This window comes from Dermacentor andersoni, chromosome 4 (genome assembly GCF_023375885.2).
Source record: "Dermacentor andersoni chromosome 4, qqDerAnde1_hic_scaffold, whole genome shotgun sequence".
Lineage (NCBI taxonomy): Eukaryota > Metazoa > Arthropoda > Arachnida > Ixodida > Ixodidae > Dermacentor > Dermacentor andersoni.
In genome coordinates this window covers 94,292,876-94,421,840 of record NC_092817.1, presented here as the reverse complement: position 1 = coordinate 94,421,840, position 128,965 = coordinate 94,292,876, and the positions used below count along the sequence as shown (strand labels likewise).

General features: G+C 47.3%; 1 protein-coding gene and 51 non-coding genes across 54 annotated transcripts; all 52 read left to right on the top strand.

The window, feature by feature from the left end:
- The first annotated feature begins 17,755 nt into the window (after positions 1-17,755).
- On the top strand, positions 17,756-56,878 carry LOC126536499 (flavin-containing monooxygenase 5-like). Of its 3 annotated transcripts, none has more exons than XM_050183492.3 (6): positions 17,756-18,114; positions 39,914-40,256; positions 42,801-43,185; positions 51,834-52,100; positions 52,699-53,076; positions 55,420-56,878. In XM_050183492.3, exons 2-6 carry the CDS (start codon positions 39,934-39,936, stop codon positions 55,747-55,749), a joined length of 1,683 nt encoding a protein of 560 aa, XP_050039449.1. In that variant the 5' UTR covers positions 17,756-18,114; positions 39,914-39,933; the 3' UTR covers positions 55,750-56,878. The 3 variants fall into 3 exon arrangements, with proteins under 3 accessions (XP_050039449.1, XP_050039450.1, XP_050039448.1); XM_050183493.3 differs by lacking the exon at positions 17,756-18,114 and adding an exon at positions 30,126-30,416; XM_050183491.3 differs by lacking the exon at positions 17,756-18,114 and adding an exon at positions 39,192-39,349.
- Positions 56,879-68,589: 11,711 nt separating this feature from the next.
- On the top strand, positions 68,590-68,662 carry TRNAV-AAC (transfer RNA valine (anticodon AAC)). Its single transcript has one exon. It is a non-coding gene; the product is annotated as a tRNA-Val (tRNA).
- A 72-nt stretch (positions 68,663-68,734) lies between these two features.
- Positions 68,735-68,807, top strand: TRNAV-AAC (transfer RNA valine (anticodon AAC)). Its single transcript has one exon. It is a non-coding gene; the product is annotated as a tRNA-Val (tRNA).
- Positions 68,808-68,878: 71 nt separating this feature from the next.
- Positions 68,879-68,951, top strand: TRNAV-AAC (transfer RNA valine (anticodon AAC)). Its single transcript has one exon. It is a non-coding gene; the product is annotated as a tRNA-Val (tRNA).
- Positions 68,952-73,917: 4,966 nt separating this feature from the next.
- Positions 73,918-73,990, top strand: TRNAV-AAC (transfer RNA valine (anticodon AAC)). Its single transcript has one exon. It is a non-coding gene; the product is annotated as a tRNA-Val (tRNA).
- Positions 73,991-78,944: 4,954 nt separating this feature from the next.
- On the top strand, positions 78,945-79,017 carry TRNAV-AAC (transfer RNA valine (anticodon AAC)). Its single transcript has one exon. It is a non-coding gene; the product is annotated as a tRNA-Val (tRNA).
- A 71-nt stretch (positions 79,018-79,088) lies between these two features.
- On the top strand, positions 79,089-79,161 carry TRNAV-AAC (transfer RNA valine (anticodon AAC)). Its single transcript has one exon. It is a non-coding gene; the product is annotated as a tRNA-Val (tRNA).
- A 71-nt stretch (positions 79,162-79,232) lies between these two features.
- On the top strand, positions 79,233-79,305 carry TRNAV-AAC (transfer RNA valine (anticodon AAC)). Its single transcript has one exon. It is a non-coding gene; the product is annotated as a tRNA-Val (tRNA).
- A 72-nt stretch (positions 79,306-79,377) lies between these two features.
- On the top strand, positions 79,378-79,450 carry TRNAV-AAC (transfer RNA valine (anticodon AAC)). The gene has a single exon. It is a non-coding gene; the product is annotated as a tRNA-Val (tRNA).
- Positions 79,451-79,521: 71 nt separating this feature from the next.
- TRNAV-AAC (transfer RNA valine (anticodon AAC)) lies at positions 79,522-79,594 on the top strand. Its single transcript has one exon. It is a non-coding gene; the product is annotated as a tRNA-Val (tRNA).
- A 71-nt stretch (positions 79,595-79,665) lies between these two features.
- On the top strand, positions 79,666-79,738 carry TRNAV-AAC (transfer RNA valine (anticodon AAC)). The gene has a single exon. It is a non-coding gene; the product is annotated as a tRNA-Val (tRNA).
- A 71-nt stretch (positions 79,739-79,809) lies between these two features.
- On the top strand, positions 79,810-79,882 carry TRNAV-AAC (transfer RNA valine (anticodon AAC)). The gene has a single exon. It is a non-coding gene; the product is annotated as a tRNA-Val (tRNA).
- A 72-nt stretch (positions 79,883-79,954) lies between these two features.
- On the top strand, positions 79,955-80,027 carry TRNAV-AAC (transfer RNA valine (anticodon AAC)). Its single transcript has one exon. It is a non-coding gene; the product is annotated as a tRNA-Val (tRNA).
- A 71-nt stretch (positions 80,028-80,098) lies between these two features.
- On the top strand, positions 80,099-80,171 carry TRNAV-AAC (transfer RNA valine (anticodon AAC)). The gene has a single exon. It is a non-coding gene; the product is annotated as a tRNA-Val (tRNA).
- Positions 80,172-80,242: 71 nt separating this feature from the next.
- Positions 80,243-80,315, top strand: TRNAV-AAC (transfer RNA valine (anticodon AAC)). The gene has a single exon. It is a non-coding gene; the product is annotated as a tRNA-Val (tRNA).
- A 71-nt stretch (positions 80,316-80,386) lies between these two features.
- On the top strand, positions 80,387-80,459 carry TRNAV-AAC (transfer RNA valine (anticodon AAC)). Its single transcript has one exon. It is a non-coding gene; the product is annotated as a tRNA-Val (tRNA).
- A 72-nt stretch (positions 80,460-80,531) lies between these two features.
- TRNAV-AAC (transfer RNA valine (anticodon AAC)) lies at positions 80,532-80,604 on the top strand. Its single transcript has one exon. It is a non-coding gene; the product is annotated as a tRNA-Val (tRNA).
- Positions 80,605-82,139: 1,535 nt separating this feature from the next.
- Positions 82,140-82,212, top strand: TRNAV-AAC (transfer RNA valine (anticodon AAC)). The gene has a single exon. It is a non-coding gene; the product is annotated as a tRNA-Val (tRNA).
- A 72-nt stretch (positions 82,213-82,284) lies between these two features.
- Positions 82,285-82,357, top strand: TRNAV-AAC (transfer RNA valine (anticodon AAC)). The gene has a single exon. It is a non-coding gene; the product is annotated as a tRNA-Val (tRNA).
- A 71-nt stretch (positions 82,358-82,428) lies between these two features.
- On the top strand, positions 82,429-82,501 carry TRNAV-AAC (transfer RNA valine (anticodon AAC)). Its single transcript has one exon. It is a non-coding gene; the product is annotated as a tRNA-Val (tRNA).
- Positions 82,502-82,572: 71 nt separating this feature from the next.
- Positions 82,573-82,645, top strand: TRNAV-AAC (transfer RNA valine (anticodon AAC)). The gene has a single exon. It is a non-coding gene; the product is annotated as a tRNA-Val (tRNA).
- Positions 82,646-82,716: 71 nt separating this feature from the next.
- On the top strand, positions 82,717-82,789 carry TRNAV-AAC (transfer RNA valine (anticodon AAC)). Its single transcript has one exon. It is a non-coding gene; the product is annotated as a tRNA-Val (tRNA).
- A 5,005-nt stretch (positions 82,790-87,794) lies between these two features.
- On the top strand, positions 87,795-87,867 carry TRNAV-AAC (transfer RNA valine (anticodon AAC)). The gene has a single exon. It is a non-coding gene; the product is annotated as a tRNA-Val (tRNA).
- A 72-nt stretch (positions 87,868-87,939) lies between these two features.
- TRNAV-AAC (transfer RNA valine (anticodon AAC)) lies at positions 87,940-88,012 on the top strand. Its single transcript has one exon. It is a non-coding gene; the product is annotated as a tRNA-Val (tRNA).
- Positions 88,013-88,083: 71 nt separating this feature from the next.
- TRNAV-AAC (transfer RNA valine (anticodon AAC)) lies at positions 88,084-88,156 on the top strand. Its single transcript has one exon. It is a non-coding gene; the product is annotated as a tRNA-Val (tRNA).
- A 71-nt stretch (positions 88,157-88,227) lies between these two features.
- On the top strand, positions 88,228-88,300 carry TRNAV-AAC (transfer RNA valine (anticodon AAC)). The gene has a single exon. It is a non-coding gene; the product is annotated as a tRNA-Val (tRNA).
- Positions 88,301-88,371: 71 nt separating this feature from the next.
- On the top strand, positions 88,372-88,444 carry TRNAV-AAC (transfer RNA valine (anticodon AAC)). Its single transcript has one exon. It is a non-coding gene; the product is annotated as a tRNA-Val (tRNA).
- A 72-nt stretch (positions 88,445-88,516) lies between these two features.
- TRNAV-AAC (transfer RNA valine (anticodon AAC)) lies at positions 88,517-88,589 on the top strand. The gene has a single exon. It is a non-coding gene; the product is annotated as a tRNA-Val (tRNA).
- A 72-nt stretch (positions 88,590-88,661) lies between these two features.
- Positions 88,662-88,734, top strand: TRNAV-AAC (transfer RNA valine (anticodon AAC)). The gene has a single exon. It is a non-coding gene; the product is annotated as a tRNA-Val (tRNA).
- Positions 88,735-88,806: 72 nt separating this feature from the next.
- On the top strand, positions 88,807-88,879 carry TRNAV-AAC (transfer RNA valine (anticodon AAC)). Its single transcript has one exon. It is a non-coding gene; the product is annotated as a tRNA-Val (tRNA).
- Positions 88,880-88,950: 71 nt separating this feature from the next.
- Positions 88,951-89,023, top strand: TRNAV-AAC (transfer RNA valine (anticodon AAC)). The gene has a single exon. It is a non-coding gene; the product is annotated as a tRNA-Val (tRNA).
- Positions 89,024-89,094: 71 nt separating this feature from the next.
- TRNAV-AAC (transfer RNA valine (anticodon AAC)) lies at positions 89,095-89,167 on the top strand. The gene has a single exon. It is a non-coding gene; the product is annotated as a tRNA-Val (tRNA).
- A 71-nt stretch (positions 89,168-89,238) lies between these two features.
- Positions 89,239-89,311, top strand: TRNAV-AAC (transfer RNA valine (anticodon AAC)). Its single transcript has one exon. It is a non-coding gene; the product is annotated as a tRNA-Val (tRNA).
- A 71-nt stretch (positions 89,312-89,382) lies between these two features.
- On the top strand, positions 89,383-89,455 carry TRNAV-AAC (transfer RNA valine (anticodon AAC)). The gene has a single exon. It is a non-coding gene; the product is annotated as a tRNA-Val (tRNA).
- Positions 89,456-89,526: 71 nt separating this feature from the next.
- Positions 89,527-89,599, top strand: TRNAV-AAC (transfer RNA valine (anticodon AAC)). Its single transcript has one exon. It is a non-coding gene; the product is annotated as a tRNA-Val (tRNA).
- Positions 89,600-89,670: 71 nt separating this feature from the next.
- Positions 89,671-89,743, top strand: TRNAV-AAC (transfer RNA valine (anticodon AAC)). Its single transcript has one exon. It is a non-coding gene; the product is annotated as a tRNA-Val (tRNA).
- Positions 89,744-89,814: 71 nt separating this feature from the next.
- Positions 89,815-89,887, top strand: TRNAV-AAC (transfer RNA valine (anticodon AAC)). The gene has a single exon. It is a non-coding gene; the product is annotated as a tRNA-Val (tRNA).
- A 72-nt stretch (positions 89,888-89,959) lies between these two features.
- On the top strand, positions 89,960-90,032 carry TRNAV-AAC (transfer RNA valine (anticodon AAC)). Its single transcript has one exon. It is a non-coding gene; the product is annotated as a tRNA-Val (tRNA).
- Positions 90,033-90,103: 71 nt separating this feature from the next.
- TRNAV-AAC (transfer RNA valine (anticodon AAC)) lies at positions 90,104-90,176 on the top strand. Its single transcript has one exon. It is a non-coding gene; the product is annotated as a tRNA-Val (tRNA).
- Positions 90,177-90,247: 71 nt separating this feature from the next.
- On the top strand, positions 90,248-90,320 carry TRNAV-AAC (transfer RNA valine (anticodon AAC)). The gene has a single exon. It is a non-coding gene; the product is annotated as a tRNA-Val (tRNA).
- A 71-nt stretch (positions 90,321-90,391) lies between these two features.
- TRNAV-AAC (transfer RNA valine (anticodon AAC)) lies at positions 90,392-90,464 on the top strand. The gene has a single exon. It is a non-coding gene; the product is annotated as a tRNA-Val (tRNA).
- Positions 90,465-90,536: 72 nt separating this feature from the next.
- Positions 90,537-90,609, top strand: TRNAV-AAC (transfer RNA valine (anticodon AAC)). Its single transcript has one exon. It is a non-coding gene; the product is annotated as a tRNA-Val (tRNA).
- A 72-nt stretch (positions 90,610-90,681) lies between these two features.
- On the top strand, positions 90,682-90,754 carry TRNAV-AAC (transfer RNA valine (anticodon AAC)). The gene has a single exon. It is a non-coding gene; the product is annotated as a tRNA-Val (tRNA).
- A 72-nt stretch (positions 90,755-90,826) lies between these two features.
- Positions 90,827-90,899, top strand: TRNAV-AAC (transfer RNA valine (anticodon AAC)). Its single transcript has one exon. It is a non-coding gene; the product is annotated as a tRNA-Val (tRNA).
- A 71-nt stretch (positions 90,900-90,970) lies between these two features.
- On the top strand, positions 90,971-91,043 carry TRNAV-AAC (transfer RNA valine (anticodon AAC)). The gene has a single exon. It is a non-coding gene; the product is annotated as a tRNA-Val (tRNA).
- Positions 91,044-91,114: 71 nt separating this feature from the next.
- Positions 91,115-91,187, top strand: TRNAV-AAC (transfer RNA valine (anticodon AAC)). Its single transcript has one exon. It is a non-coding gene; the product is annotated as a tRNA-Val (tRNA).
- Positions 91,188-91,258: 71 nt separating this feature from the next.
- TRNAV-AAC (transfer RNA valine (anticodon AAC)) lies at positions 91,259-91,331 on the top strand. Its single transcript has one exon. It is a non-coding gene; the product is annotated as a tRNA-Val (tRNA).
- A 71-nt stretch (positions 91,332-91,402) lies between these two features.
- Positions 91,403-91,475, top strand: TRNAV-AAC (transfer RNA valine (anticodon AAC)). Its single transcript has one exon. It is a non-coding gene; the product is annotated as a tRNA-Val (tRNA).
- A 73-nt stretch (positions 91,476-91,548) lies between these two features.
- TRNAV-AAC (transfer RNA valine (anticodon AAC)) lies at positions 91,549-91,621 on the top strand. Its single transcript has one exon. It is a non-coding gene; the product is annotated as a tRNA-Val (tRNA).
- A 73-nt stretch (positions 91,622-91,694) lies between these two features.
- TRNAV-AAC (transfer RNA valine (anticodon AAC)) lies at positions 91,695-91,767 on the top strand. Its single transcript has one exon. It is a non-coding gene; the product is annotated as a tRNA-Val (tRNA).
- A 73-nt stretch (positions 91,768-91,840) lies between these two features.
- TRNAV-AAC (transfer RNA valine (anticodon AAC)) lies at positions 91,841-91,913 on the top strand. Its single transcript has one exon. It is a non-coding gene; the product is annotated as a tRNA-Val (tRNA).
- A 73-nt stretch (positions 91,914-91,986) lies between these two features.
- On the top strand, positions 91,987-92,059 carry TRNAV-AAC (transfer RNA valine (anticodon AAC)). Its single transcript has one exon. It is a non-coding gene; the product is annotated as a tRNA-Val (tRNA).
- Positions 92,060-128,965: the final 36,906 nt, after the last annotated feature.

Below are 128,965 nucleotides of genomic sequence, written 5' to 3'. Positions count from 1 at the left end.
AGATAGATAGATAGATAGATAGATAGATAGATAGATAGATAGATAGATAGATAGATAGATAGATAGATAGATAGATAGATAGATAGATAGATTTAATGAAACGCACACATTTCTTGCAGAATCGCCTACGTGCTACTCAGCATGTGGAAGGGGATGAGGGATCGAAAGAAAACGGATGGCGGGAGAGATAAGGAAAAAGTAGAAAACAAAAATGTAAAGAAAGGAAGAAAGGGACGTAGTAAGTTCTACGTGACGGGATGTAAAAAGAAAGTTTGGCCATCCTATATGATGGGTACCAATCGATTCTCTGACGTAACGATGACGCATCGAAAGGGAGAAGGATACTATAATCTCAAAGACGCGAGCTCCCTTTGACGTTCACGGAAATCAACAGATTTTTGTATGCACGTGAGCTGCATTCTTAGGCTTTGAAATGACCTACTGCAGAGGCTGAATTAATAAGCGCTTGAGTGTCGGCTGCTCACCTGTTGCCGCTTATCTGTCTCCTTACGTGTAACCAATCGGACTCGTTCCTGGTTAAGCTGCGGCGTGGTGATTTCTAGTTGAGAGGAGATCCAACTAGGCGCTGTAAACGGATGAGAACAATAACGATAGCAACGATTTCACCCAGATGCTTTACTTTGAACGGTTGTCGTTTATTAATGATTTAAACATGGGAGAACAGTAATTAGCCCGTTAAAGTTTCTTTCAGCAGGTAAATAAACAGCAAGAGTGCGGAGAACACACTGCAAGTAAAATTATTAGTATTAAGCGCAATTTTACAATGTCAGTGAGGCAATAAAGAAACTTCACTTTAGAAACGTGAGGAGCTCGCAAGCAAGTCGGTGAATGCGCGGAGCAGGGGGTGAACTCTCTCATATAGATACAGAAAGCAAGGAGTTCAACCAGGAACGCGCCCGTTTGATTATGGTACAGCTGAAGAGACAGGCTATAGCGACAACGGGTGTACAGCCGACACTAAAGCGCTTACTTAATCCAGCCTACACAGTCGTGCATTTAAGCCATACGTCTTTAACGGGCGCATAAGCCTAGAATGGGCCAGGGCAAGGCACATAAAACATCGGCACTTGCTCACTTGACTTACTTGTATATAGAACATAAGTGGCTACGTCCTGGGAGAGTGCGGACACAAAGCCACATATGTCAGACGTTCTGTACAGGACCTTTCAGATTTACTGTGAAGCTGTGACGTGTACAAATTAGCAGAGCAATTGGCAGATGTATTTTGCGTATGCTCGCATGAATGTGCCGCACTCGCGCTTACAGTAATTTGGACAGTACCCGAGATTTGCCGCAACCTTTCTTTTTTCTGCCAGCGTACTATTTCTGGCGCGCATTAAAGCCGCGCATTTTTTTCCTCCTCCACCCCCAGACAAACGAACAAACGCACGGACGTCCATGGAACCTAAGTGTTTTCCACGCACTGCACAGGCTGTCGCGCATGCGATCGATATAGGTGGGCACGGTATGGTTCACGGGAAGATGCTGTATTGCTGAGAGGCCTGTAGAGGCCTATTACCTGGGCAAGTCGCTTCGCACTTGTCTCTGAAAATTGTGAAGCACCTCGAATGGCGAAGCATATGCAAGACACCCGAGACCAAGTGACGGCGAAAATTCTTACGAGGAGGACGCTTGCCAAGAGAGTGGCCTCCTCCCTGACCTGCAGGAACGAATACTGTGGACCTGGGCCAAAGATGCGCGCCTTTGCTGCGCGATGCAAGCCGAGGAGGCTTGACAAAAAAATATGCTCCTTGATGTAAGTTGCGCAACGGGTCCGCCAGATGATACGCCTCGCGTCTATTTTCCTCTCCGACGGCACCGTACAGACAGCTATACCAAAAGCGCAAAGGGCGGGTCGCCGAGCGTCGCGTGTCTCACGTCAATGCGTTCCGCGCCGAGCTATGGAACGGAGACGACACAAAAGGGCCGACCCCTAGTTTAGGGCGCGGTACCAAATGGCAGCCGTGGCCGGAGTGCGTTACTCGCGTAACGACAAAAGAAAAACAGAGCGAGTGGTCTTTGGATCGCTCCGCACGTGTCACCGATGCCGTGTGCGGCGGCGGGACTATGCAGACAGGTTATAATGATGATGATGGTCTGTCGGACGGTGGGCTCCGCAACGAAGAAAAGCCTCGTCGCCGTTGCGCAACTTGGCGATTCTTTTCTTTGTTATTGTTTTGCGAACACACGCGATGTAGGTGGAAGTGCAGCAGCGCGTTACATAAATGTGGGGAGAAACGACATCAGTGAGCCAATTAAGGGTTAACGGAGAAGAGGCAGTCTAATCAAATGAATGCTGTGCTTATCTGATGCAGCACACCGCTCGCTAGTGGTCTCGAGCTCAACCACCGGAGAGGCCAGTGACGCTGCTGTCAGCGTGACCTTCTATAGAGACTATGTAGGTAGATCACGTGACGACGGCTCACCGCATCACTCGCAGCAGGAGCGAACGGGAAAAAATATATTCATCGTCTTGTTCGTACAGCGCTCAGAAGAATGAGGACAAGAAGAAGACATGTGCGGATTGTCATCTGTCACTGTACAGCGAAGCTGTTAGCCTCTTGTTGGTCGGGATTGTTCACGGCATGCTCACCCGGAAAACGGCTGCTGGAAAAGAGGTACTTGTGCTTGAGTTGCCGCGCAACAGATTTATGTTTTCTCGTATAGTCGAATAACAATCCGAAGCTATCATAAATGTAGGTTGTAAGCCGTACTTTACGCATTTATTGACACATTTTACTTTGAGAAATTCAGTTAGTTTAATAAAGCACTTGCGGCAGGCGGAGGGCCTACGAGAATGATGATGTATGTTGTGCTGGCGGTACCGCCATTTAGCGGCCGAGGCCACTCAGACAGACCTCAAACGGCAGCTGGAAAAGGGCTTTGTCTTTCAGTTTCCGCGCAATAGATTTATATTTTCTCGTATAATCGAATAACAATCCGAAACTATCGTGTTTGCAGCTTAAGTCGTACTTTGCGCATTTTCTTATGCAATTTACTTTTAAAGACTAATTTAGTTCAATAACCGTCCGCAACCTCCGGCTCACGTCACACAAGTCGGCAGGATAAAGACCTGGCCGCCATCTCATCTTATTGTCCATATTGTCTTCCCTTTGAAAGGTATACCTTTCAAAGCGAAGACAATTTGGAGCCATATACATCTAGAGATATACCTGCTTCGCGACTCTCAAGCCTTCTTCTGAGTACTGCACTTCAACAAGACGCGGCCAGTAAAGAAGTGTCGCACAGGCAAAGCAACATCACGCACTATGGAATTACCGAAGCGTCCATTCGTCATGTCGCTGCGGCAGTCTCGGAAGAGCCTTCTGAGAAGGCTGCCACACTGCACTCGCCACCAGGCAAATCTCACGAAAAGGAGCAGTGTACACGCTACTAATTCATCTCGACATCAATTAGCGCAAGCAATCAAAGCCAGATTCCGATAGATAAGCAAACTCAACAACTGTCGCAACAACATCACAAACATCAATATCCGCAACTTCAACAAATTCAGCGACCACGACGGCGACTTCGGCACAGGCGACGACTGAAAACGTCGCCGAAAACACGAATGCGACAGCAAAAAAGACGCGAACTCGCCACCCAACTAAACGCGAGGTAAAACGAAGTACGTTGTTTTTCTGGGAAAATAAAAGACGTCACCAAAGGCCTCTTAAACGCCAACAGTCAAGAGTGCACCAATTCCGACGATAACTGCGACGACACCGCACGCGCCGGCAAGAAGGACACGGGCACTTTGCCCGCGTACCAGAGCAACAGAGACGTCGCCTCAACGACCCAGTCCACCTAACGTTCGAGCAGAAGACGCCGCGTGTCTACAAGTCGCAACGACACCCGCGTTCCCACGGCTGCCATGTGTCCAAATCTTCCTTCATCGGGGCATGCATATGTGTCCGGAGTGCAACAGCCAGCCTCGGCCACCTGAGCTCTGCTGGACGTCAGCGGACTACCAGACTGACATCGTTCATGTGAGGATCAGCAGCCCCTGTACCTATGACTCTCTGGGGGGGAGGGGTATGCGTGGGGCGAACCGCACAAGGACGGTACGGTGCATTAGGGGTGAAGGAGAAAGACGAGGAATAAAAGGCAGTGTCCGGGCGACCATGTTTCTCTCCATCCGCAACCTCCTTCTCACGTCATATATATATATATATATATATATATATATATATATATATATATATATATATATATATATATATATATATATATACGAATACAATGTACATGTTTGCATGACATGCGTATGAAGACCATCATTTTCTGGATGTTCTGGCTGATACTTAAACTATAGGTCACTCAGAACGATGGACGTTTTTGTGAGTGCTGCACGAACCAGAAGATGAATAAGTACCAACTAGCTCAGTTTTCAATTCCAATACAAACGAATATAGGTCGTAAACTGTGCTCTGACTTCGTTTTCCTTTCTTGACGTCGTTAATTACGCCTAATTTCACCGCTTAGAGGTAAGTGCGGCTGTACTTTACCAGGAGGAATGTGCAGGATCGAACTTGTTTAACATAGTGGTTTACTGTACTGTGCTGCGATGCAAAACGTATGCTACTAAATCCGGTATTCGGATTTTGTAGCAAAACACTCGTAAGACAAAATGCCTCGATAACCTTGCCCTATTCGAGCCGGTAAGTAATCCTGCGTCATTGTTTTAGGAACCGCGTCTGCGAAGGATAATTTGCGCACAAGTAAATATCCAACGTGTGTGCAGCAGACGAAGCAAAGTGAACTCGTGCGCGCTATATAGCCTTACTGCGGATTGCGCAGCTGACGAAAGTTGGCATAAGAAGGCCGGTAAAGGTCAAAAGAAGGCAAATTGCACTTTTTTCTTTCGTATTAATAATTACTATGCCAGAGTCCTTAGGAGCAACCTGTCCAGTATAATGAGCCCATTGCGAATTGTCAGTTTCAAGCGGCAGCAAATAAGTCAATGGCTGTTCTGACTCATTAGCCCAAGGCGTGATATGTCTATTGTGCCTGTAGAGGGAATAACGATTCAAAGAAAGCAAGTGCGTAAGGTAAACATTGTAATACCGTATTTGATAGCGCGTTCTGAACAAATGAATGCGAAATTCATTTGTCTTTAAAACTATACGAGTCCTCATAGGTGCAGAACTTCGAGAAAATTCATGCCGCAGATATAGCGTGTCATATGCCAAAAATGCGAAGTCGTGGCTACAGCTACAGGCTTCACGACACTCGTAACAACCGATCGAAACTATTGCTAAATAGTAAACCACGTGTCAAGCTCTCGTTGTGACTGTCCCTACAGTCACAGTGAAAGTAACTTCTTTGGTCTTACTCTTGTTTAGATGATGTGCAAGCATTTCATACTGTAAGAGTAATCGTCTGGCTTTTTCAAGAGCCCCAGGTTTAATGCACTGCACTACTCCAACAGTTTGCGGACGTCGCAATTACTTTTGTACTTTAATTATTTGTTTAGTATCTCTTATATTGCGACAGTGCTTTCGTGTTTGCATGCTATAACGTGCATCTATGTATTCCGTATTTCACCCAAGTAAATCTAAAGCCGGTTCAACCTCGCCATCAGCCCCCCCCCCCCCCCCCCCCTCCGCCCCACCCCACTCCACGCCTTATACCTCCGCTCTTTTCTCCTTTTCTTTAGAAATGCCTTTAACAATAACAACAACAGACCACTCAGTGGCTTCGGCAATTTGTTGCCAAACGCAGGTTCGTTTTCTGGCACGAGCGGTCGCGTATAGATGAGGGCCGAATACAAGAACGCTCGTGTACCGTCATTTGGGTGCCCATTAAAAAAAAACCAGGTGTTCAAGTTTAATCCGTTGCCCACCGCTATTTTGTCCTTCATATGTAAGCTTCAGTTTACACGACAGCCAATGAATCAATTAATGAATCATGACGGGTAGTTAGTTTCAAGTTCTCTCTTAAATATGGCTCGCAGCAAAATTGAGTGGCAGGATCGAGGCTTTCAACGGAAATCGCGTGAATGACACGCCGCTTATACCCCACCATGCGTGTATTCATACAAACCAAAACGACAAAGCTACGCGTTTGCCGCAAATCTCGGAGTCTCCGTGTAGCAAGCACATTTCACACAGTCTGCGTTACCTGCGAGATCTTATCGTAACACTCGTTGAGCACGCTACACAAGAGCGCCCACAAGCAGGTAAGTGCAGCGTGCCTTCAGTGAGCGAGGCGTCTTCGGGAACAAAAACGAACACTCGCGAAGGGGTATAACAAGAAGGGCGGGTCAAGAAGACAAAAGTCAAAACAAGCAGTGTATACGTACTACACGCATCAAGACGTGAGGAAGTCATTAACACTGTCACGGGCGTCACGGGACAAAAAAGGGCCACCGCTCGGTTCTCTCTTCCTCGATTTGCGTCGGGTTGGTTACGCGCACTCGCGACCGCGTTGCGCGCATCGGGTTGTGCGGTGCATTGTGCAAGGCGGCGTGGTTATTGCAGGTGCACGCCGCATCCTGGGGTCAGAGGTTCAAGGTTCGGGCGTCGTCGTGCTTGTACGTTTGAGCGAAAACACAAATACGCGCGCTCGGCATTAACGCCGCCACGCTTGCCGACGCGACGTTTCCAGGCAGGCGTCTCTCGACCCGCGTATGTACACATACGAAAAAAAAAGAGATACTAATAATGATAACAATAATAAAAGCGAACTGGGAGTCGGTGTGGGTTAACGGTTAGGAAAGCGCGAATTGACAGAGGCGACTTACGTAAATAACTCGATTGCTTACTATCAACTGAAAGAGTTTTGATAAATAAATGAAGGAATAGATGGATATAATGTGTGTGTGTGGAGGGGGGGGGGGGGGGAGGACAGGGCCTGACCTGCAATGCGCAGGCCAAAAGAATAGGTTGTAAGCGGCTCGGACGAAAGCAGAGAGTACATACAAAAAATATCCTGCCTTAAGTTAGAATTCCTGCCCAAACGGACTGCAAGAAATCCAACTCACTAGCGTGCAAAATCAGGGAAGCTTGGCTCACACGCGTGTTTGTTGTCTTCACTGTAACAGAAGACTCGAAGACCTCGCGTGTCAGTTTAAAATTATAGTTAGGTTTCATTTCGTGAACGCGGGTCACGTGCATGCCTATGGATGGTGTTACCTTTTTGTGCATTACGCGTAGAATGCTTTAGAAAGGCTTTGATTGTGTGTAAATATTGCCGTTTTCTAAGGCTTATTTTTAATCTGTAGGTCGGATGTCCGTTTTTTTGTTTTATATAGTGTTAAGCACCATTAGGAAAGGTCTAAGCCACTGTTAGCACGCCTAACCCGCGCCCTTTGCCGTTCATGTTCAGCAGATGCCCGGCGCTTGCCCACGACTTCCGGGTCGGTTGACTCGTGCTCGGCCTGCATGCCACCTCTTGCTTTGCTGCTCGGTCCTTGTCGCTCGGTCTTTCGATTGCTAGACGAACCCGGTACATCCACAGCGCACACAGAGCCCGTAGCAACTGCTAGAGGACGTAAACCTAGCGCGCCTCCGCCTTTCTCCTCCTCCTTGACGCACTGCCTCTTTCCTTCTCCCCTCTCCGCGGAGCGCTCCTCCGTTCCTTTACAGGCGCGCGCTCCTCCTCTCCACCTCCATGTGCTCTCCTCCTCCGGCTCTCGCTTCGCTCTTTCCAGCTTCGCGGCCTCAGACTTAATCTCTCCCATTTCGCAGACGGCGCATGTATACGCTTGCGCGTAAAAAAGAATCGTCGCTTTCGGTCCCAAGAAAATGGCACGTTCCTTTGTCGCGTTCACGCCGTGCTGTCTGCGCGGCTATGGCGCGCGTTCTGCTGCCGAGTGCGATGTCGCGGGTTTGAATCCCGGGCCGCTGCGACCAGGTTGCGCTACAATGCAGAAACGCTTTTGCGCTAAGATAATAACGAATGACGGGCACTCGAAATCAATCAACAACATCTTGTAGCCTGTTCAGCTAGGATGTGAAACCCGGACAATCAATCTTGATTCGCCGCTACGTTAAGCAGAATCTTTAGGTGGCACTCTACACCCAAATTTTCCTCTTCAAGTACGTGTGGAACGCATGAAATCTTAGCAGCCTCCCGATTAAGCCGATTCGAATGAACTTTATTGTATCTAAGAGAGGAAGTCGAAGTGGTGACTGATGGTAAAAGAACTGCAATCTAGGCCGTTTCCCAAATTCCTTGATTCAATGAAAACAAATCAACGGGAATCGCTAGATTTCAGTTAATTGTGAAATTAAGAGATAACGAAATAACATCACTTTGTAATGTACAGTTGTTGTAGAGCGTATAAATCGTACAAAACATGTATTGGCGGGGAAGTGTTACTTCAGTGACGCGGGTATTATACAAGATATATTCAAAAATAACGGCACACACACGTACAAAAGGACAGACTGTTGGGCTAGCTGGTACGGCCTCATGTACACTTCAGCGCGAACTACACACGGGCGTAGACAGAAAGTACTGGACACTGCGATTTGCCCCATCCTTTCTGGTTTGCGCTGAAGCGTGCATGAAACAAACGTAATTGCGCTATCGGTGCAGTTTAAGATAATTTCGAGGCGCGCGCACGCGTGCACAAGCACGGAACGCCAGCTGGCCGGCGGCTTGTGTTAGCGTGTGTATCCATGAATTCCTTAATGCACAACGCCAGCGTCACGTGTTTGTGCTCTCGATGGTTTAGACGGAATTTTAAGGCCGCAGACACCTTGCCAAGCTATCACCGCGGAAGACAACGGAGCACCAGGTCGGGGTAACGCTTGTGCCCATTTTCGACGAAGTGCATGCGAATCGAACCGCATCAGAACCATGCTCATCCTGCCCAATACTCTAATAAGAATTCACACCCTTTGGGGCTTATCTTGTCCCAACAACAATAATCGTCATCTGCCTTGCTTGCGTTTCCTCTCTTGAGAACTCGGCGCTCGCTACTTTCCTGTCGAGCATGCTTTGTCAAGCTGATAACGCGCAAGCCGTTCGTGACTATAAGGAGCCCCGGGCTCGCAGTGTTAAAGGAAATGCGGACAAGGCAGATGAAGATTATTGTTTGGGGACAAAATACAGCCCATCGGGTGTAAACTGCTTGTAGAGTGAAGCTTGGCCTCAGGGCCGGAGCTCGCCCAGGCTTTCGGTTAGGCCCGAGCCAGTGCAGAGCTATAATACACGTTACCTATATCTTGCCACTAATTTCACAATAATACAAATTTACCCATACATTGACCCTTATTTTCAACAAACACAAACCGAGTTTCTCGACCCCGAAGACATCAGGTAAACGTGTCTCGCGGAACGCGCGAATATAGGTAGAAAACGAGTATTCAGTAATTGTAACGATCCTATGATTAAGCCAGAAACATCAAGCTTTCCCAACACATCCCGCCAAACATGGCCTCCATTTCCACTGAATGCGAACTTGGTGTGCACATTGTACACTGTGTGATGTAGGATTGTACGGTGACACTGCGTAGAGAGAGAGAGAGAGAGAATGAAGAGGAAAGGCAGGGAGGTTAACCAGATATGAGTCTCCGGTTTGCTACCCTACACTGGGGATGGGGGATAGGGGTTAGAAAGATGACAGAGAGGAAAAAGCTAAAGAAAAGGAAAAAAGAGAAACACGCACACATGGAGACACACACACAAAAGGCGTTCCAGTTAAAGTCGTTCACACAGGCCGGTAGATCGCAAAAAGCGCAATAGCGCTTGCACGGCCTTCTTCTGTGACGGTAGGTCCTATCGATGTTGTAGAATTCTGTTGTAGTGACACTGCGTAACCCTAGGAACGCCTTTGCAGGCGGCGTGACAGCGCCCACAGAAACAGTTCGTCTGTATCATGTGTACGCACACGTCTGTATGTGTACGTTTCTTTCCCATTATTTAAATCCTTTTCTCTGTCTCCACTATGGCGCCCTTTGCCTCTCCCCCAGTACAGGGTAGCCAACCGGAGATAATCTCTGGTTAACGTCCCTGTCTTTCCTTTGCCTTTCTCTCTCTCTCTTGGTGTAATGTACAATTATCTCAGGACGGTGAATTTTGGGAAACATTGCGATTGACGCTCGACTCATGCTCTCAAATACTTGTTAAAGGAATTTTTCTTCCAAATTATTTAACAACACACGTTGAACTTCCCATGCTCATTGGCCAAAATGTTACCCCCATTTTCACCAAATTTAATCTTGGTGACAATTACAGTTCTCTGAGGAAAGCTGGCTAAATTCTGAGCCATTTGTGACGCAACTATGACGCTCCAGGGCGCTTGAATACGTATTTTACTGCAAAGACTGTACATAACAAACACACATATTGTACTTGGTGTGCTCATTACTCCTAAAATTCGTCGTATTTTCATCAACTATAGATGAGGTACTTTTTTTAAATTCATCACTGCCACTGGGCAAACCGACCATGAACTTCGTATATAACGCATGAAAACCGGGAAAAAAGAGGGTTCAGTAATTATACCCAAAGCTTACAAATAAGCCAGAAACGCTGAAGTTTCGCCAAATAACGAATTTAACGTGCCCACATTTTCACCAAATATAAGCTCGCTGTGACGTACAGTTCCCTCGGGACACTGGGAAACGAGCTGATAACGGCCATATAGCACTTTCGAGCACTTGCTTAATGAACTTTTTTTTACAAAGGTTGTAATTAATGGACGCTTTTGAAACTTTGCCCATCCATCGCGCATAAGGTTTCTCCTATTGCCTTAAAATGATAGCTCTGAGGCACGTTGAGTTATTTCAGGACATCGGGCAAACTTCCTGTTCGATTCGTTTCTAAAGCTCTGGAATGCTTGTATAAGTAATTTTCTACAAATACTTTCGGTACGCGTCACGTAACATGGCCCCAATTCTCTGAATATATTGAATTGTTACTTAATTTGGTTTTCTAAGGGCAGCGAGGAAACTTTGTAAGCCGTTCAATAGCGCCTTTAAATAGACGAAAACGAAAACGAGAAAAGACCACGAGGGTTCAGCAATTTTCATTTAGCATATATTTAACCCACAGACTTGAATTTTTTTTTTGTCTGCGCATCACTCTTAACATTTCCCACATGCTCTCTAAACATACACTCCGTGAAATATCTAGTCTCCCAGGACACTGTGAAAACACGCGTACAACGTTTTAGGGTGCCGCTAGTCGTACTAACACCTTCACTGTAAAAACTTGTACAGAAATGCTAGAAGCAATGTGAACATTTAACAGCACATTTATCCTCTAGGTAGCCGCTTTCCATGCCATGAGAAACGAAGGTTCCTTTCCAAGTTTCCGTCTGTAATATTTTCTAAATTACAACTTTTGCACTGTACCTGGTACGAGACAAGGAATGCTTCGTATCCTCTTCCGGTGATGCCAGGTCAATGCTGTCAGCTTGGAATTTAGAGCGCGCACACTAGAGTTCGGGTCGCCTCGTGTCACTGGAAGTAGTTTCTTCAGCAGCCGTCGAGAGGCACCCCGCAAGCTACACCACTAGGGAGCCTTCGCAGACAAACAAGCTCAAGCGCTGTCCACGAAGCCTCTTTACATCCAGCGGGGCAGAGCCATTTCCGCTCGTATCATCACTATCGCATTATCGCATTGGTTATCGGCTGACGCTAGCTGCAGATTTAACTATAGCGCCCCATTATCGTGTCACAGTGTGTCGATTGCTGTGCACCGACCGATGCAGGCAGAGTTAGCTCGGACTGCATGCCTGGCGGCACTGACACGAACCTCAAAATTTTACGCGGCAGTCCGGTATATCGCCGTCCTCGCGGTTGAGGTGCTCATGCGCAGTTCTCGCATTTAGTCTAACATAGGCACACTGTAAACAATAAATGTGAAAAAAGCTAAAAAAAAATGAAAAGCGTTTATTTTTAGTATAGGAAAGTTTCAATAGGAAAACAACAACAACCTAGATTTCGTTCTTTAGAAAACGATTCTTTCGCATTTATGCTGAAAAACAGTTTGGATTTACCATAATATAATTAATCCTTATACCGTGATGGAAACAAATTGTCATCAATACTGTCGGCAAAATGACACGTGTTCGTCTATTTTTATCAGCAATTAACATATGCGTGGCGCTACACCAGCCACGTCAGGGTATGTAGATATATCTTGTATGCGCGAGCCAGTTGGCCTTAATTTCTAAAAAAAAGATACAGCTGCCCTCACAGAGTCATGCCACTCAGAGCATGGCTATATATATAAGCTGATAGAATTGATGCTTAGATGGTGTCGCGTAGTCACAGTTATCTTTTCCCCGAGTGTCTTGTCACATCTGAGATGTTATATACAGTGTGCTTATCTGCGCAACCACATCCAAGCTTTCGACTAAATGAAAGATGCAGTCATGTGGAGAGTAAAAGTTACTCCCATAAGAGAGTAAACTGTGTAACAACATTTTCTGTAAAATGACGGGAAAAGCAGTCAGCATAACATGTTAATGAAATTAAAGAACATGTGAGAACCAGAAGAAAAAGATAAGGCTTGCTAATAAAATTGCCTTTCCCTTCTCATTTTCGAAGAGTTTTTTTTTACATGCATAGATTTTGAAGCACCGCTTTGCGCTGCTGAACTCGAGGTCGCGAGTTCGATCACGTTTGTGGTAGCCGCATTTCGATGGGGGCGAAATTCAGGAACGCTCATGTACTTAGTTTTATGTGCACGTTATGGAAAGGTGTTCAAAATTAATCCTTATCCTCGCACTACGTCGTATAGCTCTAGCACGTAAATTCGTAGCACTCAATTCTTTGTGTACCGATTCATACCATGCGATTGTCTGCTACCTGGAGGTGGTAGCAGGGCAAGATCGAATTATTCAGAGAAGTCGAGGGCGTCCTCTCGACTACGACTCCCTTATTACGGTCGCAGCTTGTGATGACGCCTCTTCAGAACGATGCCGTTGCGCTTGCGTATGGAGCAGGAATGGCCATGCCCGCTCGTCCCGATGCTTTTACGTCGACGCGTGCGGTTCGGCCACTCTGTTTCGTGGGTATTCATCCAGGTCCGAGAACACTTGCATTTCGCTGGTTCATAAGCCGTGGCAGCGCAACAACACACAGGTCTTGCCGCCAAGTGAGCCACCGTGCAACCTCGACGTCCTTCACGAACATCGATCACTCGCACAATGATGTTGCGCAAGACAGGCCTTGGCGAAACTACGCGCGAGGACACAATGTATACATGAATGCCTATTCCTCGCAAACTGTTCTTGGCTGGTAACAGAGAGGAAAATGCTGGCTCCGAGTGCAACCGGAAGATGGCGTGATGTATAGGCGAAGCCAGGAGACGACGGGTCCCTTGCTTTGCGGTCTCTGCGGCAGGATATGTGACTTTCGTCACCCTAAAGCAGGGTCGTTGCTTCTCGAATTCTAGTCTCTTGCGTTCAGTTTTCGTGCGTCATCGAGTCTCCATGGTGCGACAATATGCCGACGCACGTTACTCGTGCAGAAATATTTTGTCGCTGTCAAGGTAATCTGTAGCGGGCTTTTCTAGGCGGGCGCGATGGGACCATGCACAGGGAAGGAAACCTAAATCCCCGAGTTGCAAAAACGAGAGACCGTATGCGACAGTGACTCTGACGGAGAGGAACAAATCGCACCACCTGCACGTTGCATTACAGATGCCTTGCTGAAATATGTATATGGTGCTGCTGAAACATCTGGAGAACGTTTTAAGAGTTTTGAGCAATGTTTGGAGCAATATTATTAATAAAAAAAGAACCTTTCGCAGATGTAGTTCAATCTCAGCAACTCATGCACCAAAGACAGCGAAACAGTTTGTAAGCAAGTCTTCACACTCTTCGTCGGGAGTACTAGGGATGTTTGTTGACTGCTCTTTACCACCGCAGCAGTACAATTAAACGCCTAGCTGACATCCGACTCGGAGCCGGTAACACAAGACGTGAGAAACAAAAATTACGGATTAGGGGCTAAAACAACAGCATAATAATAATAATAATAATAATAATAATAATAATAATAATAATAATAATAATAATAATAATAATAATAATAATAATAATAATAATAATAATAATAATAATAATAATAACCGCGCTAATAAGGTGTTGTCTCTTTCTCTTTGTGTACGCAAGGTGACCCTGATTTAACAGTCATTCGTAATCACGTTTCAAAGCAATCATATGGCACTATCAATCAGCTCACGTTGCTGATTGATAGTGAGCACGCCGCCCCACGCCCGCATTCGGCGCACGAAAACGGCTGCGAAGCTCCCTTTAACAGCTTCGCCGTAAAATGCCGTTGAGATCGCTATATGGAGCAACTGGCATGGTTTCCCGAGAAGTTGCACAAGTAGCACACTCTCTCGGCTTCATTGTAGTAACGCTAATTTTGTCTCGAATTCTGTCTGGCGAGACCGAAGCAGTATCCCTCGCTGCGATATTTTGTAGAAGTACACCATGTTTTCTCTGTCCGATTCATAGCGCGTGTCACGATAGTTTTCGGTGCTAGCAATGCCGTTTTTCCCCAGCGCTGCAGCAGCGTTGCATGTGAAAAGTTGCATGTGTCACATACACAGAGCTCGGACGAGAGACCTTGTGGCAGGACCACTGTTGGGCGAACAGCTTTTAGTGTAATCGAGCCTCGATATGAGAGATGATGCGCCACGTTCCCGCAGCGGTGAAATGTCGCAATACGCAGATCCCGTACACTGTGGGAATCAATCTTATACAAAACTTCTTGCAGGTGGCTGGCTATCTAGTCTCAGTCGGAGTTCCGCAAGATTAGCAGATGGCTTATAACATGCCCGCGTAAGGAGTGCAATTGTGTGTGATTCACAGTGAAACTTGAGGTTGCGTTAGTCGCACGCGGCACGTTGTCAAGTCACCAGCCCCTAATTCCCTTTCCAGTGAGACACCTCAAGTGAATGTCTATAACTATTCTGTGTCAAGAGGTTGAGGCTGACAAGTTGAAATGAATCAGGAGAAAAAAAGGGAAGCGAAAGTCGGTCATGCTGTCTGCGCTGATTCCTGAGAACCATTGTTGGGTTTTGTACAGAGCGGTGATTAGAGCATCGTTTTATTGCGCAAGGCGTGCTATACGAAGCCGCATTCCATATGGGAGGAGAAGCGCTCGTATTGTTAAAATGCCTTGGCGAAGGTTGCCTAGAAATTCAAGGAGCACCTTTGACTTGTTCTACAGCTGCTTTGTTAATATGCAAGTTTCTGCCCCATATGTTAGCACCGGTAGAATGCAATGATTGTATACTTTTCAACGACAGTGGCAAGCTCCCCGTCATGATTTGGTAAGCTGCCAGCGATAGCGGACGTATGCACTCCAACCCATTTTTCTTCTATAAATTTCCTTGTCATGATCAGGGTATCCTGTGAGTAATTGACTGTGAGTAAATAAGTGACTGGCGATCATGAATTCCTGTTCCCTTGCCAGGCTATTGAACATTTCCTTTGTCTTCTGCATGTTAGTTTTCAGCCCCACTCTTACACTTTCTTGGTTAGGGTCCTTAATAATTTGTTGTAATTAGTCCCCAGTGTTGCTGAACAGGACAATGTCATCTGCAAACCGAAGGTTGCTGAGATATTCGCCGTTGATCCTCAATCCTAATCTTTACCAGTATGATAGCTTGAATACTTGTTCTAAGCATGCTTTCCTTCTTAAGCCTTTCATTTATCATTTTCTCTAAGCACGCAGTGAATACTATTGGATAGATTGTGTCTCCTTGCCTGAACCCTTTATTGATAGGCAATTTTCTAATTTTCTTGTGGATAATCAAGGTAACTGTGGAACTTTTGTAGATATTTCCCAAGATTGCACGTATGTCTCCAGTACTCCTTGAGGGATACAGGGAGAGATAAAATGAGCGGGAGGAGAGGTTAACCCGAAAAGATTCTGGTTCGCTACTCTGCACTCGGAGAAGGGTAAGGGGAAATTAACTGCACACCTTGTTTACGCAATGGCTCTATGACTGCTGCTATCTCTACTGAATCAAATGCCCTTTCATAATCTACCTGTGTACACTGTGTTTCAAAATTATGCGGCACAACGGGCGTCACTTAGTCTGGAGTGCCAACATATGAATGCACGTATCCCTGTACGCCCGTTGTGTCTCTCCAAGTGAGAGAGTCGCTTGTAGAGACAGAATTATTTAACTAAATTCTGGGGTATTACGTAGAAAAACCACAATTTATTATGCGGGGGGAGGGGGGGGGGTGGCTTCGGTGGCTTCGGAATCATTTTGGCCACCAGGGTAAACGCATTCTGCTTTTTATTCTCTATTGCCGAATTAAATTGTCAAGAATACCTCAAGTGGCTGCTAGCTCAACCTGTGTCTTTCACCTTTCTTATATTCTGTAATTCGGCTGGAGAACAAAAGCTCCACTTCTACAGAGACGAAAGGAAAAATCCTGAGCGCTCGTTTTATGTGCAAGTCATAATCTCCATTCGCTGTTCTTGGCGAACACATTCGTTCAATGGCAGCTTTCCTAGCGAGCTTTAATTTAGAAGGACCGTTCAACCTTACTGCTACAGAATATAAGATGTCAATCTACGCCTCGATGTCAATTCTTGCTGTTTTCGGCCTCCCAGTAAAACTAGGTATAGATAAATACTTGTCAGTAGCTCCAGAAGCCGCATAAGTGTGTCCGCACGCGTCAAGCGCATATAAAGATCGCACGGGAAGAGCCAAGAAGTCTGTAAAGGAGCCAAACAAATGCTGATTTTGTTTCTCACGTATGGGCTGAGCGTATGCAACGTTGTGAGACTCGATACACAGCACCGTCAATAGGTTTTGCATCAATTCACGCCCCGATATAGGTGAACTCCATGTAGCGTACACTGCAGTACATACAAGACACAATATATTATGTGCCAATATGCCAAAGTAGTCGGATGGATTAGCGGCAAATCTATGACGTCTCATAGGTGGGTGCCTGGAATGAAAATGAAACTATGTAGTTGCGATAAGGTCGAACTTTCACTTGAAGAACTGTTCTGAAAATGGACGCATACCCGTCACGAACCACTTTGGCATGCGACGCCAGATGCACATGAAAATAAACGTGGTACTTTTGAAGTTCTCGCAATTTTAAAGCAACGAACGACAGTTTACAGCGCAACTGATTCGGACACCATGGACACGTGGGCAGAGGAAAACAATATAGCTCCCTGCCAAAAGATCACCTGCAGTTGAATGCCAAAGGGAGTACAAGCGACTCTATTTAATCACTGTGAACATAATAAAAAATTGGTACAATCTCCCGGGACACCCAACTTCAATTCGGGACATTCCAGGACAAAGAAGTTGCTCAAAACCACGTAGTTTTGTAGATGCATGTATGTTGCTGACACTGACACCGTGACATCTTTTTTTCAAGACCGGGACACGTGCCAGAAATTTCAAATACCAGTAATGAGAAATAGCGCTAACCGTTCACAGAGGCGCGCAACTTAACATCACGGCTCTCGCAGGCAGAACAAGCCGAGCGATGCGTGTCAGTGTCGACCCGACTGGGAGTGCGGCGCTCTCCCTTCCTGCAACGGCCCACTCGCCGCGGCCAAGGGTGAAAATGTTCGAGGAGGCCCGCCGCCACTGCTGCCGCTCAAATCTGGGTCAAGTCAGCGAGGGCGACGGCACTATACCACGCCGCACTCTGTTTACCAACGCACGTGCCCGTCTCTTCCTTCCCACCGGCTTCCTCCTTCCACTTCCCACTGGCGGTTTTCTTTCGCTTTGCCTTGGTCGGCGCTCCCTTCGAGTTGTCCACTTTCTCTCTCTTTCGCTTTCTCACTTTCACTACCCGATCACGAAAAGTGAGAGTGCGCAATTTCTCCCTCCCCCCTCACCACCTCACGTCACCGCACTGATGCTTTCTTCACTTTTTTATATATATATACTGCCAGTCCCTTTGAAACTTTGGTGTTGTGCTTATACTTGTCCCCCTTGCCTGCTTTCCAGGCAGAGGAAGGTGCAAGGGTATCTCATCAGGCGGACGATGCGACGGGACTTCTCAGGAGCCCGGTGGGGTCCGTCTGGTCAACGGCCTGGGAGCGCACGGCGCAGAAGAGAGTCCGTTGGTCATCTGACGACGCGGGGATGTCGGCGCCAGGAAATCCAAGCCACTGAGTAACGGAGGTGGGTGCGTGCGCTTTCGGTAGCTCGCTTATTCCCTGCTTAAGGCACGCCGCTTGTCTTCATATATCCGCAATGTGAACGCAAAAAGAGCGGCTGTCACCTTGCATTAGGGAGGAGATTTGTTTGCGCTTTTACATTTACGCTGAATGTAGAGCCATCGAGCAGAAATGTCCTATAGGATGCACTTACAGCAACCGCCAACTGCCGGGCTTTACATATAGTACCGAAGCCTAAAAGTAGTTCACGTAGTCTAAATTATTATACAGCCATACGGGAGCGCATTTTTGTTTGTTGTCTTTCTGCCTTTAGGAGAAAGAAACGCAATGCGGACGACAAGAGGTCACTTACAGAATACGTGCGTTTTGCTTTAGTGTCAGCGTGTGATTTGTTGTCCTACGTGCCTTTCCCTTCATCATTTTCCGTCGTTTCCCCTATGATCGAGTGGCCGTTGTCATTTAGTTTCTTGATATTACACTTCGTACAGTTCATCCAGCGTATTTTGTGAGAAATATTACGCTCGCGGTTATTATGGTAGCAAAGTTATAGTAGTTCGGTGATGAGGCACCCAAGCTGAGGGATGTAAGAACCAGCATATTTAAATGTAAAATATATGAAACAAGTTGAGTACATGTTGGTTAGTATGAAAAATAATATAGAGAATGTCCGTGTCAATAGACAAGTGAAAGCCCGCTTTTCTTTATTTTCTATTGTATGTTTATACGTTTTCAAAGAAAAAAAGCAATAATAATAAGACATTTCACAAAGTGTGCGGAGAACTTTCGCATTCGTATTTGCCGCTTTTGATGTTAATTGTATATAAAGTAAGACTCGCGTATACAAAGGAAGAGAGTCTTTTGTGTGCATGTGTATGAAGAACTGTCACACTGTACTCGTATGTCGAATGTGACAACCATCAAACTGAAGATTAGACGATTTTTTTTTCTCAATGCGCACCGTAACGCAGCTCGTTTTCAGCTATGCTTGAAGCGCGCATTGAGGGCGATCGGGAAAAAATTGTTCGCATTGCTAATTTCAGATACGCAGCTTATTGCTTGAGCAGGCCGTATGGGAACGCATTTGCGAGTAGTGTAGATGTATACGCAAGACAACAATAATAAAGGACAGTAAAATCAGGCAGCATAACAGTACATAACAGGTGGAATGCAGGGCTCAAAGTGAACAGTTTTAGACGAGTCACAGAACTCTGGGAAGTTTCTCGTCTGTGGGATCACTGCAGTATGATGAAATGTATGAAATCAAAGTCAGGTAGGGTCATTCAAGCGTAAACGTGAGAAAAAGATAAAATGTAATGGCTCATAGCAAGGCACAGGCAAGGAGTGCTGACTTGCAAATTATTCGTGAGTACAGTTCTGCGCGCAGCAGAGCTTTAGGGGAAAAACAGCCACGATAGGATACAGTTACGTTTACAGTCCGACTTGGTAGATTGAAGACTGTCAAAACAATATCCCGCCCACGTCTTCTTCGTACACGAATTTCCAATAAACGCATCATCTTTCAGCACAGGCATCAGGCTGACTCATGACCATTACATTTTTTCTCACGCTCAGTCAAATGCGCTTGGTCGTGCTCTAAGTTATGGGATCCTTTAGCACCAGTTACTACCACGGCTAAGACACATTTTCGTTTGACTGAACACAATGCATGACGATAACAAGTGAAGTATACGAATAGGCTGTGCGTTGACCAGTAGCTATATGTAGATATAGTTACACGAGTCACAAAGAGCAGTAGCTCACAGCGAGACCACGAATCTTTGTGCGCCGTCTTTTGCGCGTTGAGGAAAGTGGCAGTGGCTACGCTTCTAGCTTCTGTAACATGAAGGAAGACGTGAAACAAAAACCTTGTTGGATGTGTGTGAAAGAAGGTGGTATTACGCCGCTGTATCAGTGAGTTCGTTTCAGAGCGAAGTGCATTCGCCTCCGAGTAGCATGCTATGCAGCAGGTCCATAAAAAATAAGGAAGCGAGATTTTCTTTTGCATGAGGAGACTTGGAGGTCGAAGAAACTGTTTTCTAAATGTGAAACCAGTGGCATGGAAAGGTTTTGGGGGAAAGATGAAGTGGTTTTATACATCATGGAAAAGTTACGATGCGCAAGCATGGCCAGTCACCAGCCTTGCGTCTTATCGATAACTGAGGCTATTAATTAAGTTATAGTTTGCACAGAAATACACTTCTACTTGTCAGTCTTTGATAGGTTGAGCACTAGCATCGAAAAATTTCGGTGGCATCCTCTGGTGGCCATCACTCAAGGTGCTATGTCATGAATGGAATTCTGGAGCTTTACGTGCGAATACCACGATTTGATTGTGAGGCACGCCGTAGTGGGGGACTACGGAATAATTCTGACCACTAGGGTATCTTTAACGTACCAACATTGTATGAGACACGGGCGTTTTTGGATTTTGCCCCCATCGAAATGCGGCCGCCGCGGCCGGGATTCGATCCCGTCACCCCGCACGTAGTAACGCAACATCATAGCCGCTATGCCATGCTACTGTACGTGTTGCGAAGACGGCTTTGGAAGCTTCCGGTGTTTCTTGTTAATTTCACAACTCTAATTTTCTAAAATGTGTGAGTTAACGAGCCTTTCGCGACGAAATCGAAACACGCTGTCACTACGGTTCTCATTGGCTGCAATTTGACGTCGCTTCGGCGAAGCACTCAGTGCCCTTGTATCCTATCTGCGACTATTCGAAATCACTTAGCAACGAAACAATTCGTTGTACCACAGCTTATGCTGCGATCAACACGGAAAAAATAAACTTTAAGAATGATGCATAGAACCGGGTGCCACATTATATGGTAACATAGTTGTCTATCGATTCCGACAAAGTCGGCAAAATAGCGCTATGTGAAGCTTAGAACTGATAAATAAAACCACAAGATAAGAATGCACTCAATTAGGAGCCTTTGAAACGGATAGAACCATTTAGTTTGTATTTAAGAAGAATAAAATGTGAAGATTTCACTCATTTTTGACTGGAGGCGCCCTCATTGGCATACTTCACTTAAAAGCTGGGGTGATCAGCTTTTCTCAGCTTTGCTATAGTTCGAGCCGCAGACTGTCATGGACTAGTACATAACAGGTCATACGGGCCTGAGGTCGGGCAAAACTGTAAACAACTATAACTACCTGAGAACAACGTAAGACACATGTACAGCAATAAAGATTAATGTTAAGTATTCAGTTTCTCTTTCTTTATACTAGAAAAGAAACGTTGAAAATCTCAGTGTACTTGGTTAGGAGGAGTATAGATAACACATACTTCGCACACCTCAGCCAACTTCAGTGCCTGCAGAATCAGGCGCTTCGTCTCATGATTTTCAGCCATTTTCTATCCAATTCAACGCCACTTTATTGGAGTTTAAACATTCATCGTATTCATCAGCTCTTTCAGTTTAAGTTAACCATCGTGATATAATATTTATTTAGTATTATTGCACATATAGATGGCTTTGTCATTGAAACTCTTGTAAATACTAACATTACAAGGCACTCTGAACTCGATAATAGTCTTTTACCTAAAGTGCGCCCAAACTATGGTAAGTTCACTACCACATTTGCCGAAACCAAACTGTGGAATTATATTCCACATACCATTAAATCATCACCCACAGAACATATATTCGAGAATCCCCCCCCCCCCCCCCCCCCAAGTTAAGAAATATTTAATGCAACAACTCTCTTCATCCTAACAACTGACTTTTGTGATTGTAATAATAATTGACTTAGCTATAATACTACATGTTATATTACTCCTACTTTTATTCTACTGTAAACTTGCATTGCTTGTTTATTGCAAAAGCTTTCTTTGCATTTTTCCTTGCAAGACTGGAATAATGTTTCTAACTTTGGGGCTCCCTGTGTAGTACTAATTTTGTATACAATTCTTTGTAAAACTGGCAGCGCTGATGAATAAACTTGAACTTGAACACACACTTGAAACCAGCACAGAGAATAGCACCTGTTGAAGATCGAGGGCCTTTTCAGCCCTCGTTCAGTCCCAGTGGCAATGTCGAACGTTTCGTCTAGCTTTTGCTACGTGTTTATCACCGTAGCAAAAAAAAAAAAAAAAGGACACACGCTCTAGCATACATCTACTTGACTCTATATTAGAGATTTGCGTCGTTATTTTCTGTGCGATAAGCAACAACATTGTGGAACTGCGTCAATAAATGCCTCCATTTTGCACTTGACAGAACGTGATCGCGTAGCACCATCTAGCGCTGTAAAACGGCTTTTAAAGAGAGAGAAAAAAGAGAAAGAAAAAAAGGTGAACATTTCTGTTTTGAAACAACCCCTCATGTACATGTTTTTGTAAAACCTAGTAAACAACTTTAAAAGACATCGCTATGTACAGTACTATCCACTCAGAACGCCTGCCTGGTAATAAAGCCAATATAATTGACACGGTTCTACTTCGTCGAGAGAAAAAGAATGACCGATAGGAGGCATAAAGCTGACATTTACGTATTGAGAATTGTCTGCATGCATTCACGCCCTAATTTAAGCGTAATTAGTAAGTAAATACTAATTGTGTGTTCTCTTTAACAGTGGACACTACTGACATTCAGAAAGCGTACAAATCAATGAAAACAGCGCAAGATCTGCTGTGACTGCAGTAGACGGCATATGTCTCATATGACATGTATAATAAGGCACTCCAAGTGCTTCCATCGGTTACCATTGTGGCTAATAGTTTAGCTCCTAGCTCAAAACAGCAGACCGATTTTGTTGTTATCAATTTGCAACTTTTGTCGAAAGAAAGAAAGCCACGTTAGGGCCAGCGTCGCAATTTATGGTGGCGACATTGATTTATTGCTTAATATACATTTTTTCCTTATGTTGTTTTCGGTAGGCATGGACGTAAGGTTACGTGTGAAGCGTTCTTTTTTTTACCAGTTTGATAAGGAAACACTTCGATCATTCTGCAGTAAGTATTATAATACAAGGTTTTAGCGCTAAGCAGTACGAAACACAAACACAAAATGCACGTAAGTTGTGCTGGATTCGACGCTTGTCCTGTGCAATTTGTGTTTGTGTTTCGTATTTCTTAGCGCTGCAAACCATAGGCTCTATAACGTAAAGCTATTCCAAACCTTTCTATTCCAATTCTGCAATCAGCCCTTCACGATTGGTTACAAAATTTTCAGGCCACCCCCACTTAACCTGTCTGTCACGCGACGTCACGAAAACCGCGAAAGCGCCCCGTGAGATATGATATGTGCACACTAATTATGCATGGTTAGGTCGAACAAAAGAAAAAAAAAATATTTCTGATTCGATACTTCTTTGTCAACAGCCATCTGATGTTGGTCAAAAGTTTTCGGATTGCGCCCACTTCGCCTGTCTGTCACGCGACGTCATAAAATTGCGAAAACTGACTGCGTCGAAGTGACGTGTACGCGTTAAAGATGCATTAATAGGCCGAACAAAAGTTATTTTTTTTTTCTGAATAGCCGGACACTGCCTTGATCCGAAAGAAATAGAAGATGGCTGCGCGCCGATCGCTCAGGTACTGCCTACTCGCACATGCCGTAGAGCATGGATTTATTTGCGTATAATAAAACAATAAACCTTTTTGCTTGGCAGTATAACGTTAGCGAACCCTTTAAGCACGTATAAGCACGTATCACTTTGCCAACCCTTCTTTTCGGAGGATCCATTTTAGCAGCATTCTTAACTTTCCGTTGCATGCCGCCGCGATTTTCAACCGGCCACTGCAAGAAAAGTAAGGGGTAGCGGACCAATGGCACACACCGGCACCACCCTCCTCGTCCAGTTATTTATTTTCACTGCACTGGCTCGGCCTCATCGATACCCTCTCCACTTGAGGATGCTCCTCGCCTCTTGTCAGCGATTATATAAGAAAAACCGCTCAATGTATAGGCAATGGGATTCGTATTTAAAGCAAACAAATGTGACCTCCTACAAACGAAGAGAGCGTTTGATTGGGCTGTTCAGTCAATGCTGCGGGTCACCGCCCAGTGCTTGCGTCGGCGGTTACGCAAATTTGGCGTCAGGAGATTGAAATAAAACAGATTGCAAGAGTTTTACGTTACAGCGCCCCATGTTTCATAATAACTAACCAGCCTTTCAGCAGTAGTTGCACTAGTATGTGCGCGATGCAAATGCAATCCATAGCATGCAAACAACATTGGTTACCCCCGATCGACTGATATTCATCCTTTCTTTTTTTTCTTTCGGGCAAGTGAGACTTTAGAGCCATCATTTAAATATTTAATCCCGCTCTCCCTCTCTGGCAGTTTTCCGGCACACTACACACCGATATTCATTACGTGAGTGATACTTACTGTTGGGCAGCCATCTTGCTCCGTCTCTGACGGCGGGCCTTCTTTTGGAGCTGCGGCTCTGCCGTCTGTCGCTGGGTGACAAATTAGGCGCCGCAACTCTGCGAGCACGCGCTGAACGTACTCGCGACGTTCGCTGACTCCGCAGAAATTGACGAAGACGACGTGAAGCGTGCCCCGTGGGCGCTGGGTGCCGCTTTGTCTGGAAAGAGCGTAACGCCCTCCCGTTCAGGCATGCATCCCGACCTTCGCTTGAGCGATGGGACGGCCCTTCGTTTATCGAACACGACAAAATTGCGGAAAGCTGGCCTTCTTCTATGAAGCCAGGAGCTGCGCTGCGCGCAAAGTAAGAAAAAAAAAAAGTCTCTGTTCTTTACGGGTTCCACGCTTCGCGCTCCAGCGACTCTAGCGACGACCTCGACGAGAGTGTGGTACTAGTATTTTCCCGCGGAGACGCGTATGTCTTTGTCTGTGCGTATGCGTGTGGACGTGACATTTCTTGGCGGGCTTCTAGTGGCCCAGGGTGGAATTAATGGGACACGTCGATTAGAGACAAGGCCGTCGTTGTGGCGAGGCTTACAATTGCGCAATTCGCGGGCGATCACTGTGAAAACAGCTCGATATGAGGAAAACCTCCAGCCGCTACTGCGACCAGGTTGTCTGCGTTGCTTATATGCTATGCTATGCGATGCTGTACTATTCTACGCTACGCTACGCTACGCTATGCTATGCTATACTATACTATATGGGTTCTCCTAGAATTCTTAGTTCTTACCGTTCTCTGGCGGTCAACCGAAAATAGCTTTTATAACTAAGCCGCGGATTCAATCATTTGTGACGCTAATTCTATAGCAATACCCGTACCTGTGCGTGTTCAAACGAGAAGACGGATCCTGCAAGGGTAAAACGAAAATCCACGAGAGAGGGCGCTGTAGATGCATTGCTCGGTTGTGGGGGTTCATAGTGTTTTTTTTTTATTTATTGTTTTACCTAGGTAGGACATTAGGTAGTATAATAGCAAGAGCTTGGTGGCGCAACCCACCGCCCCGTTCCAAAGGGGACGCTCATAACATCCATCCATTCATCCATCCATCGGTAAGAGGCAATAGGAAGATTGGTGGAAGAAAAGTAGGGAAACGACAAAAAAGCAAGCTTCGCAGTAGGGGGCCAGAAAATGTGGTTGTGGGAGTTCATAGTGCTTCTTTTTTTCTTTTTTTAACTTAGGTAGGACGTTAGGCAGCATAATAGCAAGAGCTTGGCGCAACCCACCGCTTCATTTCAAAGGGGACGCTCATAACATTCATTCATCCATCCGATGCAGGCACAGCAAGACACTCATTTGAGTTCTCTGTGCCCAGATTAAGCTAATGAGTTCCGCGGAGATCTGAGCGAGAAAGGGAGGTTCATGAAACGAGTTGAGGTATTCCTGCTTTGCCTTTCATGCGATACTCGCAAGAGGCAAAGGGGTCTTCTCTCGAAAGCCGTATCTGAAGACACATAGGCGTGAGAGCGCGTGCGTGCTTTAGATAGGCAATTATCTCGTAAAAGAGAGAGGGAAAAATAGAGATAGAATGCGGCGATGGAGGCGACTACACTCGACCTAGATTATCGCACGAATTTCGTTTAACTATAGTTAATCGAAACGGTAGAACGTGCAGCGGTAGTCGGAACAAAGAGGGGCTTGGTTAAAACGGAAGGTGGCATAGAGGGGATATCCGCTGTTCTATTCTCGGTGTATCTAATTTCACAGTTTTGACAGCAGGACACAGAAAAAGTCGAAGCAATGGCCAGCTTTTCAATATACCGGGTGTCCTTGAAAAGCGTTTGAAATTACCTAAACATAGGAAAAGCTGTTCAAGTGATTTCCTCTGGATTACTTTTACCACAGAAGCACACATCTGAAAATGACTCAGTTTAGTAATTAGTTAAAAAAATTGCTGTGGCTTAGCTAAGGTTAAGCCCAGGATGCGAAGCATACTAGAGTAGAAGTACTCCCAGATACACTCGCAACTTCATCCTTTACCTCGGACTCTGTGGAGGAACGCTGCTGTTTAGCCGCGTACTGTGCACGTCGCTTGGCAAGCCGAACTTCTCGTTCTTCGGCCGTTTCCGTGGCTCTTTGTAACTTGCGCTTTGCGGTCTGACGAACGGCCCTTTCCTTTCCCGCCATCGCGCTATACAACTGGCCTCGACGAGAGCGCGCCGCTCTTTTATACAGCTGTTATGACGCCAGTGCCCTAGCGGGAGGAACGGGAGTTAGGCCGCAGCACCGGCTGTGCGACCGCAGGCGAGCGCAAGAGTTGAGCCCGGCTTGCAGCTGTTGTGACGTCAGTGCCCTAGCGGGAGGAGCGGGAGTTAGGCCGCAGTACCATCTGTGCGACCGCAGGCGAGCGCACGAGCTGAGACCCGGCTATGTAGCTACGCGGCCGCAAGCGAGCGCACGAGTTGAGCCTCCGCTTTTGCAGCTGTTATGACGTCATATGGTAGCTACGCGGCCACGCGCGGCGCAGCAGGGAAGAGCGTGGTTGTGCGGCTAGTATGCTTCGCATAAAAATATGTTCATTAGACTAATTATCTTTTTAACCGATAGCGAGCGTCTTTTTCATGCCCTAATATCGCTCGCTTCATGCTTTTTGATGACGAGTCGCGAGCAGTGACGTCACTCATGGCAGGGCATGACAGTTGCGTTCTTCGACTGCTCCCTTGAACTTTTTGGTTGGATGCGTGCAGATTAGTTAGGAACCTGCAAAAGGGTTTGCACGGACAAAATTTGCTGGACGAAATGCTCTGGCTTCGACAAACCGCGCCAGGCTCTCCAGTGTGCCGTGAGTAGACTGGACAATCGGCCTTTTTACCAGAGCGAAGGTCATGGGCGCCTGGCCTCACAGCACCTCAGCCCAGAAAGCCACACAGACTGTACTGCAGTATACGCGAAGGTGGCAAACTAGAACGCCCGTCTGTAGGTACTTTGCACCTTGCTTAGTGCACGGGACTGACATAGACTCATGGCTATTTCACTCCCCCATCCCCTTCATGAATAATGTCTAGTTGAGCTTACCGCCTTTCTTCATCTCTCTCTCTCTCTCTCTGCCATCACACTCCCTGTGCTCCATAAAACGCGCAAGCTATACATAATGTACGTCGTAGTACAGGGCGTCGGATTAATTTTGGCTTCTCGAGATTCTCTTGCGGGCACAGAAGTAACAGCGCACGGGTATTTTCACATTCTGTATAGTTTAAATGCGGCCCATCACCAGCCGTGAATTCAACCCACAAACTCGCTCCGAGCTGTGGACGCTACAGCGGCGGGTTGAAGATATACACTGCTTTTTCTTCTTCTTTTAGTGGAACAGTTACAAAAAAAAAAGAAGCCCGCAAAATCTACTAGAACCACATCACTACAGTTTATTTATCTGCCCCAGGCGGACATCATTTGCAAAAAAAAAAAATTGTAACAATCCACTAAATAATTAAAATAATTACATTTATCACCTTCTTATAAACTTTACGGCACACGTTCATGTTATAAATCTTAGGGGGAATCGTCATAAAAGTCCAGTTTCGTAATTCTGCATTTCATAACGTCCATTGTAGACCGGAATAACTTACGTCAAATTATTCCTTCAATTTACCCGATTACGCAGGCATAACCTTGAAGCGCGCCTCGTAGCTAGTGCAACTCGCCTGTGACGTAGTTTAGCGGCATAAAATGAAGCTTGGCTGTACGGCGTCATAAAGGATTTCGTTTCGCCCCTGCTGCTAAAGTTACTATGCGTACATTGGGTGTTGAGCACAATGTCAATCAGAATAAGATCCCTGTAAAAGCGTGACGATCGAATAAGATCTCCACGCTTTTTACAGGGACAGGACAGAGAACCCCGCTTCGCAGTTCCGCGGGCGTAATCAGGCAAATTGGACGAATAATTTAACTCCATTAATTTCGGTCTAGAGATCGCAGGGAGAGGCCTTAGTCCTGGAGTGGTCATGAAAATAGGCTGTTGCTGCTGGTGCTGGTGCTGCTGCTGATGATTTAGGCCTAAGTGTCTATTTGAAGTTATAGAAACGCTGAATTAGACTTCTATGACGATTTCCCTCTACTTTTAAATATAAACATATGCAGTAAGGTTGGTAACTAGGATGTTAATAGAGTTAGTTTCATTAGTAGATGAATTGCTTTTGCTTTTCCTGCGAATCTGCCTCGGCAGATAGTTCGTCTGTAGTACACGTAATTTGAGTAACGTCTCTAGGCTTACCTTAAAAAAAAAAGAATAAGTTCGAAATAAAAAGAAATATCCGAGGACACCTAAGCACTTCTTATGAGCAATGTATGCGAAAGCTTTAATTTCCAGTTGGAACGCCGTTGAGCGGTCCTTCGAGTTTTGCACTGCGAGTAATGTATCACATGCAGCGGTACGTGCTGCCCGAGCCAGCAAGCACCAGCGGCCTGCGGTGCCAACACGGCATGCCACCGACGTACTGCGTGACGAGAAACCGAGGAAGCAGCAACGGCCACCAAGGCTGGCAGGCGATTGCAGTTTACGTGCTGCCTGAGCCAACAAGCAAAACAGCTTGCGGTGCTGGCTCGGGCACTGCGCGCCTGCTTCCGAGAGCGAGAGCGAGGGTGACGTGGCGTCGCGGCGATGCCCTCTTCCCTCGCGCAACATCTGGCGCTAACGCAGCACTAGGTGTTCCCTTTCCCGCGCTCTGCTTCATCGAGGCGCGCTTGTGACGTCGCTTCGCAGCCAATGGGATTTTGTCGAGGCGCTTCTCGTGATGTGGTGTCGCAGCCAATGGTACTTTGCGTGCCGTTTCGCTGCTACAGACCGCAGACGCCGGCGTTTTTGCTCAATGGGTCGTTCGACGCTTTCGCAATAAGAAAAAAATTACGCAAGCACTGCTATAGTAGACGCCACCGGAAGATTACAACTACCTTATGAATGTTTGCCTTCGGACGCCCACGAACTGTGCTTGTCCGCTGCTTGCTCATGCGTTTTTTGGTTATTTCGTTGCCGCAACTTCTTTAAGAAATCGACTTATGTGTGTGCCAACGGCAAGTCTTCAAACAATGTTCATTGCAACACTTGCCTATACTACGCATTAATTGCGACTGCGCTCTGAACAAAGCCTTAACGCGTGAGAGGGGCTTCGCGAGTATATAGCTTTAAATAAAAAGCTTGTCGAGAAGCAAGGAGACGAAGAGAATTCGGACGTATCATTGGGCGAGGAATGCATAACAAGCAGCTCAGATAAACGAAATTCATGGCGGAGCTCTCGCTTTCTAGCGAAAAACGGAGGAAGGATATCTTAAAAGTTGGGAGTGGAGAAGCATTCAAAAACTTAAAATATAAAGGAAGCTGTTTCATGCATACGTGAGAGAGAGGAAGAGAGATAGATAGATAGATAGAGAAATAGTGCGGGAGAGTGAAATATATGAATTAAAAAGAAAACGAAACCCATTTATGCGATAAAAATAACTGACTCTGAACGCATGGAATGGCGTCACAGGTGTGTGCCAAGGAAGTAGGACGCCCAGGCAAATAGCACGCCTTCCCCGCCAGTCTGGCACAAGCGTGCAAACTGCAGGTGTCCGCGCGACGATCCCTGCCTCTCGTGTTTGCTCAGCGCCGAATCGCCTACGTTCTCAAGCGGCATGGCGCCAGTATGACGAAAGCACTTCAAGCCTCGCGCGCCATAGCGAAAGGAAGCCTCGGCGACGCCGATGCGATGGGAACCCTCGTCTTCGGACCGCACACTTGTCTTTCGAGCTGCCTTTCCCCGCCTCGGAGTCCCCGTCGACGCGGTGTATTCGTCGCAGCCTCCAAGGCCCTCGGGGAGAAAAAAATCGCTCCCTCGAAATAACAGCCCCAACACCGACCTCGCGGGCTTGGCACGGCACCGGAGCAGGCTGCCTGCCGCGCAACCTTTAGAGACACGTGCCTTTGCCTAACTCATTTGTCAGCTGAAACCGGTGAGTTATTTGTAATCGCATTCAAAGTAGTAGTTGGACGACATGCTGCAGTTGTTGCCGAACATTCTACAGCATTGTGTTTTTGGGGGGAGGACCCGCCACAGTGGCTTATCAGTGAGTTCTAGATTAGGAGGACGCAATTGTTTGGGGACCCCTAGTGCTTGGGGCCCCAAACGCTTTCGTCCCCGTGATGTAAAACTGTCTATTGGCTTCATGCGCTTTGCTTCCGAGCATGGTGCCGCGGGTTCGAATCCGGGCCGCGTCGGTTGCATTCAGATGGGGGCGGGACGCGTAAACGCTCGCGTACTTCGATTGAAGTGACGTTAAAGAACTTGAGGTTGTTGAAATTCATCCGGAGGCACCCGCTATACGAAGTCCGTCATAACCGGCGTGTTTCTTTGGAGCGTTAAGCCCGCATAATTCATACTTCTTTTTAGCTTACTGTTGGGAATGCAGCTAGATCAATGTGACATCACCGAGGAAAGCGATCGCACACTTCGCTATATATGTTTAGCTTGCATGTGACGCCATGCACGCTAATTGGTGAGCTGTTTAGAGGGACTACTATATATCGGATAAGGGGATCGCCGAAAACTGCGCAGCTTTGCGCCGTGATAGTCGTGCGGCAACGTCAGAGCCAGCCACCTTTGTTTCTGCCGATCTTGGTAACGGCGTACGTTTCATCCTAATCCTGCACGATTAGTGTGATAACGTATCGTCGCAGCAGTAACCAATGACTTGTTATAGACGTTTGCTCAAGAGATCAACAATGTAAAGGATGACAAAGCCGTTTAGCGAAACGTAGATACGAATTTCTGATTTAGAGTAACTTGATTCCTCCGCATTATGACAAAGTTGCGCGATTTCCATTCTCATGTCCCAGCGTCCCGAGCTTTCGACATTCTGATCAATATGCAGCATGGGAAGTGCTCAGGTCGGTTATCAGCAAGAAACATACCGTTATTGTTTCGGCTGGCAGGGCTGCCATGCAGGAAGAAAATGGTTCCCCTGAAAGTGAGCACGTCGAGAACGGTGCCAATTATGGATGTCAATGCGTGACAGTCGCGTAAAGAAATAATAATAATAATAATAATAATAATAATAATAATAATAATAATAATAATAATAATAATAATAATAATAATAATAATAATAATAATAATAATAATCTTTATTACAAATAATCAAATTGTACATATAATTTTGCTAGGTCTGCCGAAGCCTTCTGTGGGCTTGTATGGCAGAAACCTGGCAGTCAGGGCAATGCATTATGTACCTTATTACATCCAAACCAAATGTCAAAAAAAAAAAAAAATAGAAAAAAAACGTATCACAGGTTTTTCAGGTAAACATGCCTAGTAAACAACACTTAATGTTCAAATGAAAACACCTAGCACTCAACAACCATTAAAATTGAGTAAGCAAAGCACAATATGTAAACAAACTTACAACCTATCGAGAACGAAAAAAGAAAAAAAAATCGTGAAAACAGCGGGAACAGTCCGACATTCATTTCGGTAAAGATCACACTACAACAACAGAGACTTTATACATGTGAAATCTATTCTATCATTGCCTTGAGGGCCTTTTTTAATCCTGACAAGGTTGTCTGATCCAGTACAGCACTGGGAAGGTTATTAAACAGGTGGGGGATATAGTACCTTCTTTGTCCTTTTCCATAACGAGTTCTTGTCCGAGGAACTACATATCTGGGATGACTACGCAAAGCAACACTTTTATGGACAGGTTCTCGGAAAGTATTGCTCCAGAAATAACGCATCACAATCGTTGAACGAAACAGACTCGAAATCGGGCATTTCTAAATCTCGAAATAAGTTATCTGTGGTTTGGTTGTACGCGACACTTTTTAGTATGCTTTTTAATAGGTTGTCAATTTTATGTTTCCAAAATCCGCTGCAATTAAAAAAACAGGGAATGCCGTACCTTATATGCGAGTAGCCTAAAGCATGCACTATCACTTTTTTAATCTTTGTAGGTGCATAACTTTTTATACGGTAAAGGACACATGCAACATTACGTAATCGCGCACAAATTTGAGCCATTTGAATATTCCATGATAAGTCAGTCTCAAAGTATACTTCAAGGTACTTGACACTATCCGCATATTGTACTGGGGCACAAACACAGTCTAAGCAATCATAACCATGAAGAAAAACATGTTGACTTGTTACTAGAGCCTTTAACGGATTTCTAAAACATACTAATCGAGTTTTCCTAGCACTTACTTTTATACGGTTTCTTTTAAACCAGTTCACCACATTTTTTATGTCGCTTTGAAGTAAAGCGACAGCTGCTTCGTACTGCATGTGTTTAGATACAAGTAACGTATCATCTGCATACTGGAAAATCGTACATGAAGTTGTTACCTGTGCCAAGTCACAAACGTACAAATTAAGAAGAAGCGGAGACAAAACGGAACCCTGTGGAACCCCTGCGCTAAGAAACCGCAAAGAACTCTTTTGGTCGCCAATACATACGATCTGGGAACGATTTAATAGGTAGTTTTGTATAAATGCATGGAAATGCCCCCGAAAACCATAATTATGTAGTTTAGCACATAGAATACTGTGGCTTACCGAATCGAAAGCCTTTGATATATCTAAAAAAAGCCCACAGGCTACCTGGTTAAGTTCAAATGTTTGATATAGAAGATCCGACAGTTCTTCAAAAAGCGCATGCGTGCTTCTACCAGACACGAAGCCATATTGGGAAGTTGATAAGATGGTATGTTTTAAAACGAACCCCTCAATCGTTTCAAGCACGTGTCTTTCCAACAGTTGCGCTAAGAAAGGAAGAACAGAGATGGGGCGATAGTTCTCTGGCGTCGAAGCATCTCCGCCTTTAAATATCGGTATCACACGGGCTCTTTTTAGTGCATCTGGTATTATGCAAGTATCAAGGATTCTATTAAAGATAAAAAGAAGCGGATCGGCCAGAACTCTGACGTTGCGACATATGTCTCCTGCTGTTATGCCATCAAGTCCGACAGCACGGCTTTTTCTAGATCGATGCAACAATCGATACAAATCTTGTTTATTTATTGGTGGAAGAAATGCCGAATCTAGTATTGAACGAAGACCACCATTGAGACCAATGGGATCATTATGTCCATCATTATCAGCGCAAACCGAAGAAAAGAAATCATTGAAGCTGTCCGCCAGATTTTGATTGATAGATCCGAATTTTTTTGTTAACGGGTCCAAATGCGTACCTGCATAAGAGCCTCTAAGCTCATTTACCGCGGACCACATTTTAGCGGGTTTATAACGCGAGGAAAAAAATTTATTACGATAGTAGTTCCTCTTAGAACAGCGCATCAATGCTGTAACTTTGTTCCGGGCTTCTCGATAGAGACATTTTAGTGTTGCGTCATTAGGGTGCTGTCGACCCCGCTTCCACAAGTTTTCCTTTTCTTCAGTAGCTTTTATTATGCGATTGCTCAGCCAGTATAGGTGTGGTCTTCGTTTTCGAACCAAGACTTTTTCTACATGCCTTCTTTAAATCGGAAATCACCGCTATAAAATTATTATATACACTGTTCGGACAGCTATTCGTTAGCATTGCGTTCCAGTCATACTGGGAAACTAGTCGGTCGAAATTAAAGCAATCAAATATTTCAATATATTGGGATTCTTTGCTTTGGGATTGCTGGGAACTTGGGAATGAAAGCTGGCATCCTATAAAATAGTGGTCTGCCACCTTTTTCGTCACTCGGACGGAACTGATATTAGAAAAATCTATTGAACGGACCATCACATGGTCAATACAGGAAGTCACAACACGAGACAAAAGAAGCTCCTCTCGTGTAGCCTCGTTAATAACCGATTCAATGCCATAGTCAGCTAAGATGTTCAAGTAATTGGTGGCCATGGCTTTCTCCAAGTTTAAAATGTCTATGTTAATGTCTCTAACGAGGCAAACGTTCGAATTAGGAGGTAGACAACCGAGATTTTGCTTCAGTTCATTCAAAAATGTTTGCACATGTTCGGAGGGGGGACGATAAATCGCAGCTAACAACAAAGCCACATTAGAATTTTCCAAGCGGAAGGCGAGGCTTTCCGCCCCCGTAAAAGTAAACGTCGTAGTTGTAGTTACCCATTTAGACTTGATGAATACTGCTATTCCACCACCTCTCCTGGCCGTTCTCGTAAAAAAGTATTCTTGGTAATTCGGTAGACGAAACTGCGACAACATATCATCTTGAACATTTATCTCCGAGAGTACAAATGCATCCACTAAGGCCATGACGTCAGCAACATCGACAAGAAACTGATCCCAGTATTTTCTTATGCTTCTTATGTTTATGTGAACGACTGAAAAAGAAGGCCTGCCACAGTCTTCGAAAATAGATCCCAAAGAACCGAAGTCTGGGAGAGAAGTATAGTTTATCGCCATGAGTTTAAAGCATCTTATCGATGTCTGTGACCGAGGCAATCCTGATGACAGGGCCTCCGTCTTCCTTTCGTGCAAAGATCTTTGCATTCCTTACCCAGACAAACTTATAACTGTTTTGTTTGCCTTTAGACCGAGTTTTCCAAAAAAGTTCCTTAGTAGCTTGGGTGAGGTTTTCATTGAGATACATAGCAGGTACATTTTTCGTCTGTGCCAAGGCACGAAGTTTGCCACGAGCAGCCAGCCAAGTGTCCCGCGAAAATGGGGACGAGAATCTAATGAGCACGATAGGCGTTTTATCTTTTCTGGCATGTAAACGGTGGATCGCAACTATGTCGCGGGGTTCAAAATCTATTTCTAGCTTCTGTGCGAGATCCGCGATAGCAGCTCGTAAGTTTTCTCCCGATGAAAATGGAAGCCCGTGTAGCTCAAGGTTCGATAGTCTGTTATACTGCTCACAGCCATTAATATCAGCCCGCAACTGAACAATCTCAGTGGATTGGGTATTCACCGTTTCCGTCAGTGCCACAACTTGAGTTTCTAGGCTTTTCAAGGCCGAATCAGACTTTTTTGTCTGTATCGCAACAGTGTCATAGGCCGAAGACAGAAACTGTACAGAGTTTTGCAGCTCAACTACAGTCTCTTTCACTGATAGCACTTCATCTATTTTTGGTTTAAGAGCTAGGAGCTCGTCGAGCTTTTCTCGGAGAGGCAAAAGAACAACCATTATGTCCTTAATACCCCTTAGTTCTTCTCTGAAAGCAATTAATTCCTTTGCGAAAGAGCCAGGATCATCAGCCACTGCAGTTACTTGAGGATTAGCGGCTGTCGTCGAGCCGGTCGAAATGCCGTCGTCGAGCGGTCGAGCTGTCGTCGAGCGGTCGAATAATAATAATAATAATAATAATAATAATAATAATAATAATAATAATAATAATAATAATAATAATAATAAACGGATCAGGAGCTGCTCACCATATGTCATTTACATCTCGCATAACTAGCGAACTTTCTACCGATAATTTACATTTGTAATTCGAACGGGATAATGGTAATATCTGTGTTTGGCATCCGATAGTCACAGGTCATTGCCTTTAGCACTTCGTGTCTTCTGTAGACGCTCATGCATGTAGGCCCAACCGCTTACAGGTCGTCCTGTCCGCTGAAGTTGTTGACGTGGCGAACATTCATTATTTCTTTGCTACCGGGGTGGTCTAGAATGACCATAGCTTTGTGCACCGCAACACCTATACGATGATCCTTTGAGTTCTTTTGATCTTGTTTCTTTTCTTTGAGAATTAAATGCCACCGAAAACACTTCTAGTTGTTGCGACAACGACGGCGAAGACACGACGATAACGACGCTGTAACTACAACGATGACGAAGGCGACGGTAGAATGGCAATGACGTTCTCGAATCGATGGGCAATGTAGTATAAGACAATTTGCGGAGTCTGCACGTAAGTGTTCAGGCAGAAAAGGCAAGCTGTTGAAGAGAATGGTGGTCCATAAATACATAAGTATCAGTAACAAATCTAAGGAAGCCTCGACACTCGCGCAAATAATATACAGAAATGGTGATGCGTGATACAAATCGTGATACAAACTACGTATGCTGGAAAACATAAATAAGCGAACAAGCAAATGAAAACATGAATTGTTCTTTGGCCTAGTGTACGTATGCATGTGCTAGCGTGCGCGTGCTTTCATTTTCTTGCCTCCTCATGTCATTCTAATAATGCATTTGACAATAAAATGTACGTGGGAGAGGCCGGCGGCAAAAGTTTCTAACATTGTCAATGTCACCAAATAAATCTACTGATTTATAGTTTATTATTAAGATCACGACAATGGCAGCGGTGAGAAAGAGTACAACACGACCGCTAACCTATACATGCGAGGGATAGAATACTTAGAGGACGGAAGAGAATCTTTCCGGAGATTTATATTGCCAAAGCAACGCGATGGTGCTCGATACCCACGACGTGTGCCACAGAACTCGCCCTCGCCAGCCGCCCCCTTCACTGCATTATCATAAATAGGCTTAACAGCGATCACTGCGAAAGTCTACGTACTGCCAATGCAGCTTGTATTTTCTTTCTTGGTCCCTTCTTGCTCGTAAAAGCGAAAGCTTCGGTGTCTTTAGTTGTCCACATACTACTGCACGAGAAGAACAACTAACGCTCTGCGATCCTTCATCATAAGTAAGCTGTTGACGATATGGACAGAGAAAAAACCGCGTTCATCACACCTGATGGCCTAACCAATCTAAAGTAATGCCGTTTGGATTATGCAAAGCCCCTGCCACCTTTGAGCGTATGATGGACTCCTTGCTCCGAGGTTTGAAGTGGTCCACGTGCCTCTGCTACCTCGACGACGTCATCGTCTTCTCGCCCACGTTCGACACTCACCTTAAGCGTCTAACAGCTATACTTGAAGTATTTCGAAAGGCGAAGCTGCAACTTAACTCACCCAAATGTCGTTTCGGCCGCCGCCAAATTACTCTTCTGGGCCACCTTGTTGACGCTTCCGGAGTACAGCCTGATCCCGACAAAACTCGCGCTGTCCGAGACTTTCCGGTTCCGAAGACAGCCGCAGACGTTCGAAGTTTTGTAGGGCTATGCTCGTACTTTCGTCGTTTTGTTCAAAATTTTGCGGCAATTGCTAGACCCCTCACTAATCTTTTGAAGAAAGGCTTACAATTCTCGTGGGGTTCTGCAGAAGCCGCCGCCTTCTCTCGTCTCGTCACTCTTCTCACCTCACCACCCATTCTCGCCCACTTCGACCCTGATGCCCCTACAGAATTGCGCACAGATGCCAGCGGTCATGGCGTAGGTGCCGTCTTAGCCAAGCGTCAGCGTGGCAAGGATCGCGTTATTGCTTATGCGAGCCGCCTCCTAGCACCATCGGAGCGCAACTATTCCATTACGGAACGAGAATGCCTTGCTGTAGTCTGCGCGGTTGTGAAGTTCCGTCCCTTACCTTTACGGTCGCCCTTTTTCCGTAGTCACTGACCATCATACTCTCTGCTGGCTCTCATCGCTAAAAGATCTACAGGCCGGCTTGGTCGATGGACTTTAAGGCTACAAGAATTTTCATATTCTGTGGTCTACAAGTCTGGCCGCCTGCACCAAGACGCTGACAGCTTGTCGCGTTACCCTGTTGACGACCCTGACTCCTCCAATATTACCAGTGCTGCTTGCGTATTCTCTGTGTCGCAGCTGCTTCATTTCGCCGACGAGCAACGTCGTGACGCCTACAAGCAACGCTACGACCTCCGTCACCGTGATGTCCATTTTGTGCCTGGCTCCCTCGTGTTGCTTTGGTCACCATCGCGTAAAGTTGGCCTTTGTGAAAAACTGCTTTCCTGCTACACAGGCCCATATCGCGTGCTCCGCCAAGTGACCGATGTCACCTAAGAAATCGTTCTAGCCACGCCCACTATGTCCTCCGCTGTGACAACCAGTGACACTCTCCACATCGCCCGACTCAAACCTTACAACTTTCCACGCGCCTTAGATATTTAACAGCACCGTGACGGCGCTTTTGCCGCCGGGGGGTAGTATTACGATATCGTCGAGCGATGCTCAAGGGACGAGCCGCCGCGAGAACGACGACGAAGTGGGTCTGTGCCCTTGGCGCGAGCGAGTGTCGGCCTGGTGGTCTGGCTCCAGTGTAAATAGCCTGTGTATAGCCTCTGTCATCTGTGTCTTTCCACACGTAACAATATCATGCAAAATCGTAATATTCACGCACATACTGATAACCTGGACAGTTAAACACTCAGTTACAAAATGCGTAGAACACGAAATAACGACAGCGCACAATATATAGCGGGCGGTAACAGGAAATAACACTGCGGTCCGCTGTTACAGAGGACACATTAACACCTACGATCATATTTTTTTTTTAATTTTTGCTTCGTCTCTGGCAAACGCAAATCGCACGGCCTTACAGCAGGTGACACTTGCTTGGGGGCGCTGGCAACTTTGTGCACACCTGTTCGTTCTGTTGACATAACTTAAGCCGGTGCATTCGGCTGTAGCGCCAGCAGGGTGAAGGCTCCACGTTAGACTGTTTGGTTTAACAGTAGACGGCACTGTACAGCTAATGACTCCTCAGTGTCCACGGGGTTCGTATACAGGCTCAAGTGCCGCAGCCTTTGTCCAGACCCGACTCTTGTAGTGAACAAGCTCACTTCAAGTATGCCCTATCGCAGTTACCGTATCAGCTCGTGTCTTATATTTTCGCAGTTTATCCAAATGCACAAAAAGAAAGAAAAACGATGCAAGCGGAAGAGATAAGGCGTCGGTGGGCTGCGGGAACACGGGTTCAGGGCATGCGATTCGATAAGCACTTGCTTTGCAGTCCAAACGCGCTGGGGAATCGCGGCTCCTGTTTCCGCGCAATCGTCTTATCCCAGGGCCTCTTCTGAGGGTTGGAGATGTCGGGCGGTCTTTCTAGCGTCTCGTAAGTTCACAGCTAGAGCGTGAGTGCCATCTGCTTCGCCCTGCAGAAAGGTAATGGTCTTCACTGCAGAACGCTTTCTGTAAATATATACGTTACCCACGCGTAATTGCTGCGCAAGTGTAATAACAATGCGACTTTAGTTCACAAAGAGAATGCCGCTATAGCGTCGCTTCTATACCTTACTCATTGTTGTTCAGAACAGACTTGTGACATTTTTTTGTGGACGTGGTCAATGAGGACCTGAGAACTTCAATTGTTGTATAGCGGGAATCAAATTGGTATAAACCCTTAAATTGTACGGATTTCGAGTCGCTAACAGCCTGAGGATTATTACTCATATTCTCATAACGGGAACCACACTTAGTGCGAAGGGTGCTCCCATCCCATAAATGCCGACGAGAAGCTACAAGCGCTCCGGAGGGGGTGCTTTAACTGTTACGGTTCACGAATGGCTGCGTAACCTTAGTCGACGTGCAATACGAGAGCAGCTTTGACTCGTTTGTTATCGTTGCTTCGACCGGAAAGACCGCGGAGCTATTACCGGCGTAGAACGTAACACTGTGTGCACGTTCTACGTAAGTAAAAGCTTCTCTTCTGCCGGTGTATGCGCGCAGTGGCGGGAGGCGCAGACAAGATGGCACCCAGCGTGGAAGCGCAAGCTTCGAGCGGGCCCTGCGAGTCCCTTCCGCCGCTCGTGGTGGTGATCGGCGCCGGGAGCAGCGGACTGCCCACCGTCAAGTCGTGCCTCGAGGAAGGGCTCCGCGTCGTTTGCCTGGAGCGCACGGACGGCGTGGGCGGCCTGTGGCGCTACACCGACGAGCCCGTGGAAGGGTGCGGCAGCGTGGCGCGCAACACGATGCTCAACAGCTCCAAGGAGTTCTCGGCCTACAGCGACTTCCCGCCGCACGCCGACAGCCCAAATTTCATGCACCACTCCGGCATGCTGGAATACCTCACGTAAGCGAGCTCGACTGGCTCCGTTACCCGATTCACTTTCCAGTTTTCTCCCGAGTGGTTGCATTCCCGTTTTCTTTTTTTTTTTTCAACGTATATTTACCTGCCGCCGCTGGAGTGCGTCGTGTCGACGAGGAAGAATGGGACGGGAGATTACGTTCTCGGACGAAAATTTGGTTTGTTGTTCATAAGAACGGGGGAGTCCCTGCGTATGCAAACGAGGTGCAGATGTAATAAGTACCGCAACCACTTTAGGTGCCTCTGTAGCTCTCATAACGCGCTGTTTCTGCCCATGGATTCATATTTGTAACCAACCCACTCCTGTCCTGTTTCACGGGCTGCACGCCGAAACCGCGCGACAATTCAAACATCCCGAGCAGCCCGCGCACAGAGAACATTTGGAGCCGTTTGCAACCGGCCGGAAACTTTTGCGTGAAATGACACAATATGACCCGGTTAGTAGTATTTATTCTTTTCTCCCCTTTCCGTTATCGATTTAGCACTCGCGGCTGTGCAAGCAAAAGGGCACGTTTTGAGAGAAGGCCGGCAACAGCTTTTTTTTCTTCTGTTCCCGTTCTTTCCTTCAAATCGCTCACCAGCGACCTTGGGTTATCCCACGCGGTTATCTGTCGCCATCCGCTTGAAGTGTTTGCAGAACCACGGCCCCGTCGCTGAACGAGCGTCGTATACTTCTTCACAGCCCGACGCATTTGCATAAACTTTGTTTTGAGACTTCACGAAGCCGGCATTATATAAGCGAGTTACGTGCGTTGCTGTGGAGGCTGCTTCACCGCTGCTGGTGCCCAATCCTGCTGACGCTTTGATGAGCGACGTCGATTGTGAGACGTAGCTGGCGACCTTGTAACGTAAGATAAATATTCCAAGGCGATGTGCATGTGTGGACGCCGCAGACGTGAAAGCGACGCGTGGTGCCTGTTAAACAGAAACGTTATGCAAGCTTGAGAGGGTAATGTCACAATATACAGCGGGTTCTTATGTTGGCATTGTCAGAAGCATGCTTGTTTAAATGACTCATACCGGATATATTTTGATGTCAAAACGCCCTTCAATGGCGCTTCTTGTGGTTTCCTTTTTTTGGACACATCGTTGTCTCCTTAAGCTACAGGACGCCGTGTTCTGATCGCTCTGATCTGTGCGGGGTGCACCGCGCGCTGTGTGCAGACTGCGACCACACTTTATGAATAATCAGTGCAGCAAATAATAAAGCTCTCTTTTGTTGAGGCGAAGGTTTCTTGAAGCCGTTTTCGAGGCACATTTTCCATTCCGACGAAGTCCGTTTATCATCATATAGCAAGCAGGTCATTAAACATATGAGGGCCGTTTGAAAGACTTAAAATATCCCAACGAAAGTTGTTAAATAAAATAAATATGTTGAAGAAAACTATATAGAAAGTATCAAAATGAAGTAAGTATTCGCATTCGTGCTAGCGGGCTTCCAGTCTAAATACCAGCGCTCCGCGCGTATGGTTGACAGCCATACGCGCTCAATACTCAGTATTTCACTACAGTTGCAACTTACATAGGGTGCAGCATGCGAGTTACACGTGAGAAACCGGTGTTCTGTGCGCGCGTATTTCGGGCACAATGACAAGGTACATATTAAGCACATGTAGACATACCTGGCGCAGCTGGAACGAAACTTAGGCCACTGCCGAATATATGGAGCTGCTCGCAATTTGTGACACGGGAGTGGCATGGGAGTGGCATGGTGGCTTTCAGTGGTTCATCAGGACGAAGAAAAAACCTTGAGCCTAAATAGTAAAGGGAAAATACAAAACAATAGTCATATAACGCTGTTTCTTACAGTTATCAATACCATCATGGCTACTTGCCAGCATTTGCGCGTGTCAGCTAATCCTCACCTTCACTACGGCGGATACATATGCGTACATAAATCGCCAATAGGCGAGTAAACGCGGAGTCGGGCGGATTATCGCGGCGGGAGCGGAGACGGCATTCGGTAATCTTGGCGAAATCTCTTTAGTAAGAGCAATGACCCGCTTCATTTTCGTAGTGGAGGCTCTTTGACGCTGCTGATTCTCCGTAACACGGCGGCAGGCCTGTGGCAGGAGTCTGGCGAAGCCAAGGCAAGGCGACAGGAAGGCGATGGGCGCTTTGGGGCGTAGCGTTTTCAGCGGAAAAGATGACAATACGTTTGGTGGCGCCAACGCGGAATTTTATTCCCCTCCCTCATCACGGCCCAGACTGCATTGTATTGGTGGACATTGTTTAGGAGGACAAACTTACATCACATACTGCTTCTGGAGACAGTATGTCAGGACGCTTTATTTTTAATTGGTGGATCATCTACGATGATTTTCCTGGATGTGGGCTCGTAATTTCATGTTCGAGCACCTTAGCGAATATAACTTGTTTGCGTTTGAAGCGGAATATAAGTTCTCTGTTACATTATACGCGGTAATCCTGATCACGCATTCTTAAAACAACGTCGGTTAAGTGTTAAAAATGGAATTATTTCATTCTCGTTGTCTTTATTGAAGCGTGCACGTGCACTCCTGACTCCAGGCGATACAGCAAGCACTTCGACCTGAACTCGCACATCCGTTTCAACCACGTGGTGGAGTCCGTGCGGAGAACGTCGGCGGATGGAGTCGACAAGACTGACGGCGCTGGCGATAGCAGAGAGCGTCGCTGGACAGTGTCCGGCCGGAACGCGACCACGGGTGAGGACTTCACGCTCCACGCTGACGCCGTGGTCGTGTGCAGCGGCCACCACGCGGTGCCCAAGTGGCCCGATCTGCCGGGCCTCCGAGACACGTTCCGCGGCCGCGTTGTGCACGCGCACAAATACCGGAAGGCGTCCATGTTCGAGGACCGCCGCGTCCTGGTGGTGGGCATGGGAAACTCTGGCGGGGACATCGCCGTCGAGCTGAGCTACGTCTGCCCGCAGGTGAGAATGCACGGGAGCTTAGCAGAAACTGTTACAGTATTGACAAGCACTGTCTCTAAAAAAACGAAAATACAAACAATCGAAAAAAGAAAGAAAAGGAGCATGTGCTCCATATCAATAATCGCATACCGTAATGGGATCCTGTCGCAAAAAAAAAAAGTGCGTGCGCGCCTTCCGGGCCGATGATCGTCGGGGGCATTGCTTTTTTGGGAAATACTGGCGTGTGCGAGCGCCTTTGGGCGTGGTCAACCCACCGCGGTAGCCCATGCAGTGGCTATGGGGTAGCGCTGCTGAGCTGGAGGTCGCGGGTTCGATCGCTGCCACAGTGGTCGCATTTCGATGGGCGCGAAAGGCAAAAACGCTCCCCACGCTCTCTGCACGCACGCATGCACTCAATTAATCATTCCCTCCTTTCTCTCGCTCATATTTCTTTTTTTTCTTTCCCTGTCCCCCACGGTAGGGTATAACTTACCAGATGATTTTCTGGTTAACACTTATTTCCTTTTACCCTGATTTATTCAGAAAAAAAAAAAAAAAAAACGTTAACAGTTCCTTCACCGCCCAATTCATGGCCGATCCCCCGGAGTGGGTTGCGCCATTTCATTACGGAACAAGAACAAGAACTTGATTTCTCTCTCTTTCTCTAGTATTTTATTCTCTGTGTGTAAAGCCCCCCCCCCCCCCCCCCCCCCCTTTTTTTTTTTTCAAGTTTAAAAGATTTCATTTTCAAGGGATTGCTCGAAACATTCCAAGTGGATTACATATACAGTAGAAGGTCCTGTGGTTCAACAACTGTAGGCGTCCCGGAACCCACTGTTCAAAACAAAAACATGATCACTTTAGCGATAAAAGGTTTGCAAATGCGTTAATGCAAAGACGAATAACAGAATATATTGTTACAGTGCAAAATAAACGGGGTTTATTTAATAGGCTTCAAGGCGATCGCCTCAGGCGGGACAAAAACGTCTTTCTCTTCTTCGTTCGCTTCGCTGACTCTTCTTCATCTCCCACTCATACGGCTACATATGCAGCAATAATATTAACAAGTAATAACCATGCGATAACACATGCCGAAGATTCAAAATATAGAATATTATGTTCGCACATAATAATCAATCTGATCTATACGGAGTCTTGGTATCGTGTATGTGGGTGTTTTGTTTTAAAGATGCCTATGCACCCATTTAGCAATAATAATAATAATAATAATAATAATAATAATAATAATAATAATAATAATAATAATAATAATAATAATAATAATAATAATAATAATAAACACCACCACCACCACCGCCTGTTTCATGTCCAGTGCAGGACGAACGCCTCTCCTACCGATCTCCAATTACCCGGTCTTGTACTTGCTGATTATAACTTGCTCCTACAAATTTCCTAATCTGATCATCTTACCTATCACCCCACCTCCACGTTTCTTTCCCATAGGTTAACACCGGTAGAATGCAATGATTGTACACTTTTCTTTTCAACGATAGTGGTAAGCTTCCAGTGAGGATTTGGCAATGCCTGCCGTATGCAGTCCAACCGAACTTTGTTCTTCTCTAAATTTCTTTCTCATGATCAGGACCCCCTGTGAGTAATTAACCTTGATAAATGTTCTCTTGCACAGACTCTAGAGAGTGTCTGGCAATAATAAATTGTTGTTCCCTTGCCAGGCCATTGGGCATTACCTTCGTCTTCTGCATATTAATCTTCAACCCTACTCTTGCACCCACCGCGGTGGCTTAGCGGCTATGGTGTCGCGCTGCTAAGCAACAGGTCGCAGGATCAAATCCCGGCCACGGCGGCCGCATTTCGATAGGGGCTAATGCAAAAACGCGCTTGTCCCGTGCATTGGGGCCATGTTAGCGATCCTCGGGTGGTCAGAATTATTCCGGAGACTCACACTACGGCGTGCCTCATAATCAAATCGTGGTTTTAGCACGTAAAACCCCAGAATTCAATTTAACTCTACTCTTACACTTTCTTAGTCGAGGTAGTCAATCATTTGTTGCGATTCATCCTTGCTGAACGGGACAATGTCATCTGCAAATCGGTTTGTTGAGATATTCGCCTTTGATTCTCACTCGTAAGCATTCCCAGTCTAATAGGCTGAATAGTTCTTCTAAGCATGGTGTAAATATCATTGGATAGGTTGCGCTTCCTTCCCTGGCCCCTTTCTTGATAGATAATTTTCTACTTTTCTTGCGGAGAAGCAAGGCAGCTGTGGAATCTCTGTAGATACTTTCCAAGATATTCGTGTATGCCTCCTGTACTTCTTGACTATGCAATGCCTCCAAGACTGCTGGTATCTCTACTGATTCAAACGCCTTTTCATAATCTATGAAAGCCATCTAAAGCGGCTGGTTGTACTCCGCAGATTTCTGAATTACTTGATTGCTGACATGGAAATGATTCATCGTAAAATATTCGTTCCTGAAGCTAGCCTGTTCTCATGGTTGATTGAAGTAAAGTGTTGCCATGATTCTATTGAAATTATCTGCTGAAAATGCTTCTCTTGGATATTAGCCATCCACTTTATTCACACATCATATTCATATGTGATAGCGTATCTTCTTTAAAGCTAGGTTCTGGTATGCAAACCCTTTACTCTCGCTTTACAACGGCAAGATTATTATTCCACAAACCTTACCCCACTGTATTAAACTTATATACGTTTCAGAAAGGCAAATAAGTGATTACAATTACTTCATGCAAAATTTTATCAATTACAGTGATGAATTACTGCCCGTAAAGTAGTTCAGCAATTAGTAAATTGTAATCGATTATTTTTACGTCACTTCTTTCACATTTATTAATATTGCACAAATCCAGTAAATAGAATGAGTCGACCTAGCTCTGTCAGGGCTTCATCTGGAGCTATTAGCAAGTTGTTTATTTTCATTAACAACTGTTTTTAAAATTTTTCGTCGGTCATCTTCCCTCGTTTCCTTGTGAAGACATCAGCAGCGACACCCTAAAACTTGCTCGACGTGCGCGCGGGAGGGAAGAGCTGTGTTGCAATATACGAACACCTTGGGCACAAGACTACGGTTAATCAACGCCTCGATTCTGGCACCTGGGCACTCTGTGAAGAGTAGCGTTTCATTGTTGTAGTGGCTCGGAGAAAACGTTCCCGTTAGGGCTAATGAAGATCTGAAGAAACAAAACAAAACATCCCTGTGCGATTTTCTCGCATCTACGTCCGAAGCGGCCATCAATACGGTGCTGCTTCTTTATTGTGAGACCGTAGGGATTGCCGGTCGACGTCGCGGCGTTTAGCAGTGGCAGGGCACACAACCTGGCGGCTCGTTCCTCGGCCGAGCTACCTTTGTCTCCAAGGACGACACGTACTCAACTCGTGGGTAGTAACGTGTGTGGACCTCTGGCACAGTGGCGCGTGACTACGCTGACTGAGTGCTGGTTGCGCCGGCTCTCGTAGGATTGGCTGGTGGGTCGTGCATCGACTTTCCTGGTGAGAGCTAGTTCCCTAACTGCTCTCGAGAGCGGTCAACGCTTCCTTTTTAAGGGGTTTCCCTTGTAGGACAATTGGATAGATAGAAGACGAGGGGCGGCCGGTGAGGAGGCAATGGCGCCTGGTCACCATTTGTGTTGTTGATGGTGATGGTGATGATGATCGTAGCATGCCACTAGCGCCATCTTTCGAGAGCTTGTGCAGTTATTTATTTCTCATAGCATTGCCCCCCCCCCCCCCCCTCCAAAAGCACAGAGCGTCGTCGCTCAACTTATAACATTATCAATAAATAAAATCGTCATGCCAAGGCTTTCTATACAACCAGCGTGGTCTAGTGCCCAGTTATGTCATTCAGTCCCAACTGGTGCCGGTGCGATGTCAGCTGCGTTCAAAAATTACTCATCTTTATCCGTGGCACTGTCACTATTACTTGTTTTGCGTTCACGCGCTGGCTCGGCGACACTTGCGTTATCACTGATTTGCGCTGATGCCTCTTCACAGATAGTCAACGCTGCAACACTATCACTATCACTCACTGGTATCAATAGTTTGATTCGATGACACTGGTTTGACTGCACTGGCGTTGCCACCGATTTGCGCTTATGGTTCTTTACGCCATTCTGGGTCAGCAGCACTATCAAGCTAGCGCTCACTGACAATGATAGTTGACTTTTACGCACTGACTCGGCGGCACTTGTATCGCCACTGATTTGCCCTACTGAGCCTTCACGCACTGCTAGGGTTTGGCCATTCTCGTTAGTTTTTGCGGGGTTATTCGTTATGGGCTAGGCTTGTCTCCTCGACCTCGTGGTTGCTCTGACAACTTCCCGGTTGTCTCCGTCTGCTGCCTTGGCTTCTGCTGGCGAATTTTACGTTGTTCGCGCGTGTACTGTTGACGACCTGACTCTTGTCGTCTAATGTTCGGCTTTATCTAACGTATCTTCAGGGACGGCATTTTCCAATTTCCTGGAGGCGTACAGCTTCATCCGTTCCACGATAAATATTTCCCGCCGCTGTCGCCTTATTTCAAGTTCACAGTCATTCGCCGAAGTTTGCCTCACTACACTAAGAGGTCCGTTATATGGGTGTAGGAACTAGATAGTCTTTCCACTCCTTCATGTTGGCATTCGTATTTGAATAACGTCGCATGGGGAAGAGCTCTGTGCCCGCTGCTTACATTGTGACACTCAGGACACGTTTCCTTACTCCGGAGATATAGGTTGGTGTCAAGTCGTCTAACCACTTCCTGTCGCGCTGCCAAGCTTAACTTCGATGACGTCTGCAGTTCAAAGCCCCGAGTCCGACGGCCACGTCGATGAGAAATGTAGGCTCTCTTCCATGGAGGAGCAAAAAGGGAGTCGCATGACGATTTTATTTATTGATAATGTTATAAAATGAGCAAGGACGCTATTCCTTTGTGCTTTTGGAAGTCGGGGAAGTGGGGGCGCCATCACCCGTCTTCCGAGGAAAATACGAGGAAGATTTAGACGAGTGCTTACATCTTGACGAGCGCTACGGACTGTCACCTGTTGTCTCATGCACCGAAGAGTTATAGGCGAAAATCAAGTACTGGAGAAACGGGTCCCCGTCTCGGTGGTGTGGTGAAGCATACTTGCTAATCATTACAGCTCAGGTACGGTTCAATCTCTCGAAGAGGCGGTTGACTCTTGGATAGTAGGCTGTCGTGCGAGAATTGTTGGTAATTGTTAGCCGGAAAAATTCTTCCATCATCGCTGCACTAAAGTGACGGCCTCTGTCAGTGACGATGCGCTCCGGTGAAACATGCCGAAGGGCGACTGTGTCCAAGAAGGCCTTGGCAACCGAATCCACCTTCACTTCGGTCGTGGCTGCTGCTTCCGCCCATGTGTAGTGGAGGTGCCGGGTAACGCACACAATGGGGGAGGAAAGAACCGCTAAACCAACGACGCGCAGAGAGTGCAGGAACGCAGTAGAGAGAGGGCGAGGAAAACAAAGGGCAATGTTTTCGAGCGCCTGTTCCACCTCTGTGAATAGCACATCGCCGCTAATAAGTACCTGGTGCCGGAAAGGAAACTGCGGTATCGGACAGTACAGTCGGATCTCGACGATAACGAGATATTAATAGCAGTTACCTTGCACTGACAACCGTTCGCTCCACCACCCGTCTTCCGAGGAAAATACGAGGAAGAGTTAGACGGCTCGTTACATATTGACTAGCGCTACGGACTAACACTGGCGTGGACCGACGCGCAAAAGGCTGACAACTTGGCATTCGCGCTCGAGAACGGTAGTACGTAACGACTTTGCGAACAAAGACGTTAGAAACAAGGGACGGTTGTCGAAAGACGCTGTAGGAGAACTTCGCTGGAGAGAACGCCGCCAGCAATCCGGGGAGACGCCACAAGAATATATCTCGGGCTTTCTGCAGCTCCGTGCCCGTGTAAACGTCGGGATACCGGAGAAAGAGAAACTTTGGCATCTGCTGTGGGAGCTATAGGAACCGAAATGACGGAGCAAGCCACCGTATCAAGTCGCCTCCGGACCAATAGTTTCTGCAGCACATGCAAATGCCAAGGACTTCGAACGCATTGCACGATCACTAAAAGAACTCACCACGTCAGACATAAAATTTTGCTGAAACCAGGCGTGTGGGAAATCCTTTGAGACGCTTCCGAATCGACTGATTAGTGGACCGGCCCTCCCATTGTTCAACCCTGACCTACGCATTGAGATGCACCCAGGCGCCTGTGGCTATGGCATCGGCCCCGTGCTCGTGCAGAGAGACGGTACGGAAGAATTTGTCATCGATTACGCAAGTTCCCATTTGAACAAAACAGAATTGAACTGCTGTATGACTGAGCAAGAATGTTTAAACGTCGTCTGCGCAACGAAACAGTTCGACCATGCATATTCGGCACACAAAAAACGGTCATCGCAGATCTGGCCAGCCTCACTTGGCCGCGATTACAGTAAAAGAACCCTAAAGGCCGACTTAGGCGCTGTAGGAATTTAACATCACACTGAAACACCGACCAGGGCTTAAGAACACGAACGCACACGCACTCATCCGGTTACCTTATGACCCGGCTCCAGCTCAACAATAGGAACTGCTTCTCCTCATGATAGCTCATGCAAGATGATATTAACAAACTCCAAAGCGAGGATGTATTCCTATGGCTAGTCAATAACCACCTCCAGAGACCGGAATAGCTTGTTAGAAAGAAGGCTACAAGAATGGCAAGAGCCTTTCGTCTCATCAACGAAACCTTGTATCGGCGAGCCAATTTCTCTGCAGAAGAACGACTAGCGCTTGCAGTACCCCGCACCTCCACCACTTGTTAGTTAATTGTTTTGGGACTGTAGTTCTTCCTATTATATGGTGTTTAGGAGGTGTCGCCGCCTTTAATTGGCACCGGCTGCACATTTTCACATACAGATACGAAGAAAAAAAAGAGAATTAACTTAAAAGCATTAAAACTAGAAGTCAACTCCAAACCACTGTTAACCGCCGCGTCGTCGACCGGCCACCCCTCCAGTGGGGCCGTAGTTTGCAGCAATGGAGGGTTTGTCGGTCGACAACGCGGCATCCAGCAGGGAGAGGGCACGCAGTCTGGCCGGTCGTGCCTCGGCCGAGCAACCTTTGCCTCCAAGAACGACGCATACTCAGCTCCCGGTGGTAACGTGTGCGGACTTCTGGCGCAGTTGCGCACGACTACGCTGCACTGAGTGCTGGTTGCGCCGGCTCTCGCAGGACTGGCTGGTTGGTCGTGCCTCGACTTCCCTGATGCCAGCTAACTCCCCAGCTCCTCTCGAGATAGGCCAGCGCTTCCTTTTTTAAAGGGTTTCCCTTCGAAGATAATCGGACACCGAGAGAACGAGAGACGACCGGTGAGGAGGCCAATGTCACCCCTCGCCACCGTTTGTGTTATTGTTGCTGCTATTGTTGTTGTTAATGTACATAATGAGGATGATCGTCGCACGCAACTAGCGCCATCTTTCGAGAGTCCCGTGCATCTATGTATTTCGCGCAAGAATGGATCCAAACAGCACTGGTTAAATTCGGCGCCCAACATCTGGCGGAGCTTCAAGGTGAAACAGATATTGAGCGCCCGATGGTGCATGTCCAAACCTGCGCATCCTCGATGTTGCTGCGCGGCACAACCGAAACTTTCTACTCTAGTTCCCGTCAAATTGAAGTGCTCAAAGCTTCGTCGCCTGTTACAGTTTGTTTCATCAATAAAGTAACTGGTTACATGTGATTGGTTACTGAAAAATGTGACTGAATTAAAGTTAGCGATACCGAGCAAAATAGTTTAATCGATCATTTATAAACAAACAAAGGAATATAATTGATTACAGGTAAAGCTTTACATGTAATGCGCTACGTACAAGTTTGCACTGTACTGAGTCGCACACTATATATTTTACCCCCCGGTCATGTATATTTTCTCGCACTGGTCACTAATTTAACTGCATATAATTAAGAAAAATTCCGCAGTGGGCTAGCTCGTTCGACGTAATTAACACTGTTGCACATAGCGAAGAAGGGACAGGACTTAAGCGAGAAAACAACACACGACACAAAAATAAAAATAAACCAGTCGATAGTTTGCGCTCAGGTGTCGTGTGTTGCTTTCTCGCTTAAGAACTCTCCCTTCGTCGCTCTGCGCAACAGTGTTAATTATAAGTGTATACAGTCATACATGCGTGCGTGTGCTGTCACTTTTCTTTCTTTTTCGAACAGCCAGACGGGAATGACTTTTCTTACGATATCGCGGCCTTCTTCAGTACGTCTATAGGTTCACCGAAGAACTTGCCTCGCATTATTGCACAATGAACATCATTTAATGCATTTATTCTCGTTACCGTGCCCCTTACATAATACACTTTTGAGCGGTCATTAAGGCACACGTGACGGTACACGTGAAGTTGTTACCACCACCTTCGAAAAATTACTGTTGACAGTGTTGGACCATTCGGTATGACAGCATTGAGTGCTGCGCTTACGCCGAATGTCATACCAAATGTACGCAAGAGAAAGTGAGGCGCTCTTTGACCATTATCGAGTGTTTCTTACCGCGCAACACCCGAATCACTGAATGACTTTAAGGTAGAAAGCAAGGTACGCACTTTCTGTAAAATTGCGCGGTCCGCTCAACAGCGAGCACCCCCTGACGGGCACACTCCGCGAACGCAGGTGTACATGAGCACACGCCGGGGCACTTGGGTGGCCCCTCGTTTGGCGCCGGGCGGCCTTCCCATGGACGTCACCATGTGCACCAGGGCTCTGAACACTGCTCGCTCGCTGCTGCCGTTCGACCTCGGAGCTCGAGCCTTCGAGCGGGTCCTCAACGGACACTTCGACCACAAGATGTACGGCCTGAAGCCGGCGCACCACGCCGTGAATCAGCAGCCCTTCGTCAACGACGTCCTCCCTTCCCGGATACTCACCGGAACGGTGCAGGTGACACTGGATGCCATAAGGCTTTCTTTCTTATTACTTCAGTTGCCGCAGAATTTATATTCTTGTCGCTACAGTTCACGACCTTGTCCGTAAGAATAAAGAAAAACAAAGAAACTTCGCCGGGGTACTCACAAAATAGAGGCGGTTCTATAAGTACGAATTATGCTCGCTGGATGGCCAGCATATAGGGATTTATGTAGAGGCAGCTAATAACGACGTACGCATTGGAGGTTAGTAGTGACTCTGTGCATAAAGGTCGTGGTCCAGACTACACATGTGGCTGCATTAACTACACAGGGCTCGGTGTAAAGTGTTTTGACCGGTTTCTTTATTTTTTCTGTGCAAGAGACCTACCCTAGTGGTTCAACCGCTCTCTTAAGCTGAACGCGGCAATTTTCTTTTTTACTTTGAAAAAAGAGAGACGAATAATAATGCACCTAATTTTACTTCTACAGCTTTCTCGTCCTCGAGGTATGTGATAAAACATCGTGCGCTGTTATGTACACAACTCCTCACCATACTAACCCGTAGTTTTATTTCATGGTGTTCGTAACTATGTCCAATAGAGTGGCGGTCAGTATATTTTCTGGCATCACAGATTCGAGGCAGCGTGACTCGGCTGGGCCCGGATTACGCCGAGTTCCGCGACGGCTCGCGCGCGGCCATCGACGACGTCATCGTAGCGACGGGGTACTCGAAGCACTACCCGTTCCTGCCGCCCGAGGTAGCTCCCTACGTGCGCGAGGAGCGCGTCGAGCTCTACAAGTTCATCTTCCCCGTGGGGGAGCCGAGCGTCGCCTTCGTGGGCCTGGTGGAGCCCATCGGTGGGTTCTGGCCCGTGGCCGAGATGCAAGCACGCTACGTGGCCCGTGTGCTCGCCGGCAAGCTACCGCTACCCGACGCCGAGAGACAGAGGAAAGAGGCGGCACGCAGGGCGTCCGCTTTAGCCATCGACAGCGCACGCTACGCCGCACAGGTACGTGTGGAGCAAAAGGAGAAGCCTCGTCTGGCGGCTTCAACGAAAACGCTTCACTTGGCTGCAGTTGCTTGACGGCGAAATGATAGAGGCAGAGGTTTGGCTCTATGCATGACATTAGCTGCTGCTGCGAGCGGGCAAAAGGGACGGAGGCGTAGCTGCAGAGCGTGATGCCCTTCATCCTCGACGCAAAAGAAGCTCAGAGCGTCATCAAGGCGGCAACAACTATACGACATACAATATTAGCGAGGCCTAAGCTAGTTGGCATAGTTTGCGCGTCTTCATGTTCTGTTGATCTTTTTTTTTTTTTTTTTTTTTTGCACCGTGCATCTAATATACCAAGTTCTCTGGACGTCCCCCGACATTGGACGGAAGCTGCTGAATTCGTCCGCAATAACAACAATGGAAAGGCAGCTGAACTGGGAAAAATAGGTCCCCATTTTTCAAGACGCACTTTATTAGACGGCGATTCGGTAACACACGAATAATAGGAAAGCGAAGGGGAAGGAAAGTCGGGAAGCTTAACCAGGCCGTACCTGAATGAGCTGCTGAGAACGCAATACAATCTTGTGTACGAGATTGACTACTTTTGCACAGTTGTCACAAAAATGGCGTGTAGTCATCAGTCTGGAATCTTAAGATTGTGGGACTTGCATGCACCAGTTTATTAGTTTGCAAGTGCGATTGCGATAGTATTTGTACGTATATTCATGTCAATTAAAAGACCTCATCTGAAGTAGCAAGCCCTGCATGTAGCAGGGCTGACATCTTCAACTCTCTCTCTCTCATGTTCAAAACCGTTTTGTACCGGTGAAATACGCCATTGTGTGCGTTTATGTCCAAACTTTGTAATTTTTCAGTAGGCGCCAGTAACTGCACATCTGTGAACCTTGCACTACTTCCGATGATCAAAACTTGTCAAACAAGAAATGCCACTGGAGATATTTAGATAGATAGACTTGTTTTCGTCAGAGCAGGCACTGATCAGGGCAACTACTGCTCACAGAGCTTGCGTATTTGTCTGGTTCTCCGCGGAACTTTCATTCCCGTGCATTCATTTCTTGTTCGCTCTGCTACGAGGAACAGTCAGCGCTACCTAAAAGCGCTGACATCTCCTTTAAATTGATGTAATTAAAGAAAGAACGTGCTCACGCAGCACGCCTACAACATAACCATGATGTTAGTCTGCACATTTTTTTTTCACTTTCAGAATATAAACGTGGCAGCTGTCTGGAACACAGGGAGTGGGCAGCGATTTATTCGTCATAGCATTGATGCAATCATAAATTTTCCGATGGTGATCACCTTACAAACAGCGTGATGTAATTGTTGCTCTTTCCACTCTACTTTTATACGACACTACTTGGTGGTCCGGTTTCTGGGAACGGTTGAGCTGCATGTATTCGGCATTTGTTGAACAGAAAGTCCTTCGCGGCGCGAACTCTTCGCTAAACTTGCGGTGACCATGTTCTCGGGCGCTTCAAAGTGCTGCAGTTCGAAGCAGCGACAGGCATTTAGATCAGGCCGACCTCTCTGCCATCCTTCGAATAAATCTCTCTCTCTCTCTCTCTTCATTGTTTGACTTCTACTCTTGCTCAGATCATTCGGAAAAGCCGTAAAATGGATATAAGACATAAGCAAGGACGCCGCCCAAGAATGGACCCCAAGGTTTCCGGGCATGCAAGCTTGTGGTTTAGAAATGCTTAAAGCTAAAGCAGCGAGAAGCTTCGACGCTGTAGTAACTGAACTTGTGGCAGAATTTACGCATTGTGTCGGCTCTACTATGAGGGAGGATGTAGTGATTGGGCAACGAGGCACAAGTAAGAGCGGACACGCACGGGCGTCTTCCTCGGTCTCTTCGAGTTTCATTTTCCCAGAGGTGCTGTCGCTAAAAATGTACGGTCGATATTCATAGCTTACGGGGGCGCGGGTTCTGCGATAAAGTTCCTTTTCCGAACATTTCGTGCTCGCCGCCTGTATAACAAAACAGCGCAAAACCGTGTTATTCGCATATATTAGTACATTATGAGAACCCGAGTACCAGGCTACGTGGCCAGGGCGCGGAAGTGCTCAGCTTTTTTCCTTGAGTATATACTACCCCCCGCTAACGTTTGAGGCCGATAATGCTGCCAGTGAGCGCAGTCAAGAGCAGAAACACTTGGCACTAGTTCCAGTTACTTTTTCGTTTGTGTTTCCAGTTTGCTCAGTTACTTAGTTTGTACTTTTTCGAGACGCGCTGCGTTTATTGCTCGAACAGATGACGACAATAGGCCAAATAGCAACATTAGTCGAATATATCCATCCTTCTGCTTTCGTATCGTGTGCTCTGATCTGCCCACGCAGGTTCACTGGATCGCGTACATGGACGAACTGGCAAGTCTGCTCGGGGTGAAGCCCAACCTGAGCCGTTTGGCGATCACCGACCCGGTGCTGTACCGCCGGTGCGTGTTCGGGCCCTGCCTGCCTTACCAGTTCCGCCTTGAGGGGCCCAACTCGTGGGAAGGTGCTCGCCAGGCCATTCTCGATTTTCCCGATCGTGTCGCCTCGGTTCTGACTCCCCTCACGGCGCCAGAGGACACGCGCCTGCGCAGAGCCACCGCTGGAGCCATCGACGTAGTGGCCACCTGCACTGTCATGATCGTTATAGCTTATGTGCTATCGTTAGCCATATGAAAGGATGTACCAGGACGTGTGTGCTTTCACTGACTAATGCAAGAGGAGAGTGTCGAGCTGTGAGCGGATATTGCCTCGCGTAAGAAAGTGGCACCAAATTCTCCGCCAGTGCGGCAACCGAATGAATGTGAGAGGTGCTGTTCAACACAAGAGAGCCTTAAAGTTGGACACGGTGATTTCGCGCCACGACTTACGAGAGCTGTCAAATGCGTGGATGCTGTTTTTCTCCTCCAATGATGTTCCTCTACCGTGGTGTTGCAGGGTCTTGTGCTGTATCTGCCACACTGGGAATACTAGCCCAGTCATATGCAGCAGTGCCGTACCTTTTTTTATTCGTTTAGTGCCAATGCAATGGAATTTTTCCGTTTAAGAAATTCTGATGATTGGTGGCTTTCACCTTCAATGACATAATAGAACACATCTCGACACAAAAGTGCAAAGTATACGCTGTGGATCCCTAAGACAGAAGGACAAAATGGTCTTTGTAGGCTACCTTCGCGAATGCAAGAGTTGAAGCAAGGGAAGACGGCCAATAAAAGCGGAGTGGACCAAGTGGATCAGGTATCACCTCTCCATAACGCTCAACCCGCCTCAGCTGAACCGCCCAACCTAGTTCCTCCATATTATGTTAGCTTTCTAGTCCCTCATAAGTATGGACTCAATGAGTCACCTCGTCTTGAAGAACCATTGTCATTAGTGAACACTATATTCGTAATGTTAATCTGTGGTACTCATGCCATCTTTTCGTGTAAGAAAGCTTCCTTGCTGTTGTCCCAATTCGGGGCACTGCAACGAGTACTGGTTGACATCACCGCATTCTCGTCATGTGGACCGATTAAGGATTGCAGAACAGTGGCGAGTGGAAAGGTTTACACGTGCACCATCAAGATGCTGTACTCGCAGGTGAACAAGAATGGTTCCTCTTGCGAAGACACGAGATAAGTGCTTCTGCGATGCGCTTGACCAAGTTGTCGCAGCAACAGACTGTCCATGAGGTCACTCTTCAGAAGCGCCGCGATAAGCATATACCATAGTTGAAAAATCCAAAAATCTGTCCAAGTGATTCCTCTCTATACCTATACAATAGCGCACTGCTGATTCAAATATATGTGGTTAGCCAGCTAGTGCATCAGTGTGCCTCGTTCTCGTTCTAAAAATAACGAAGAGTAGCTGCACACGTGTGTCTTTGCTGGCGCTCTTGCAGGTCATGTGGGCGGTCTTTTGCGAGCTGGTACGTACTTCTATCCCTCCTGCACAATGCAGCTTTGAAGAATCCAGGAGTGGCTAATAGCGACGCTCCGACGGCGCTCCATTTATGAACTTATAGTAGGCAACAACATGTCTTTCCCAAAACGCCCATCGAAGAGTGCCGACTTGCTGCTTGTCAGATTTTTTTTTTCGCCAGTGAACGGCTGGTCACTATGTATTTCAATCGCTGAGCGTATGCGTATAAGCGCATGAGCGTCTGCCGCCGACGATCAGCTCTTCAGAGGAGAGAGAGAGAGAGAGAGAGAAAACAAGGATACGAAAGGAAGGGAGGTCAACCAGAACAGCATCCGGTTGGCTACCCTACACTGGGGCTGGGGGAAAGGGGAATAGTCAAATTACTGCCGATGCCCTCGCATCGCTTGCGGCGTGTCTGTCTATAAAAAGTTCACTGCACGCGAGACGGATATCGCTTCAACCTACGACACGAGCCTCCCAGTGCAGGCTTTTCTGATTGCCACACATGAATCACCACACAGATAGACCGCCTATTTTTATACTGCTCCTCGGTTGCGCGTCGTCGGTTACGCTGGTTACGCGACAGCCTTGCGTAGCCCTGTCCCGAGCTTACTATCTTAGCTTGACGTAGAACATGGAAGTCACGATGGAGTTCTCTTCTGAAAAAAAAAAAGAAAAGAAAAAAGAGGGGGGAGGGTGAGGTAGGAGTACCGAAGAAACTGACTCCTACACTGAATCTTGCCCTCATTTATGACAGTGGCGGACAAGTGAAGCTCCGTTGTTCTAAAATAAGACAATAAAGTGAAATAATCTGCGCTGAAAGGAATCGACGGAAATTCAAGACGATGAGCAAAACGTGAAAAAGATAAGATCAGGAGCCAACGTTTCGGACAAATGGACTTGTATTCTTCGAGGTGACATACGCTCACTGCATACAATAGAGCCTGTTAAGTTTTCATTGCAAGCGACCGACAGCTTGCGGGTCGAATGAACGACGCTATGAGTCCCTGCAACATGGTTCCAGATGTGCACAATCGCATGCCATGTCGAGATCATGTACTGAGCAATATTTTTCTACAGCGAAGCTGTTAATGCAATTAGAAGCGTTCGAAAACGTTATATGGGTGTTTTTTAGGTGCCTTGGAAGAAACGGATCATTTAGCGAGTTCATATTTCACAAGACTAGAAGGCGAGGGGCTTTTCAGTGGGTGACATGTGGCAATGTTTTATGTGTGTGGTTTAATTAGGGGCTGAGTGCAGGAAAATGGCTAAACTCGCCTATCCTGCCCGTTTTGATGCATTATATGGATTACTTACAAAGCTTTCCCACTGTTTTTTTTTGGAGAACCAAAGTGACAGCAACTTTGTTTCTAGCATAATGGGTGTAATGCCACGAGTGATGGGCGCCGAAAGTTTGAAGTGTGTTGGATAATTATGAGCATCGAAAATATTTACTGAGTGTTTATTTGTACGCTATACTTACGCGTTAGACGAGGCACGTACTAGGTTTCGCCGTTGTCCTCGGTGAACTAATCAGGGTACCTTCCTTATATTCAGTTAGGATAGGAGGCATGTTGTGTGATTTACGATCAAAGTTCAAAGTTTAGGCCTGTTGTATAGTTTCTAGAAAATTACTTGTGCAAACGTTCCAGAACATTGCAAGAGCATTTTAATAATCGCGTAAGAACGTGTTTGCCCAATGTAATGAAAGAAAAGGTGCCATAAAGTTTTCATTTCGAAGGAAGAAGGAAAATTTTATGAGCGATGTTCGGGCAAAGCTTCAAGAGCGTTAGTTTGCGACGGGCTTTGCAAAAGATACCTTAAGCAAGTGCTCGAAAGCGTCACATGGCCGTTATTCACAAAGTCTACCAGTGTCCTACCGGAAAGGTCAACCGTGCGTGGCACAAAATTCGCCTTCGGTGGAAATGAGGGGATACATGTTAGGCGCGGTGTGAGGAGTGTTACGTTTCGCCTACAACGCGCGGTAATGCCGGCGCGGATGCAACGGACGCCGGGGCTTTGTTCAAAGCGGCGGACATTTTGGCCCGTCCGACGACGCCGCAACGCCTACCCGCCAAGCGTGTCCAGGCGTGTTTCTGTGCCACGTGTCTTCGTGTGTGCGTGTGTGTGTGTGTGCCCTCGCTTGTCAAAGCGCGGCAGCCGGGGAGCGGAGTTCCCCGAATGAGGGGCCTGGAGGTCTCTCGGCTCAACCGCTCGCGCCGTCGTGGGCCCCTGCTGCGCCGTCCCGTGACCTTCATCCCGTGACCTTCCCTCCTTCCCTTTTGGACCGCGACGCCGAGAGTATAAGAGCAGCTGCCCCCGGACGCCAGGGGAGAGGCTCCGATTTGTACTGTTGAGTTACGTGCTCTCCCGTCTCTCCAATTCGGTCGACCTGACCGGCCGCTCTTTTGCTATGTTAGAATAAACAAGTTGTTCTGTTACCAGTCTTCTCATGCTTTGCCGGGACCTTCGGATGCTTCCAGTGCCCCAGGCCGCCAGGCCAACGCTACCCTTGGGGCTTGCGACCCATTGGCAATAACGGGCGTCAGCACCGAGACCCCAACAACTCGGGCCAGCGGTACGATTACAACATCTGGTTGCCAGCGGTGAGATCGCGACAACGGAGGCCAGCAGCGAAGAGATGCGGTTGACTGTATGCTGAGCAGCACTACGACCATCCGGGAGCAGCGCAACGAGCCCTGTGTGATGACTGGTTGCCTGCAGCGGAACGACTGCGCTGAAGTCTTGGCTGCGAGGTTTGGTGAGTGCGGGACTTTCTTCTTCTGAGTTTTGCCAGGCTTTTGTTAGTGTCAGAAACAGAGCTGGTAATTGTGGTTGTCGTTGCTACCGGGTTAGTTTGCGGCAAGACAATAGTAGGCAGTAGAGAAAGCAGCATTCAGAGCAGCCATGGATTTGAAGTCGTTGCGCAAACCGAAATTGCTGGAGCTTGCGAGAGAGTTGGGTCTGGATGTCTCAGACAAACTCAGAAAACCAGAACTGCTAAAGGCTATTCTTGAGTTAGAAGCTGAGGATGACGAGCTGTCGGAATGCCTTGAGACCATTGAGGAGAGGGAGACGGCAAAAAGACAGGAGCGCGAACTTAAAGAGCAAAAAGAGAAACAGGAGCGTGAACTTAAAGAACAAAAAGAGAAAGAAAAAGAAGAGCGCGACCGCCAACACGCGTTGGAAATGAAGCGTCTCGAGTTAGAGATGGAACGCGCTCGTAATGGAAGTCAGGCACACGGTGCAGGAGAACGAGTATTGTTCAAAATGACTGACCTGATGCGGCCGTTTAAGCTTGGAGAGGACATTGGTTTGTTCCTGGTTAACTTTGAGCGAACGTGCGAGAAGCAGGGGTTCTCTCGGGAAACGTGGCCACAGCGCTTGCTCACTTTGTTACCCGGCGAGGCGGCCGACGTAGTCGCTCGCTTGGAGAGAGAGGAGGCAGAGGATTTCGAGAAAGTGAAATCGAGTCTGCTAAAGAAGTACAGGCTGTCAGCGGAGGCGTTCCGTCGGAAGTTCCGGGAAAATGAGAAAGGCAGAAGTGAGTCATATACAGAGTTTGCCTACAGGCTTATGTCAAACATGCAGGAGTGGCTCAAAGAAGAGAAAGCGTTTGGTGACCACGAGAAAGTTCTGCAGTGTTTCGGGCTAGAACAGTTTTATAGTCGGTTACCTGAGAACGTGCGGTACTGGGTCTTGGATAGGCCAGACGTTAGTACGGTGGCTAGAGCCGCTGAGTTAGCCGAGGAGTTTGTGACGCGTCGGGCTCGCGGAGCTAAGGACGGTCAAAAGGGTGAATTTGGCTCCAAGTTTGAGAGGCCGAAGTTCACACCCATGAGAGCAAAGGGGGATACACGTAGTGCGGATGCGAGTGAAAGCAGTCCGACCGAACGTAAGGAGACGGCGGCAACCGAAGCCGAACGCAGAAAGCGGTTCGAGACGAGGCAAGCGCGCGTTTGTTATACGTGCCAGAAGCCGGGTCACTTTTCGGCGCAGTGTCCAGAAACAAAAACACAAGTCGTGTTTTTGTCTATATGCAGCACTGACGAGAACATGAAGCTTCTCGAGCCTTACATGCGAGACCTCCTCGTGAACGGGAAAGAGTGCCGAGTGCTTCGCGATTCCGCAGCTACAATGGATGTAGTTCACCCCTCTTACGTAGAACCCGATATGTTCACGGGCGAGTGCGCATGGATCAAGCAAGCAGTGGAAGCTCATAGCGTGTGTCTGCCGGTAGCAAAAGTGCTTATTGAAGGACCTTTCGGAGCACTTGAGACGGAGGCCGCAGTGTCATCTATGCTGCCCCCCCAGTACCCGTACCTATTTTCGAACAGGTCCGATTACCTCCTGCGCGAGAAGGGGCTTTTGTTTGGTGAGGCTAGCGTTCAGGCCTTAACCAGATCGAAGGTTCGGGAGCTCGCTGCAAAGGCGGTAGTTGCGGGGCCGACGTTGTTGAACGATGAAAAAGGGTCAGAGGCGCAGCAAGCTAGTATTCAGAGCACGCCCGAACGGGATAAAATTGAGCCTGTAGCGTTAAAGGCACCAGATACTGGAGAGGAAATTCCCGATGCGGGAAAGTTAGAAGAGCTTCCGGTCGAGCTTCCGGGACTAGGCTCAGTGACGAACAGGAAAGACACCGATCAAGTCATTAGTGACTTAATAAGTAAAGCATCGCTGTCGCCTGAGCAGAAAACAGAACTACACCAGCTCTTACAAGAGTTTCAAGGTCTGTTCTCTGAGAGGCCTGGTAGGACTTCTGTCCTTACTCATGACATAGAACTTACCTCCCCAGAGCCAGTACGATCCAAGGCGTACCGGGTGTCACCCCGCCAGAGCGATATTATGGAGGCTGAGGTAAAGAAAATGCTACAGCTCGGTGTTATTGAAGCGGGTGAGAGTGATTATACCTCCCCTTTGATTTTAGTTGAGGTACCGGGCAAGGAACCTCGTCCTTGCGTCGACTACCGCAGGCTTAATTCCATCACTAAGGATCAAATTTATCCGATCCCTAACATCGAGGAGCGCCTTGAGAGAGTGAGTAGCGCTCAGTTTATTTCCACCCTAGATCTTGTCAGGGGTTATTGGCAGGTTCCACTTACAGAAGAGGCTAGTAGGTATGCGGCGTTCATTTCACCAATGGGGACATTCCGTCCTAAAGTTTTGAGTTTTGGTTTGAAGAACGCGCCATACTGCTTTTCAAGCCTCATGGATAAAGTGTTGCGGGGACAGCAAGAATTCGCTTTACCGTATCTAGACGACGTAGCGATATTCTCCGCATCCTGGCCGGAACATATGGCGCACTTGCGGGCAGTGCTAACCCGCCTGCGCGATGCGGGCTTGACAGTCAAGGCTCCCAAGTGCCAGTTAGCACAGGCCGAGGTTGTCTACCTCGGACACGTGATTGGTCGGGGTCGTCGCCGCCCCTCTGAAATAAAGGTGGCCGCTGTGCGAGACTTCCCGCAACCGCGCACGAAGACCGATGTTCGGTCGTTCCTAGGTGTCGCCGGCTACTATCAGAGGTACATCCCCAGGTACTCTGATATCGCGGCTCCCTTGACGGATGCTCTAAGAAAGACAGAGCCGCAAACAGTCGTCTGGGATGAGACGAAGGAAAGAGCTTTTAGCGCCCTAAAGAGCGCCCTAACAAGCCAGCCTGTGCTACGATCGCCCGACTACACAAAAGGGTTCGTTGTTCAGTGTGATGCTAGTGAGCGAGGCATGGGCGTTGTACTGTGCCAACGGGAAAATGGAGAAGTAGAACACCCCGTCCTGTATGCTAGTCGTAAGCTGACCAGTCGTGAGCAGGCGTATAGCGCCACCGAGAAAGAGTGTGCGTGTATCGTGTGGGCCGTTCAGAAATTGTCATGTTACCTAGCCGGCTCGAGGTTTATCATTGAAACGGATCACTGCCCTCTCCAATGGCTGCAGACCATCTCTCCCAAAAATGGCCGCCTCCTGCGCTGGAGCCTCGCTTTGCAACAATATTCCTTTGAGGTGCGATACAAAAAGGGGAGTCTCAACGGTAACGCCGATGGCTTAAGTCGAAGCCCCTAACGTGGGAATCAGCCTCAAAATTGCTTGTTACTGATGTTTTTTTTCCTGAGGCAGGATTTTTTTTAACTTATTGCTTTTGTGTAGTGTTTCAAAGTGATGATGTGCTTTTTAGTGCAATTTTTCCGATTTGTGGACGCGTTCTGAGTGCTGCTAAACTACTGTAAGGAACTAGGCAGCAGTAAAAAAGGGGAAAGAGCCTGGCAGGGCTTAGTGAGGGTTGTGCCGTGCTTGCTGACTGAGCGGTTGACTTTTGGCGTGGTTCTAACGCTTGCCGGAAACGAGAACAAAAATGTCAACTCTCCCGAAGTCACTTTGCAGTGTCCTGTGTGCACCTGAACGTGAGAACGAGGCCTTCTCTGTGCGCTGCGCTCAAGAAACGCCCAAGGACGCCCAACTTCGGTTATGAGCATCATCGAGCGACATCCCTCCGGACAGCGGATGCAGTCCCCTGACCATCGGGATCTCCTACCCCGGCGGGGCGGTCTGTTACGTTTCGCCTACAACGCGCGGTAATGCCGGCGCGGATGCAACGGACGCCGGGGCTTTGTTCAAAGCGGCGGACATTTTGGCCCGTCCGACGACGCCGCAACGCCTACCCGCCAAGCGTGTCCAGGCGTGTTTCTGTGCCACGTGTCTTCGTGTGTGCGTGTGTGTGTGTGTGCCCTCGCTTGTCAAAGCGCGGCAGCCGGGGAGCGGAGTTCCCCGAATGAGGGGCCTGGAGGTCTCTCGGCTCAACCGCTCGCGCCGTCGTGGGCCCCTGCTGCGCCGTCCCGTGACCTTCATCCCGTGACCTTCCCTCCTTCCCTTTTGGACCGCGACGCCGAGAGTATAAGAGCAGCTGCCCCCGGACGCCAGGGGAGAGGCTCCGATTTGTACTGTTGAGTTACGTGCTCTCCCGTCTCTCCAATTCGGTCGACCTGACCGGCCGCTCTTTTGCTATGTTAGAATAAACAAGTTGTTCTGTTACCAGTCTTCTCATGCTTTGCCGGGACCTTCGGATGCTTCCAGTGCCCCAGGCCGCCAGGCCAACGCTACCCTTGGGGCTTGCGACCCATTGGCAATAACGGGCGTCAGCACCGAGACCCCAACAACTCGGGCCAGCGGTACGATTACAACAGGAGAAAGTTTAACCTTTGTGGCTTAATCATTGGCTTGAGCAGAGAGAACGCGAAAGAACAGGACGGCGAGCAAAGGAAGCACAACGGTGCTGACTAACAACTAATTGTGAATTCTTTCAAGCATATATATATATATATATATATATATATATAAATGTATATATGTATATATATATATATATATATATATATATATATATATATATATATATATATATATATATGTATATATGTATATATATATATGTATATATGTATATATGTATATATGTATATATATATATATATATATATATATATATATATATATATATATATATGTGTAGATTGTACTGTTTCGCAAGAAAATGGGAAAAGATATGAAAAGAGAGCATGCATGGTATAGTAACACCGAGCTTAATCACTCCGACAGAAACAAACATAGCCCTCGTAAGGAGTGAAATCCTAACTTCCTGTGATTTTACGCTGTGTCTACTCAAGCCATAAACCAACCAGTCCGAATGCGACGCACGCTTCTGTAATCACGGGGTTTGCAAATAACTATTGAATATTTTTATTTCTTTCCTCTTTCGCGCTATATACGAGAGAGGGAGAGAGAGAGAAGGGAAGAAGGAAAGGCAGGGAGGTTAACCAGACTGAGTCCAGTTTGTTACCCTACACGTGGGGAGGGGAATGGGGAGTGAAAGAGAGAAAGAGAGAGAACTTAGGTGTAGGATGTCTATAGTCGGGCACTCAAGTCTGTTGCCTTCAGGTAGTGAAAAAGCGCTCGAACTGCTTTCTGGGCTAATGAGCTGTGAGGCCAGGCTCCCAAGATCTTCGCTTCCATAAATGGCCTGTCATCCAGTCTATTCAAGGCACACTGGAGAGTCTACGTTGATTATCGAAGCGAGAACAGTGGCACAGAAGATGACTGATGGTCTCTTCACACTTTCACTTAGCGCACATTGGTGAATCCGCCATTCCAATACGATAGCTGTAGGAGTTGGTGAATGCTACTCCTACCCACAGCCGACACAGCAGTGTTGCGTCACGCCGTGAAAGGTTCGCTGGTAATTTATGTTTCAGTGATAGGTCGAGGCTGTAGCAGTGACCCTAACATCATCGTACCTGCGTGCTCAAGGCCTCAGCATTTCGAGCGAGAAGTGCGCCTTAGTCGCTTTTACCCACAAGCCCATGACCTGGCGCCCCGTTTCTATTGACCACCAACCAATTTTCTACGCAAAAACACGCCGATTCCTAGGCGTTCTTATCGACAGAGACCTTTCATGGAGCCCCCACATCTCATGCTTGAAGAAGAAGCTTATTTCTATCTCCCATATACTAAGGTTTCTTGCCGGTAAAACGTGGGGAACATCCGTGGTATCTATGATTCAACTATACAGGACGCTCTTCCTATACTTGCGATATCACACCATGCTGTCCAATGCTAACAAAACTAACACCCATGTCCTACAGAGCATTCAAGGCCAAGCCCTTCGAACATGTCTGGGGCTAACTCGAAATGCTTCAACCGTGGCAACAATTGCCACCGCGAGAGACCACCCAATAATGACCTATATAGCTATCGACACACTCCGGGTGCATGCTTGCCATATATCCAGAGTCCCTGACCACCATCTCGCTCGCTTGCCTGAGAAAAGACCCAAGGCAGCGTTCTCCAGATCAATTGCGGCTAACCGGTACTCTTTGTCTTTGAGGCACTCACCCGCAACAAGAACGCCATCCCCTATGTGGTGCTTGAAAAAGCCTCCTGTGTACCTTGCTGTTCCAGGAATAGTGAAGAAAGCTAGCCTGACCACCGCGGTTCTCAAGCAGATCACATTGGAACTTTTGCATGGTTCATACGCTAACCGAATCCATGTTTACACGGATGGTTCCGTGTCGGAAAAATCTACGGGCGCCGTTGTTCTACCATCTCAATCGGTCGTCATCAAGTTTAAGACTTCACACGTAACGGCATCTACATGTTCCGAACTGGCTGCTCTTCGCGCTGCTGTCGAATACATTGAAAAAGAACCGCCCAACAAATGGGCAATATTTTGTGATTCGAAAGCAGCCCTCCAGAGCTTGCGAAGTTTACGACGTGGCAATTATGAACAGCTGGTGTCACAAATCAACGAAATCTGCCATTGCGCTTCTGAACGAGTGGCTGCCGGGACATTGTGGCGTCGTTGGTAATCACCTCGCCGATGACGCTGCCCGACGTGCCCAGGCTGGCTCACCGACACTCCTTATACCTTTATCGAGAGTCGACGCTGCAAGAGAGCTTCGCAGTCTCGCTCGTGCCATCACGTTAAGTTACTGGCATACACCACAGAACTCTAGGTGCGCTATATACGGGATACATAGTAGACTATCCTGGTGTCTTCAGTGAACTAAATTAGACACGTTGTTTATATGTGGTGGAAAAATATCGCAGGTTATGGGTGATGCATGAGTGAGGATTAAAGTGCGTGCGATAATTTCAGTCTTTGCAGTAAATTACTTATGTAAGCGCTCAAGGGTGTTAATAAGTCTTTCCTTAAGAACCCGGAAGAGTGTACTGTAGGTCGGAGAAATGCAACTGCCACCAGGATCAAACTTGGTGAAAATAGAGGGAACGGCATGGATGATGTGCATATAAAGTTAAATGTGTGTGAGTGATTTACTGCCTCTGAAAAATGAATCCCTTAGGTGTGTGCTTGAAAGCCTTATATGGCCATTATACCCGCGACATCTCGCATTGCCTTGAGAGAGATGCATCTGGTGGAAAAGGTGGAGCGAGAGCTGTTATGGCTAATGTGTGGTAGATGTTTAAAGCTTCTGACTTAATTACGCAATTTTCGAATAATCACGGAATACTCGTTTTCTTTCCATATTCAGGCGAGCACTTAAAGTGCTTGCCCGCTGTTTTCGGAGAACTGAGAGTGCCACTGACTTCATCTTTGACGTAAATGGTGGCACGTTGTGTCTGGTGTGCGTTAAAAGTTTAATATGTACACATTAGTTAATTACGGTGTTACAGAAAAGTTATTTGCATGTTTTCGAGGTCCATGTGGGGTACATGTCACTAGTAATAGATGCGGGCAACGTTTATATTGTGTGCGGTTTAATTACGGGCAATGGTAATCCTTAGAGCAGTTGTTAGAAAGAAACAGCGTCGCTCGAAATTGTAGTGTGATTCGGCAAAGACGCAGAATGCCGCTGTGGGCGTGCCTATATTTAATTCACATTTGCTACTTCTTCTACAGTAGGCGTGGTGTGCACGTAACAGAGTTACTGAGAAGTTAAACAACTAAATTACGGGGTTTTACGTTCCAAAACCACGATCTGATTATGAGGCACGCCGTAGTGAGGGACTCCGGAAATTTGACCCACCTGGGGTTTCTTGAATGTGCACCTAAATCTAAGTACACGGGTGTTTTCGCCCCCATCTAAATGCGGCCCCCGTGGCCGGGATTCGATCCCCCGACCTACTGCTTAGTTACTGAGAAGTGTTCAAGCGCAAGCTCGCGTGTACATTTGACCTTCAGCAGTTCTACCTTAAGTTTGCGGAATTAGTTCTGCGAGTCTCTTTCCACTCAATTAATAACATTGCTAATTAAGCCTTAATTACAAGCTCTAGTGCTCATGTTGCGATGAAAGCCTTGTAGCCACTTGTTCATTTGACGGCGGCCAGATATTCCTCCGACCATCGTTGGTACTAAAATCGTGCAGATACTACGTACTGTGAGAATCGATTTAGGCGAAGCTCTGGCGGCCCTCCAAGGCGAAACGGCGCGCCTAGCCAAAACACGCGTGGAGCACTTCGGCGGCGAACTGTATCGTAATCGGGAGCCCAGGCGGCGAGGAAACGCGACACAGCATATGCCACCACGGACCACAACACGTAAACATTCAACCACAAAGCTTTCGCGTGAGAGCGCGTGCTATTTCCCTGAGGCCACAGATATACCCGCGCACACGACCACGAAAACCTTTAACGGTAGAATCTTAAATGTTAGGATTCGTGAACGGCGAATCTTAACCATGGATATGCCATAGATACGTCCTTGTACAACACATCTCCATACAAAGACGCATTTAACTACGATTGATGCCTAGCTGTAAAAGCAGCAGCTTTGCGATACGTATGAACTGCATGCGAATACTGCGGGTGCTGGATGCTTTACTTACCTATTCTATCCGTACAAGACCACTTAACCATTTGTCAGAAAACTGCGATCAGTTCTATAAGACTGAAAGAATTCATACCAAGCAAAAATTGCGGCGATTCTGAGAAGCCCCGCTCCAAAGACGAAATATCGGTTTTCAAAACGTGAAAGGACTTCGATTATTCCATTGCAATACGGGGCACGTTGCAATGATCGCTTCTCAGAACGGCTCGACCGGTCATGCAAAGGCAGGCACCGCTGCCGAACGGGCTCCAAGCGAATCTCGTTCGACACTTTCACCGACAGCTGTGCTTGTGGTGTAGTGGTTATCACATCCGCCTAACACGCGGAAGGGCCCAGGTTCGATCCCTGGCAGGCACAATACGGGTATTTTTTTTGCGTTGCTTAAGGATTTCTTCTATTAGGTCTCGTTCGACGAGTCAGCGGACACCTGTGCTTGTGGTGTAGTGGTTATCACACCCGCCTAACACGCGGAAGGTGCCAGGTTCGAACCCTGGCAGGCACAATACCGGTATTTTTTTGCGTTGCCTAAGGATTTCTTCTATTAGGTCTCGTTCGACGAGTCCGCGGACACCTGTGCTTGTGGTGTAGTGGTTATCATATCCGCCTAACACGCGGAAGGTCCCAGGTTCGATCCCTGGCAGGCACAATACGGGTATTTTTTTGCGTTGCTTAAGGATTTCTTCTATTAGGTCTCATTCGACGAGTCCGCGGACACCTGTGCTTGTGGTGTACTTCCGGCTCCCGAGCTAAACGGATCGCGGGATCATGGGCTCCAATGGAGCGGCGTATGCGGCTGTTAGCCGCGGCAACAGGCTTTCGACGGAGGAAGATAAGGATTTCCAGATTATTTTGCCTCGACTACCTACAGGACGCATCGTTTTAAACACAGTTTTTTTGCATGGCGACGCTCGTGTTCGCCCGTTCCGTGTGGAAGATTTCCGGGACGCGCTTCAAGCTGTTGGTATGCTCTCTGGCGTCGTCGCCCTTGGAGCATACCAAATCAACCATGTATGGGCGGTGACGATGAAGACAGCCGAGGCTGCCGAAAAGCTGGTGGCCCTGAAGGAGCTGCAGGTGCAGGGCGTCGCTGCCTGGTCATCGACCCCAAGGAACAACAGGTGAAGCTTCGTATCCACTGGCTTCTGCATGGGGTGGACGACGAAGACGTCAAGACCGCGCTGGCCTCCTTCGGCAAAGTGACGGAAGTGACCCGGGAGCGCTGGCGAGTGGATGGCGTTTCCGACAAGGGCTCGACGACCCGAGCAGTGCTGCTGCAGCTGAAGGCAGGAATGAAAGTCGACGACCTGCCCCACCAGATCCGCGTCGCCGGCGAGCTTGCGCTGGTGGTAGCCCCAGGACGTCCCATGCAGTGCCTGCGCTGCCGGGGCTCTGGCCACGTTCGTCGTGAATGCAAGGTTCCCCGTTGCTCGCGGTGCAGGCTTTTTGGACACAACGACGCGGACTGTGTGCGTTCATACGCAGTAGCCGCGGGTTCGGCGGAGAGCGAGCCGTCGACGTTAGACCATGTAATGGACGTGACCGAGGCGGAGGAAGCGGCCACGGGAGCTGGAAACGGCAAAGTGGCGGCAGAAACCGGCGCGACGACCAAGCAAGCCGAAGGAGGAAGGAATATCCCTCCCCCCAAAGAACCAGCAGCTACAGTCGAGAGCGTGAAGACGGCCCCGCAAGAAAATGAGAGCCACCAGCCAGCTACGGATGCAACGCAGGCAGAGGTGGACGACAACGCGACCCCTGCTAGCGCCCGCGTCGAATCCGTCTCGGCACCGGTCAAGAGATCCCTGCAGCACGAGGAGAAAGTCAACGGAAAGGCCGGCGGTGACTCCGAGGCACCACCCGCTAAGACGCTACCTGGAAGGCGCTCCACCCTCAAGCCTAAGCCGAACCTGGAGACTGACCGTAGGCTTACCCCGAAGCCGACCAAAGAGGAACCCGGGCGACGGCCACCGGATGGCCACGGAGGCGTCTAGCGGTCAGCTAGACGTTAAGGTGAGCACCATGCTCCGGGCCTTCTCCCCTCCGGTTTTCACCAATAATGGCTACCAACCCGTCGCTTAGCCTCGGCACGCTAAACGTTCGAGGTCTGGCCGCCAAAAGGAAACAGAGTCAGGTTTACAGACTACTAGTGGACCACGACCTCGACGTTTTAGCCGTGCAAGAAACCAAGGTAGACGGCGAGGAGGAGACCGGGAGCATGGTGCAAAGGTTCACGTATAACTACTATACGGTAGTGAGCCACGCCTTAGGGACTTCGGCAGGGTGTGTGCTGTTCGTGAGGAAGCTCCCTGGTCTTGTTATAGATGGTTACTTCTCCTGTACTTCTGGTCGACTTGTCTTTTGTGACTTCAGCTATTGTAATGTCCAATGGCGCGTGTTTTGCATTTATGCGCCTAATACTGTGCAAGAGAGGGCAAATTTCTTTTTGATTTTAAAGCATCATTTACATGTGCAAAAAATGATAGCCTGTGTAGGCGACTTCAACTGCGTATTGAAAGCTGAGGATAGGTCTACGCGTCGCGTGGTTTGTGACAAAAGTAGTGATATCCTGGCGCAGATTACACACGAATTCGAATTAGAAGATATCGCAGAATGTTTTCGCGGTCACGGAGACGTAAGCTACACTCACTTTCAGGGCACAAGTCACGCACGCTTAGACCGTATCTATCTTTCATATGATTTAGTTGAAAAATGCCAGTGCTACACAGTTACGGCCATATCATATTCTGACCACTGCCTGGTAAAATGCACGGTGGGCAGGAAGAAAGAACGAAACAAGTTCGTCTGGGAACTGTGGAAATTGAATGCAGAGCTGTTACGGGATGAAACTTTTAACGAAAATGTAGTGGCTGCTCTGAATTCTTTTGGAACAGACAGTTCTACGAAATTTGGTGAGGAATGGGAGTTGCTGAAGCAAAGCATTAAATTGAAGGCAATCGAAAGAAGTAGCGTACTGCGATATGAACAAAAGGCCAGAGAAAAGGATTTAACAACATTGCTAGAAAAATTTGCGAAGCTTGAATGCATGCAACCTGGCGCCTATCAACAAGATATGCGCGCCGTTAAGAAGAAGCTCGAGGTATTCGACGAAGATCGCTTCCGAGGTGCGCTAGTGCGCGCCAGAGCAGAAAGGCTATCATGCGGGGAAACGCCAACGAAAAGAGCACTGGGGCTAGAAAAAAAGCACTCGAGACGTAAGCAGATTGAGGCTATTGAATATGAAGGGGTGGTATTAACGGATAACAATAATATAGGGCGTGCTTTCTTTGAGCATTACAAAGAACGTTTTGCATTCAGGCCTGTCAACATGCACGATTTCAAGAAATTATTTTTGCAACGAATCCCACAGCTGTCGAGTGAGGTTAAAGAAACCTTAGAACGACCATTAACAGAACATGAAGTGATGAAAGCCATCGAAGACCTGAATCCTGGGAAGTCGCCAGGTCCAGACGGTCTTTGTGCCGCTTGTTACAAATCGTTCAAAAGCCACCTAGCTCCTATCTTAACAGCAGTTTTCAATGAAGCATATGAACTGAAAATACTTCCACCATCCTTTGGCCAATCCCATACAGTACTAATACCGAAAACAGAAGAGACCGAAAAGCTCAAGCAACTTTCCTCCTACAGACCCATAGCGCTTACTAACTGCGACTACAAAATATTGATGAAGGTGTTGGCACGACGGGTCCAGTCAGTTATTCAGGAAGTAGTCGGCCCACACCAGACGTGTGGTATTCGTGGAAGAACCATTTTCACTAACATCCATAAAATGAAGTGTGTGCTGGAGTGTTGTGACGCCATGTGCGATGCAGTAGCTATCCTCCAGCTAGACTTGGAGAAGGCGTTTGATTGTGTTTCTCACGACATATTGCTTACCATCCTTGAACACGTTAATTTTGGCCACATAATCGCTGAAGGGGTGACCATGGCGTACCGGAGCTGCTATACCAGACTTATAATTAATCAGATGTTGGGGGCCCCCATTAACGTGAAGCGCTCCGTTCGCCAGGGTTGTCCACTCAGTCCACTCCTGTTTTGTGTCTACATAGAAACGCTATGTCTGGCCATCATCGAAAATGAATGTATTAAAGGGTTTAGTCTTCAATCAGCAGAAGTGAAGCTACTGGCATACGCTGACGATGTGGCTGTGTGCTGTAAAGACAAACAAAGTGTATTGAATACTGTTAATATCGTCAAAAAGTTTGGTAACGTCACTAACAGCTACGTTAACTGGCAGAAATGTTAGGGGTTTTGGCATGGAAGATGGGCGTCTACACCAGACCACTTTTCGAACGTAAACTGGGTCACGACGCCAGTTAAGTACCTTGGAGCACCCCTTGATGCCTACAAGGACAGTAGCGAGTACTGGAAGGAGCGGACAAAAGAACTAAAAGAAAAAGCCGACCGATGGAACGCCTGTCACTTGTCAATGTTCGCGAGAGCTACAGCGTGCAACATGTTTCTCGTGTCAAAGATCTGGTACGTATTGCAGGTCCTACAGTGCTCTCGTATTAATGTGCAGAAACTGCACCGCGTGTTCGCTGTATTCGTGTGGGCATCGAGCTGGGAGCGATGCAGCCGAGATAATCTCTTCCGACGTGTGAAGGATGGTGGTCTGGGGTTGGCGCACCTTTTCTTGCGTCAACTGGTGAATAGATTCTCCTTCTTTCGAGATACAAACGACCCATTTCTGCGCACGGTGATCCAAATGAGGCTGTCAAGATCACTTCCCGAATTCGTTGTAGGTACGGAAATAATGCCAGGACCAGTCCGTGGTTTCTTTCGGGAAATAGTTCAGAGTGTTTCTTTTTTGCGTGTTCGTTTTCCAAGTGCATATTTGTGGAGTGTAAAACGGAAAAAGTTATATCGTGATTTATGTGACAGTGTTTTGCTGGTACCTATGTACAGAGCCCCGTACAGTGGAGGCCCAGGCCTAGATGTATTTAAAAGGGTGAAGAAGATGCCAGTTCAACCAGCCACTAAATCGTTCTTTTTTAAATTACACACCGGTACTCTACCTGTTAAAATCTTCCTTGAACAACGTGGGTTCTACATGCCATGGGGAACCCACTGCCTTATATGTAAAAAAACAGAAAGCATAGATCACGTCTTCATCCACTGTTGGGAAGGGGTCTTTTTCTGGGACGTGTTACAAAGGACTCTAAAAAAGGAGCTACCTATAGATCCCCACGGAATCAGGTTTCTGCCAGTATATGACGACGAAGGTTTCCCGTACGACCTGATCATGCTTACGGGCCTCCACTGTTTATGGCGCGCAAGAATGGCGGGTTACCATTGTGACCCGGATGCCCGACCGGCGCGTCTGTACTTTTGTGAATCCATGCAACGGTATGTGGAAGTGATCAAGTTGCAACAGCCTGTTCCTGAGTGGTTGTCGAGGGTTGAACGCCTTGCAGCACTAAAGGAATTTTAATCCGACAACGTCGTGCCACAGTAGCGGACGGCAGCGAATGTAAATATTACTGTTCTTTGTTCCGTTTGTGTATTCATCCCTTTTTGCTTCTTTGGTCTTTGTTTATATCATTTAGGAATTTGTGTTGTGATATGTCGAGGACTGGCAATAAAGAAAAAAAAAAGTGCTTGTGGTGTAGTGGTTATCACATCCGCCTAACACGCGGAAGGTCCCAGGTTCGATCCCTGGCAGGCACAATACGGGTATTTTTTTGCGTTGCTTAAGGATTTCTTCTATTAGGTCTCGTTCGACGAGTCCGCGGACATCTGTGCTTGTGGTGTAGTCATTCTGCTTCCGGCAGCCGAGCTGATCGGATCGTTGAATCATGGCCTCAAGCGGGGCGGCGACAGCGGTCACTTTGGGCCGCGGAAACAGGTTCAGCAACGACGATGAAAGGGACTACCAGTTTATTTTGCCCCAACTGCCAAAAGGACGAATTGTTCTCAACACCGTCTTTTTACACGGTGATGTAAAGCGAGGCCGTACAAGGTCGAGGATTTTCGGGATGCGCTTACGCCCACAAGCCTGCTGCCGGAAGTTGTGTGCCTCGGGGCCTACCAGGTCAATCACGTCTGGGCCGTGACCCTCAGTGACGCAGCTGCAACAAAACGCCTGCTGGCCCTGAAAGAGCTTCAGGTGAAAGGGCGTCGATGTGTCATCGTCGACCCGCAGGACCAGCAGGTGAAACTCCGGCTTCACTGGCTGCTGTACGGCGTTTCCGACGAGGACGTCCGGGCGGCATTCACAACCTTCGGCAAGGTAGAAGAGGTGAGCAGGGAGCGTTGGCGCGTCCAAGGCATGGGAGACAAGACCTCGACCACCCGGACCGTGCTACTGAAGCTGAGAAGCGGCATTAAAGTGGAAGACCTGCCTCACCAGGTCCGCGTCGGCGGAGAGCTGGCATTGGTGGTCGTACCTGGGCGGCCCATGCAGTGCCTGCGCTGCCAAGGGACAGGACACGTACGCCGTGATTGCAAAGTCCCCCGCTGTTCGATATGCAGACGGTTCGGCCACGTCGACGCTGACTGCGTTAAATCTTACGCGGCCGTGACAGGACCAGCAGCGATTGATGTTGCTGCAGAGCACGTCATGGACGCAGTCGAGACAGAAGAAGCTGCTAAGGGAGCCGGTGTGCAAGTGCCTTCATTGACGACAAATGCCACGACGGTACCGGAGGTCGCTCAAGCCAAGGTAGTCGAGGGTGCTGAGCAGGTGACTGGGCCTGCACGTGTCGAGAGGGACGAAGACCCTGTGAAGGCACGTGTAATGAAGGCGAACGCGAGGAGAATGAGTCAGCGATGCTACAGGGCGAGGATGCAAACGACGGGGACCGGGCGGCTAGTCTCGGTGCCACCTCCAAGCGCCCCCGTGACGAGGGCGGAGACAAGGACAGCGCGGCATCCAGCACAAGTGACGGGCCACCAGCGAAGACGCCTCTTGGGAGGCGGTCGGTCTTCAAGCCGAAGCCAAATGTTCCGCCCGAGAGAAAGCCTGGTGACAAAGCACAGCAAAAGAATAACGCCGGGAAGACGGGTGGTCCCGGAGGCGGCTAGCCGAGGGCTGGTCGTGAAAGGTAAGCACCATGCTCCGGGTCTATCTCATACTTTAGTTCATAATGGCTCCTAATCCGTCGCTCACTATTGCCACACTAAACGTGAGAGGGTTGGCGGCCAAGCGTAGGCAAAGCCAAGTCCTACGGTTGGCCGCTGACCAAGACCTAGACGTTCTAGCTGTCCAGGAGACAAAGGTTGACGGAGAGGAGGAGACCGGGAGCATGGTGCGGCGTTTCATGACTAGATATTATGCGGTCGTGAGCCATGCGGTAGGGACGTCCGCCGGTTGTGTCCTGTTTGTTAAGAAGCTGCCTGGCCTTGTTGTTAAAAATGTATTTTCATGTCAAACCGGAAGGATCGTTTTTTGTGATTTTGTTTTTCGTGAATTGGAATTCAGAGTCATGTGCATATATGCACCGAATGCTGTGGAAGAACGCGCTTCATTTTTTGCGAACCTTTTTCAGTATATTAGCACTGATAAGTGCATGGTTTTGTTGGGGGATTTCAATTGTGTTTTGAGGGCTCGGGATAGAGTCAATAATGCTGGTATTCGCGATAAAAGCAGTAGTGTGTTGACTAAGCTAATTAGTGATAATGAACTGGACGATGTCTGTGAGTGCCTGGAGGGGGAGCGGGAAGTCATGTACACACGATTCCAAGGTAGTAGTCATGCGCGGTTAGACCGCACATACGTATCGCAAGACATAATTCCAAAGTGCCATAGTTATTCGGTGGCACCAGTATCATTTTCAGATCACTGCATTGTGAAATGTCATATAGGCACGGAGAGGAAGAAACAAGATTTTAATTGGGAACTATGGAAAATGTATGCCTTACTACTAAAAGACGAGCCATTTGTAGAGGCAGTACGTGAGGCCGTCAGGAAAGTAAGTGAAGAAAACAGTGAAACAATAGCAGAGAAATGGGAATACTTCAAACAAAACGTAAAAATGAAAGCTTTAGAAAGATCGAGCTGCTTACGATTTGAGAAGGAAATGAAAGAAAGGGGCTTACGAAAGACACTTAAGCAGCTGATAGCGCTGGAGTGCGAAGAGCCTGGGACGTATAAGCAAGATGTAGGAGCCATTAAAGAAAAAATCGAGCAGCTTGACAAGGAACGGTATCAAGGTGCGATTGTGCGAGCAAGAGCAAATGCATTAGTAGCTGGAGAGACGCCCACTAAACGGGCGCTGGGACTCGAAAAAGCGCAAGCTCGACGGAATCATGTCGACAGAATTTTATGGAACGGCACAGTTGCCGACGATAGTAAGAGCATAGGCCGAGCGTTTCTAGAGTATTATCAGTCACTCTTTGCGTTTCAAGAAGTGAATATAGACTAGTTCAGAAGGGCCTTTCTATCTCGGATGCCGCGAGTGAGTGACGATACAAAACAACGATTGGAATGGAAAATAACAGAACGTGAAGTTGAAAAAGCGATTGATGATTTGAACCAAGGCAAATCACCTGGACCGGACGGTCTGGGCGCGTGTTTATATAAAGCTTTTAAGAAAGAACTGTCGCCGTTACTAACAGAGCTGTTTAATGATGCGTATGATAACAAAACTTTGCCGCCTTCTTTTGGAAAAGCTCATACCATACTCATCCCTAAGAGTGACCAAGTGGAGAAACTTAGGCTAGTAACATCTTACAGGCCAATATCTTTAGCCAATGTTGATTATAAGGTTTTTATGAAAGTTTTGGCTGCCAGACTTCAAAGCGTCATAAATGACATAGTGGCAGATCACCAAACGTGTGGTATCAAAGGAAGGTCCATTTTTTCGAATATTCACACGATGCGGTGCGTGCTGGAGTGCTGTGACGCCACCTCGGGTGGAGTCGTGGTGCTCCAGCTGGACCTCGAGAAAGCGTTTGATTGTGTCTCTCATGATATTTTGTTTGCCATTTTGGATTACGTTAATGTTGGTTCCATCATCACTGAGGGAGTGGCGTTGGCGTACCAGAACTGCACAACACGCTTAATTGTGAATAAATCATTGGGGGCCCCCATTAACGTCATGCGTTCTGTGTGTCAGGGCTGCCCTCTCAGTCCTCTTTTGTTTGACATTTACATAGAAACTATGTGTTTGGCAATAACTGAGAATGAGCAAATACGCGGGTATAGCTTGGCAGCCACACAAATCAAGCTCTTGGCATATGCAGATGACATCGCGGTGTGTTGTACAAGCAAAGAAAGTGTGACGGAAACAATAAGGGTAGTGAAAAATTTTTGTGATGTGACGGGCAGTAGAGTGAACTGGGGAAAGTCCCTCGGTTTGTGGCATGGAGAGTGGTCTTCGGCCCCGGACCATTTTGCAAATGTGAGCTGGATAAAAACCCCGACCAAGTACTTAGGTGTCCCCATGGGCAGTTACAAAAATAGCGACGAATACTGGACGAACCAAGCAAAAGAAACAAGAGAAAAAGCAGACAGGTGGAAAGGCATCAACCTGTCGATTTTCGCAAAAGCAACTGTGTGTAACATGTTTTTTATTACGAAGTTGTGGTACGTCATGCAAACGTTGTACTGTTCAAGGGTAAACGTGCAAAGGTTGCACAGAGTGTTCGCGGTTTTTATCTGGGGCTCTACCTGGGAAAGGAGTAGCCGAACCAATCTGTTCCGGCACGTGAAGAAAGGGGGGCTGGGCTTGGCGCATCTTTTTGTACGCCAGCTTGTGAACAGGTTTTTGTTTTTTCGGGATGTGCGTGATCCGTTTCTGCGCACTGTATGCCAACTCAGGTTGAGAGGTGCTTTGCCGGCACTTATTGTTAGTACAGATAGTATGCCCGGAACGCTTCGTGGCTATCTTAAAGAAGTTGCAGATAGTGTGCGCTTTCTTTCTGTGCGTTTTTCTTTTGAGTATTTATGTAACGTTAAAAGGAAAACATTGTATAAAGATATTTGCGATATTGTATTTCCAGTGCCATTGTACAGAGCGCTATACAGTGGAAGATCAGGACTGGATGTCCTTAAGCGAGTGAAAAATATGGAGGTGCCTACTGGGGTAAACACATTCTTTTTTAAATTACACACAGGAACACTCTCAGTGAAGACATTCATGGAAGAACGTGGCTTTCTTGTACCCTGGGGCTCGCACTGCTTGATTTGCAAGCAACCAGAAACAATAGACCATGTCTTTTTGCATTGCTGGGCCGGAGTGTTCTTCTGGGATGTCCTACAAAGAACAATGAAGAAGGAGTTACCGTTAAATCCGCATGGCATCAGGTACTTAGCGGTAACGAATGACGACGGGGTTCCCTTCGACCTAATAATGCTCAAGGGCCTTCATAGTTTATGGCGTGCAAGGATGTCTGGGTACTACTGCGACCCGGACGCTAGGCCTGCACGTACGTATTTTCGCGAAAGCATGTCTCGGTTCATTGAAATAAAGAAAATACAAGAATGTGCACCCGAATGGCTGTCGAGGATAGAACCTCTGACAGCACTGAAAGAATTTTAATTAGACAACGCCAGTCCTTATAGGACTGATGGCATGTATGTTCTTTCAAAATGTTTTGTATTTGTTAATTGTGCATTGTAATTTTGTTCTGTATTATGTGCTCTGTACAATGTCGAAGACCGGCAATAAATAAAAAAAAAGTGCTTGTGGTGTAGTGGTTATCACATCCGCCTAACACGCGGAAGGTCCCAGGTTCGATCCCTGGCAGGCACAATACGGGTATTTTTTTGCGTTGCTTAAGGATTTCTTCTATTAGGTCTCGTTCGACGAGTCCGCGGACATCTGTGCTTGTGGTGTAGTGGTTATCACATCCGCCTAACACGCGGAAGGTCCCAGGTTCGATCCCTGGCAGGCACAATACGGGTATTTTTTTGCGTTGCTTAAGGATTTCTTCTATTAGGTCTCGCTCGACGAGTCCGCGGACACCTGTGCTTGTGGTGTAGTGGTTATCACATCCGCCTAACACGCGGAAGGTCCCAGGTTCGATCCCTGGCAGGCACAATACGGGTATTCTTTTTGCGTTGCTTAAGGATGTCTTCTATTAGGTCTCGTTCGACGAGTCCGCGGACATCTGTGCTTGTGGTGTAGTGGTTATCACATCCGCCTAACACGCGGAAGGTCCCAGGTTCGATCCCTGGCAGGCACAATACGGGTATTTTTTTGCGTTGCTTAAGGATTTCTTCTATTAGGTCTCGTTCGACGAGTCCGCGGACACCTGTGCTTGTGGTGTAGTGGTTATCACATCCGCCAAACACGCGGAAGGTCCCAGGTTCGATCCCTGGCAGGCACAATACGGGTATTTTTTTGCGTTGCTTAAGGATTTCTTCTATTAGGTCTCGTTCGACGAGTCCGCGGACACCTGTGCTTGTGGTGTAGTGGTTATCACATCCGCCTAACACGCGGAAGGTCCCAGGTTCGATCCCTGGCAGGCACAATACGGGTATTTTTTTGCGTTGCTTAAGGATTTCTTCTATTAGGTCTCGTTCGACGAGTCCGCGGACATCTGTGCTTGTGGTGTAGTGGTTATCACATCCGCCTAACACGCGGAAGGTCCCAGGTTCGATCCCTGGCAGGCACAATACGGGTATTTTTTTTGCGTTGCTTAAGGATTTCTTCTATTAGGTCTCGTTCGACGAGTCAGCGGACACCTGTGCTTGTGGTGTAGTGGTTATCACATCCGCCAAACACGCGGAAGGTCCCAGGTTCGATCCCTGGCAGGCACAATACGGGTATATTTTTGCGTTGCTTAAGGATTTCTTCTATTAGGTCTCGTTCGACGAGTCCGCGGACACCTGTGCTTGTGGTGTAGTGGTTATCACATCCGCCTAACACGCGGAAGGTCCCAGGTTCGATCCCTGGCAGGCACAATACGGGTATTTTTTTGCGTTGCTTAAGGATTTCTTCTATTAGGTCTCGTTCGACGAGTCCGCGGACATCTGTGCTTGTGGTGTAGTGGTTATCACATCCGCCTAACACGCGGAAGGTCCCAGGTTCGATCCCTGGCAGGCACAATACGGGTATTTTTTTGCGTTGCTTAAGGATTTCTTCTATTAGGTCTCGTTCGACGAGTCCGCGGACACCTGTGCTTGTGGTGTAGTGGTTATCACATCCGCCTAACACGCGGAAGGTCCCAGGTTCGATCCCTGGCAGGCACAATACGGGTATTTTTTTTGCGTTGCTTAAGGATTTCTTCTATTAGGTCTCGTTCGACGAGTCAGCGGACACCTGTGCTTGTGGTGTAGTGGTTATCACATCCGCCTAACACGCGGAAGGTCCCAGGTTCGATCCCTGGCAGGCACAATACGGGTATTTTTTTTGCGTTGCTTAAGGATTTCTTCTATTAGGTCTCGTTCGACGAGTCAGCGGACACCTGTGCTTGTGGTGTAGTGTATTGAACGCAGTGAGTATCGTCAGACAGTTTGGTAATGCCACTAATAGCTTCGTGAACTGGCAGAAATGTTTGGGGTTTTGGCACGGGGAATGGGCGTCCACACCAGACCACTTTTCCAACGTAACCTGGGTCACGACGCCAGTTAAGTACCTTGGCGCACCCCTTGATGCCTACAGGGACAGTAGCGAATACTGGAAGGAGCGAACAAAAGAAGTAAAAGAAAAAGCCGACCGATGGAACGCCGTTCACTTGTCCATGTTCGCGCGAGCTACAGCGTGCAACACGTTTCTCGTGACAAAGATCTGGTACGTGATGCAGGTCCTACAGTGCTCTCGGATTAATGTGCAGAAACTGCACCGCGTGTTCGCTGTATTCGTGTGGGCATCGAGCTGGGAGCGATGCAGCCGAGATAATCTCTTCCGACGCGTGAAGGATGGTGGTCTGGGGTTGGCGCACCTTTTCATGCGTCAACTGGTGAATAGATTCTTCTTCTTTCGAGATACAAACGACCCATTTCTGCGCACGGTGATCCAAATGAGGCTTTCAAGATCACTTCCCGAGTTTGTAGTAGGTACCGAAATAATGCCAGGATCTGTCCGTGGGTTCTTTCGGGAAATAGTTGATAGTGTTTCTTTTTTGCGTGTTCGTTTTTCAAGTGAATATTTGTGGAATGCAAAACGGAAAAAGTTATACCGTGATTTGTGTGATAGTGTATTGCTTGTACCCATGTACAGAGCCGTGTACAGTGGAGGCCCAGGCCTAGACGTCTTGAAAAGGGTGAAGATGATGCCAGTTCAACCAGCCACGAAATCTTTCTTCTTTAAATTACATACCGGTACCTTATCTGTTAAAATTTTCCTGGAACAACGTGGGTTCTACATGCCGTGGGGAACCCACTGCCTCATTTGTAAAAAACCGGAAAGCATAGATCATGTCTTCATCCACTGTTGGGAGGGGGTTTTCTTCTGGGACGTGTTGCAAAGGACTTTGAAAAAGGAGTTACCGATAGATCCACACGGAATCAGGTTTCTGGCAGTTAATGATGACGAAGGATTCCCGTACGACCTTATCATGCTAACAGGCCTCCACTGTTTATGGCGCGCAAGAATGGCGGGCTACCATTGTGACCCGGATGCCCGACCGGCGCGTTTATACTTTCGAGAATGTATGCAAAAATATGTAGAAGTGCAGAAGTTGCAACAGCCTGTTCCTGAGTGGCTGCCGAGGGTTGAACCCCTGACAGCGCTCAAGGAATTTTAATACGACAATGTCATGCCACAGTAGCGGACGGCAACGAATGTGTATATTACTGTTTCTTGTTCCGTTTTTGTATTCATTATTTCCTTTTTGTCTTTTTTTTTTCGTTTCTGTGTATATCATTTAAGGAATGTGTGTTGTGGTGACATGTCGAGGATTGGCAATAAAGAAAAAAAAAAAAAAAAAAGTGCTTGTGGTGTAGTGGTTATCACATCCGCCTAACACGCGGAAGGTCCCAGGTTCGATCCCTGGCAGGCACAATACGGGTATTTTTTTTGCGTTGCTTAAGGATTTCTTCTATTAGGTCTCGTTCGACGAGTCAGCGGACACCTGTGCTTGTGGTGTAGTGGTTATCACATCCGCCTAACACGCGGAAGGTCCCAGGTTCGATCCCTGGCAGGCACAATACGGGTATTTTTTTGCGTTGCTTAAGGATTTCTTCCATTAGGTCTCGTTCGACGAGTCCGCGGACATCTGTGCTTGTGGTGTAGTGGTTATCACATCCGCCTAACACGCGGAAGGTCCCAGGTTCGATCCCTGGCAGGCACAATACGGGTATTTTTTTGCGTTGCTTAAGGATTTCTTCTATTAGGTCTCGTTCGACAAGTCCGCGGACACCTGTGCTTGTGGTGTAGTGGTTATCACATCCGCCTAACACGCGGAAGGTCCCAGGTTCGATCCCTGGCAGGCACAATACGGGTATTTTTTTGCGTTGCTTAAGGATTTCTTCTATTAGGTCTCGTTCGACGAGTCCGCGGACACCTGTGCTTGTGGTGTAGTGGTTATCACATCCGCCTAACACGCGGAAGGTCCCAGGTTCGATCCCTGGCAGGCACAATACGGGTATTTTTTTGCGTTGCTTAAGGATTTCTTCTATTAGGTCTCGTTCGACGAGTCCGCGGACATCTGTGCTTGTGGTGTAGTCATTCTGCTTCCGGCAGCCGAGCTGAGCGGTCGGCAGAATCATGGGCTCCAGTGGAGCAGCGACAGCGGCCACTTTTGGCCGCGGAAACAGGCTCAACGATGATAAGGATTATGCTTTTATTCTGCCGCAGCTGCCTAAAGGACAACTGGTGATTAACACCGTCTTTTTGCACGGTGATGTACGTGCGAGGCCGTACAAGGTGGAGGATTTCAGGGATGCCCTTCTGCCGACGGGCCTGCTGCCTGATGTGGTATGCATAGGGGCTTACCAAATCAACCATGTCTGGGCAGTGACCCTCTGCGATGCAGCTGCAACGAAAAAGCTGCTTGCCCTGAAGGAACTTCAAGTGAAGGGACGACGGTGCCTCATCGTTGACCCGCAGGACCAACAGGTGAAGCTTAGGCTTCACTGGCTGCTCTACGGCGTTGCCGACGAGGACGTCCGGACGGCTTTCGCGGCTTTCGGCAAGGTGGAGGAGGTGAGCCGGGAGCGGTGGCGCGTTGAAGGCATGGGAACCAAGACCTCAACCACCAGGACCGTCCTTCTCAAGCTGAAGGCCAGCATGAAAGTGGAAGACCTCCCCCATCAGATCCGCGTTGGTGGAGAGTTAGCCTTGGTTGTCGTTCCCGGTCGACCGATGCAGTGCCTGCGCTGCCACGGCACGGGACACGTCCGCCGTGAGTGCAGAGTCCCACGTTGTACCCGGTGCAGACGTTTCGGCCACGTCGACGCTGAATGCGTGAAGTCCTATGCCGCTGTGACCGGCCCACCAGCGAATGATGTTGCGGCAGAGCACCTCATGGACGTGGCCGAGGCGGAGGACGCGGCTAAAGGAACCGGTGACATGGTGTCGACAGCGACAACTACAGGGACGACGACTTTGGAGGTAGACGTAAAGGCGGCTGAGGCTACCCAGAAACCGAGTAGGGCGGAACAGGTCGCTACGACTGAGGTGCAGGCGACGGGAAGCGTCAGTGAAGACGCACCTGACGACGCGACCGCAATGCAGGAGGACGAGAGCGTCACCGACGACGACCATACTGGGGCTCTTGCTGCCTCCGTCAAGCGCACCCACGACCAGACGAAGGACCGCGAGGATCGGGCAACCAGCACCAGTGAGGGACCGCCGACGAAGACGCCTCATGGGAGGCGGTTGGGCTACAAGCCAAAGCCCAATGTACCGCCTGAAAAGAAGCCTGCCGACAAAGCGGCCACGTCTAAGGACACCAACAAGCCGGGAGGTCCCGGAGGCGGCTAGCCGAGGGCTAGTCGTGAGCGGTAAGCACCATGCTCCGGGCCTACTTTTCTTTTAGATCAAGATGGCTCAAATACCGTCCCTTAGGATTGCCACATTAAACGTGAGAGGCCTGGCGGCTAGTCGTAGGCAAAGTCAGGTCCTACGGTTAGTCACTGACCACGACATAGACGTACTAGCCGTCCAGGAAACGAAGGTTGAAGGAGAGGAGGGGACCGGGAGCATGGTGCGACGTTTCACGACTAGGTTTTTTGTGGTGGTTAGCCATGCGTTAGGCACGGCTGGAGGGTGCGTTCTTCTTGTGAAAAAGCTGCCTGGACTGCAGATTCAAAAAATTTTTTCGTGTCAGTCAGGAAGGATTGTTCTCTGTGATATTGTTATGTGTGATGCTGAGTTCCGCGTTATATGCGTATATGCGCCGAATTCAGTAGATGAGCGCGTCCGTTTTTTTTCGAACCTTTCACAATATGTATGTTGTAATATGCGCGTGATGCTGTTAGGTGACTTTAATTGTGTGTTAAGTGCTGGAGACAGAGTCAATAATACAGGTGTGCGTGACCGAAGCAGTGAAGTGTTATCAAATTTAATTAATGAAAATGAACTCGATGATGTTTTTGAATGTCTGGAAGGGGGGCGTCAAGTGACTTTCACCCGTTTTCAGGGCAGCAGCCATGCGCGTTTGGACCGAATTTACATTTCATTGGATACAATTCCAAGATGCCACAGTTATTGTGTAGTACCAGTGTCGTTTTCAGATCACTGCCTGGTGAAATGTAACGTAGGTATAATGAAAAGGAGACATGTATTTAACTGGGATATGTGGAAAATGAATGCCTTGTTACTAAATGACCAGCCCTTTTTACAGGTAGTACGGGATGCGGTTAATGAAGTTCAACGTGATGTTGCGGGAACAATCGTCGACAAGTGGGAAAGTTTTAAACAAAAGATTAAAATGAAAGCGATAGAAAGATCCAGTTGTAAAAAATTCGAGAAGGAAATGAAAGAAAAGGGTTTAAGAACACTGCTTGGGCAGCTGCTAACGCTTGAGTGCAAAGAGCCTGGTGCGTACAAACACGATGTGCGAAACGTCAAAGAAAAACTAGAACTGTTTGACAAGGAACGCTATCAAGGTGCCATCGTGCGAGCACGTGCAGATGCACTAGCGGCAGGGGAGACGCCCACGAAAAGGGCGCTCGGTTTAGAGAAGGCGTATGGACGAAGAAACCATGTCGACCAGATTTTAGTGAATGGGAATGTCGTTGACGACAGTGATAGCATTCGTCAAGCCTTCTTTGAGCACTACCAGTCGCTTTTTGCATTTCAGGAAGCGAATGTTGACGGTTTTAAAGCAGGTTTTCTGCATCGCATGCCACGTTTGAGTGATGATGTGAAAAAGCGATTAGAAGAAAAAATAATGGAGAGAGAAGTCGAAAAGGCAATCGACGATTTGAACATGGGTAAATCACCAGGACCTGATGGACTCAGCGCAGGTCTATATAAAGCTTTTAAAAGAGAGCTGGCGCCTTTGCTAGCACACGTATTTAATGATGCATACGAGAAGAAATCGTTACCACCTTCCTTCGGAAAAACGCACACCATTCTAATACCGAAGAGCGATCAAATAGACAAACTCAGATTAGTGTCATCCTACAGACCAATTTCACTAACAAACGTCGATTATAAAATATTTATGAAGGTTTTAGCTAGCAGACTTCAAGGCGTCATCAAGGAAATAGTCGCAGACCATCAAACTTGTGGCATCAAAGGGCGATCTATCTTTTCAAACATCCATAAGATGCGATGTGTGCTCGAGTGCTGTGACGTCACCGGTGGCGGTGTTGCAGTTCTTCAGCTCGACCTAGAGAAAGCGTTCGATTGTGTTGCTCACGTTATTTTGTTTGCCATCTTAGATCATGTTAATGTCGGTTCCATCATCACTGAGGGCGTGGCCTTGGCGTACCAGAATTGCACAACAAGATTAATTGTTAATAAGTCTCTGGGGGCCCCCATCAACGTCATGCGTTCAGTGCGCCAAGGCTGCCCCCTCAGCCCGCTGTTATTTGCTATCTACGTAGAAGCAATGTGTGTAGCAATTAATGAAAATGACGGAATACGGGGTTTCAGATTGGCAGCAACAGAAGTGAAGTTGCTTGCATATGCAGATGACATTGCAGTGTGTTGCACTGACCAACCGAGCGTAACGGAAACAATCTCTGTAGTAAAGCATTTCTGTGCCGTAACGGGTAGCAGAGTAAACTGGGGCAAATCTCTAGGGCTGTGGCACGGGGACTGGGTTTCTGCACCCGACTATTTCGCGAACATGAACTGGGTGAGAACTCCGACAAGGTATCTGGGTGTTCCCCTAGACAGGTACAATAGCAGTGACGAATACTGGAGGAACCAAACCAAAGAACTGAAAGAAAAAGTAGATAAATGGAAAGGTAATAACCTGTCCATTTTTGCAAGAGCGACAGTTTGTAACGCGTTTTTTATTACTAAGTTATATTACGTCCTGCAAACACTGTATTGTTCTAGAGTAAATGTGCAAAGGCTGCACAGAGTGTTCGCGGTTTTCATCTGGGGATCAACATGGGAACGGTGCAGCCGAACAAATTTGTTCAGAAGAGTGAAGGATGGGGGTGTGGGGCTGGCGCATCTTTTTGTTCGTCAAGTTGTGAACCGATTTTTGTTTTTTCGCGATGTGCGCGACCCTTTTCTGCGCACCGTATGTCAGCTAAGGTTGAGTAACGCTTTGCCGGCACATGTTGTTAGCACGGCAAGCATGACGGGAACGCTGCGTGGTTATTTCAAGGAAGTGGTCGACAGTGTACACTTCCTTTCTGTTCGTTTTACAAATGATTATCTTTGTGAAGTGAAAAGGAAAATATTGTATAGAGATGTATGCGACATAGTGTTCCCAGTGCCTTTATACAGATCCATATACAGTGGAGGGCCAGGACAGGACGTACTTAAAAGAGTAAAACACATGCAGGTGCCACCAGGGGTAAAGACCTTCTTCTTTAAGCTACACACCGGAACGCTCTCCGTGAAGACGTTTCTGGAGGAAAGGGGTTGTCTCGTACCTTGGGGGTCGCACTGCTTGATATGCAAGAAGCCCGAAAATATAGATCACGTTTTCCTACATTGCTGGGCGGCAGTTTTCTTCTGGGACGTCTTAAAGCGAACCCTGAAGAAAGAGCTACCGGTGGACCCCCAAGGTATCAGGTATCTGGCCATTAAAGATGACGACGGGGTTCCCTATGACTTTGTTATGTTGAATGCCCTGCACTGTATATGGCGGGCCCGTATGGCAGGGTACCATTGCGATCCTGACGCTAGGCCAGTTCGTGCTTATTTCAAAGAATGTATCTCGCGATTTATTGAAATTCAGAAACTAGAGGAATGTGTACCGGATTGGCTGTCAAGGCTAGAACCCCTGACAGCCATGAAGGAATTTTAGTTTGACAACGCCAGTCCAATATGGACAGACGGCTCAATTGTGCGGTTCCTATCCTTAGGCACCTTCCGTTGGTATTTCTTTTTTTTTTCTTTTTTTGTGTGTTTCTTCCAATGGTTGAAATTTGTGACACATAAGTGTGTGATAACTGTATCGTCTGAGTAATGTCGAAGACCGGCAATAAATAAAAAAAAAAAAAAAAAATGTGCTTGTGGTGTAGTGGTTATCACATCCGCCTAACACGCGGAAGGTCCCAGGTTCGATCCCTGGCAGGCACAATACGGGTATTTTTTTTGCGTTGCTTAAGGATTTCTTCTATTAGGTCTCGTTCGACGAGTCAGCGGACACCTGTGCTTGTGGTGTAGTGGTTATCACATCCGCCAAACACGCGGAAGGTCCCAGGTTCGATCCCTGGCAGGCACAATACGGGTATTTTTTTGCGTTGCTTAAGGATTTCTTCTATTAGGTCTCGTTCGACGAGTCCGCGGACACCTGTGCTTGTGGTGTAGTGGTTATCACATCCGCCTAACACGCGGAAGGTCCCAGGTTCGATCCCTGGCAGGCACAATACGGGTATTTTTTTGCGTTGCTTAAGGATTTCTTCTATTAGGTCTCGTTCGACGAGTCCGCGGACATCTGTGCTTGTGGTGTAGTGGTTATCACATCCGCCTAACACGCGGAAGGTCCCAGGTTCGATCCCTGGCAGGCACAATACGGGTATTTTTTTGCGTTGCTTAAGGATTTCTTCTATTAGGTCTCGTTCGACGAGTCCGCGGACACCTGTGCTTGTGGTGTAGTGGTTATCACATCCGCCTAACACGCGGAAGGTCCCAGGTTCGATCCCTGGCAGGCACAATACGGGTATTTTTTTTGCGTTGCTTAAGGATTTCTTCTATTAGGTCTCGTTCGACGAGTCAGCGGACACCTGTGCTTGTGGTGTAGTGGTTATCACATCCGCCTAACACGCGGAAGGTCCCAGGTTCGATCCCTGGCAGGCACAATACGGGTATTTTTTTTGCGTTGCTTAAGGATTTCTTCTATTAGGTCTCGTTCGACGAGTCAGCGGACACCTGTGCTTGTGGTGTAGTGGTTATCACATCCGCCTAACACGCGGAAGGTCCCAGGTTCGATCCCTGGCAGGCACAATACGGGTATTTTTTTTGCGTTGCTTAAGGATTTCTTCTATTAGGTCTCGTTCGACGAGTCAGCGGACACCTGTGCTTGTGGTGTAGTGGTTATCACATCCGCCTAACACGCGGAAGGTCCCAGGTTCGATCCCTGGCAGGCACAATACGGGTATTTTTTTGCGTTGCTTAAGGATTTCTTCCATTAGGTCTCGTTCGACGAGTCCGCGGACATCTGTGCTTGTGGTGTAGTGGTTATCACATCCGCCTAACACGCGGAAGGTCCCAGGTTCGATCCCTGGCAGGCACAATACGGGTATTTTTTTGCGTTGCTTAAGGATTTCTTCTATTAGGTCTCGTTCGACAAGTCCGCGGACACCTGTGCTTGTGGTGTAGTGGTTATCACATCCGCCTAACACGCGGAAGGTCCCAGGTTCGATCCCTGGCAGGCACAATACGGGTATTTTTTTGCGTTGCTTAAGGATTTCTTCTATTAGGTCTCGTTCGACGAGTCCGCGGACACCTGTGCTTGTGGTGTAGTGGTTATCACATCCGCCTAACACGCGGAAGGTCCCAGGTTCGATCCCTGGCAGGCACAATACGGGTATTTTTTTGCGTTGCTTAAGGATTTCTTCTATTAGGTCTCGTTCGACGAGTCCGCGGACATCTGTGCTTGTGGTGTAGTGGTTATCACATCCGCCTAACACGCGGAAGGTCCCAGGTTCGATCCCTGGCAGGCACAATACGGGTATTTTTTTGCGTTGCTTAAGGATTTCTTCTATTAGGTCTCGTTCGACAAGTCCGCGGACACCTGTGCTTGTGGTGTAGTGGTTATCACATCCGCCTAACACGCGGAAGGTCCCAGGTTCGATCCCTGGCAGGCACAATACGGGTATTTTTTTGCGTTGCTTAAGGATTTCTTCTATTAGGTCTCGTTCGACGAGTCCGCGGACACCTGTGCTTGTGGTGTAGTGGTTATCACATCCGCCTAACACGCGGAAGGTCCCAGGTTCGATCCCTGGCAGGCACAATACGGGTATTTTTTTGCGTTGCTTAAGGATTTCTTCTATTAGGTCTCGTTCGACGAGTCCGCGGACATCTGTGCTTGTGGTGTAGTGGTTATCACATCCGCCTAACACGCGGAAGGTCCCAGGTTCGATCCCTGGCAGGCACAATACGGGTATTTTTTTTGCGTTGCTTAAGGATTTCTTCTATTAGGTCTCGTTCGACGAGTCAGCGGACACCTGTGCTTGTGGTGTAGTGGTTATCACATCCGCCAAACACGCGGAAGGTCCCAGGTTCGATCCCTGGCAGGCACAATACGGGTATTTTTTTGCGTTGCTTAAGGATTTCTTCTATTAGGTCTCGTTCGACGAGTCCGCGGACACCTGTGCTTGTGGTGTAGTGGTTATCACATCCGCCTAACACGCGGAAGGTCCCAGGTTCGATCCCTGGCAGGCACAATACGGGTATTTTTTTGCGTTGCTTAAGGATTTCTTCTATTAGGTCTCGTTCGACGAGTCCGCGGACATCTGTGCTTGTGGTGTAGTGGTTATCACATCCGCCTAACACGCGGAAGGTCCCAGGTTCGATCCCTGGCAGGCACAATACGGGTATTTTTTTGCGTTGCTTAAGGATTTCTTCTATTAGGTCTCGTTCGACGAGTCCGCGGACACCTGTGCTTGTGGTGTAGTGGTTATCACATCCGCCTAACACGCGGAAGGTCCCAGGTTCGATCCCTGGCAGGCACAATACGGGTATTTTTTTTGCGTTGCTTAAGGATTTCTTCTATTAGGTCTCGTTCGACGAGTCAGCGGACACCTGTGCTTGTGGTGTAGTGGTTATCACATCCGCCTAACACGCGGAAGGTCCCAGGTTCGATCCCTGGCAGGCACAATACGGGTATTTTTTTTGCGTTGCTTAAGGATTTCTTCTATTAGGTCTCGTTCGACGAGTCAGCGGACACCTGTGCTTGTGGTGTAGTGGTTATCACATCCGCCTAACACGCGGAAGGTCCCAGGTTCGATCCCTGGCAGGCACAATACGGGTATTTTTTTTGCGTTGCTTAAGGATTTCTTCTATTAGGTCTCGTTCGACGAGTCAGCGGACACCTGTGCTTGTGGTGTAGTGGTTATCACATCCGCCTAACACGCGGAAGGTCCCAGGTTCGATCCCTGGCAGGCACAATACGGGTATTTTTTTGCGTTGCTTAAGGATTTCTTCCATTAGGTCTCGTTCGACGAGTCCGCGGACATCTGTGCTTGTGGTGTAGTGGTTATCACATCCGCCTAACACGCGGAAGGTCCCAGGTTCGATCCCTGGCAGGCACAATACGGGTATTTTTTTGCGTTGCTTAAGGATTTCTTCTATTAGGTCTCGTTCGACAAGTCCGCGGACACCTGTGCTTGTGGTGTAGTGGTTATCACATCCGCCTAACACGCGGAAGGTCCCAGGTTCGATCCCTGGCAGGCACAATACGGGTATTTTTTTGCGTTGCTTAAGGATTTCTTCTATTAGGTCTCGTTCGACGAGTCCGCGGACACCTGTGCTTGTGGTGTAGTGGTTATCACATCCGCCTAACACGCGGAAGGTCCCAGGTTCGATCCCTGGCAGGCACAATACGGGTATTTTTTTGCGTTGCTTAAGGATTTCTTCTATTAGGTCTCGTTCGACGAGTCCGCGGACATCTGTGCTTGTGGTGTAGTGGTTATCACATCCGCCTAACACGCGGAAGGTCCCAGGTTCGATCCCTGGCAGGCACAATACGGGTATTTTTTTTTGCGTTGCTTAAGGATTTCTTCTATTAGGTCTCGTTCGACGAGTCAGCGGACACCTGTGCTTGTGGTGTAGTGGTTATCACATCCGCCTAACACGCGGAAGGTCCCAGGTTCGATCCCTGGCAGGCACAATACGGGTATTTTTTTTTGCGTTGCTTAAGGATTTCTTCTATTAGGTCTCGTTCGACGAGTCCGCGGACACCTGTGCTTGTGGTGTAGTGGTTATCACATCCGCCTAACACGCGGAAGGTCCCAGGTTCGATCCCTGGCAGGCACAATACGGGTATTTTTTTTTGCGTTGCTTAAGGATTTCTTCTATTAGGTCTCGTTCGACGAGTCAGCGGACACCTGTGCTTGTGGTGTAGTGGTTATCACATCCGCCTAACACGCGGAAGGTCCCAGGTTCGATCCCTGGCAGGCACAATACGGGTATTTTTTTTTGCGTTGCTTAAGGATTTCTTCTATTAGGTCTCGTTCGACGAGTCCGCGGACACCTGTGCTTGTGGTGTAGTGGTTATCACATCCGCCTAACACGCGGAAGGTCCCAGGTTCGATCCCTGGCAGGCACAATACGGGTATTTTTTTTTGCGTTGCTTAAGGATTTCTTCTATTAGGTCTCGTTCGACGAGTCAGCGGACACCTGTGCTTGTGGTGTAGTGGTTATCACATCCGCCCTGGCAGGCACGAGTCGGGCATAAAGGGCGGATGGTAGTCAACGACCTTCATAAATATGTTTTTTGAAGCTTCATACCAAAAAACAGTTCACTTAATGAAGACTACATGCTTCAAATTTCACACAGAAACGAGCATAAAAGGCCTAGAACATGGCGCCAAAATTACCTCCTCCGTACAAGATTCAGTTTGGCTTCACTGCAATTTGATACGACTATACTTCTTCAAAACAGCTAGAAACATGTAAAAAGTAATTTTTATATTTTTAGAATTGAGATTTGTGGCTTTGTAATTGATTTTAGCTCCCCAGAGTTTGGAACATTTACCAACAATGACATCGCAGACTGTTGAGGGTAACACAATTGTCGTGTTCACATGCGACACTCAGAAGACTAGAATGCCTCTTTTCTCACCAGACCTGAAGAAAAAGCTTAGATGCTGCGGAACAACGTGGAAACTTGCGTCAACAACGTGGAAAATCCGCGTTCTGGAGTTTTAGCCCATGAAGATTACTGACATCTTGCTGAATTGCTCAAAAGCAACCCAAAGGGAAAAGTTAGAGTAACTGGTAGGAAGAATTTTGCATAGGCATGACTGGTAATTGATGTGGGAAATTGTGTCCCTGGTGAATTCTGGGCTTGATGCTTCACAACTTAGTGTTTGAACTCCATTTCTGGAAAGCACGGTTCTTTGCTAACTAAAGGAACAATATCTGCGCAAATAACAGGACGTGTAGCGCAAGATTTTGCCCAATTGTCGTAATTTGTCTTTAGCATCTACTGGACGAAAACAACCTCTTTACCTTAACTAGATATTTTTAAATAAGAAAAAAATTGTCCTTGCCAATTTTTTTTTATATAAGGTTGTCAAGGTCGAAATTTTAATTTGGAAACAAATTGTAAATGAATGTTATTCTTTAGTTCAGTCATGATCCAATAACAATATTGGGTAGAAGTTTCAGCCCACTTTTTGCGTTAGGTATTTTCATGGCTACAGTAATCCAAACAGATGCGTACAGAATTCGTCTGACGTAAGTTCTATATACATAAAGAATAGCACGAACGGTAACACAATATACATGCAGTACATGCAATGATAATTTGAGTAATATAAACATAAAAAATGTGACTCACGTGATACAAAGAGTGAATGTTGAAAATGGTTTGTTCTTACAAGAGTAGGCTTACAACAAATATACTTCTGGTGCTGAAAGAATAAGTTATGTGATGGTCGCTTTGTTCAAATGGTAGGATAGCTGAAACCGTGGCACCTAATATGCAGAAGTTGTTCCAGCCCTTGGGGAATTCCCATAATTAGAAATTACCTGTATTGACCGTCTTAAGCTTCAGCGTCAAGATAGAGATACGTTTTAAGGTGCCATTGGCTCGTCTGATGTCGATCGAGTAGCGTTGTGTCAAACTTTTTTCATAAATATCAGGCATTCGTGTAAATTGAGCTGTTCAAATAGAGGACTGGTGTGTGTGTTACAAGGAACATCTAGGATACAACGTGCTGCCTTTTTATTTATTTTATGCAGTGTACTAATATTAGATAGCGTTGTAGTACCCCAGTCAAGATGGCAATAGCTTATATAAGATAAGGACGAATATTTGTACAAGAGAAGCTTGATGTTTTTTTTTAGAAGGAAGAAAACGGCAACGTATTCCAGTCACCCGAGACAGCTTACCGGTCACTCTTTTCCACATGAGCATTCCAGGACACATGCTGCTGAAACACAACGCCGAGGCACTTGACAGAAGGAACAACTGGTATGATAGAATGATTAAGCTCTAGTGGTTCACGTGTGTGAACATGAAATGTTTTTGGTCTAAAAAAACAGTGTTTGTTTTGTTAAGAACTATGGTTAACGAATCTGCGACACTCAAGGACGGCAGTTTTGTTCGTACCTAGTTTGCTGCGATCACGACATGTGCCTACTGTCCACCCTTAAGACTCGATCGTTCGACACTTCCGCGGACAGCTGTGCTTGTGGCTTAGTGGTGGGGATTCCACTTCCTGGCACCGCCGTGTACGCCACGTGTTTGACACGGGCTACGTCTACGCCGACACGGGCTGCGTGACGCGGGCTCCAACGCCTCAAGAGCGCCGCGGTGCCAGGAGAGCTCTTATCGAGGACTCGAACAATCAGGTGGTGCTGCTGCCTTATTTAAAAACTGGGCGAATTGTTTTGATCCCTTCGACTTTACAAGCCGATGTAACATTTCCGGGACATGTGCAGGTAAGTCTGAAGCTGCGTCACGACGTAGTCGCGCTGCGGGAGTATCAAATGAGCCATGTACAGCGGGGGTAGTAGCCAGGGGGGGGGGGTGCTTATGGAGCTTCAGCACCCCCCCCCCCCCCCCCCCCCCCCCGAAATGTTTCGCCTGAAATCATTCTGTATTTTGTCTAGAATGTCTTGTTCAAGCTGTAAAGAAACATTTCGGCGCGAACGTTGCAAACTCGGACCGGATTTCGCGGCAACGCCCGTGCACCGGGAGTCACATGACGCCAAGGAGCCCCATCCGAGCATAAAGTTTCAAGGGTGTTTTGATGGCGAGCGGGCTCGTCGCGGCATCTCGCGGAGGTCGCGGAATCTACGGAGCGCATTGATTTCAATTCCAAAGCTTTATGGGTATAAAGTTCTCATAAACATTTGATGTGAAAGGTGCATTGACATTTCCAAAGTTGTGCTTAGATTTTCAATTCCGGAACTTTGTGGGTTTAATATTGTTATAAACATTTGACGCCAAAGGTGCATTAACTTTTTTTAAGCCGTACATCGGACCGTACAACGAGACAAACCAAATCGACGCACTATCAGACAAGTTGACAAAGTACACAGCGAGGTCCGATGAGACGAAACGTTGTGGTGGTTCATTTGTGCCGTCATGTCATAGAAAAGAATATCAAGCCAGCCAGCATCGTCGGTGAGCCGACGATGCTGGCTCAGTCTTCTGTACGCAAGGGAGAAAAGTGGAGAGGAAACGCGCGTCCTTCCGCCGCGCGCGATACATCAGGGGGAGTGGAGGAAGGGGGGGGGGGGGTTAGGCTTTTGTGATCTGTGAATCTGTGATTGCCCAACATATTTATTTACCTTGTTTGACCCATTAAATACAGTGACTTTTTCTTAGGTATGTAGATTTATTGGCGACTTACACGTATATTTAGATACCTTGTTGCGAGGTGTCGTGTATATACACGTGCAGTGAACTTTGTTTCCAATGACACTCTTTTACCCTTTATCAAGCTGTATTTTCGCATTTGTATATTCCATTGTATCTTCGCATTTCTAATGTACGAGGGTGTGTCAAATGAAAGCGGGCCAACCCACCCAGCGCAATAATGGTTCATTATCTGCGAGGCATGCGCGTAGAACACAGGTATCTCTCATTTACAAAAGTGACACGCAGGTGTCAGGATAAATGTCCTTTAATGCTCTCATACACTCGGTTGAACATGGTTGCGTGACACAATGGACGCTGTAGGTGTTCCCCAAAACGAAATTAGTCACCGTATGGTTGCCGTGTACGTTAAACATTGAATTTCATTGGCCACCGTGATGCGTTGTAGTAAGCGGTTCAAAGAAGGACGTCAAAGTTGCAAAGGCGATCAAGACCGGGCCACAGCCACCGTGCAATCGCCGCCAACGCAAGTGCAAGCTGATTAGACAAGAACGGAGGATAAGCATCGATGAACTGTCAGAGCGTGTGAACATCAGTTACGGTTCGGGTCACACCGTAATTCATGAACATCTCGGTTGTCGGCTCTTGTCTGCGCAATGGATGCCCAAGATTTTGAACCGCCGCCACAAGACAGACGTTCGGCGCTGCCTTGACTCATATGATCCAGTATCACAATGAGGGGACGTCTTTTTGTCTGCAATTGTCACCGGGGACTAATCATGGTGCCACTATTACGAGCCTGAAACACGACGGCAATGCGTACAGTGGAAAAATACGAATTTACCACCCCGAAAGAAAGCAAAGGACGTCATTTCCGCCGGAAAGGTACTGTTCACTTCTTTTTCGATCGTCAGGAGCCATTACTGATCGAATTTGCTAAACCTGGAGATACTATCAACCGTTTCCGATATTGTTAAACGCCGCACCGGCTGCGTGTCGCAGTCAAGAACAAACGACGTGGAAAATTGACGAGTAGGGTCATCTTGCTCCACGAGAATGCCCGTACCCACGTCGTTGATGTGGTTAACACAAAACTCGCAAAGCTCAGATGGGAAACTCTCCAGCATCCGCCATACAACCCAGACCTGTCGACTTGCGACTTCCACAATTTGGGGCAATTGAAAAAACAGCTCAAGGGGACAAGATTCGTGTCGGACGATGACGTGAAGGTGTCAGGTACAGACTTTTTGAAGCAGCAACCCAAGGAGCTTTATGAGACGGGAATCACGCGACTCTTTAATCAGTGGGACCAATGTCGCAATGCTCATGGAGACTAGTTTTAAATAAAACGCCCCGTTTGTCATATATTCGCATTCACTCACTTTTATTTGTCTCGTCATCGTGTATTTTGCAGAACTCTTGCTTTTTATATGTGCTAGCTCTCTGTTGCGACTATAATTTCGGTGCAATTACTAACGATACACAACCGGTGACAGCTCCTCCTGCGCAATACATTGGAACGAAGGCCAGCTTCATTGAGATTTCTCCCTGATCGTTGCATATGTACGAAAATGTAAACATGGTTATTGAATGACAAAGTTTCATTAAAATATTTGTCCTCAACTTCTTCATTTCACGGCCTTTACATCTTTCATATGGGCGGCATGTAATGCTTTGCTGGTTTCTAACTGATATAGTTCTGAAGTTCATGTGATATTTTCTTTACTTACTAAATAGACAAAAAAACATGGAAGCATTGATATCAGTTATTTCGGGCACAAATTTTGGGATATACCAGTATTAATTATGGGGTTTTACGTGCCAAAACCACTTTCTGATTATGAGGCACGCCGTAGTAGAGGACTCCGGAAATTTCGACCACCTGGGGTTCTTTAACGTGCACCTAAATCTAAGCAAACGGGTGTTTTCGCATTTCGCCCCCATCGAAATGCGGCCGCCGTGGCCGGGATAGGATATACGAGTTAATTCTTTTATGAAAAAAAAAAATACATATGTTACTTGTCTTGACAGTGCGTAGCGTTCAAAAATTCGTTTGCAGCATCTTTGGCAATTGCAATGCAGTTATTATTCATGTATTTGATCCCTCGACAAATTCTATAAGGAGGAGGCTGAGCTGCAACGCAGGTCCCCCCGAACGAAATTTCTGGCTGTGCCACTGATATACGGGTAGTGACATTCAGAAGCGGCGACGCTGTGAAGCAAACGCTACGTGCAAAAGATGTCAAGGTCAAAGAACGTCGTTGCATGGTCATCGACCCAGGCTACCACGCGATGCGTCTAAAGGTACATTCGATGCTGCACAACCTACCGGACAAGAATGTTTGCGAAGCCTTGGCAAACTACAGCACTGTCAATGACATTTCGCTGGAGCGCTTTCAAGGACTGCGAGAGATGGGTTTAACAACGCGGCTGGCCTTGAACAGTACGGTATATTGAACAGTAAGCCACCTACTTTATCTTTAAAATTGTATACGGAAATCTTACTTTTTGTCAGCCTGCTCAAATAAAACGGTTTTCTCATAATTTTTTTCTTTTTTTCTGATCAATAATCAATAATCAATAGAATGTGTAATGGTACGCTTAGAATATGTCACAGTTGTGGTTATGTATCGCCCACCGTTGGGAAACAAACTGACGTTCTTTGACTTCCTAGAACAGGTACTACATTTCCTGAGCCATTCGTCCTCCCCCTTTATCATAATGGGTGACGTAAATATAAATATGTTGTCGGACGACATCATCCAGGCAGTTTGCTGGTCTAATCAATTCGTTCATGTGCACAAACGTAATCTCGGAGCCCACGAGGCTAACGGTGCAAACGGCTACCTGGCTTGATATATGCATAACCAATTACACCCAACTGACTGCCTTGCGGGACTGTTATCCGCTGAGATAAGTGATCATCTGCCTGTATTTTGTTTAATTCCTTACGCGCACAAACGAGGGGAAGGAGGGAAAAAAGCGCAGATTCGTAGTTTCCACGCAAGCGCATTAGAAAAATTTTCGTGCTCTCATCCTATCAACAGACTGGTCGTGTGTATTTGAAAAACAAGATCCAAATGCAGCCCTACGAATTCTTCTTTCATAAAATGATTACGTAATACGACCTAGGGTTGCCGTTGAAATTGTACAATCAGAGGAGCAAGAAAATACGAAAATCCTGGATAAATGCTGCTTTCCTAAAAATTATAATAAAAAACAAAAGGTATCACTTGTTTGGAAAATGCATGAGTGCGCAATTGTTGACTGATTTCAAGAGATACAGAAATAAGGTCAACGGTGAATTAAAGCGAGCAAAAATTAAGCACTATGAACGGTTATATGCTAAAATAAAGAATGACCCTAAGAAAATTTGGAATGAAGTTAGAGACTTAAAATCTACGAAAAGACAGAACACGGAGATAAACATAAAGACAGTCACTGGCGTGTTAACAGGCAGAGAAGCAGCAGCGGCTCTGAATTAATAATTCGTCTTCAGTACTCAGCATCCCGACAGGGGGGAACCCATGGCCACATCTATAGTGAATAAATTCTGTCTTACTAACTCAGTGATACTTACACCTGTCACACCTGCTGAAGTTGTACAGCTGCTGTTTCAAGGTTCCGTTTTCTTACACCTTACTAAGACATTTGATATTATTAATCACATAATTTTATTTCGTAAACTTAAAGCATATGCAATAACTGGCCCTCACCTAGACTTCTTAAAAGTTTTTTTTATCTGATAGAGAATTCATTATATATGCGTGTGAAACTTTATCCAATTCTAAAAAAGCTTAACCAAAGGGTACCACAGGACTCAATACTGGGGCATTTGCTTTCTTCTGTTTACACTAATGATGTGCGAGATGTCGCAAGCAAACAAGGATCAAGACTCCGCCAGGCTACAAGAAGCATTACGCAGCACGGACCAGGCGGAGCAGCTCTGGGCTGTCCAGCGAGCCCACGATGCGGCCAGGGAGTTACAACTCCCGGTCCCAACGTGGGAGTAGCCCGCTCTATGGGACCTTGCGCCCCGTAGCTCGCAGGACCTTTCATTAAAGTTATTCCATCCATCCATCCAAGTCATTATCGTCTGTGCGCTGACGATACAACTATAACTATAGCTGATAAGTGTATCTCTTCTCTAATCAAGCTAAATATGACGCTTAGCTACTTAATGAAGTGGTGCAACGAAACGATCTAATCGTTAATCCATATAAAACGAAATTTTTAGTCTTCCATTCGCACCAAAAGTCGCTAATTAATCCTATAAATCCTCCTTCTATTCCCATTAGTGATTCCATTTCATTTCTAGGTGTTATCTTAGACAGCTATCTGAAGTTTCACCTGCACATCAACCATGTCAAGCTGAAGAGCGCTTTTGGTATCAGTGCGCTCATCAAAGGACGCCACTACTTTTCTCCTTGTGCTATGTGTTCGCTCTGATTTGCGTTCATTCTTTCGCACACTAACTACAGATTAATCACTTGGGTTAATAGATATCTGTATTATTTCTCTTCGGCACAGTATACACAAGATCAAGCAATACGAATCAATCGTCGACCTGGGCAGTGACCACTACATCCTCGAAATTACGATACCCAACCAATTACGGAGCAATACCATTATACATAAGTGGACGGACTGGGACGAATTCCGTAAGGGGCGACTCACCACAGCGCAAGACATCACAGAGATCGAAACCTGGACGGTGGAACTCTGTGATGCAGTGCGCTCAGCCACAAAGACCATAGAAACAGACGAGGACGTCATCATCATGGACAGCCGCCTGGCCCATCTGATAGAGGCCAAACGTTCGATACAGGCGCGTTGGAAGCAGCACCGGCTGAATCGCAAATTGAGGAAGAAGGTGGCTGACTTAAATAGGGCCATTGAACAACATTGCAGGCTCCTGTGCCGTCAGCAGTGGAACGAGATCTGCAACCGAGCTGACAGGGAATTGCATCGCAGTTGTACATGGAATCTATTTCGGCACCTCCTAGACGAAACAAAGACCAAGTCAAACCAGCGCGACCGCCTGGCCCGCCTCATGCACACCATCACACAACAACAAGGAAAAGACGCTGTTATCAGGAGCCTGGAAGCCAAGTATCTGCCAGACACGCCAACGGAAACCCACCCGCCGTACGGGGGGCTGCCCAACGCGTGGCTCGACCGAGACATTACCATATCAGAGGTACGGGTAGCGCTGCACGAGCTCAACACCCGCTCAGCAGCCGGCCCAGATCTCGTTACAAACAAGATGCTACACAACCTGGACGACGCTTCGATAGAAGCCCTAACCGATTACTTCAATGAATGCTGGCTTTCGGGCAAGCTCCCCCGACAGTGGAAAACGGCAAGAACGATCCTGATTCCGAAACCGGGCAAACCACTGGACATCGGCAACCTGCGTCCCATCTCGCTGACGTCCTGCGTGGGCAAGGTGCTGGAGCACGTGGTCGCCAACCGGTGGCAGGAATACCTAGAGAAGGAAGGCCTCTATCCTGACACGATGATCGGCTTCCGGCGCAGACTCAGCACACAAGATGCCATGTTACAACTCAAACAAGAAATCGTCGACAACAAGACACAAGACAGCAAAGTAATTCTGGGTCTCGATTTACAAAGTGCATTCGACAAAGTTAAACACTCAGCCATATTAGGACAAGTATCAAGACTCAACATGGGGGTAACGAGCTACAATTATATTCTAGACTTCTTGACCAACCGCCCGGTAGAACTGCACGCCGGAGACCTCAAGCTCCCCGAACACAAGCTCGGCAGTACGGGTACTCCACAGGGTTCGGTCATATCGCCGTTGCTCTTCAACCTCGTCATGATCGGGGTAGCGAGGGCAGTAGCGGGGACCGGCGTCCGGCATACTATCTACGCCGACGACATTACCCTGTGGGCGGTCGGTGGCACCGACGCCAGCATCGAGCAACAGCTGCAAGCGGCGGTTACCGCCATCGAGCAGCACCTTGATGGCACAGGCCTAATGTGCTCGCCCGCCAAATCCGAGCTGTTCGTCCTCACACCGCTTCGACCGGGACGGAAGCGCGCTCCTCTTCGGGATTGTGATCACATCAAAATTGTGACTGCATCGGGGCAACGCATCCCCGAGGTGCCCAAGATCAGAGTACTGGGCCTGCTGCTCAACAAGAGCGGCCGCAACGACGAGACCATCAACAAGCTTACCACCAAGGCAATGGACGCCATCCGGCTCATACATCGAGTCTCTACACGACGGGCGGGCATGCGTGAAGACAGTCTCGTGCGCCTTGTCCAGTCGTTCGTGATCAGTCACATTGCCTACGTTGCGGCCTACCTTAATTGGCACGTCACTGACAGGACCAAGATCAACACGCTGATCAGACGGGCTTACAAGACGGCGCTGGGTTTAATGGAGACCACGAGTACGGCTCGGCTCTTGCAGCTCGGCGTCCATAACACCCTAGAAGAAATAGCCGAAGCGCAACTCACCGCGCAATTCGAGCGCCTCTCTACCACCAAGACGGGGCGCAGTATACTGACGTCCCTGGGTTACAACCCCCAAGCTCCCAGCCGGCAACCGTGCGAGATCACAGATGAGGCGCGGGCCCACATTTACGTGGACCCCATCCCGAAGAACATGCATCCAGAATACAACCAAGAACGGCGGCAGGCGCGGGCCAAGGCCCTCACCGAACAACACGCCCAAGACCCGCACGCCCGGTATGTGGACGCCGCGGAATACAAGCGGGAAGGCTTCGCAGCAGTGGTCGTTGCGGCGGCTAACGGCACCAAGACAACGGCAGCGAGCGTGCGGTGCACGAACGCCACAGACGCTGAGGAGGTTGCCATCGCTCTGGCGATCACCGAGGCCGAGTGTCGCACCGTGCTCAGCGACTCGAGGAATGCCGTGCGCAATTTTGCCAAGGGGCGAATATGCGCGCCGGCGGCCGCCATCATCGGCAAGCTCCAATTTCAAGACCGCGGCAGCACCGTCCGTATTAAGTGGTTCCCGGCGCACGCCGGCGAGTGTGCATCCTCACCGAACCACAACGAGACGGCCCATTCGGCGGCGCGAGCGCTTACCTTCCGCGCCCCCGAGAGTGACCGTTCCGTGTGGTGGTTCGAAACCAAGGACAGATTGACTAGTTATGCCGAGGTAACCAAGTGTTACCGCTTAGCTCTACGGACAATGCCGCCTCCCCACCCGGCACTCAGTCGGGAGGAGGCCGTAATCCTAAGACAAATACAGACCGCGTCACTCCTCGCCCCCGCAATGCTGCACGTGCTTCACCCAGAGCTCTATCCGAGTGGGCTGTGTGGTGTTTGTGCAGCGGGTCCGGCGGACCAATGGCACATCATGTGGGACTGTGCCAGGTTCCCGACGGCAGCTAACTCCAGGACTTACCCGCCAGAACTTCAAAGTGCACTGCAGTCTACAGACAAGGACTCACAACTATGGGCCGTCCAGCAGGCCCGGGGTGCGCTCGAAAAGCACAAGCCTCGTGACCCACTACAAACGGGCCCAACGGGGCTAGTGCAGAGTAGAGTATAACCCCGGGTCGACGCTTGGCCAGCGTCACGACTCGTTAAATCGTCGTTTGCCGGCACTTTATTAAAGTTGTTCCTATCCTATCACCCACAGTTCACCCCATTCTAATGCTCTCCCCATACGTGAGCCGCACAGAATTGTGCGTGTGTGTGTGTGTGTGTGCGTGTGTGTGTTACTTAACTAGAATTTAGCAATGCTCTTTTATAAATTACTTGATTTCAAATGTCCTTTCAAAACATTCAATGTAGCGCCCTTAGGAATGTCAATGCCACTTGTTTCGCTTGTAACTATATATATATTTTGTTATAATTCATTCGCAGTAACTATGGTAAAACAAAATCTGCATTCGCTACCATTACACTCTGGAATCATTTTTCTGCTTCACTCAAAATACTGCCTACATTTCGCTGTTTCAAATTTCCCTAAAATATTTTCTGCTAACTTCTGATCATTTGCCCTAATAAATATTTATATTTTCAAGTAGGTACTATTATTTCTGCCTCGTACCCCCATCACCAAAAATTTTTTTTTTGTCTTTGCAGTGTGCATACTGCGCCACGGATTCTTTATTTGTTTTGCTTTGTTCACTCTTGTTTGTTCTAACTTTTAAAAACTGTATAATTTTTTGACACTTCCGTTGTTATTTCTGTTACGCTAAATCGCATTAGAGCATTGTATGTTGAGTTTTCTTTATTAACATTTGTTTTTCTCGGATCTAATGTACTATTACGTCACTCACTGCTATGCTGCCAACAATTATACAATTTTGTTGTGGCTCCTAACCGAAGGACCTGTTTTCAGTATTAATACTCGTACTTTTGGTATCCTCGTCTGTATACTATATTTACGCGTTTATGTTTGGTGAGTCAATAAACTCACATTTCATTTCTATTACCAAACTTGGTGCTGCGGAAATGCCCGACAGTGGATGACGTGCCGCACTTGCTCCGTGTCGTGGGAGATCAGGCCTTCGTCGTCGCACCAGGCACAGCAACGCTTTGTGTTCGGTGCCGCAACCCGGGGCATATCTGCGTGAATGTCGCATTCTTCGCTGCGCACTCTACCCGTCGCTATGGGCATGACGAGCCCCAATGCGCAAGAACATACGTGAGGGTGACAGGGCCAGCAGCAAAGGAGGAAATGGGTGAGCTTCATATGGACGAAGCCCACGTTGAAGTGTTGAGATGGTATTAGTTAAATATGCATGCTTTAGAGAAAGGTACATCAGTATTGGCCTAGTTCAGCAGACGGGGCGTCATCGATTAATTATTCACTGAACTGGCTTTTCCGAAAGGTATCCAAAACTGCGCGAGTTGCAATGCATTGAGCTGATTAATGTCCTTCTCAAGAAAATTCCGCTCCAATGTCCTGGTCCGCATGCCCCTGCTATGGCCCAATCGAAAGCGGGTGGCATGTAGCGGTGGCAACTCGGGCGTTCCGTGCTACTTAAACGACTAAAACCTACCACGGTCTAAACAACTCAGCGAATATTCTGGAAACAATGTGCGGTGTGCTGTTCCCAGGATTTAGGCACTCCGTGCCCGCATTGGGCGAGTGAAAACAGGTGGAGAACAGCGTCAGAGGAAGTTGCCTTACGCAGGCTAGCTGCCTGACGCCACGCTCCCTCTTATTTTTTTTCTTTCGCTCCTCGCGCCATGGAGCAGCACGCGCAACTCCACGTCGAGGGAGACTCCCTCGTTCGTTTCCAACGCAGAATGGTGGCACGGAGACGAGGCCCGATCTTTACATAACTGCATTTCTTCTTACTCTTTACGAACGGGTTGTACTTCGGGGTGAGATGAGGTTTAAACCGATTAAAAAAAAACTTTTTCGGGGTGAAAAAATCGAGAAATAATGGGTTTTACCCGAAAATTAAGGGTCCTATCTATAGGTGAGCGGCTGGCGTGCCGTCGGCCTCTTATAACAACTAGTGAAGTGACCGCTCTCTCCAGGCGCAGTATTTTAGTAGCTGAGAGTTAAAGCCTCCGATTGTCGGACCCGACTTCGAATCCACTCGCACAACTGTGCATTTTCTTTCCTTACAATCTTCTCACAAATAAATTAAGAATACGACGGATATCGGTGAATGCCAGCACTAGAGTGTATTAGGTCGGTGCCAGCGGTGGACATCAATACGTCTAGTGGAGTGAGCCCTTAACAGCTATCGCTGTAACACAGAGCTATCGCGGTAAAAGAAGTCTGCCGCCTGTTGGTCGACGAGGACCTCGACGTGTTAGCTGTGCCGGAGCCCGAAGTGATAGGGGAGAGGAGATAGGGAACACGCTGCTGGGTTTTAGGATTTTATTTATTTACTTAAACACCCTCACGGTAAAATAACAAAACAAAGAGGAATGGCTAATACGAGATAATAAATAAAATAGTTGGTAGTGGTTGCCTATGCAATATTAGCTACGCGAAGGAAAACACAAGGATATCGTATTCGTTAACAAAAACAAGTTCGCAAATACAACATAAGATGTACAATACAATTACTTACTTATTATACAACGTTCTATTCAAAATGCATGGCGGTCGACAATGGTTGCTACTGATACTGGGAGGTGATATCCAGCATTGGATGTGCGCGTTAGGTAAGAAATAAATAATGAAGTAGTTCCAAGGTATATGTATATAATGTTGTAAACCTAGCTGTACAAATCTGTTGTCTTCGGCCTGAGGACATCTGGAAGAAATTTCCAAGAAAATGTTCTAGGTATGCCCGTCCTCTCAGGTGGACCTGCGGAGAGTCTTGAGACAGAATGAAGTGCTTGACAAAATGTTCCGTCGTAGATTTATGAGTGAGTGAGTGAGTGAGTGAGTGAGTGAGAAAACATTATTTCGAATCAGAACGATTCGCGTCCGCCGAGTTAGTGGGCTGGGGCACCCACCGAGGTTACGGCCAAGAGTTCTTGCCTCTCGGTGGCTTCCTTGGCCCGCTGGACTGCCCAGAGTTGATCTTGCAGGTTCGAGATGAGCAGCTCGGCCTGCCAGATTTTTGAAATCATAGTTTTTTGAACCATTGCAAATATCAGACTGTATTTAGGCCTTTTGCACAATCCATGACAAATGATTTTAGCAGAATTATCCTGGGCTGACAGTATGCTTAAGACCTGTATACAGGTCACGATAAAAAAAAAAAATGCATAGCACGTCTGTCAGTTTCCATGGCGATTTCTCTTGTTACGTCGTTCTTACATCTGGCTTTAGACGACATGTAGGGACAGGAAAGTAAGGTTTCACGTGCGCCTGTATAGAATTTGTCATAACCTATAATGCAATGGCAGAGGTGCCCGAGATCTTGCGGGATCTTCGCGAAATGAGATGATCGGCCGATTTTAGCTGTAGTGCGCAGAAGCCTCAAGCTTGTCTCAAAGACGGCGGCGCCGTCCTACGGGTCACGCTAAAACGAAGGACGGCACTTGTTTTGACGGTACCCAATAGATGGCGGCACCATTCCACGTGTTGTTCGTGGTGTAGTCACGGCCCGCACACTCGAAAGTTCAACAAATGGCCACAGAGGGCGAAAAAATCGACCGCGCGGCGCTGCTAAAGAAACAGGCATAGTACACCAATTAAAAAGGTTCCCCGTTGAGCACATTATCTCCTGCTAGAGGCGCCGTAGTAAGCGCAATTTTAACCTACAAACTTTCTTCAACAGTAAACGAAGCGTTTTTCTTGCATGATAAAGACTACAAAATTATAATTCCTAATTTTACATTGTACTTTTCATTACCAACTTTGTTGTCTTTTGTCATTTTAAACGCAAAATAGCGTTCAGCATCATCGACCTCCCACGTGACCTCTGGCCTGAATTTAAAATTTTTACCGGTATGTTCGCGTGCGCGGCAGGTACGGATTCCTTGGTTCGTACATTGGTTGGTTATTTTGTGCTAACACCAGTTTACTGCGCTTTGATGTCTCGCGTTATTTAATTTGGGGTGTAAGCCTGAAAGCCAGGTTTCAGTCGTGAGCCATGTGGAACACGTCTGCATCGAAATGGGAGCCGGGGCATCGAAATGGGAGCCTGGGCACAGCAATACCGGTGAGTCGTTTAACATCACTGCTTCAATCGCTATGTAATTTATTCGTCTCGTTAACTTACAGGTGGAGGTAAGTTAACGAACTAGATGCTGCATTACATGAGGGCAGTCAGGACCCTCCGTTGCTGTTTCCGAAATAAACTTTCAGTTGCGAGGCCATCATTATACACACATTCACGAAAGAGAAACGATATCGGAACGCGCGTCACATTTTTCATCTCGTTGTAGCCGTAGCCATAAGTGACTGAGTTGCCTTATCAATATATTTTTTTTTTCGAATCCGCCGGCAACTTCTTTCGTTCACAGAACCGAATAACCTTTTGATAAACTGAAGCTAAAGTACTGAATTTAATGTATTAAACAGTTGCACACATGATAATTCACCCATATTTCGTACCTGTTGGTTCCAAATGTTCTTGCTGTTCAGTTTGGCTTACCTCAGGACATCTATTTTTACAGTAGTGAAGCGGTGCATCACGTTCATGCACAAAAAGAATGCATCATTTCTAATAGCTTCATGTCTTTCATCTCTTTGTTTGTGAAATCAGCAGTGTGATCTCCTGTAGTGTATAAACGAACGCAGAAATGTACTTATTTGTGATCTTAATAATACTTAAGCTGTTGACATGCATTGTAGTCACGCAGACATCAATTTTACGGAGAGTAACCATATTTATTTACCATGCTGCTTAAGCACCCTAGAACAAACAGTGTACATTTGCATGTGTTCTGTAGTCACAAACCATTGCAATGTATATGTCGCACCTTTACGCATTTTATATTGCAAAATTGTGCTTATTCAATTTCTGATGCAGTCAAAATTTCTGTTCCAGACATGCAGTAATGAGGATGGCACCAGTATAAAGCAACACACTCCATGCACTAAACAGAAGCTGCTGCCTGCTACAACAAGGTCATTGTGTGGACTTTGGCTGCTACTACAAGGTAAACAACACCTGGTTCAGAAATAAATATGCTTGATATATGCTGTATTGGCTTGCTAGTCTTGAGATACATGTCAGTTGTTTGTAGCAGATGATATGAACATTTGTTCATGTTTACAGTTCAGCATAATGAGTTCGAACATAAAAGAAAACACTACATGAGTTTGGATAATCTCTGCTGTATCTCATGTGCCATTGTTCTGCCCCAACAGAGTCTATGCCAAGTACATCTTGGTCATCACGGGAGCCCCCATCTACACCAACAGGAAGGGGCTGGAGCTGAATTCGCAAGACCACAAACAAAGAAGCCATTCCAGAATTATTTGGATGAGATATCAAGTCTACGAACGACTGTTTCAAGAGTGAAAAGAGCCTACGCCATCATTCCACCAGCACGGATATTGGCCGAGTCATCCAGGTACCTCAACAACCAAAATTATTTGTCTTCAGATGTACCTGCAACCTCTGAATAAGCACAGATGACGCTGGCTAAGAGTGTTCTGTCAGCTTGCCCTTCCTTAGTGAGCTTCCTGGCCTTGCCAGTTCTTGCCAAGTATAATTTTGTTTCAATGAATGCAAGCTTTTTCATTCCACACTTTTGTTAGAGATCATTCCTATTCCTCATGCAAACAATAAAGGTCAACCGATTCTTTGCTCATACTTAATGCCAGTCACTGTCTAGTAGCATAACATATGTGTAGCGGTTCTTTCTAGTGTATGTTGCCATGTGCAATTCCTCTCCTGAAATAGCTGCCGCAGCATTGGCGTGTCTTGCATTAACCTTTACACTGTGTGCTATGTAGCATTTAACTTTTGTTAATGTTTTTGGCTTTCAATGCTTGCAAGGTAGAGTGGCTTCTTTCTTGAATGCAAGCTTTCTCATTCCCATATTGAATTCCTAGTCTCATTCAGGATTGCTATTCTTGCTCGACAGCCTGTGTTTTTGTGAAAGCTACATTGAAGTGATTGATTGCAGAATCTGGTTTCGGCGCTGTCCGACTTGGTACTTGTCACCGTGTTACATTTCTCATATGTGGGAGCCTGGTCAGTTGCATTGGGAAACAGTCTCTCGAGGCAAGCACCTGCTCCTACAGTCCGCACAGTGACATAGACTGCGAATTTACACGCACACCGTGGTTGGTGCTCCCCGTTCCGTCCTTTCCTGCTGCTGCCGTGTGCAAATTTTGCTTGTGGTCTTCCTCGGCCATGATTTGGCGTCACCGGAGACTCTCATACATAATTACATGGTTCTAAGTGTATGAAGTTGATATCCACATGTGTGGAAAGGCCTGCAAAAGTGACTGCAACATAGTGATGTTCACAAAACCGACCATGCCCATAGTATATAGAGAATGTGGGGGACCAAGTGTGAGTTACACATTAGTGGCATGCAAAAGAACAAAAAGAAACATGCAGGTTGGAAAGGCGGTAACGCTAAAATGCCGGGAACTCCATGTCGCTGTTGGCTGTGGCAGCAGATGCTTGCGTCACCCGATTGCTTCACAATGCAAGCTGCTCATATTCAACGCCGACTGTCGGTGCAAACATGTGGGACACACTGTCCAATCTGCTTGCGCTGCTGGTTGTTACTTGTTACCAGACTGCAGTGTGCGACGAAGGCAAGCACTATGCCTACAGTCGATCGGTTGAATGTGCCGCAAGCAACCCGTGTGCGTGTATGCTCACTGTTGTCATGTAGATCGTAGCCAATGCATAGTGCCAATGTATAGATTGAGCATTATGTTAGAGTACGCTGAAGTGATTTGATTGCATAATCTTGTTTCAATGTTGTCCCACTTGGTCATGGTTGCCGTGTTACATTTCTGGGATGTGGCAGCCTGTTCAGTTGTATTGGCCAATGGCCTCTCGAGGTAAGCACCTGCTCCTGCAGTCCACACAGTGACACAAACTCCCTGTTTACATGTAGTGTGATTGGTGCTCCCTGTTTGTCCTTTCCTGCTGCAGCCATGGGTAAAGCATGCTTGTGGCCTTCTTTGGCCATGATTTGGCGTGAACAGAGACTATCATACGTGATTACATGGTTTGAAGTATATGAAGTTGATATCCACATGGGTGGAAAGGCCTGTAAAAGTGGCTGCAAAATGGCGATTCCCACAAAACAGACCACATACATATTGAGAGCAGGTGGGGCACCAAGTGTGAGCAACACATTAGTGGCCACCGAAAGAACAAAAAGAAACGTGCATGTAGGAAAGGAGGTAACACTAGGATGCCGGGTAGTTCATGTCGCTGTGTTGGCTATGGCAGCAGGTGCCTGCGTCACCCGATTGATTCGCAGTACAAGTTACGGTGACTGTCAGTGTAAACAGGTGGGGCACTGTCCAATCTGCTTGTGCTGCTGGTTGTCACTCGTTACTAGACCACCATGTGCGACGTAGGCAAGCACTGTGCCTGAAGTCGGATAGCTGAATAAGCTGTATGCAATTTGTAGTGCGTGAATGCCCACTGTTGTCATATGGATCTTGGCCAATGTACAGTGTATTGTCTGAACCTTATGCGGTGATTGAATGCAGTCTAATTTGATAATGGTCGCCGTGTTCTGTTTCTTCGATGTGGCGACCTGGTTAGCTGCATGGGCAACAGTCTCCCGAGGTAACCATCTGCTCCTGCAGTCCACACAGCGACAAAGACTCCCAATTTACATGCACCGTAATTGGTGCTCTCCCCATTCGACATTTCTTGCTGCAGCCGCCGGCAAATTATGCTTGTGGGCCTTCATCGGCCGTGATGTGGCGTGAGCGGAGACAGCACACGTTATTACATGGTCCGAAGTTGATAGCCACATAGGTGGAAAGGCCTGCAAAACTGGCTGCAAAATGGTGATGCCCACATTGAGAATGTGGGGCACAAACTATGAGTTACACATTAGCGGCCCCCGAAAGAACAAAAAGAAACGTGCAGGTTGGAAAGGCGGAAACGCTAAAATGCCGTTCAGTCCATGTCGCTGTGTTGGTTGCGGCAGCAGATGCCTTGCGTCACCCGATTGCTTCGCAATGTAAGTTACGGCGACTGTTAAAGCAAACAGGTGGTGCACTGCCCAATTTGCTTGCGCTACTGATTGTCGCTCGTTACCAGATCGCCATGTGCGGCGACGAAAGTGAGCAGTTTACGAGCTCGCGTTAATAGTTTCAGCGCATCTCGACATGCAAATTTTATTTCTGATCTTGTATGAGAAGGTGCACTGCTTTTCTTCTGCCAATAAAGTCGCACGTCCTGTTCACTCACTTGTGGCTTGTTTGTATGGGCGTCAGTAGAGGCTCTTTAGTCTCCTGGCCATTAAAACGCGGCAGCTGAGGCATGCCGCAAAGCCAGTGAGGCGAGCACGGCGCGTACCCAGCGTACGGCACCGGTATAAAGCAGCCATATTGAATGTTGTACTAAAAAAAAAAAAGACATTTCCGCTTCTTGTTTAAGTAGCGCCATCTGTCGGGCCCCCCACTAAGTTCCATGCGCTGCCGCTTCTTATTTTCGAACCACTGTGGAAGGTACAGTTTCCCTTCTCTAAAGTTGTTCTTTATTCTATGGTGTAGTCCGCACATGCCGTTAGTCTTATTCAAACAGGTTGCAGACCCATAGCAACATGTGATTTGCGCTGTATTCCCAGCGAACAAAGAAGATCCCATGATGTAAACGTATACTCGTCATTAAGAATTCTAAGAACTCGCAATTCTTGTAAAAACAACATTTGTCGAAGCATGTACAGGCAGGGTCAAATATTTACGGGATGTGGGTTCCACGAAAACGTCGAATGTCAACCTAGTTGTAGCTTGTGGCCCTTGAACGAGCACGAAACTATGTTGGTCGCGTACACTGCCAAAAGTGCAAAAGATACGTCCCCTACTCTAGAAAATACCATAGTGGAACATTGACTTTTCGTACAGAGCTGGTTACAAATTGCGTAATGTAGTTTTATCATCAATGAGATGAGCAGGGTGTGACAAACATGTGCGTTGATTAGAGCACTGCACGGGCCCGGGCCGACCCGAAAGCCCGGGGCCGGGCCGGACTCAGGCTTGAAGCCATGGGCCCGAGCCGGACTCAGGCTCGTTCTTAAGGGGCGTAAGTCGGGCCTTTGAGCACACGTGAACGTTATGCACTGCATGGTTCAAGGCTTTCTGTGCCAAGCTGAAGTGACACGTGCAAAACGCTTGCTCTTAGTATACCTTAGTAAAGAAAATAGAAAAATAGATGAACTTCTTATTTTTCCCCCCACAAATACGAACATTGTTTCTCAATAAGGAAAAATGAATTATAAAAAAAAAACCGCTCTTCATACCATTTTGCTGCTACCGCTTTTGCGATTGCTCTATCACCGACCTCAGTACTGATATATTATTTTAGCGCAACGCAAGGGTGTTTCGTTCTACTTAAGCGTTTGTTTTAAGCTGTATCCTAGCGAATTTTCCGACAATATATATATATATATATATATATATATATATATATATATATATATATATATATATATATATATATATATATATATATATGTTTATTCTGACGAAGGCCGTGCCACGGCCGAAACGTTAAAAACATTAAAGATGCAATTTTCGTAAGTGTGCACCTTCGTTTCTAAAACTACCTATGCACCGGACCTACACAACTTCTCACTGAATTATATATATATATATATATATATATATATATATATATATATATATATATATATATATTCGCATGCTTAATGACCTCATAGGACGAAATAGTATTATCAACGTAAACGTGCATGCGCACCAGCGGAAAAATAACAGCACATGCAATGGGCGAGATCACCGATGTTCCCATGAGAGAAACAAACATTTCGGTCTTTTCTTGTTTACACACTACACTGTAGCTGATTCGACAACGAGAAGGTGAGGCTGACATGTACGGTACACTCTATAAGTAGCGAACGCAATTTTAATGCAGCTGGGTGCGTACTACAAGAGAGGAGGAGCTGCTTGAAGCCGGAGTGCCTGGACAACCTGCTGTTTTTCCTCAAGAACATGTAGAGTTCTGCGTTTTGCTGGCCTTCGCAATTCTTGGGGTATCGTTTCGGGGTAAAGTCTTTTTGCGTAACTGCGTGTTAAGTGTTAATTTAAGCGTATTTTCTATCTTTATTTCATAAAAAAGGGAGGAACCTTTTATCTGGGATAGCCTGCAGAAGCATGGTGCGTGACAGCTTGATTATGTCATTTGTATTGAGCGTCGTGATTGCGTTATAATGTCGAAGTCAGACTATGGGGGGGGGGGGGGGGGATGATTTACATTTCATCTGATTTTGCTTGCTGTTAACCATATATAGCCTTAAGCTGTTTTTATCTTCCGCAACAAATTCTTAATCAGGAGCTTCTTTCAACTATTTGTAATCATTGTTGTATCCAACATGAAGTGTAGACAAGAGCATTAAAGAGGATGCCCTGGGTCTGCTTCCATCCCCTTTTTCATTATAGTTCGACACTTTGTTTTAAACAACGTTTTGATATGTTTTATTAGTGCTGTACTTTTATTGTAAGGACTTTTCATGTACCGCATATGCAACATTTCATTTATATTCCGGCGTATCGCGTGCCAAAACTCGCGATACGATTACGATGCACGGCATAGTGGGGACCGGATTGATTTAGACCACCTGGAGTTCTATAACTTGCGCCTGAATCTAAGTACACGGGTGTTTTTGCATTTCGCACCCATCGAAATGCGGCCGCCATGTTCGGGAATCGAACCCGCGTCCTAGAGCTTAGACGCGCAACAGCTTTACCGCTGTGCTACCACTGCGGGTAGATCAACATTTCAATGCATGCACGCACCAGATTTTCCACCTGATCGCCCGCTGCAAAGGGTAAGGAACCAACAGGAATAGTCATCATCAACAAATTTCCTCCAGCGTGCCCAGGCTGGGCCTAGTCATGCACACGTGGCCTTTGGCAAAGCTTCATCATCATCATCATCATCATCAGCCTGATTACGCCCACTGCAGGGCAAAGGCCTCTCCCATACTTCTCCAACTACCCCGGTCATGTACTAATTGTGGCCATGTTGACCCTCCAAACTTCCTAATCTCATCTGCCCACCTAACTTTCTGTCGCCCCCTGCTACGCTTCCCTTCCCTCGGAATCCAGTCCGTAACCCTTAATGACCATCGGTTATCTTCCCTCCTCATTACATGTCCTGCCCATGCCCATTTCTTTTTCTTGATTTCAACTAAGATGTCATTAACGCGCGTTTGTCCCCTCACCCAATCTGCTCTTTTCTTATCCCTTAACGTTACACCTATCATTTTTCTTTCCATAGCTCGTTGCGTCGTCCTCAATTTAAGTAGAACCCTTTTCGTAAGCCTCCAGGTTTCTGCCCCGTACGTGAGTACTGGTAAGACACAGCTGTTATACACTTTTCTCTTGAGGGATAATGGCAACCTGCTGTTCATGATCTGCGAATGCCTGCCAAACGCACCCCAGCCCATTCTTATTCTTCTGATTATTTCACTCTCATGATCTGGATCAGCAGTCACTACCTGTCCTAAGTAGATGTATTCTCTTACCACTTCCAGTGCCTCGCTACCTATCGTAAACTGCTGTTCCCTTCCGAGACTGTTAAACATTACTTTAGTTTTCTGCAGATTCATTTTTAGTCCCACCCTTCTGCTCTGCCTCTCCAGATCAGTGAGCATGCATTGCAGTTGGTCCCCTGAGTTACTAAGCAAGGCAATATCATCAGCGAAGCGCAAGTTACTAAGGTATTCTCCATTTACTCTTATCCCCAATTCTTCCCAATCCAGGTCTCTGAATACCTCCTGTAAACACGCTGTGAATAGCATTGGAGAGATCGTATCTCCCTGCCTGACGCCTTTCTTTATTGGGATTTTGTTGCTTACTTTATGGAGGAGTACAGTGGCTGTGGAGCCGCTATAGATATCTTTCAGTATTTTTACATACGGCTCGTCTACACCCTGATTCCGCAATGCCTCCATGACTGCTGAGGTTTCGACTGAATCAAACGCTTTCTCGTTTGATTCAGTTTGGCAAAGCTTAGTAATGAACAACTGGGCCCGGGCTTAGTAACACGGACCCTGATTGGGCCCAGGCTTGGTATCACGGCCCCGAGCTGGGCTCAGGTTGCGTAAAGGGGGCCCGGTACGGTCCCGGGCCGAAAAATCAGGCTCGTGCAAAGCTTTTGCATGGATTACCGCAAGAGTTGCACCTTACGGCATTGCGCAATTGAATGAATAAAGGGTGAATCCTTAAGCCGCAAATTATAGCGTTCGCCATCGTACACCCATCACAAAGGTGAAATTTTCGAAAGTTATGAACAAAAGGACCGCAATGACATCCAATTCAACAATATAAATATCCCAGGGATGAGCTGAATGCATCCAGTGGACGTATATCACTCGCACAGTCATTTAGACGCAGTTTCCGCATTTTGCGGACATTACGCGAATGTGCTTGAATAAGATGCTAAGTACACTTCATGGGGAGGTCTGAGTCCTTTTTTCGCATAGTGCTTGGTATAAACCTAGTATTGGATATTGCGTTTGCATAGGACGCATTGTGTGAGGAGTACGGTCACACAACAAGTTCAAATAGATGGCATCTGGGCGCACGCATGTACACCGAACTGTATTAGGCTGGCCGTGTCTTCTAGATCTTCCGCTAAGCACAAATGTGGTAATAAACTATTTAAAGTTCTGAACTCAACACTGTCGGAAAATACGCGATGTATGGTGTTAATATCCGCTGCGACATGATGGCTCCGCATTAACTGAACCCACCGGAATACCTGTTTCTCTCAAAATGAAGCTGAAAGTATCAAGCCTCTCTGTGAGCTTTTTATTGATGCCGAAATGCGCAAGCCGAGTAAGGTCCAGATTCTATATCTTTGGTACATACCGGATAGGATACCCAAAATTAGAAGGGCGACATATTTCTCATTCGTTTTTGGTGCAGTGCATAGAAATTAGGACTTTGATGCCCCACGGATGATGTGTTTTTATTGGAACAGGATTGGTTTCGTCATAGCGACAGGACTCCTGGGCTGTAGGAGAGACAGGGCTGTTGCTGTACGACAAAAGTGGCTTGAAGCAGACAAGACGGCTTTAAGCCACACCCAGTAAAGCACTTTGAAATGTCAGCATACTGGCCCAAGACAGGATTGTAATTTTGTAATTACGACAGAAATGACATGCTTTCGGTTGTGCACAAGTCTGGGCGGCGAGCTCAGAACTGCAAACAATAGGAAAGAAGGATACGTATGTTTCTGTCTCCACGTTATAACAAACGGTGGAATCACGCAATTTTATTCCGAGTGACACGTGATGATAACTCACTCCTGCATTACCATAAATTACTGAGCAACGAGCAAGCTCATTTGCTACAAGCAAGTTCGCGGGTCTCCAACAGCCATTCATTATTTCACGTCTTGCTTTTTTACAAAGGTATCTTCAAAGTGTCAAGGAAGCGCGCTTGCTTGCACTAGAGAAAAGCCGTGCCGTGAAGCCAACTTTTTGTTCAGTTTCGCGAGACGAGACATGGGAGGCGACTTACTTCGATTAAATGCGAACTTATACAGTCGATGAGCCTGACGCCACTGCGCAAGCACGGTAAACCGAAATCTCTGCCTTGTGTCCACGTTAGCATTTCGCCTCGTCATGGTCGTGGTCGTGATCGTTGTGGCCGTCGTCGTCGTCGTCGTCGTCGTCGTCGTAGTAGTAGTAGTAGTAGTAGTAGTAGTAGTAGTAGTAGTAGTAGTAGTAGTAGTAGTAGTAGTAGTAGTAGTAGTAGTAGTAGTAGATGATGCATCTCACGTAAAGGAAAGGGGGCTGCACAAATTTCATATAGCATAGCATTTCAAGAGTGTGAACAGAGGCGGGAGTGGAGGAGGCGCAGCATTATGCGATCTTGCAGAATCACAGTCCAATATCTAGGGAAGCTGTTTCTAGCACTTTCATGAAAGAATTGAATTGCCAGTGGTTAAACCCCAACCTTTAAAATATTGCCTGCATATATAAGACTCATGCCATGGACTTTGTTTCGTGCAAATTTAAGCTCGGCGTCCAATTTCGTTCTCTCATGACATCGGGAAAGCATACAAATAATGCTTGTGTGACATCCTGAATAAACCACGATTGCACATTAAACGTTGCTCGAACGTCAAACATAACCTACCCCATTGTTTCCATCGAATACGTATGCAGCCTGTGCAACTCTCAGTTATCCTAAGACAGCGGTTAAACACTCTACACTATTTGTATAACGCCAGAAAAATAGGGAGAAAACAATTATTCAGTAACTGCTTCCGAAGCTCATAATTAAGCTAGACACGTTAATCTTTCGCCACGCATTACATCTAACACGTCCCGCATTTCCTCCAAACGTGAACTCGGTGTCACGTGTACTTCTCTCAGGACACTGGAAACATTGCACAAAACGGCTTCAGTATATTGCTTTCCAGCACATGCTTAGGGAAGTTGTTGCAATCACCCTTATCAGTTATTCCAGCCTGCCATCTATATTCACCAAATATAAACAACGTGCCACGATTAGTTCACCGAGGACCCCGGGAAAACCTACCACGCTTCTCGAGAAATGCGTGAAAATAGGGAGTCAACGAGCATTCCGTAATTATTTGCAAAGCTCACAACCTTTAAAGCCCGAAATATTTTAACTTTATCAGCTCGTTATCTTTAATATAACCACCATTCTCAACGAGTGGGAACTCGGTGTTACGAATATTTCTATTAGGACACTGGGAAGCATTGCGAATAACTGCCGCATAACGCTTTCGAGCAATTACATAAGGAGTTAAGCCCTGATGATCTTAAAACTTTGCTCCCACATCGCCCATAACATTGTCCCGAAATCTCAACATTGTGGCCCGTTGAGTTTTTTCAGGATATTAGGAAAACTTCGCACGCGGTCCGAATACGCGGGTAAAACAGCGGAATGGTTGCATACCTAATTTTACACAAAGACACTAATTAGCCTACGCATTTTAAACCTTTATCATACATCACACAAAGCATCCTTCCTAAATAAAAAAAAAATCTTATAAATTCTTGGATTTTACGTGACAAAACCACGGTCTGATTATGAGGCACGCCGTAATGGTGGACTCCAGTTTAATTTTGACCACTGAGGATTCTGTAACGTGAACGCGATGTACGGTACACGGCATTCTTGCATGTTGTACTCATCACATGCTTCCTACTTCGATGCAATCATGCTTCCTACTTCGATGTAATTAATGCAGTATACACTTATAACTTTAGGTACATGTCAGCCATGACATGACCCCCATACTGTCTAAACATAGACTGATACCAATTTTGAATATCAAAGGACAGCGGAGAAACCTTGCATGCGTTCCACTTAACGTCTTTAAACAGGCCGGAAGACAGAGTTGAGCAATCTTTAATTAGCCCCTAAATAACTCACACACATGTCAAAATTTACCTGCAGGTTACTCCGGACATGCTCACTATTCGCTCCAAATGCAAACTCAACGGATGGTCGAGTTCTCGGAGGACACCTTGAAACCCGCATTTCACGTTTTCGAGCGCATCTAGTTCGCTCTAACAGCTTCGCTGTAAACTAATAGCAGCAGCAGATTTATAGAGAATGGTAAATATACTGTAAATAATGGTAAATACTGTGGAAAGCCCAGTCAAGCTGTTAAACTTTCCACACCAAGGATTATAATGCCGCCATTACGCACCGCCTCCTTCTGGACGCTATTTCTATCCCGATTCTCGTTAATACTCGTTAATTATACGAACACTCTCACTTCATCCCTCCTCGTCCACTAACGACCCCCCCCCCCCCCCGCCTCAGTGCACGCCGAAGTGACCATTGCAATTTTTTGCGGACCTTTTGGCGTGTAGATGGATTCAACTTTACCTGTGCAGAAGCCGACGGACGCCCGCTTCGCAAGCTTTTCTCTGCAAACGTATCGATAATTCTAGTACATTCTAGTTCAGATGACGGCGAAAATGCATGCTATGCTGCTGGCCGAGCGCTGCCGATGAGATAAAGAATGCCCTACGGCTTCCTCGTCACCAGTCACGATGGGGCCGACCTTGTCCACCGAACGGCCGCTTGAGAGCAGCACAATACCACGGCGCTAACGCTATCCCCCCCCCATCCCGTGGCTTTTTTTCATATTTCACGGGCTTTCTTTGCAACCCGGAAAAAAGGACTACGTGAGACGTACCGTAAAGGAAAGAACTCGATCGGTGGTTTATGAAGGTGCTCTAGAAATCTTCCTGTCATACTTGGGGTCCTCAGCCAATAATTAAAAAGTTGGGTAATTAAACTTAATTAATTAGTAAGTTATGGGGAAAGCAAGAAAATTGTCTGAGTTACTATAGGCTATTGCGAATAGTATGCGTTTGGTTCAATTCGCTTCCGACGCGCCTTTCATTTTTAAATTCTTGGCTCAAGTTATGTGGGACACCCTGTATAAATGAAGTATTAAAGCCTACAGGCAATAGCGATGGTTTACTTTATTATTATTATTACTATTATTATTATTATTATTATTATTATTATTTTGTAGCGTGCGGATCTCTTTCGACGCTGCCTATGCCTACGTGCCTCGTTCTCCACAGCGCTTATCCTTCACTAAATGCGTAAAATCATCTGCATTAAGAGCAGCAGAAAAAAAATGAAAAAAAGGAAACATGTGACGACATTCCGTACCGGCAAAAAAAAAGAAAGGAGAAAGAAAGAAAGGTTCGTGAGAAGTGGCTTGACGACAATTCTCGCAACACGATTCTTCTAGCGACAAAGCCTGACATTTATCAGAATGCAGGACCACACGTGCAGGTTTCACCGCATGTCAAACAGGGGTCAGCTGTATTTTTTTATGTCGCAACCGGGAAAAGAGTGAGAATCCTCGCTCTTCACTGAGCGCAGTCCCGCCAGGTGAAGAACAATGCGACTGAGATGCTTAGGTGCGGAGGTGCGAGAAATGGATTCTATTATGGCGTCCTTACGGTAAGAGCAGCTTCTTCCTTCTGGGAAACTCATCTAATCTCTGCTGATGAGGCTTTCTGAGCTGAAGTTGCACTTTGGACTGTAGGCGGCGCCGTACTCGAAGGGCTACACATATATTTTGTTTGCTTCGTGTTCTCCAACGCAAACACCAATCGAAACACACGAGTGTTATTGCAATCAGCCCACGTAGGAATGCGGCCACGATGGTCAGGAATCGGAACCATGAAATTGTACTCCACTGCGGTGGAGCACAGGTTGGCGCCCGTTTGTATACTTGGCGCTCACTTACACAGTTAAGTCATGATTATTATTATTTTTTAGTGCGGCACCTGTGTCGATATGAACCGACAGAATGGCGTTTTGGACGCTCGATACCAACCACAAAGAAAGAGCACCGAACTGCCCTTGCCAGATACACTTTTGAAAGAGGCTACTACGACGCGAGAGGACTGCGCAGATTGCAAGGTTACGTAGCCTGTTTACGGCGAACGAAGCAGCCACCAACGAAATAAAATGAAAGGGACCACACGTGCCAACAGATATGCTGGGAGGAAATTAAAGGTCGCAGTAAGGGGCCACCGCGGATAGGCCTATGGGTCCTAGAGTCATAACAGGATATATGCTCCGTCCGGGAACAACAATGGGTGGCCATGTGCTTGGGTGCTTGGAGCACCCATCGAAAGCGGTGCGCTGGAAATGACGTTCAGAACATACGAATTGCCCGGTCGAGGCAACCGCGAAAGACAATGACGCTCAGAGCAATCTCGGCCTCCGCCATGCGATCGGCGCGTTCTGCGAAGACATTCGGATAAGGTTCAACTACGTCTGCCACGTGGGTCGCAGGAATCCTGTCTCGCGGCGCAATAACATCCACCAGCGCTGACAATAGAGGGAAGACGATGTGCACGTCACTCCATACGTATATTGTAACACCGTTCGCAAAGAATTCGGGCGAGCATCAGAGCATCTGCATAGTGTGAGCTTTAGTCTTCCACTCGTCCGAGATGTGATCGACGCAGGTCACCAGCTGTGGAACTCCACTTTGGTGTCACGGTGATTCACTGCGCACACAGTCATCACTTTCCTTCCTCTTTTCTTCTTTGTATTCCCCCTTACACCCAGCGTATGGCAGCAAACCGTACCTTGTCTGGTTGACCTCCCTGGCTATCTCTCTCTCAGTCTTCTACAAAAATAAAAAACAAATAAATAAATAATAAGCACATCTTGTGGCTTTACGTCTCGAAACAACGAAATGATTATGAGGCATGCCGTACAGTGCGGGGATTCCGAATTAATTTTGACGACCAAGGGATCTTAAACGGGCCCCCAATGCATGGGACACGGGCATGTTTGCATTTCGCCTCCGTTGAAGTGCGGCCGCCGCGGCCGGGATTTGATCCCGGCACCTCGTGCTTAGCAGGGCAACGCCAAAGGCACTAAGGCAGCAAGGCGGGTTCAGCCTTCCAAATTTAGGCTTGCTTGTATTTTGCCTTTTTTTCTGGAATATTATAAGTCATACTTTCTGGTATGAGCGTCGATTCTCGTCTGACAGAATGACAATGTAATCAGAACATTTATATACTTACGGCTGTTTTCTGTGGAAGGGTAGACAGTCGTTCTTTTCCTTGCAAGGGGCAGGGCCAGGCAGCGTATCTATATACAGGAAGAAGTATGCTTCGAAATGAACTCTGGCCATAATTCTGACTAAGCCGCTCACTTTGATGAAACGTCAAATGCTAAGTACTCAGCGATGTGTATAACTGTGTAAGTCGCATTAAGATCGATACGAGCAGAATGAATAGGCAGTGGTTAGAAACGGCGCACGAGGGAAGAGTGCTTGATATTAGGCCAACCTGTCAGCAGCTGCCTGCCTATCACGACTAATTATTCAACAACCTTTAGCGGCAGTTGAGGAGGAGAAAGACGACGAGGAAAGGATTTTATTGAGAATTAGATGACAATAAAAGTCTGGTCGTCCTACTTGCGCCTGGGAGGGGCCCTATGTCCAGAACTCCTGCGGCTTTCGCTGCCTCCCGGGCCCACCACGCCAGCTGGCCCTCCCGGGCCCACCACGCCACCACGCTACCTCCCGGACCCACCACGCCACGTCCCGCGAGTCCGAGCTGAACAGCACAGCCTCCCACTTTTCGATGAATCCAGCACAAGCCTGTACAAAAGAGTTGTATGGGAGTCTGTTGAAATGACACGAAAATGCCTGGTAAACGAGCCAACGTCTTCGCTTTACGCGTGCGATGCTTTTATCTATTGAGCAATCGCGGCACTGTTTTTCTATCAACTTTCATGTATTTATACCATGGACATCTAATTACCCTTATTCTGTCTTTGGTGTCCTTATTTGTAGGCTTCTTATATATGACTAATAAGAATCGGACCCTCGGTTTCCTTTGTTCTCTTTCATTACATAGCGATCCCTCGAATACAGTAGCATTGACGCCTTCAGGTAGCATGTGTGGGTTTATTAACTAGCACTATCGCGCTTTAAGTACTCAACCGTGGATTTATTTATCTTTCTTGGGTGACCACGTTTCACTGTATAACAAATGTTAGCGCTCACACTCCAAAGCAAAATTACACCCTTTGGGCCCTATCTTGCCACACAACGATAATCGTCATCTGTCTTGTCCGCATTTCTTTTCTTTAACGCTGCGTGGCCGGTACTTCCAAGTCACGAACGGCATGCGCGTTATCAGCATGACAGAGGATTCTCGACAGGAAAGCGTTTTCAAGGCAGGAAATGCAAGCAAGACGAATGACGATTATTGTTGCATTCTAAGAAAAGTTTACACCCTTTGGAGTGTATATTTGCCACACAACGATAATCGTCATCTGTCTTGCCCGCACTTCTTGAAAACACTGCGCTTGTTACTTTCCTTTCGGGAATGCTATGTCATGCTGATAACGCGCATGCCGTTCGTTACTGGGAAGTACCGGGCTCGCCGCGTTAAAGAAAGGAAACGCGGACGAGACAGATGACGATTATCGTTGTGTGGCAAATATACACCCCAAAGGGTGCAACTGTTTTTAGAGTGCATGTGGCGTAATACACCCCAAAGAGTGTACACTTAATAGTGCAGCGCAGAACGCTCCTGCATGTATCGGAAGTTTCTTGAATATCATCGAAGATTCGAGAGTAATCGCTGGTGCCCGCGTGCCTTCCAGAAAGTACCACACAGTTCGCGTCGCGCATACATGCAATGAGATTAAACAAGGTTCGGCGACAACAGACAGCAGACAGAACCATCGATAACTTTCGAGAAAATTTCGATACTCAGGCGCGTCATGCGCTAAGCGATAACATTTGTTAGACGGTGAAACGCGGTCACTCGAGAAAGATGAATACGTGTCAATGGCTAGCAGTAGACGTTGGTCGCCTTCGATGACGCCTTCTACGTCTGCGGGTGTTTCCGCGCCGTCGAAAATGACGACGCTGGAACGAAGTGGGATGCTGACTTGTTCATCTTGCACACTCAAGGCATGGTGACTACGAGCGCTCTGCGGCGGTATCGCTTGATCTTCGGATAGCGTTACTGACTTCGACTTTAGGGCGATGACTGCGCCGTGTTGGTTCAAGAAGTCCATGCCGAGAATTACGTCTCGCGAACGCTGTTGGATGATAACGAAGGTGGCAGCGTAGGTCCGGTCGCGAACGGTAATTCTTGCCGTGCGGATTCCAGTCGGCGGTCCGAATTTGAGGGCCTTTCCCACGCAGTCTTTCTTCAGTTTGGTGGCGAAGGGTCCACTGATGATGGAGTAGTCGGCTCCTGTGTCCACGAAAGCGGTGACTGCGTGGCCGTCGAGAAGCACGTCGAGGTCAGTGGTTCTTTGTCTTGCGTTACGGTTAGGTCGCGGCTGAGGATCACGGCTGCATCGCATTGTGCCGTTGTTGTTACGTCTCGTCATCAGATCTGTAGGCGGCCTAGTCTTGGCTTCGAAGCTTCGTCTTGATGGCGGCGTGTCGTTGCTATGTCGCTGACATCAAGACGAAGCTCCGAAGCCAAGACTACGCGTTTCACCCAAGAAAGTGCACGTGTCCATACTGAGTTCAGTTTTATTTCCTCAAAAGCCTTGGTATCAGGGGCTGGGTTGCATGTTGCTGTTTTATTGAACTACAAGTTCTGTTCGTGAGTCGATAAAGAAACGCGTTTCCGAGACAGCGAAGGAGGAAAGCTTCCGGCTACCTGACTTGACACGACGTAAGCCTTCAGCACAATCAGGTCATGCAAGGCAGATCACTTCCTCTTAGCCGGAGGTAGCGTCGTATCGTGATGCATCGTCTAGCACGACTGACCAGTTCCGGCACGTGTTACCAACATAACGCATACTTTAGATTTATTTAATTCCGTTCCCACAAATATCAGGCCATTCAAACTGCTGTATGCTTGAGTCAAACCCGGAGCGGTCGTTTCTGTGCCAAGTCGATTCATAACAGGCAGGCCCAAGGAGGATTGCTGACTATATAGGTGCCGTGACACGCGAAACACTGCGCGATAGCTACGTTTAAGAGAATGATGCAATATATACTGGCTTTCCTTTTTTTTCACAATATCAATTGTGTACATGGATACTATGGGATAATTTCTGCCGTCGCCGTGATGTCACGAATATATATGAGTATAATACCCCAAATAAATTTGTCCGGCAGCCGGATTTGAGCAATGGTCCCCTAGCACAGAAGCCCGATACTCCAAACATTAGGCCGCGGACGCCTGCCTCAGCAGACGGAATCGAACAACCTTAAGGATTTCCCGCGTGAACGGGACGTTTTGTAGCTGAGTTGGCGCTGTGCCTGCTATACCCAGCTTACCCAGCAGGAGCTGCCTTGCATGCTGCGTCACACCAATATGTATCAGCCGCGTATATCTTGAACAGCGCTTGAGAAGTCGTTGTTGCTGTCCATCCAACGCGTGGCTCATGCCTACTATGCGGGATTGGCCAAGAGACGGTTGGATTATTAGCTTAAGCCTAAGTTAGCACCGCGATGCGCGTGGGGGTAAAGCTAAGCGAGACGCTTGTTTTCATTGAGGTATGTACATTTACGCAAAGCATGGATCTAATAGAGCTGAGTTAACATGTTCATTATTTTAATTGCGCAGCTGTTCTCAGGAAAGACTTGCGACTTTGACAGTATCTATCTAGCCGCCTACGTCTTGCTGCTCTAATGGTTGTTTCGTTAACTTGGTATGTACCAAAATTGGTATAGTATGACAAGAGTGTATGACGAACATAAACGATCGGTCACATGTATATCACGGCAAGAGTGTCATAGTAGATCACGAAACAGCCGCCTACGTCTTGGTGTTCTCATTGTCATTTCGTTAACTTGGTATGTACGGAAATTGGCATAGTATGACAAGAGTGTATGACGAACATAAATGATAGGTCATGACATGCGTGTCATGTAGGTCATGAAACAGCCGCCTACGTCTTGGTACTCTCACGGTCGTTTCGTTAACTTGGTAGGCTCTCCGCACACTGCTTCGCATAACGTCGATTCCCACAGGGCGTGGAATCTGCCGGCTTTTTTTGTTTTCCGATTAATCAAGATCGGTAAGTGCAATAAACGAAGATCTTATGGTCCGCGGTCCGTGAAATTCTTGCGCATAATAAGTAGGGGATGCAAAGTTGCCGCAAGGTTCTTCATCCACAGTGACAGGAAATGAATCAACAACACCCTAAGCGATAACAAACAGGGAAACATTCTGCATAAAGGCGAGATGGGCACGGTTGGCGCTGCAGAATTTCTCGAATTCCGCATTCTTACCGAGCGCACTTAGTGCGCTATGGCTTGCTTCAGCAAGCACCAGCTGCCAGCTCTACCCTTCTCCTTGCTTTCCCTCTCTGCATCCTCCTTTCTCTTCTCTGCCACGCACTCTCGACAGTTGCGGTGTGGTCAGCAGGTCTTTCACTTCCTTTTAAAACAGTCTCTCCAGCTACCGTGCGTAACCGCAGGGGACACCGAAGCAAAGCGATTTCTGGTTCTCCTTTTTTTAATGCGTTAGCATGACAGGAGTGTCTAACAGGAAAAAAAGTGTATGTGCGTGAAGTGAGGGGAAAAGCCGCCGAGCCCCGGTACCGTTCTACCACCTCACACTCGGTCACACTGCGGATCTGGCAAACAAAAAAGGAACGACAGTTGAGTCGAATCGGCGTAATCTTTTCATGAGGCGCGACACCGGCGCCGCGAAGTTATTTTTTTTCCCCCAGTCGAGTCCAACGCTTGGATCCGAGGTGCTAACGCGGCATGTATTATCCCCTACGCGCTTGGCAACAGTAAAAGGCTCCTCGAACTTGCGAGTAGCTTCTTGCGCGGACAGTTGCCGCCTCTTCGCACCTACGCCTCGTCCCCGGTGGTGTACGCAGGGGCAGGTCGACGGCGACGGTCATAATAGCGCTTCTGTTTTTCTTGCGCTTGCGTGGCTTTTTGCTTCGCCGCCGTTCTGATCATCTGCTGCAGGCGACTGTGCAACTTTCCGAGCTTATGGTGCTAACGAGAGCATCTAGCCTAAGGACCACTTTCAGATGGGGCAGCTTCCCATATACGATTTCATGGGGCGCGTCACGCCAGTAGACGTGTGCATCTCTCTGTTAACCGCATAGCAAGCTGCCAGATGGTGGACGTCCCAACCGGCATCTCCTTTCTGTTGTACTTCTGTATATGGGGCGAGTCTTGCCTGAAGGATCTGATTTGCTCGCTCAGGACGGCCGTTTGCCTCGGGATGAAACGCGGATGTGTCAGGATGTTGCACCCACGCCGTGGAAAGGTACTTTCGTAATTCCAAGCTGCGAAATGTTCTAGCACCATCTGGTATCAATTTATTTGGCAAGTTATGGCTATATTCAAACATGTCTGAGAAAATCGACTAAGTTAGCGGATGCCAGGGATGGTACGGCTGCCACTTCCACGTACTTGGATAGATAGTCCACAGCTACAATAAAGCGGTTTCCAGCAGTGGTGGTGGATAGCGGCCCTATGTATAGTCGATTCCGACGGTATGAAAGATGTCTTCGGGTATCTCAACAGGTGTTAACAATCCAGGTCGGAAACCTTGCAGTCACTTAAACTGTTGACACGCTTCGTAGCTGGCGACGTAAGAGCTCACATTGCTCTGCATCTTCGTCTACCAGAAGCGTTCTTGTAGCTTGCGGAACGTGGTTGGTTGGCCGATGTGCCCTCCTTCGGGGTTATCATGAATGGATTGCGGTATTCCTGTGCGAAAACATTTGGGAACCGCCAGGAGGTAACGTTCTTCCGAACGGTGCTTCCGCCACTGACGACGGTACAGTAGACCATTGCGCATTGCAAACATGGAGTTTGTTTTTGTGCCAGTTATAGAGGCAATAATTGTCGCACAGTCTTTGTCCACTTGTTGCGCTTTGGGCAAGTATACTTGGGCAAAAAAAGATGTAATTTTGCCTGTTTCGTTCCAAGCATTCGAGGCGGTTACGTGATAAGGCACCGTCGACGTTATTCAATGTCGCACGATGTCGCACGATGTCGCACGTCGAAAGCATATTCTTGAAGTGTGATAATGCCCCGGCCAAATTTGTGCTTTAGCTGTTGCTTGGAGAACATCCACGTTAACGCAGAATTATCAGTTACCACAGTGAATCTGTGCTATTCTCTTTCCCACCCTCGTCCTCCTCTTCGTTGTTCTCCAAAAAACCGCTGAGTCCCGGTGTCATCCTTCCACCTCACAATATATATATATATATATATATATATATATATATATATATATATATATATATATATATATATATATATATATATATATATATATAATGTTCCGGTTGGATGTCAGCACCGTTTTTGCTCTTTTGAGTAGTACATATGTGGCGCCTTCCACGCTCGAGCTCCGAGAATCAACGAAATGAAGCGATGTGGGGCCAAATACGTTGTACTACCAGAGTTTGATTCCATTAAGTAATGCACATGCGTGCTGGAACCAGAGGTCGAGTTCGAATATACGAATTAAGGAGATTTTAATGTAACCAGATCTCCATTTTTTACTGTACAGTCAATTTCTATATATATATATATATATATATATATATATATATATATATATATACATATATATAGTATTTCGTATATTTACATAATTAGTTATTATTAATGAATCTACTTCTCAAATATTACGTTCAGACCAAAAGTGTCAATGAAAAAATTGTAGATCACCCTGAAAAATTCGCGAACTATCCTCTTGCTGCTGAATCCGTGCTACACAAAAACACTCGTAGATAAAGTCATGTGGAGGAAGTAAATTAGTATTACTCTTTCTTTTTTTAAATGTGCGTAAAAAGGTGGCGCGAAGTGGTCGCGCCCTCGAGGCTCCACTCGGTCGTCGGTGCAGCGACAGCGAAGGCAGCTTTCGGTGGTCTGCCGGCTGTAACATTCGCGGTGCTGGTCGCATTCTCCGTTGTAATGTACAGATAAGATTGTCCCGCTAGCCACGATATCTTCCTTTCTTTTGCCACTCCCTGATTGGCTGCTTAGCGCTCAAAAAGCGCGCCGCCGAACGAATAACCGTCATTGTCTTCCTGGCGCTGCGTGGGTCGTCTGTTCCTTGGGCCGGTCGTCCTGCCGCCCTCGGCGTCTAGCCGTCGAATACGTAACAGCTGGTGGCAGCGGACTGCGGACAGCGAATGGAGCGCACGTCGGCGGTGGCCTTGCCGTCCGGTTTGGTGAGAGCACGGCTTACTTGACTTCATTGGGAGCATTAGCGGCATTTATTAGTAGTCGAGGATTTTTGACTTAGCTAAATATTAGTACGTGTAAGAGTAGCACTTGTTCTCAGCAGTTATGAACCTCACATCGTTAACGAAACCCAACCTAGTGTTGCTAGCAGAAGAGTTAGGTATCCCTGTGCAGAAGTCGATGCGTAAACCTGGAATTATTGAAGCAATATCCAAATGCGGAGCGAAAGACGACGAAGTCGAGGAATGTTGGAAGACAATTTCCCAACAGCTAAAAGAAAGAGAGATAGAACTGAAGTTAAAAGAGATGCAGCTGCATAGCCTTGAACGAACTGACAGTTTCGACATGCGCGGATGCATGCAACCTTTCAGGGCTGGTAGCGACATCACTTTGTACCTTGTCAACTTTGAGAGGACGTGTACTAGAGCAGCACTTG

Excerpts from the sequence above, each read along its gene's own strand:
- LOC126536499 (XM_050183492.3), top strand. The coding sequence starts at position 39,934 with ATGGCACCCAGCGTGGAAGCGCAAGCTTCGAGCGGGCCCTGCGAGTCC. Across the intron at positions 43,186-51,833 it reads TGAGCTACGTCTGCCCGCAG|GTGTACATGAGCACACGCCG; the intron begins GTGAGAATGCAC and ends CCGCGAACGCAG. Across the intron at positions 52,101-52,698 it reads TACTCACCGGAACGGTGCAG|ATTCGAGGCAGCGTGACTCG; the intron begins GTGACACTGGAT and ends CTGGCATCACAG.